The sequence below is a fragment of the Tamandua tetradactyla genome, chromosome 6 (assembly GCF_023851605.1).
Source record: "Tamandua tetradactyla isolate mTamTet1 chromosome 6, mTamTet1.pri, whole genome shotgun sequence".
Classification (NCBI taxonomy): Eukaryota; Metazoa; Chordata; class Mammalia; order Pilosa; family Myrmecophagidae; genus Tamandua; species Tamandua tetradactyla.
The window spans coordinates 181,514,508-181,658,686 of NC_135332.1; the positions used below are offsets into that span (position 1 = coordinate 181,514,508).

Genomic DNA, 144,179 nt, shown 5'->3' on the forward strand with positions numbered 1-144,179 from the left:
ATTCCCACATACAAACACATGAGGAACTTTTGCATGCTCATGTATGCAGTAGGCACTTCAGACTCCATGGAGCCCCGAGGGATTTCAACCAGCCTGCTCACTTTGTCCCCCAAGGAGGAGATGTTTCCAATGGTTACAAGCCAAGGATATGGCCCGCTCAGATTTGGCATTAAAGAATAGAGCTTAAAGTTTAAAGCACCCAATTTGGGGAAGGGAGTCTTTTTGACCTTTCATTTCTTACATTGTGTTCTTTGGTTTTTGGTTTGGAGGCTGCCTGACCAAGATGTTGCTAGGCTGACCTCAGGACAGGACTTGCCTTCAGGAAGACAGCCTAGATGGGGTCAGAGTGGTGCAGGCCAGGACTGCAAGAAATCCTCCCAGTGTTGACAAGAGAAGGGTCTGCACCTCGTCATGCCTCACCGGGGCAGAGTCGTGTGGCTAGCTGAAGGTCTCGGGTGTTGAGTGGCTGTTTGCCCAGGGTGTTCCCCCTGGGAGCTGCGGATATTAAGTAGCTCTGGGTGTGACCATGCACACATCACCACTTCTCCCTTTTCTCCCTCTCTCTTTCACTTTCCCCATCCTCCAAACAACGGACCTCTTCTCCTGCCCTGGCCTCAGTGCATGAATTCAACAGAGGCACAGATTCAGATACAGAATGCATAGAAATCTATTATCTATCCTGTTGTGAAGCCGCACACTAATCAACACTCACATGGGTCCTTGCAGTAAACGAAGAAGCTCCCATTCTGCCTCTGGAGAGGAGCAACATGAATTTGTGCCACATTCTCATTTTGGTATAGCTTCAAATTAATTTTAATACCAAAATTAATATGTCCTTTTTTCCCACATGAAATAAATGCTGTAATCCTCTTGTGAGAAAAATTGTGAGTGGAATGAAGATTACCGGGTTCCACAGGTCCATAAATTGCTCACTTTCCCTCTCTCCTCTCTCGCTCCAGGACACAGCAGCACTGTGGCCATTTGGGGGCCATTGGGGAAAAGAGATTCAAAGAGAAATACATTTAAACCATTTATTTTATTTCCTTAATCATTGACATCTACTTGTAGTAAGTGTCCTTCATTTGTTATCCTTATCTTTTTAGTATAACTTTATTTTTTAAAGATACAAATAGAGAACTTAAGAGAATGGACCCCTCCTTTTCTTCAATTGAGTGTAATTATACAACTTAAATGCTGCTTGATTCTATGAGTCAATTTTTTTCCATGTATCTCTCTGTAACAGTTGAAGCATATATCAAAATAACTTTCTTCTTTGTGTGTTTCTAAGGGATGAGACATTCAATAAACCCCATCACTTTCATAAAACAGTAACAATTCTGAAATTACAATTTATTGACATCAACAAAAGACCATGGTGAGAAAACACTGAGATTTGCAAATACCTATTCTTTGAGCCATTCATCTTTTATAAAATTGATCAAAAGTAATCTAATTCTGCAGTTTCCCACCAATCATCAGATAGTATTGAATCAAAAAAACTATTATATAACAAGAGAATTTTATTTCCAACTAAAACACTGGCAAAGTAATATAAAGTTGAAATAGAATTTAAAATTGAAATTATCATACTGAAGCTGGAAGGCTGGTTCCCATGGAGATGAGTAACTGAAGAAATATGTCTAAGAATATGCCAATATTCTTAAGTTTCGATGAGCGTGTTACCAATGCCACGTTTATATGCATAAACTTTGCTGCACGCCTGTGACCCGTCTCACTCCCTCCTTTATCCATGCAGGATGAATTGAAAGTCTCTCCACCCTGATCCAATGCTGCTGAGGACAAAAGGACAAAGATGTGATCCCTGCTGGAGGAGTCGTACAATGTTCATAAGTCAGAGTTTGAAGATATTTTTATGGAAGGTGGCAATTGCCAGGTAAATATAAAACACGCTAGAGAAGAGGGGCTTCCATGAGAGCTGGCACAGAAACGCACCTGAAAGAGCTGCTGAAAGGAGAAGGCCAGCCCGTTAGTCTGGGCGAGTACCTCCAGCTCCTCTCACAAATACCCCTAAACCTCACAGCCTTGGCATAATGAAGGTTTCTCTTTTTTGTGGCATTTTTTTAGAGTGAAGGTGTGGGTTTGGAGTTTCTCTCCTTCTTTTGTGGAGTCCTTGCCCAGTCTCTACCATCTCTGGAGCTCTAAGCTAGTGGAATGTGTCCTTCTATTTTCTGAGTCCCTGGGAACTTCCTTCACGGGTCTCACATGGTCGTGCTGAAGACGTCCCCCAGGGCAGCTTACCCCCTGCCCCATCTCTCTCCCCCCACCCACCTTGGGGGCTGGGGCAGCAGCTCCACGGCATGCTGAGGGCCAGGCCCATCCAACCAGCTCCCTGGGAGTCCCTCGCCTGTGGCTGGGGCCTCCCTGATAGCTGGGGCTGGCCCTGGATGCAGAGGGTGGGGACAGCAGTTTGGTGGTGGGCCCAGGAGAGAGGGGACCTTACCGTGCCCAGAGTGGAAAGGGGGTGAGGGGAGGGAGCACTGCCCAAAAGAGCAGTGGGGGGGAGAGAGCACTGCAGAGTAAGAAGCAGTGAGATTCTGGAGGAGCACTGCACAGTAAGGAGGAGTGAGAGTCTGGGGAGATAAGAGCACTGCACAGTAAGGAGGAGTGAGAGTCTGGGGGAAAGAGAGCACTGCAGAGTAAGGAGGAGTGAGAGTCTGGAGGAGCACTGCACAGTAAGGAGGAGTGAGAGTCTTGGGAGATAAGAGCACTGCACAGTAAGGAGGAGTGAGAGTCTGGGGGAGCACTGCACAGTAAGGAGGAGTGAGAGTCTGGGGGGGAAGAGACCCCTGCAGAGTAAGGAGGAGTGAGAGTCTGGGGGAGCACTGCACAGTAAGGAGGAGTGAGAGTCTGGGTGGGGAGGACTCAGGCTGGTCCTTCAGCTCGCGAGGAGCTCGGGGTTTGTCACACAGCCCAGCACAGAGAGCATACTTGAATAGAAGACGCCATGCAATCAGATTTGCATTTTTAAAAGGAAAATCTGAGGACAATGTGGAGGGGTGGGTTGAAAAAGAACAAAAGGAAATTCCTGGAGAAGACATTATGGAAAAGTATAAGTAAGACATATGGACTAATGGAGAAAAATTAGTGAAGGTTTACCAGCACTAAATACATAAAGCTTCAAAAATCAGAAATACAGGGAACCGATGGAGCCGTCTCCGTATTCTAGACGAGGAAACCAGACGTCTCCCAGCGACACGCTAGGTGGGCGTCCTCCAGGCAGCGCGATTGGCGGCGTCCTCCCAGCACAGCCCGCGATGCCCTTGGCCGGTCACCTGTGACCGGGTCCACCCTCCACCCACCACCCTGGCTGCCCTGTGGACCATACTTTAAAAGTCACCTCATTCCCTTCACACAGGTCCCCTCCACCTTAATCAGGAGCAGCCAGCAATTTTAGGAAAACAGAAAACACTTTCTAGTCTAACTCCATGCCCATACGGATTTCTTAGAACCCTTTTAATAGATAAACTCATGTGGATGAAAGAGCAAAGACGATGCGTGATAAAATGCAGTGCTGGGTGGGCAAATGTACGTCCTGTTCCCTTAGCCTCACCCCAGCATTAACAAGTCCCTGACCTCAGAAACTGGGGTCTCACTGCTTTCTCCTGCGCATTACTCCTGTGAACCCCTCCATGTCAATCATAGCTACTTAGGAAGGAATCTTGACGAAGCTTCCTACTAGGCTTCACAGCAATATTTCCATATAGGTTGATTTAATTCATTTTTCCTTGTCTGTTGTTTCTGTGGGATTTGTACTTTTAGTTCAAACAGCAGAAGATCACCACACATGGCAGAGCTGGTGTTTATCAGCACCTGCCGGCTTAACGTTCCTTCATTTCCTTTTCCTTTTCCTTCTCTCTCTCTGTCTCTCTCTCTCTCTTTCTCTCTCTCTCTGTCCCTCCCTCCCATTCTCCCTTCTTCATTTCTTTCCTTCATATTCCAGTATGGTTTATCTGCAATCCCTGTGGCCAAATTTCCAAATATTTATGGAATTCCTCATTGGCAAACTTATCTTAAAATTTATTTTGTATCTCATCAGTTGAGGACTGCACACTATTTTTAAGATTAGTTCGCTCTTTTCTAGCAATAAATGTGTATTAGTTAGGGTTCTCTAGAGAAACAGAATCAACAGGAAATATCTGCAAATATAAAATTCATAAAAGTGTCTCATATAACCATGGGAATGCAGAATCCGAAATCCATAGGGCAGGCTGTGAAGCCAGTGATTCCGAAGGAGGGTCTGGACAAACTCCACAGGAGAAGCACACCGGCCGCAACAGGAAGAGCCTGTCTCTTCTGAATCCTCCTTAAAAGGCTTCCAGTGATTAGATTGAGCATCACTCGTTGCAGAAGATGCTCCCCCTGGCTGATTACAAATGGAATCAGCTGTGGATGCAGCTGACGTGATCGTGATTTAATTCTATGAAATGTCCTCATTGCAACAGACAGGCCAGCACTTGCCTGACAAGAAACTGGCACCACCACCTGGCCAAGGTGACACATGAGCCTGAGACCATGACAAAATGTAATAAGAAAAATTTAGAAACTCAGATGATAGAGCTAATGGAAAGGAAAGGACAGGGAGAAGGAAGGAGGGAGGAAAGAGAGAGGACAAACAAACAAGAAGTAATCCACCATCTTAGTGGACTCACTCCCATTATTTGTGAGGCTGAAGCCTAAAGCACAAATGGAAACCCATATAAAGTGTCTAAAAGTCATAAAGCAAACTCATAATTTGACAATGAAATAAACTTTTCTTCCTATCTTGATGCATTGCTGTAAACAAGGACCTGGAAGTCCGAATTGAAATACCAGAGTCTCAGGGGCCTCTCGCGTGGGCCCTGCGGGAGAGGACCTGCCTCAGCTCTCCAGCAGCAGCCCCCGTCCTTCTCAGGCCCCTGCCCGGCCCACTCCCGCGGGATCCATGCAGGCAGGAGTGCAAATCCCTGCAGCCCAGACGGCAGCTCTAAGCTTGTCCGCAGCCCCCCGAAGTGGCTGTCAGGGAGCTGGTGGCACTTGGAAGGACAGACTTGGTAAGAGACGAGGGTTATGCGGGCAGGAACTTCTGGGTCCTGGTACCAGACCTTGTGTAGGGTAGGATGTGACGCTCTGGCGGGAAGAGGGCATGAGGTGTAGCCAGGGCGGGCTTCTTTCCCAGCACCAGGCTGGCCCCCAGGTTTTCTCAGCATACCTATTCCATACCTGTGGCCATATACACAACTCCATACCTGTGGCCATATACACAACTCCGTACCTGTGGCCATATACACAACTCCATACCTGTGGCCATATACACAACTCCGTACCTGTGGCCGTATACACAACTCCATACCTGTGGCCATATACACAACTCCATACCTGTGGCCATATACACAACTCCATACCTGTGACCATATACACAACTCCATACCTGTGGCCATATACACAACTCCATACCTGTGGCCATATACACAACTCCATACCTGTGGCCATATACACAACTCCGTACCTGTGGCCGTATACACAACTCCATACCTGTGGCCGTATACACAACTCCATACCTGTGACCGTATACACAACTCCATACCTGTGGCCGTATACACAACTCCATACCTGTGGCCATATACACAACTCCATACCTGTGGCCATATACACAACTCCATACCTGTGGCCATACACACAACTCCATACCTGTGGCCATACACACAACTCCATACCTGTGGCCATACACACAACTCCATACCTGTGGCCATATACACAACTCCATACCTGTGGCCATACACACAACTCCATACCTGTGGCCGTATACACAACTCCATACCTGTGGCCGTATACACAACTCCATACCTGTGGCCATATACACAACTCCATACCTGTGGCCATATACACAACTCCGTACCTGTGACCATATACACAACTCCGTACCTGTGGCCGTATACACAACTCCATACCTGTGACCGTATACACAACTCCATACCTGTGGCCGTATACACAACTCCGTACCTGTGACCATATACACAACTCCATACCTGTGGCCATATACACAACTCCATACCTGTGGCCATATACACAACTCCATACCTGTGGCCATATACACAACTCCGTACCTGTGACCATATACACAACTCCGTACCTGTGGCCGTATACACAACTCCATACCTGTGACCGTATACACAACTCCATACCTGTGGCCGTATACACAACTCCGTACCTGTGACCATATACACAACTCCATACCTGTGGCCGTATACACAACTCCATACCTGTGGCCGTATACACAACTCCATACCTGTGGCCGTATACACAACTCCATACCTGTGGCCGTATACACAACTCCATACCTGTGGCCATATACACAACTCCATAGCTGTGGCCATATACACAACTCCGTACCTGTGGCCGTATACACAACTCCGTACCTGTGGTCATATACACAACTCCATACCTGTGGCCGTATACACAACTCCATACCTGTGGCCACATACACAACTCCATACCTGTGGCCATATACACAACTCCATACCTGTGGCCATATACACAACTCCATACCTGTGGCCATATACACAACTCCGTACCTGTGGCCGTATACTCAACTCCGTACCTGTGGTCATATACACAACTCCATACCTGTGGCCGTATACACAACTCCATACCTGTGGCCGTATACACAACTCCATACCTGTGGCCGTATACACAACTCCATACCTGTGGCCGTATACACAACTCCATACCTGTGACCGTACACACAACTCCATACCTGTGGCCGTATACACAACTCCATACCTGCGGCCGTATACACAACTCCATACCTGCGGCCGTATACACAACTCCATACCTGTGGCCGTATACACAACTCCGTACCTGTGGCCATATACACAACTCTGTACCTGTGACCATATACACAACTCCATACCTGCTTTAAGAATAATTCCTGATAGCTGTATATACTGTATTAAACGTGTTTATGCTTCAGAGTCAACCATTGCACACAATACTTTAGTTACTCATATATCCTGCTGCAGAAGTTTTAAAGTATGTGCATTTCCGTCTGAACAAATAATGCCAGCATTAAAATTTTGTTTAGATGGATTCAGTTTTTGACTTGAGGGATTTGTAGGAAATAAGAAAATTGAAATTGGGAAGAGTTTAGACAATTCTCTCAAGAAGTATGAAAATGAGCAAAGCACTGGATGGAATCAGTGGGAGGGAGCTGTGTTGAGATGGGCGTGCGTGTGTGTGTGCACGTGTGTGTGTGTGTGTTACTCCTTGATGCTGGAAAGACCCCGCTGAGCTGGAGGTCCCTTGACGTGGGGGGTGGTGAGGCCAGGAAGCCGCTGATTGGGCAGGACATGAAAGAAACAATGAATCGGAGGTGGTGCCCTTTCCCCCCTAAGAGTGGAAGAGAAAATGCAGCGCATGGACCTGATGTCTTGTTTAAATTTGGTCTCGAGAAGTTAAAGCAGATTCCCAAGCACAAACTCCGCTCTCAATAAGAATGTTGGGCAAATGAACTGGGGTTTCTCACCTTTGTGAAAAGATCGCCAGCTGAGCCTGGGATGGAACAGAAGGATGAGGCAAGGGGGTGCCGAGAGCATTCGAAGTGGTCACTGTGTGCACAGGAAATACGGGCAAAGGAAACTTCAGGGTTGTTAGACCATGACCTGGGCTCCGTGGCACCGGCCAGCCATGGTCAGCATGTGCAGGGGCAGAGTGGCCTGGTCCCCAGGCAGCCGCGGACACCAGAGAGGCAAGCGCAGGTGAAAAGGAGCACCAAGATGCTGAAGGAAGCAGAAGGGAGACACGTGTGTGCTAAGCCAGGAAAAAGTGAAGACGAGGAAGGTGTGAACATCTAAAAAGGGTTAGAAATGAACCAAAGGGGTCTGAGGAATCAGAACCCCTGTATTTGAGGTCTGAGAATCCCATCCCAATTCTGAGCTGTTTCTTTCTCACTGTTCTCCCCATAACAGTTTCATTCAGTGTCCCCTGGAGACTTTTCTCCTCAAATGCTGTTACCCCCTAATCATTTTATAACCCCCGTGTGCCTCTCTATCTAGATGAAATCGAGGACCGTGCAGGGGGACGCTGGTTAGTCCTGCCTTCCCCATAAGCCACACACTCGTGAAGATGCCTTGTGAGCTCCGCATTCCTACAATGGCCAAGACAAAAGCCCCGGCACTTGCTTCCCGTGAACTGTCCCGTGAACAAGGAGCTGCTCAAAGAAGAAGCAGCTTGTGCAGTTGCAGAGCCTGCCAGGTAGGTGAGCTGACCCACCTCTGGGGACCCATCGCACGGGAATCACATCTTCCCAGAAGTTCTTACGCCACAAGGATGAACTTATTTCGGTCCTCACCCCATATGCCATCACACACACCATCGCACACATCGTCACACACACCGTCACATGCACCATCACACACACACCATCACATGCATCATCACACGCACTGTTAACCACACTGTCACACACACTGTTACACACACCGTTACACACACCATCACACACACCATCACACACACCGTCACACACACCGTCACACACACCGTCACACACACCATCACACACACCGTCACACATACCATTACATCCATCATCACACACACACACACCATCACACACACTGTCAAATGCACCATCACATGCACCACTACATACACCGTCATATGCACGCTGTCACACGCACCGTCACACACACTGTCACACACACCATCACACGCACCATCACACACACACACTGTCATATGCACTGTCACACGCACTGTCACATGCACACCATCACACACACCATCACATGCACACCGTCACACGCACTGTCACACGCACCGTCACTGCCCGGTCCTTCATGTCACTTTCAGGCAAGCTTTGGAGCCTGTGGACTAGGGATGTCTTCAATATCAGTGAATCACAGGGACCCTCCATGCATTATTGATTTTCATTGTCATTTACTACTTCATGGTGTTCGGGGAGCTTATTATTTATAATCACAACTAAGCAACTCCAGACAGCTGCACAAATCCACTCGGTGCTTCTCCAATTGGCTGCCACGCTTCCTTACGACCGCCCTGAGAGTGTGCAGTCCCTACTTAATGTCAGAGTTTACCACAGATAAACGACGGAAAGTCAGAGATATTAAGTGCTTCGCTTTGAATATATGCCTCAAGGCTTTAAAGCAATGCTTTAGGAAACTGCAGGATGCCAAGAACTTGTGGGAAAGAAATGCTTGGGACGGCTCTGAAGCACTTGATTGGGGTCTGGAGAGGGTGGCAATATTAAACATGGAGAGTAGATGACTTGTGGGAACACAATGATTGCCTTGAGGTTCTGAAGAATTAATGTGTGAAAAGGACATAAACTTGTTCTTTGTAATTCTCGAAGGAAGCATCCAAATCATTAGGCAGAAGGTGTCAGACATGACTTTTTTATCAGCACGAAGAGGGACTTTCTTCATCATTAATTATGGCACAAAACTGGTGGGCTCTTTTATACAAATTCAGGCTCCCAAATCCTTGTCGTTCCTGGAAGAGACCTGTCCGCGACTTCTCACTCAGCTCAGGGCCTGGCTGCCGTCCCGTGCCTTGCCTCGCTGGTGCAACGAAGAGCTCCCGGGTCGACGGGCCCAGGCGCCGCGCTCCTCCCGCCCGGCGGCCTCCAGTCCGCTCCAGGCAGCGGGTCTCCGGCCCGACCCCGCCTGCAGACGTCCGGCAGGACCCACCATGGGCCCCAGGGCGGCGAGCCGCGCGGAGGACACAGGTAGAGGCGCTGCGCTCCGAAAGGAAACGCTGACCCAGAAAGAAAAGGAACTGGCCTCGGGACCGCACGACGCCTCAGCTGTTCGGCAGACCGACACACCAGGAGGCCCAACCGGCGAGAGCCGGGCCGGAGAGAGAGAGAGAGAGATAGACGCAGACAGACTAACCTTGGTGAAGACACGAGTCCGGAACACGCAGCGGTTGTGAGTACAGATCTTTACTGGGGTTAAGCAAGCTTCCTCTAATACTGGCTCCACGCGGGGGAAGACACCCCACGGGGGAACAACCTCTATGCGGCCGTCAGGTACGGCTCCTTGTGGGTTATTCCCCTCCCCGTCCGGGTAACGCCTTTATATACAAAATCCAGACCCAATGGGCTAACGCCACGTATACAAGGGTGATTGGTAGACAGGGCAGGCGGGCGCGTACGTCATACGCGGAGGCAGGATGCGGGCGCCATCTTGGCTCACTCGATGGGCGGGGGGAACTCTAGGGCAGGCTGCGGCGTGTCCACTAGGCCCAACCCGGAAGGCGGCTCTCCACAGAGACCAAGGACATTCATCCTTGTATCCTTGTGAACTTAGCAAAGCGAGATTTCCAATTTCTGTTGTCTTTGCAATTTTGGTTGTCATTCCACATGACTGCCGAATGGAAGCATGTGAGACTTCAGGGCGAGTGAGTGCCGAGGGGAGCTGTGATCATGGAGGTGTGACTAAATTGTGATTAAGACTTTTCAAAGTTTCATTCTTCATTGAAAGATACAGCTTGAATGAACAAATAGAAAAATGAAGCTGTATCACCATAGTTCAACCAAGGAAGCAAAACTGCTATGTATGTGTGTGTGAGAGCGAGAGACCCAGAGAGAGAGACAGAGAGACAGAGAAATAGAAAGAGAGAGGGAGGAAGAAACACGAATGCAGAATGTGTTGCACATCTGTAGATTCGCTGCAGAGGTCTGGGCACCCCCAGCTGGGCATGAGCTGAACCTGTCCTAGCTCTGTGGCCTCTGAGCTCGGCACCAGAGGGACGCTGCAATCTTGCCATCTTCACCAGAGAACTAAACACACACGTGGCCAAGAGTCAGAGAGCCCAGGAAAGGTGGAGGAGTTATGCCATCATCCTAGTGAAGTAAGTCCCTAGATCAGCAGCAAAACACGCAGACTGAAAAACAGAAAAAATGGCTGTCGTTTCCTTTCTTCCTTGCATTTCTCCCAAGAATCTGTTTTGCAGGCCATTCAAACTGGGAACACAAGACCCAGGATTCTGGGGAAGTTCAGCTCGGCCTAGCCGAGTGGACACATGACCAACATATCACAAAAGCGTATCCCAATTCAAATCAGAAGAAAATTGATGTGAGGGATATTTACGATGATTAGTTTTAACTTCACTTGTAGAGTTTTCATAGTCTAGAATGACACATGCATCAAGAGTGAGAGAAATCGGAGGCAGGGCCAAGATGGCGGCTTAGTGAGGTCCGTGCGTCTAAGTTCCTCCTCCAGAGCAACTACTAGGTGAACTGAAACAGTGCAGAACAGCTCCCGGGGCCACGACAGGGAATGGACACACAGCGTACCCCAGTCTGGACTGGCTAGTCTGATGCGAGACTCGGCTGCGGTGAGATCCCCGTGCGGTGCGCGACTTCCCGAGCAGCGGCAGCTGCGGCGGCCGGAGCTCCTCCCTCCCTCCTTCCCGGGCCGGCTGAGAGTCTCGGAGAGGCAAGTTTCCCAAGCCGAGGCGGCCGGGGCCCCTCTTTTGTGGGCAGCTTCCTGGTCCGGCTACGAGTCTCGGATCAGAGGGCTATCCAAGCCGCGGTGGCCCTCCCCCGCGGGCGGCTTCCTGTCTAGTGGGGAATTCCACAGGCCGCAGCGGCCGGTGACTGACGACCCCCCCACGGGCGGTGTCCTGGTCCGGTGGTGAATTCCCCAGGCCCACTGCGGCCAGTGACCAGCCACAGGGTCCCCTCAAGCCGCGGCAGCTGATGCCCCCACCACACGTGGCCCCCCGAACCAACGGAGAGAATTGGATTGGAAATCTCCAGGCTGCGGAGATCGGTAACTGGGGGGATCCCTTCCAAACACGTGAGACAAACGTATGCCATGAGCGCCACCTACTGGGCAGGATAAGAAAAACAGAACCCAGAGATTTCACAGAAAAATCTTTCAACCTGCTGGGTCCCACACCCAGGGAAATCTGATTAAATGCCCAGATGCCACCAGAAGATAACGGTTCATGCTCAGAAGATTGAGAATATGGCCCAGTCAAAGGAACAAACCAATAGTTCAAATGAGATACAAGAGCTGAGACAACTAATGCTGAATATACAAACAGAAATGGAAAACCTCTTCAAAAATGAAATCGATAAATTGAGGGAGGACATGAAGAAGACATGGGCTGAACATAAATAAGAAATAGAAAAACTGAAAAAACAAATCGCAGAACTTATGGAAGTGAAGGATAAAGTAGCAAACATAGAAAAAATAATGGATAGCTACAATGATAGATTTAAAGAGACAGAAGATAGAATTAGTGATTTGGAGGATGGAACATCTGAATTCCAAAAAGAAACAGAAACTATAGGGAAAAGAATGGAAAAATTTGAACAGGGTATCAGGGAACTCAAGGACGATATGAACCGCACAAATATACGTGTTGTGGGTGTCCCAGAAGGAGAAGAGAAGGGAAAAGGAGGAGAAAAACTAATGGAAGAAATTTTCACTGAAAATTTCCCAACTCTTATGAAAGACCTAAAATTACAGATCCAAGAAGTGCAGCGCACCCCAAAGAGATTACACCCAAATAGGTGTTCTCCAAGACACGTACTAGTTAGAATGTCAGAGGTCAAAGAGAAAGAGAGGATCTTGAAAGCAGCAAGAGAAAAACAATCCGTCACATACAAGGGAAACCCAATAAGACTATGTGTAGATTTCTCAGGAGAAACCATGGAGGCAAGAAGACAGTGGGATGATATATTTAAATTACTAAAAGAGAAAAACTGCCAACCAAGACTCCTATATGCAGCAAAATTGTCCTTCAAAAATGAGGGAGAAATTAAAACATTCTCAGACAAAAAGTACTGAGAGAATTTGTACCCAAGAGACCAGCTCTGCAAGAAATACTAAAGGGAGCACTAGAGTCAGATACAAAAAGACAGAAGAGAGAGGTATGGAGAAGAGTGTAGAAAGAAGGAAAATCAGATATGATATATATAATACAAAAGGCAAAATGTTAGAGGAAAATATTATCCAAACAGTAATAACACTAAATGTTAATGGACTGAATTCCCCAATCAAAAGACATAGACTGGCAGAATGGATTAAAAAACAGGATCCTTCTATATGCTGTCTACAGGAAACACATCTTAGACCCAAAGATAAACATAGGTTGAAAGTGAAAGGTTGGGAAAAGATATTTCATGCAAATAACAACCAGAAAAGAGCAGGAATGGCTATACTAATATCCAACAAATTAGACTTCAAATGTAAAAGAGTTAAAAGAGACAAAGAAGGACACTATATACTAATAAAAGGAACAATTAAACAAGAAGACATAACAATCATAAATATTTACGCACCGAACCAGAATGCCCCAAAATACGTGAGGAATACACTGCAAACACTGAAAAGGGAAATAGACTCATATACCATAATAGTTGGAGACTTCAATTCACCACTCTCATCAATGGACAGAACATCTAGACAGAGGATCAATAAAGAAATAGAGAATCTGAATATTACTATAAATGAGCTAGACTTAACAGACATTTACAGGACATTACATCCCACAACAGCAGGATACACCTTTTTCTCAAGTGCTCATGGATCATTCTCAAAGATAGACCATATGCTGGGTCACAAAGCAAGTCTCAACAAATTTAAAAAGATTGAAATCATACACAACACTTTCTCAGATCATAAAGGAACGAAGTTGGAAATCAATAATAGGCGGAGTGCCAGAAAATTCACAAATACGGGGAGGCTCAACAACACACTCCTAAACAACGAGTGGGTCAAAGGAGAAATTAGTAAATACCTCGAGGCGAATGAAAATGAAAACACAACATGTCAAAACTTATGGGATGCAGCAAAGGCAGTGCTAAGAGGGAAATTTATTGCCCTAAATGCCTATATCAGAAAAGAAGAAAAGGCAAAAATGCAGGAATTAACTGTTCACTTGGAAGAACTGGAGAAAGAACAGCAAACTAATCCCAAAGCAAGCAAAAGGAAGGAAATAACAAATATCAGAGCAGAAATAAATGAAATTGAAAACAATAGAGAAAATCAATAAGGCCAGAAGCTGGTTCTATGAGAAAATCAATAAGATTGATGGGCCCTTAGCAAGATTGACAAAAAGAAGAAGAGAGAGGATACAAATAATTAAGATCAGAAATGGAAGAGGAGACATAACTACTGACCTCACAGAAATAAAGGAGGTAATAACAAGATACTATGAACAACTTTATGCTAATAAATACAACAATTTAGATGAAATGGACGGGTTCCTGGAAAGACATGAACAACCAACTTTGACTCAAGAAGACATAGATGACCTCAACAAACAAATCACAAGTAAAGAAATTGAATTAGTCATTCAAAAGCTTCCTAAAAAGGAAAGTCCAGGACCAGATGGCTTCACATGTGAATTCTATCAAACATTCCAGAAAGAATTAGTACCAACTCTCCTCAAACTCTTCAAAAAAATCGAAGCGGAGGGAAAACTACCTAATTCATTCTATGAAGCCAACATCACCCTCATACCAAAACCAGGCAAAGATATTACAAAAAAAGAAAACTACAGACCAATCTCTCTAATGAATATAGATGCAAAAATCCTCAACAAAATTCTAGCAAATCGTATCCAACAACACATTAAAAGAATTATACATCATGACCAAGTAGGATTCATCCCAGGTATGCAAGGATGGTTCAACATATGAAAATCAATTAATGTAATACACCATATCAACAAATCAAAGCAGAAAAATCACATGATCATCTCAATTGATGCAGAGAAGGCATTTGACAAGATTCAACATCCTTTCCTGTTGAAAACACTTCAAAAGATAGGAATACAAGGGAACTTCCTTAAAATGATAGAGGGAATATATGAAAAACCCACAGCTAATATCATCCTCAATGGGGAAAAATTGAAAACTTTCCCCCTAAGATCAGGAACAAGACAAGGATGTCCACTATCACCACTATTATTCAACATTGTGTTGGAGGTTCTAGCCAGAGCAATTAGACAAGAAAAAGAAATACAAGGCATCAAAATTGGAAAGGAAGAAGTAAAACTATCCCTGTTTGCAGAGATATGATAATATACGTCGAAAACCTGGAAAAATCCACATCAAAACTACTAGAGCTAATAAATGAGTACAGCAAAGTAGCAGGTTACAAGATCAACATTCAAAAATCTGTAGCATTTCTATACACTAGCAATGAACAAGCAGAGGGGGAAATCAAGAAACGAATCCCATTTACAATTGCAACTAAAAGAATAAAATACCTAGGAATAAATTTAACTAAAGAGACAAAAAACCTATATAAAGAAAACTACAAAAAACTGCTAAAAGGAATCACAGAAGACCTAAATAGATGGAAGGGCATACCGTGTTCATGGATTGGAAGACTAAATATAGTTAAGATGTCAATCCTACCTAAATTGATGTACAGATTCAGTGCAATACCAATCAAAATCCCAACAACTTATTTTTCAGAAATAGAAAAACCAATAAGCAAATTTATCTGGAAGGGCAGGGTGCCCCGAATTGCTAAAACCATCTTGAGGAAAAAAAACGAAGCTGTAGGTCTTGCACTGCCTGACTTTAAGGCATATTATGAAGCCACAGTGGTCAAAACAGCATGGTACTGGCATAAAGATAGATATATCGACCAATGGAATCGAATAGAGTGCCCAGATATAGACCCTCTCATTTATGGACATTTGATCTTTGATAAGGCAGTCAAGCCAACTCACCTGGGACACGACAGTCTCTTCAATAAATGGTTCCTAGAGAACTGGATATCCATATTCAAAAGAATGAAAGAAGACCCATATCTCACACCCTACACAAAAGTTAACTCAAAATAGATCAAAGATCTAAACATTAGGTCTAAGACCATAAAACAGTTAGAGGAAAATGTAGGGAGATATCTTATGAATCTTACAATTGGAGGCAGTTTTATGGACCTTAATCCTGAAGCAAGACCACTGAAGAAGGAAAAAATAAATGGGAACTCCTCAAAATTAAACACTTTTGTGCATCAAAGAACTTCATCAAGAAAGTAGAAAGACAGCCTCCACAATGGGAGAAAATATTTGGAAACGACATATCAGATAAAGGTCTAGTATCCAGAATTTATAAAGAGATTGTTCAACTCAACAACAAAAAGACAGCCAACCCAATTACAAAATGGGAAAAAGACTTGAACAGACACCTCTCAGAGGAGGAAATATGGATGGCCAAGAGGCACATGAAGAGATGCTCAATGTCCCTGGCCATTAGAGAAATGCAAATCAAAACCACAATGAGATATCATCGCACACCCATCAGAATGGCCATTATCAACAAAACAGAAAATGACAAGTGCTGGAGAGGATGCATTGAAAGAGGCACGCTTATCCACTCTTGGTGGGAATGTCGAATGGTTCAACCACTGTGGAAGGCAGTTTGGTGGTTCCTCAAAAAGCTGAATATAGAATTGCCATATGACCCAGCAATACCATTGATGGGTATCTACTCAAAGGAATTAAGGGCAAAAACTCAAACGGACATTTGCACACCAATGTTTATAGCAGCATTATTTACAATTGCAAAGAGATGGAAACAGCCAAAATGTCCATCAATAGACGAGTGGCTAAACAAACTGTGGTATATACATATGATGGAATACTATGCAGCTTTAATACAGGATAAAATTATGAAGCATGTAATAACATGGATGGACCTAGAGAACATTATGCTGAGTGAGTCTAGCCAAAAACTAAAGGACAAATACTGTATGGTCCCACTGATGTGAACGGACATTCGAGAATAAACTTGGAATATGTCATTGGTAACAGAGTCCAGCAGGAGTTAGAATCAGGGTAAGATAATGGGTAATTGGAGCTGAAGGGATACAGACTGTGCAACAGGACTAGATACAAAAACTCAGAAATGGACAGCACAATAATACCTAATTGTAAAGTAATCATGTTAAAACACTGAATGAAGCTGCATCCGAGCTATAGGTTTTTGTTTTGTTTTGTTTTGTTTTGTTTTGTTCTTACTATTATTACTTTCATTTTTTTCTCTATATTAACATTCTATATCTTTAAAAAAAAGAAAGAAAGATGAATATAAATAACAGATTAATTTTTACAGATATTATGTTGCATGAAAAGACTCATGCACACGTACAAAAAGGATATATTATGTGATTATATTTATATAAAGTACAAAAAACGACAAAGTTAATCTGTGGTGGTAGAAGTCAGAAAAGGTGGTGAGATTGACTTGAAGAGAGTAAGGAAATATTCTGAGTTGAAAAAAATATACTAGTTCTGGATAGTTATTACATGGTTGTGTACAATCATTAAACCTAATTGAAATTAAAAAAAAGAAAAAAAAAAGAGTGAGAAAAATCCTAGCTTCAAAAAAAGAAAGAAAAACAGAAACTAGGTGTAGGGAATTTTATTTGTCACCCTTCCCTTGTACTGAGCTCTGCAGGCACTTCTAGCTCATGTACGAGACTTGCTTCAGACACTCAACCCCGTGGGAAACAGGCCGCACCTGCCAGCTTTGAGGCTCTTGGCGTGGTCTGCCTCAGTGCTTCACCCCCTCTGGGCCTGCCATCGAGGCACGCTCACCTGCTTCACCACCCCCGCCCCCAGCCCCGCAGCTCGCAGTCCCTCAGTTCTCCAACAGGTTGAGATCTCGGAGGAGAGGCTCCCCTCAGTAAGGCACACCTGATAACGACTGCGGCCATCTGGGGCATTTGGTCACTCAGCTGGATGAAAAAGCTCAGCCGTTCCTCCACACACTTCTGCCAGCAGGGGTTGACCTGTGTCCCAGAAAAGACACGTTCAAGTCAAAGCCCTGGCCCTGTGAAGATGAGCTCACTTGGAAATGGGGTCTTTGAAGAGGTTATTAGCTAAGGTGATGAGGGTGGGCCTCATGCACAGGACTGGGGTTCACGGGAGAGGAAATGTGGACAGAGAGGCCAGGACTGACACAGAGGCACAGGGACAGAGAGGTCACCTGGCGGGTGGGGCGATTGAGTCCCAGCCAGGAAGCCTCAGAAGGACCCCAGATTCCAGAGGGAGCCAAGCTGCCCCCACCCTCATGCCAGACCGTGTCATCCACAGCTGAGAAGTCCACGTCAACTGTAGCGGGTGAGTCTGAGACACTGTCACAACAAGCCTGGCCAACTAAGACCCGTGGTTACGCTTGCTGCACTTTTATTTTCTTCTGTGTTCTTCACCACGGCTATTTGACGACTCCCTTTTACTTCTTTACCTTTTAAACAAACACACTGAATATGAACCGGGCCGCAAACTGTGAGGGCGATGAGGTGGCATGTCCCCAAGGGCGCATTTAGGACAGGCGGACATATGCGCTCGTTGCCGTCTCGTCCTTACCATGCTAAGTGCCGGCCTACGGAAAGTTCTTCCTACCTTGCAGGGAAAGAGGGGCCACCCGCTCAACTGCTGGAGTCAGAAGCCTGAGTCATCACGTCTCCTGACCTTCCCTGAGCCTCCGATGACCCCGTCCAGTCCACTTCCCAAACATCTCTTTTACTTTCCTTCCATCCTCATTCTTGCTGCAACTGACTGTGTCCTGGATCCGAGGCACTGCTGTGTGCTTAAATGAGAAGACCCTCTCCCCTGGGCTCCTTCTGGCTAATCCATCTCGACTCACAAGGCAGTCTTTTAAGAAAAGGTATACAAGTAATCACCTTAAAACTACTTGGAATTTATTTTACCGAGTTTGAACTCAAAGTTGAGTCCCTTAAAACAGAAGGTGGGGAGGGTAGAGTCAATGAACCACAGAAAGCTTTCCAGCAAAGTGTCATTTGCACTGTGACTGATATTGAGGATACGTTTTTGGTAAAGGAAAGGACGTATTTAAATCCGTAAAGATACGAGAAAGGACGAACATTGGAGCACATGAAGATGCCCATAGGAGAAGAGATGTACATGGCACTAACGCCTGCAGCCCTGGAGCAGTGCTGAAGGCCCCGCAGGTAGCAGCGAATACTAACTAGACTCTAATGCGACACAAACGTCTGTCATCATCATCATCACAACCCAGATGAGGAAACTGAGGCTGCACAAACCTTAAAGGGGAGATGCCACATAGAAATCCATAATCCTCGGTGCTGTAAGTTATGCCAGCCATCGTTCTCTTCACTTTTCACGCTCACGATTTCAGAAGGAAGGCAAGTGTGTCTCAAACGAGCCATGAGTCTCAAACTCTGTAAAAAAAAATTCCAAGTAGTTTTAAGGTGATTACTTGTATACCTTTTCTTAAAAGACTGCCTTGTGAGTCGAGATGGATTAGCCAGAAGGAGCCCAGAGGAGAGGGTCTTCTCATTTAAGCACACAGCAACGCATCGGATCCAGGACACAGTCAGTTGCAGCAAGAATGAGGATGGAAGGAAAGTAAAAGCAATGTTTGGGAAGTGGACTGGACGGGGTCATCGGAGGCTCAGGGAAGGTCAGGAGACGCGATGACTCAGGCTTCTGCCTCCAGCAGCTGAGCGGGTGGCCCCTCTTCCCTGCAAGACGGAAAAGACAAGAAGCATAGAGCTGGGTGGGGTGTCACATGGACGTGTCGGCACTGCGTTTCCTACAGTGGTGCTGAGGCCACGTGGGGATTTCTTGAATAGAGTGAAAGATGCCACATGCAAAGAGGAGGAGAATGACGGCTGGAAGGCGGTGATTGCCAACTCACCCAGGACTGCAAATGTGCATTTCCTGGTGGCCCCTATGGCTAGTCTCACACACCTCTGTCACTCTGTCTTGTATGCTGCACACTGAAAACACTGACTGATTCTACAAAACCTACTCTCGGCCCTGTCCTATCCCACTTCATGCAGAATGCTTCCCCTGTTGCAGCACTGCAATGTCTAGCGAGCAAATAAATGGGTCCTATTCGGGAATCCTGTCTGTCACTTGTCCTCTTGAGAAATTCAGAGAGAATGAAGAACCACACTGCTAATAAAATTGTGAAAACAAAACACATAATTACCCATTACTTTCATCTTGCATAATTCAGTCTCATGCCCTAATTCTCCATGCATCATGCTCTGACAACAGTGTTTGAATCACTGTTTATACAGTTATAAAAACATTTCTCTTCATTGACTAGGTCTATTTTTTCTGCACTCTTCAGATCATTTTTATTTTCATATGTGGTGGCTTGGCTTAATTAGGAAATCCATTATATTTCTTGATAAGTTTCGGCATAATTCTTTGTGTACTATGTCAACTGAGTTCCCCAAGGATTGGACAGTGCTGTTTTACTGCCACCCAAATTGCATTTCTTCAAAAATAGAATGAAAGAATGTTGCTTCATCGATAGCTGTGCATCAGAATCCCGGGTAATGGTGAAAAAGAATAGAATAAACTATGTAGCACTGGCACTGTGGCTATACCCCTTTAGAAGCCCCTCAAGTGGTCTAATGAGAAGTTTGGGGAGGCATTAGTTGAGATTATCTTTCTTCATTTACCCAGAAAAAGCACACTTTAAAAATGCAACAAAAGCACAGTTGGTGCTCTCTCTCCTTCCTGTTACCCAGATGTGTGAGCCCTTCCTCTCACTTCACCAGGAACATTCTCCCTGTCTCTTTTTCTGACTCTACTTTCAGTTCCTCATTTAGAGGCAGATATTCTTCATCATTCTGAACTTGTCCATATTTTTTTATGGTGCCGCCACTTTGTTGAGTGACTATTGCTACTCTTGTGATTTCACCCCTTGTCCCTTGGTTACAGAATTGAGAAATCAAGATCGTCAAACAGATTTCTGGTAGGCAGTCCTGCATGTCCATCTGAAGGCAGGGAGGTCTTTCCCTGGGGACACTTCAGACTCTCCTTCCTCTGTGTTCTTCTACTCAATCATTTCCTCTAGAAATGGAAACATGCATCCTTTTAAAATTCTGTATTTTATTCCAAAATATGACAATCTCCATCTATGTTTGTAAACAAAATCAGAGGTTAACATGATTTTCAAACATTCACATAAGGTTAGATTTTGTTAGACAAAGAGGGAAAATATGCTAATAAGCAATTAATACGGTGAAAAGACATCTGAAGCCCTGGATCAATTTTGAGAATCTTCAAGGGTTAGTGTCAGGTATTGATTGCCACAAAATTCTTGGGCTCCCAAAACATGCGATGAGAGCCCCCTGAATAAAATCTCAGAGTGAAAATGCATCCATATTGAGGCAGTATCTCCTGAAAATATCCAAATGGTGGCTTTCCTAAAATACAGATCCAATAATGCCATCCCAATAAAACCTAAGCTTCACAGGACAAGGGTTTGGCTTTTTTTTATTCACTCATATTTCCCATTAACCCAAAACAGTGTCTAACATGCAGCAGGACCTCGGCCAACATTTGTTGAACAAACTAATAGCTTCCTTAGTGGGAAAATCGCCCTGCTCTAGGATAAAGCCAATGCCGAGTCACCAAACAGCCAAGATGCTTCAAACCTGCCACGTCCCCTGCCCCCCACTAATTTGCTATTCTTATCTCATGTAATCCTAATGACCACTCACTTTCACATTTCCCCAGAGTTGTGCTTTCACGCAAAGTCAATGTAGCACACTTTATTCAACACATATTTTGTTTAATCCACTTTTTATTTTAAAAAGACATGTTAGGGTGGGCCACGGTGGCTCAGCAGGCAGAGTTCTCACCTGCCATGCCAGAGACCTGGGTTCGATACCCGGTGCCTGCCCATGCAAAAAAAGAAAAACAAGCAAACACATGTGAGCATCATACACCGTTTCTAACTGGGGAGAGAGCCGTGAGGAAGACGTGACTCCTGCTCGTGAAGTGCTCATTGAATAGAGAAGAAAGAGGCATGTGCGCCAGAAATGCCCGTGAGAGTGGACGACACACGGGGTGCAACACAGAAAGAGAAACTCAACAGGTCTGAGTGAGTGACAGCTCAGCTGTTACCCGGAAGGCGCACAGAACCCTTCCATGCACAGCGCTGGGGCCTCTTGCTTTTCAAAAAGAGAATTCAGGCCACGTGTTCAAAAACCAGGAAATAAGTGCTGGCAAAGGCCCTAAAGCATACAGTTCTTTCCTGTTGCGTTTGGTTTCTCCACCAACCTGTCAGCATGTTATATTGCTATTTAATGTCATTCTAAGTAAAGAAATAGTACAATTTTAAATTGCTGGCATTAATTTCACGGTCCATCCTTATGTTTTATAGCACCAGGTTTAATTGCAAAGACGAGAGCATTTATCTCAAATACAAATCACAGAATCACACAACGGGTGTTTTGTAGCTTGTGCATGCATGTGTTCTTCGTTTGTTACCAGAACAGTGGAAAAATCACACAAAAACAATTTATCTGTTGTATTTCACTTTTTGAAACACAAACACTCTACCCACACACCGCACGGTTGACTCGATGACAAAGGAAGGATTGGAAAGGAACTAGCTTGCCCGATCTTCCCCTGGGCTTCCACCGTCACTTGCAGCAGGTTGAGGTCCGAAAGGACAGCGCGGCCCCTTGAGCTGCTCCCACGCGGCCCCCGTCGCAGACGCACCTGCCCCGCTGCTTTGCGAGTGGCGCGGTCTTCGCGCACGTCCTGGGCACCGCAGACATGTGCCCGCCCCGTCTCAGCGGCGTCGTTCGCGTGCAGGGCAGCCAGCGCGACTGGACACCCCTCGGACTCAGAGCCTCGGCTCGTCTGCCGTCGCCAGTGTCCCCTCCAACCTCACTTACTAAACACAAGTCCAAAGGTAAAAGTCTTAACGATTTCGAGGCACAGCAGCAGAGAACTAAACCAAGCATCGTTTCCTTCTTACCACAGGCCCCTGGGACTGCAGGTCACAAAACTGGGAGGTGAGCCAGAGCTAAACCCTCCAGGAAACTGCTTCACCAGGACCCCTGGAGGACCGCCAGGTGGGCGCGGAGCATGCTCAGCCTGTCACCGAGTCAGGAGCGACCGCCACGAGTTTCATCCCTAACATAGACTAGGATTTTAGCAGCACTTGAAAATTGTGATTGTTTCCTCTTTGAAAGGTCTTCCCTACCGCCTGTGACACCACACTCTGCAGGTTTCCAGTCCATTGTTTGGTATGTCAGTCGCTCTCACCATTTCCATCCTGAGCAAAACAAGATTCCAGCTCAGGCCGAGCTCAGGCAGCGTGTCAGCCGTCTAGCTCGCGTTCCGCAGGCTGCTGGCCTCGGACTGATGACCGCCCTCCAGGGCGCCCTCTCCCAGGAGCTGGGGTCAGGTATCTCGGTTTCTCATGTTAGAAGTCTGAGAGTTCTGATGCCATCCTGTCCAGTGGCTGATACCTTAAAACTAATCTTGAATGGCTACAGATGCCATTCCCATTTCAGCATCCCTGGTTTAAGCATAAATCACACTATTCTTTCTAATATCTACCTGTTAGTCTTTTTTCCTCCTCAATTCATGTTTTACAGAGAGGTTAGAGGGCCATTATGAAACAAAATCGGATGACATCACGTGCCTTTGAAAAGTTCCTTATTGTCTTACAGACTTCTAAAATGACATAAAAACTTCATTTTTTTCAAGACCAGGTTCGATTCCAGGTGCCTGCCCATGGAAAGAAATAAACAAACCTCATCAACCACTTAAAAGACCAGCATTATTCAGGCCTGAACAACATTTTCAGTCTCATACTTTCTGGTTTGATAGGCTGCAATTTAGGCTTTCTTGCTTTGTGATTTGGATATGTCACATAACCATTTTGTGCTTTACTTTCCACTTTTGCAAAATGGAAGTAATAGCAACATATTCTTTACAGGACTTTCGGATGAATATAATGCACATCAAGCACTTAAAATATTAATGCTATACCACTGTAAGCTGGTTAATCAGTCAACTATTTCAGGATAAGAAGCAAGGACAAACACTCAGTGGCAAATGGCAGTAGGCATTTATTGCTCACTCCCCAGTCTAAATACTGACGAGGAGGCTCGATTAGGTTGTGGTCACTGAGGCCTGGGTCCGGGGAGTAGGTCCATGCCCTCACCATGGACCCAGACTGAAGCTGTGAGGCTCACCTTGGCAAGTTCTTCTCATAGCATGGGTAGGAAGTTCCAGAAATACACACCGCCTCTAAGTTTCATGATCAACGTTGATGCTGACTCATCTCACCCAATTCCATCGACCAGAGGAAATTCATGGTCCTCTGAGCTGTGAGGTTCTGTCCTCTGAAGGCGATGGTTGAGGGGAAGGAGTGACTAATTCCTGCATAATAATCTGAACTGCCACTGTAGTGGTTATCTTACATGCTCCTAACCCTCTCACCCTCTCTTCAGCCACACTGCAGTTATATAATTCATATACATGCTTTATTCTGCATCTGAATCTCCCCACATATGGCCTGGAGAACTCACCCTGCTTCCCCCATTTAGCCAGTCTTCTTGTCGCTCCTTTTCCCCAAAGATCTGCCTTGGTGTCTGTATTAGTTTGCTAATGCTACCTCATTACCAGAAATGGGATAGCTTTAAAAAGAAAATTTATTACAGTACATGTTTATAGTTCTAAGGATGTGAAAATGTCGAAATTAAGGCACCAGAAAGAGTTTACCTTCACTCAATAAAAAGTGTTGCTGTCTGGAACAGCTCTGTTCCCTGGGAAGGCACGTGGCTGGTATCTGCTGGTCCCTTGCTCTTGGAGTCCATTTCTTTCAGCCTCTGTTTCCTGTGGGGCTCCTCACTTGGCTTGTCCAGGGCTGACTTTCATCTCTTGGCTTCCCCTGGCTCTCTCCAGGTTCTGGCTTGCTTAGCATCTCATGGGAAGGTGCATGGTCATGCTTGCTGGGCCATGTATCTCCAAATGTCCAGGTCTCAGGTTGGCACTGTTGGCTCTGTCACTTCTGCTCCCCAAGAGTCAGGTTTTTCCAAAATGTTTCCTCTTTTAAAGGACTCTAGTAAACAAATCAAGACCCACCTTGAATGGGTGGGCTCACATTTCCATCTAGTTGAAAGGTCACAGCCACAACCTAATGTGTCGCATCTCCATGGAAACAATCCAATCAAAGTTTCCCACCCTAAACAATAGGTCTGGCCCCACAAGAATGGATCAGGATTAGAACATGGCTTTTCTGTGGTACAGCATAGTTTCAAACCACCACAGTGCCTTAGACAAAGATTAGTTTGTCCTGCTCTCTGCCCACTGTTGCATAGTTTCTATATCATATCATGCATCACACTCATGTATTTGGGTACAGGAGATTTATGCCCAGTGTTTAGCACTGTGTCTGCTTACCACAGAACAGGCTCTCAGTGGATATTCGTAGAATAAGCAAATACTGTCTCACAATATTTACGCATGATGCTTAAGTCAGATGAGCAGCAGAAACCTGATAGAATGCGAAGACAGGTCCTACTAATAGAGAAGCTGGGCCAGAAGGAAAAGGCCTCGGTACAAAGAAGGAGGTGCTATCAGAGATTAAAGAAGTTAGGGCTGCTGCTCAGTGTTTGATACTTATTCTAAGTCTGCAGTAGCATCAGAACCCTGGCTAGTTTCCATTTTTAAGGTTGACACAAACCAAGAAAAGACACAGCCACAGCAAGCCATGAGAAGACTACCAGGCATTCAGAGCTGGCCCAGGTCAGAAAAGACATAAAATCCAAATCACAGCCAAAAAGGGCTCAATGTTTTCAATCCTAAAATCTGGTGGTGGTGGGTGACAGGAGAACAAGAAACAAGATCAAGGGCGAGGAAGCTCACGAACAGGTCAAGATGTCAGTGTGATCATAAAGTATGGGATTTAAGATCAAGTGCGTGACCGGTGACAGGATGCTAGATTCAAGCCCTTACCACCCACAGGGTGTGATATCACCAAACCGCATGGGACCAAGAGAGGGCCTGAAAGCCATAGGGACTGAGTATGGACACAAGGTAGTAGGAACAATACCTTCACAAGCATTCCTGCCATTTGCTGTGTCCAATAGGTACCAGGCAAATTCCTAAGCACTTTGTACATTTTATAGTATGTTATCCTCATCACAACCTCGTAGAGTCCAGAAGCACCTGTCTTAGTTTGCCAGGGCTGCTATGAAAAATGTAATATAATGGGTTGACTTAACAGCAGGAATGTATTGGCTTATAGTTTCAGAGGCTACAAAGCTTGCCTCCTCTCAGGTTCAGCAGTGTTCTGGGGGGAAGCCATCCTTAGAGTCCTTGGCCCTCCTGTCACATGATGGCATCCTCTCCCTTTTTTCCAGGTTCCTGCTGACTTCTGTTTTCAGGAGCTCCTCCTTCTGCTTTCCCCTATGTCCTCCAGGTTCCTGCTGACTTCTGGCTTTCCCCTATGTCCAAATTCCTTCTGCCTTTGAAAGACCCCAGGATTCTAGAGCAGAGCCAGACTTTATTCAGTTGGGACACACTCCACTAATTTCCTCAAGAGACCCCACCCACCATGGGCCACCACCATAGGCATGTGGGCCAAAATTAAGAATGGGGGCATTATTCAAACTGCCCCAGGATCCCTGGCTGGGAGAGTTTAAGAAACTTGAACTTGGTCACATTCCTAGTGTTGGTGCAGTTGTGGGGAGACAAGGAAGCCAGAGTCCTGCTTATATTAGGGCAACACAGTTTCTCAATAGCACATCCACTTGGCAGGGTCTTTGGGGAGAACCCTCGGCTTGGTGGGCCATTGTGTGCCCAGGATCCCTCCACAGGCTTCCTGTCAGGTGTTCACAGAATTAGGTATGTCTAGAATAATCCCCAGGGAACCTTATAGCTACCTGTATACGTCCTACCTTAGTCTTAGGAAGGGTGTCCTGACCTGGTTTACTGAAAATTAAAAGTCCGCAGTTGAGGGTGGGCCACAGTGACTCAGCAGGCAGAGTTCTCGCCTGCCATGCCAGAGACCCAAGTTCAATTCCTGGTGCCTGCCCATGTTAAAAAAAAGGGTCCACAGTTGAAAGGAACTGGGAAAGAGTCATTTCCAATTTTTGACATAGCGCTTCCCCCATTAGAAAAGTAATATGCTCAACTGCAATCATGGTAACAAACAACTAGTTTGTTACTGGGTGTAATTGCAATGGAATTTGAAAGAAGCCCATCTTTGATTTCCATGAGCAGTTGGGGTGGGGGTGGGGGGTTGCTGATATGGTAACTTAAAGAACGTGCCAGAAGAGAAGAATCTGTTTATTATTCTTATGTGGCTTTTCAAATCATGTGACCCCATTTCATATTATCAGAAATTCAGACTCCAGTAAATGACCTGCAGTATATTCCTAGTATGATCTTTCAAGATAAGTAGTCTCTGTATGTATCTCACAGCTGTATTCGAATATGAAAAGTTGATTTGGTTGGGCTGTAAAGATGCAAAGATTAAAGACATAAACTAAAAACCATCTATCAAAGATAAAAAGCTGAGAGATGCTATAATTAAGAATGATGCATTGGGTCTGAGGATCCGTTGGCATCTCAAAATCTCTGATGTTTTCTTCTTCAGACAGTTCTTCATAATTTGTCAGCATGAAGTAATACTAATGACAATGATAAAAAATAATAAACAGAAGATCAGTGTGTAATTATAAAACACCTGATACAGATTGTTACCTGCATTTCACTGCACCTGGTGTCCCAAACAATTTAACCAACCTACTGCTGATATTAAAAATTCAACCTATTTACAAGTGATTGACAGCCCGAGCCTAGAGACTGCAGTGTCTGCAGATTCTATTACACATTTCACCACCTCAACCCCCAGCAGGCAGAGGCCAGATGATGCTCTTGCCTGCAGCTCTGCAGGAACGTAAGACCTCTGTCGTTTCATGGAGGAGAGAGAAATAAGAAATTCCTCTCTTGCCCCTGTCTTCCCCAATCCAAAAGGAATCAGATTCTTGAGTTCCTCTCTGCCACTCTTATTTGCAGTGTCAGTGGCTTGGCTCCCATATCTTTGGGATTTGTCCCCAGCATTTAGAATAAAAGGGCATTGCAAAGCCCTTCTTTAAATCTCCAAGTTTGGAAAATCTACCCATTCTGGAGAACTTTGCTTGGTCCTTTTTTTTTTTTAACATTCCCTACAAAGTCAAGTTTTGTGTGAACACTGAATTCTCTCCAAGTCTTTTGTGTTATGCATCTGTTGCTGTATGTATCAGTCAGAGGACAACCAGAGAAGCAAAATGTAATGTACATAAAAATGGATTTGTGACAAGGCTTGGCATACACAATCATGGAACTGGCTGGGCACGCGCTGTAAAGCTGACTCTCCCTGCCTGATGCTGGGACCTGAAGCCCAGGGGGCAGGCAACCCAAAAGGAAGCTGACAAGTAAGCTAGAACCCCACCGGCCTCAGCTGGAACCCCAGGAGGACAGCCTGAAGCCCTTGGCTCTTTCTATTGCCTCTGACCTTGGCTCTCTGGGTACCCCACAAAAGCTGGGGCCCTTTGTCACTGAGCTGAACACACACACCTGACCCAGTCATCTCAAACACTGAAGGGGAATCTCAAGAAGGTAGAGCACCTGCAAGACGAGAGGGTGTTTCACCCCAACAGGGTGAGTCATCAGGTCAGCAACGATGAGTGTCGGCTGGAAAGTGGCTGTGTCTGTCCCTGCCCTCCTAACTTTCAGCAGTCCCCTCTGGCCCATCCATGGTGGGCATGCACGGGAGGACTCTGGGAAATGTGGTTCAACCTGGACGGCCACCATACCAGGTACTGAAAGACTCCAAATCCAGTGGATTACAGCTATTTCTGTTTCTCATGGTTCCTGGGGAAATGGCTGAACTCATGGCCATGAAAGGCAAAGCATGAGGTGAGCCCAGGACATCTTGTGCCAGAAAGAGCAGAAATTATTAAAGACTGATGGGATCATATCGAATAGAAAGGAACTAGTGCCAAGGCTAAAATCTAGCCAAATTAGAATAATTGGAAAATTACTAATAATAATTATACTACCAATAATTATAATAATAGTACTACAACACATTGAATTAAAAGATCCAAAAATCTAGAGAACTAACAAAAAGTTTGGTAGGATGCTGGGAGGAGAAGAGACATCACATCTTTTTAGAGGAATGAAAGTTTAAAAGTGGGAAGGAATCACAGAAGTGGAGCACTCCCCTACGTGGATTACTCATGGCCTCAGTGTTGATGACACATGCTCTTCTGTTCCAGAAGATTGACTTACCCAAGAGATAGGAATAGCATAAAAGTATTGGATTTTAATCAACAAGACCACGTTCAAGGGACAATTTTCCAAATTGTTGGCCTCACGGTTTTACTTGAATAAGTGCTTTCTTTGAGCTCAGCTCCCTCTTCTCTACACAATCACTGGTTGTGTTTGCCTTAGCATTGTTGGCTGGTTAAAATGACAGAATGCATGTGGAAACTTGACAGGCTATACAAATATAAGGTATTCTTTTCAAGGACCAAAAATGTCAATCTAAGAAGTTTAAAGGAAGCCTTAGTCCACAAATAAAGCTTTACAGTAATCTGAAAACTTTAGGGTAATCTGAAAATTATTTTACAATAATCTGAAAACGCAGACCAGCAGAGAGCAATAAGGAGTTCGTTGCATTCTTATTCCCTCTCTCTCTCCTTCTTTTCCATCCTTTCCTTATTCACCTTAATAGGCATTCCTGAATATTTTGACACTGTGAAATGAAACACCCTCAGAAAAAACAAATTTGATCTGAGAATCTGAGAACATACACAAGCAGTCCTTTCTCTCCCCTCACCCCCGATACACCCCCTCCCCAACACGTACCTTTTCTTTACTGATGGCAATTTCTGCTTAGGCGGGGTGAAATATATTACAGAAGAAGGTTCTGCTGATCTCAGGATTTCCACACAGGCCGGGGGGTGGGGGGGTGGGGGCAGCGTGCAAACCACTGGTCTCTCGTAGCCACCCAGAACCTTCCAGGTTCACTCCAAACAGTCAAGCATTTCTATTTCTCTTTTCTTGGCCAATATTTGTTTCTGGTGAGGAAGTACAATGGCAAGAGATTTCTTGACTTGCCATATGCTTTCCCTTGTGTATCTTTATTTCTAACATTTGCTTGAAATGCAGAAATGTGTATATATATATATATATGGTCAAGTCAGCATCAATATTAGAGGCTTTGATGATCAAACAATGTGCAGCAGCTACAGAACTTGTAATCAGGGAAAAGTGTTTTCTTTTCTGTGCTTCAATATTCCAATAATAAGGGAGAAAATGAAATAATTGAGTTCACTATTTTCCCTCCAGTGGTATGATATAAAATTGTATTTCAGGGGAACAGATTACAACTGTACACACTGAGCTGTTGAAAATTAATCTTTCTACTGCTGGGACTATTTGCAAAGAACAAAGAATCCTTAAACCTTGATATGCTATTTGAAGTATTAGCTTGCTTTTATCAAAATTGATCTATCCAGACGCTCTTAGGAAAGATGAGTTGAGAAAGTAGTCATGTCAAACTTTGTAGATTTTGATTGGCTTGGAATGTCAGAGAGGCTTCTCTCCCTCAGACACATTTTCCATGAGCACTTTTTCAAGGTTAATCTTTTTAAAACACTGCTTTTATCAAACAATTGTAATTCAGATCTTTCAGCTAGTTCCTCTGTTCTTCTGATGTGAAGCTCAGTTACATACCTGTGACTCAGCCTTACTATCTACGTATTTGTCTCCAGCCGGCACCCTCTTCTCCCATCAAGCAGGTTTCCCTACTGCCACACTCACGTGCCAGCTTAGCCCTGTTTTCCTGTTAATTTTTAAAAATTAGTTTACCTATAATAATAAACTTACTATATGCTAGGTATTATGCCCTAAGGATGTTCATTACTAAGCAGCTCTGTGAGATGGATGTTATTCCTACAGCCTGTACTTATGAGAAAGCTGGGGAAAGAAGGTTAATTCTGCAAAGATCAGAACCAGCACATGACAGGGCTGGGCTTCACACCCACGCCGTGTCTTGACCACTGTAGTGTTCCCTTAGAAAGGCAGTCTGATGGAGAACAAAGAGCCGAGATTTGGAATTGAAGTGCTGTCTGCCACTTGGACACTCGTGAGCTAGGACTGCAGTGACTTCACAGAACTAAGGTTCTCTGTGACCAGAAAATGATAACCATTTCCCATCTACCTTACTGCCGTATGTGATATTCAGATGAGACAATCTATGTGAAAGTCTTTACAAATTCAACAACCGTGCTATTTAAAGCCAATTTTGCCATTTATGTTATTTGTATTATTAATATTATTACTATTTATGACTCTGTGGCAAGATGATTTCACTGTGAATGCATGACATTTTTCCCTTATTCCTATTTCCACATCTTCCTCTTATCTGATAGACTGCATTAATTCATTTAGCATCATTCTGTTTAACCTGTGAAGCATTGGTTTTGCATGTTGAATAAATCACAGTCTTTGATTTTGAGTCTGGGAACAAAAGAGATTATAAGGAAAAGACAAGTGACACACAAGGAAATAGAGTATAGCATATTTGCAAAATATATCTTCGTGTTTGGAAAATGCAACTAAGTCTGTGTTGATGGGATTTATGATTGATGAGACAGGAGATTGGAGAGATAAAACTTGAATCAAATTGTAAAAGATGTTGACTGTGAATGTGCAATTACAGAAGACTTTTAAGCAAACAGTGCTAGATACAGCTTTGCCTCTTAGCACAGTATTACCTGTCTTTAATCCTCAAGGTATTCACCTTTAAAATGGGAAGGACGATACTTCCTTCTAAGAGTTTCTCAAAAAATTACTGGATCATACATTATGCATAATATACATTCAGATCCTGGCCAGTATTGTCTGGGTAAGATAATACTGTTTATGTCCTGTGAGAAAAGCTAGAAGAAATAATTTACATTTGCACAGCTATTTTATTATCTTAAAAAGTTGTGCTCCCACTTCGGCTTTGGGAAGAGGGTGGACATTCTTTGCCTTTTCCATCTGCTCAGTACATGTAAAACCTTGACACTGTCTATAAAATGAACGTAAGAAGGCTCTGAAAGCAGGAAGCAGAAGGTAGATGGACGTGGACATTGGATACAAGAAACAGCATCGTGGGAAGCCTTTGGGTTTTATTTCTTTCCCTCATAAATCCCAGACTTAAAGCCAAAGAAGCCAGCAACTGGGAAGCAGTGGGGGATACAGACAGACAATCCTTAAGGAAAGCTTGCCTTTGAAGGGGCATCCTAGCAGGACAGAAAACAGACAATAACCTCCGGACTCTGGGCAAACACAACAGGGAGCAGAGAGGCTCTGCCCACACCCAGAGCAGCAAAGCTGAGTGGGGAGCCTGGGCTGTCACCCTTACCAGGGTATATGAAGCACCCCACGTGGGTGGGGTCACAGAGACATCCCTGACCTCGCAAGCCCCAGCGATTTCACCGGAACTCCAGTTATGGTTCCAGGCCCCACCCAGAGGTAATGCAGAAGCCAGAGCTGGGCACCCACTTCCACCTGGCAATGACACGGAGACCCACCAGGTCCCCTGTGGGAGTGGCGTCAGAGGGAGCCAGCTGGGACCCAGCTGAAACAGAGGGGTTAGATAATACCCTGTGTCCCATCACATAATACCTTAAATTCCAAGTTTCAGTAGAAAATCCCTCATCATTCTAGAATCAAGAAAACCTCATCTTGAATAAAAAAATGATTAATAGAAGCCAGCACTGAGGGACAGAGACGTAGAATAATGTGACAAAAATTTTAAAGCAGTTTTCATGTAAATACTTTAAGAAGCAATTTCAAACAAGCTTGAAACAAAGGAAAAGATACCAAGTTCCAGCAAAAAAATGGAAGATATAAATAAGAATCAAATGGAAATTTTAGAACTGAAAGTGACAATAACCAAAATAAAATCTCAACCGATGAACTCAACAGTCGGATGGTAGAAAGAGGCAATAATCAGTGAACTTAAAGATAAAACAATAAAAATCACTCACTCTGAACAGTAGAGAGAAAAATAATGAACAGAGTCTCAGAGGCCTATGAAATTATAACAGAATATCCTATAGTTACCTCATCAGAGTCCTGGAATGAGAGGAGCTGAGAAGACAGAAAAAAGTACTCAATGGCAGAAAGCACCTCAATTTTAGCAAAAAACATATACCTATAGATTCATGAAGCTGAGCAAACTGCAAACAAGAGAAATCTAAAGACATCCACATCAACACCATCATCGTCAAATTTTTGCATGCAAAAAACAAAGGAAAATTGTGAAAGCAGTGAGATAATTGACACCGACCTATAGAGAAAAACAATTCAAACTACAGCAAATTTGGAAAAACAATTCAAACTACAGCAAATTTGTCACCATAAACTCTGGCAGCCAGAAGGAAGTGGCAAAACATTTCATAAGTATATGAGCAAATTCAACCCAGAATCCTACATCCAACAAACATATCCTACAGAAATAAAGGAGAACTCAAGGTATCTGTTGATGAAGGAAAACTAGTTGGAGTGAAGATAATTTCACATGAAGGTTATCAGACAGAAACTTTTTAATCAAATGAGCTGTGTATGCTTTGGCGGGCTCATGGCTCACAGTGTATTCTGAGCCTGTGGTCAGGTCTCACGCTCTCTGAGAAGTCCCTGCAAGGCCAGGCTGAGAAGGGCCCGGGCAGTATGGTGCACAGGCCAATCTATGTGAGTGACCTCAGCAGTGAAAGCTGGAGGACAGTCAAGGGCAAGATGCTGGCATGACAGCACCGTACCCATTTTGCCCGGCTCTTCTTCTGGCCACAGGTTCCACCCCTGCCCTCCTTTGGCATTTATTGTAAGTTGATCCATACTGGGAAGGCAATTTGGTAGGGAGATTTGGGGGTAGAAAGTATCAAGAGTAACCTAGCAGCTGAACAGTCTTATAAAAGTTTGGAAATAAATTAACCTGGCATAAAGGAGTAGTTGACATTTATACCAAGTTTAGATTTATATTTTCTGGTGAGCCCAGGTGGAAAAGTGTGTCAAATGTAAGACTTCATTGAGCAGCCAGATGCTGCATCTGAACTGAAATTTTGTGGGTCGATAAATAACCCAGAACCATGAAGGTATCTGGTAGCTATGGAAAATACTATAATTTCTTTTAGCAGAATGGAAAACAGCTGCTTGGTTTTCCCTTTAGGAAAAGAAAAATACTCTTGTACTTTTCGTTTTTCTTTTTTTCTGACCAAGTCAAATCTCAATCTATCAGTACAATTGAAAAAACTAACCACATACTTCTTATCGATCAAATGTCAAACCAAAGATCTTTACTTTTTTGGACCACTGATGTAATGGGGGTGCAGAGAGAATTGGCTTTTCTGAGGGGCATTTTGCATCTTTGCTGAGGCTCTCTGTCTAGTGGGAATCTGGGGTTAATGCCTGTGCATTTGAGAGGAATGGCCACTGGAAAGTCGGATGTGAGGGTTTTAACTAATATTTTTACCTGTTTTTTTTTTCTTGTTTTCATAGCGGAGAGAAGTCTCTAGTACTTCCCCTTCTGCAGCTTCCACTCCCCTCTCCTTGATGGTCCTTCATTACCACCTCCCTGATCCACACAACGCCGCCGGCTGGTTGTCGGGTTCTCCAGCCGGTGAAGCGGGAGTGGTGGGGACAGTCGCAGCAGCCTGGCCGCGGCTGAGCTGACAGTGGCGGCACCAGTAGCAACGGCTGAGGCAGGACAGACACATCGCCACTGCGCAGGGAAAGCTGGAGACAGGGAGGACAGACACACAGCGCCACTGCGCAGGCAAAGCTGGAGACAGGGAGGACAGACACATCGCCACTGCGCAGGGAAAGCTGGAGACAGGGAGGACAGACACACAGCGCCACTGCGCAGGGAAAGCTGGAGACAGGGAGGACAGACACATCGCCACTGCGCAGGGAAAGCTGGAGACAGGGAGGACAGACACATCACCACTGCGCAGGCAAAGCTGGAGACAGGGAGGACAGACACACAGCGCCACTGCACAGGCAAAGCTGGAGACAGGGAGGACAGACACATCGCCACTGCGCAGGGAAAGCTGGAGACAGGGAGGACAGACACATCACCACTGCGCAGGCAAAGCTGGAGACAGGGAGGACAGACACACATCGCCACTGCGCAGGCAAAGCTGGAGACAGGGAGGACAGACACACAGCGCCACTGCACAGGCAAAGCTGGAGACAGGGAGGACAGACACACAGCGCCACTGCGCAGGGAAAGCTGGAGACAGGGAGGACAGACACACAGCGCCACTGCGCAGGGAAAGCTGGAGACAGGGAGGACAGACACACAGCGCCACTGCGCAGGGAAAGCTGGAGACAGGGAGGACAGACACATCGCCACTGTGCAGGGAAAGCTGGAGACAGGGAGGACAGACACACAGTGCCACTGCGCAGGGAAAGCTGGAGACAGGGAGGACAGACACATCGCCACTGCGCAGGGAAAGCTGGAGACAGGGAGGACAGACACACAGTGCCACTGCGCAGGGAAAGCTGGAGACAGGGAGTTCCCATCTCTGTCCTCGATCGTCCACAGGCCTCTGAGCGACCGGGGACAGTTCACACCCTCTACGCGGAAGCGTAACGTCTCAGCCGCTCAGAGTGCTGAAGACAGCAGGCGCCTCAGAGACCATCCTAAGACAGACGGACGGAGAGAAAGTGCCGTCGGGTCTGGTAAAGCAGTACCCTCGTTATGGACGGATGGAATTTGGTAGTGCTGTCACCTGGGGAGATGAGGCGACGGGGAGAAATGCCCAGTGAGCCGGCAGAGCTGGCCAGAGGGATTCCCAGACAGAATCTTGAAAGTGCCAAGTGGTCTTGTTTGTTTGGTTTGGTTTGGTTTTGTTCTTGGAAACACATAAGGTATGGATACTGTGTTATATGCTCAGGAAATGAACTGTTCAGATTTCATGAAAATTGAGGAAAAATATTAAACTATTTGGTGAATTATAAAATAAATTTCATTTCATACCCAGACTCTAGTTTGAGATTCTCAAAGTTAGAAATTGTTTCGGGATAACAATATGGACAAAACTGGCAAATTTTTCTGTAAAAATTCCTAATGATATCTTAATCTTTAGGCCACATATTCTTTTTCATTAGAGAAATTGTGGCTTTATAGACCGATTATGCATAAAACACATACCTCCCTATTATTAACACCTTGATTAGTATAGTACATTTGTTACAATTGATGAAAATGCATTTTTATAATTGTACTATTAACTACGATCCCGTCTATTTTAAACTACTTAACTCTGTGACTGTAATGCAAAGGCAGTTATAGACAAGCGGCAAGCGAATGGATATGGCTGTTCTCTAATAAATAAATGGTATTTACAAAAATAGGTGGCTGGCCAGATTTAGCCAACAGACTAGTTTGCCAGTCCCTGATCTAAAGTCTGGCTGTAAGACTCTTTACCATGACTGCAGAACGATTTAGAAGGGTGCCAAATAGATCCTGTCCGCTGGGCAAAGAGGCTTCTAAAACACGTGAGAGCACAGATCCACAGCCCTGATTTTCAGCTCAAGTCAGAGAGGGGTCTGTGACAACAACAACAAAAATCTGGCTGTGGCATTTGTCTGCTGGAGTGGACTCAGCAAGATTCAGAGACAATCTACAAAGATTACAAATTGTTAGGGAACTTCTGCTGCTGCAACCACTGTTAGCTAGTACTAAAAAGGAATAGAAACAGTTCACAACTAAGCAAAACATAAGAGAAAATGAAGCTTCTGGACCTGCTAGCTTCTGGCAGGATGTCAGTTGCTATGGTTACTGGACTGCAAGCATAGGCCATTTCATATGGGGATGCAAAGATTATGCAGCGGGTGGAATGAAGAGCTTGGAGAACTGAAGAGAGAATCGATTCTAAGAAACAGGACAGGGCTCTACTGAAGGAGCTGGCAGTGTTCTCAAGCCAGTTTTCAGAACAGTGCTGTGCTTCAAGTTTCTCACATTTTGAATATGACGGTCTGTTGCAGTCATCCATCCTGGCATCACCATGGTACACTGGTTGTAAGGGGCGAAGGTACCTTTTCTCTTCAGTGACACATCAAACTGAAAGAACCCATGCTCAATGGAGGAAGGTGACCAGAGGGTGAATTCTCATAGATGAAGCTGGGCACAAAGTCTTTGCTAGTCTCCCTTTTGACAGGTGAGGACTAATTCCTCTACCATTGACACTTGACCTGTGCCGGACTTGATCTGTGCTTGACCACTAGTGCAGAGCAAATGAACGATGTTCCAACCATCGAGAACATGTTCTCAAGGCTAGTCCATAAGAAATGTTGTTGCTTCTGCCTGGGCTCCTTGGAACCATCTTTCTGAGGTCCCCGAGCTGTCAAGAAAGAAGTCTGCCTACCAAGACCTCTGCAGACGAGACCACATGTCGGTGCTTTGGTTGACCAGTTGAGGTCAGTCTTGTAGACCCATGTGCCAAGGCACAAGACATGTGAATGAAGCTGTCTTGGATCCTTCAAACGAGCCCATCTGCCAATTAAACAGCCCTGAGTGACCCTCCGTGCCACATGCAATAGGTATAATACAATTATTAAATTCTTGTTTTATGCTCTGGAGTTTTGGGGGAGTTTATTATGAAGCAATAAATAACGGACACAGAGGTGATCTCTTATTTTCCCACTTACTGTGAAATACCCACACATTCTGCTGCAGAAGTACTAATATCTCAATGTTAGTGCGATGCTTTAGGCCATCTGATATAAGCTCTATGTAGCTAATTACCCTTCAGAAACCTGGAAAATTCTTCATTTCAAGACACATCTGGCCCCAAAAGTTTTGGATAAGGATTTCAGATCCTGATCTCTTCTTATGTAAGATTCTAATTTATACTGAGTCTGAAAAGAGGGAAATATACAGCCTCTCATTATGAATAAACCTTAAGGATGGACAGAATTGTATATTGCAACCAGAAGTTGCCTTATCTCCAACAGAACGTTTTAGTCAGCTAAGTGAGAACATTGATCTATGGTTTCCATCTCCATTCTGTCCATCTGAAATGAATGCCCGGTCCTTTTGGGGACAAGCTATGCTTTCTTTTTTCACTGACAGACTTTCATAATGCTCCCCCCTCTTCACATGTCTCTTGAAATGCCAATTTCTAAAGACAGAGAGCAAGTTCAGGATCTTGTGGATTTGCCCTATTCTCTAAATGACCTAAATGATTAATTTGGGGTGGGAAATTAGGAAAATCTGATATACCCCGAATGAAGCACTGAAATCCTTTGCATCTTTCATTCAAACCAATGGGACGTCCTTGGCCCAAGATCTTGGGATCTCACTCCTGTGCTGTCAGACATTTCTCCTACAAAGACTGTTTCTCAAAGAAATTGCATCTCTCTTATCTGGGAATGATAACAATTCAGGAACCTCAAAGAAAGTTCAAGTCCAAATTCATGTTGCATGCATTTGTTACCTATTTGTGTGACGTCTCAAACTTCAGGACAGTCGCCCTAGATATATTTTTTCTGAATTTTCTACTCACAGCTATTAGGCCTAACTTCTTTGACCAGGTGAGAAAGTCAGTTCTTACAGAAGACAGCCCTTTCTTGACTTGAGGCAGGTGCCGTGCACCCTCGGATTCATTTTGATTTTCTTTTAACAATACTCTCATCTCTTTTGAACCTCTGTCTCTGGTCTTATGGGAGTGGTGTCTCTCCCTACAAATCACCCTCCACACTTACACCTGGGGGTTCCTGTCTCCCTGGGATGGTCAGTGAAGGCCGCATGGCCCACAAGCGTGTCTCAATTCAGGGCACCTCGACAAGGTGACAACTTCCAGTGGGGTCAGCTGAGACATTTTTGCATCTGCATAACAGCCCATCTCTGCTTCCTTCAGTCCTTCACAGGTTTCAATCCAGAAAGCTCTCCTCATTAAACCCCCCACATACAAATTTACATCTCTGTGTGTTTCCTGTGGGGAAGGCAAACAAACCAACAAAAAAGCTACCATACCTGCTGGGAAGTCACAGAAGTGCTCAGTGGCCAAGACCCTGCTTCGGTTTACCCCTGTCTTTCCCCTCTGGCTTCATTGTGTGCAGAAGTTTCAACATGTTTCCATTCCACAGCTCAGGGAAGACATTAGGCCTGACTGGACCCTAACCCCAAAACAAGGAACAGGCAGCCCAGCTGTTATCAGCGTGAGAACCCTACAAGAAGGTGTCTTGTTACTTGCTTTTTTACTCCACAGCAGGACTGCCTCCCTTGGGGTGCATAAATCTTCTCCAAAGCCAAGTAGGGCATGCGGTGCTGCCATCTGCCAGGCCTGACCCGAGCAGTTGGCTTCCCCAGGGGACTGGCAATGATGAGCTCACTTCCCCGCTCCTTTGACCCGCTGTGTTGTCTAAGTAGGAGAGCAGTCATTTGCTGAAAGCCTCTGCTATGTCTGAGCCTGTTTCCACGATGCATGTGTCTCCACTCACCCCACAACAGACTTGATCCTGTACATTAGATCAAGGTTTATAGTCCCTAGAAACTGGGCTTGTGACACTGAGGATGGTCAGAACTCTTCTTCTATTAATGCATTTAGTCAAGAGACACTGCCATGCCTGGAATAGTGACTGAGGAGGGTGGGCAAGAGAGATACGGGGGGGTCTTCAGATGCCAACAATAGGTTTGTTTAGAGTAATGGCACTAAGGCTACATGTTCACAGTCAATGTACGGGTAAGAAAACATGCAGAGCAAAGCTTTTACAAATATCACTTTTCCTCTCAAAATATTATACAGCTAAAGATAATTTTCTCTAGTTATGTGGCAGCTGTGCCAACCTAAATGTTTAAAACAAACTGAGACATATAACCAAAAACTTAGAATAAATCCTCCTTACCCCTTCGCTGACTTCCTTTATGAGGAAGTCCCATTGCTGCAGAACCCAAAACCCAGTCATTACTAGTAATCAAGGCAAAATATTTCTAGAGATATAGAGTCCCTTGAGAATGAGTGACTTTTTATGAATGATCAAATCCATTCAGGGATGGTTGGACATTGTTAGGTCTGCCCATGTGCAGAGAAGACCAGCCTGCATGGGGGAAGGAGTTGGGACCACCTGAGCTCACCCACTCTTCTCTGCTCCTTTCTTCCTTTCCCTTTCTGCCTACCCCTCCTTCTCCTCTTCCTCCCCTTCTGTTCCTTCCCTCTTGACCTCTCCTTCCTCCACTTCATCCTCCTCCTCTTCTTAGCCTCCTCACCCTTCTCTTTCATCTCTCTCTTTATCTCTTTTTCCTGTCTCACTCTATTTCCGTCTCTGCTATACACACACGGAGATACATCTGAGCTTTGCATTTTTGTCCCTTTGCACCTCATCCTCTCTCCTTCACATTCTTTACCATACTAATTCTCACTCACTCTTCAGATTTCACTGCGGGTATATCTTCCTCTAGAGCCTCTCCTGGTATCTTAACGTGGGGTTTGGTGTGCTTCCCCTATGCTTCATAGGATCCTATATTTACACTTTCCCAGAATGGAATATGTTATGTTACAACAATAATAATGATGTCAATAAATTATAATTAGAAGACACTAACTGATCCCTTACCATGAGCCAAACACTACTCAGTGCTCTACATGTGTTAACTCCATGCCCTTCATGTGCACATTATCAGCTTCATCTCACAGATGAAGGAAGTAGACACGGGAAGATTCAGTGATTTTCCCAAGGTGCTCACAGAGTATTTTACCTCTGAATTGTACGATTCCACCAACATTCTGTGCCTCCACAGCAGCAAGGCATCTGCTTTTCTCACTGTAATAATCGCTGTGCCGAGCAGGGCCTGATGTGGTGCAATGCTGGTTGGCCGAATGCCTTAGATGCAGGCAGACTCATACGTTGGTTCTAGCTCTACCTGGTGTCTAGCCAGGCAGCCAGTGAGAGGCTCCCTGGATCTTCAGCATGGCACCCCTGCAGGTAAGAAGGTTCAGCCACCACCCCAGGAACTCCAGGGATGTCTGTGTGTGCATTGGATGGATAGAACCCCACATCCCCCCTTCCTCCTGCATGAAACCCAGCAGAAAGGAGGTAGGGTGGAGTTTTAGATAAGGCTTCTTTGTAGAGCCATGTTGGAGTAATTGAATAACAGCTACCAACTATGGCAGGCTTACAAGGTGCTAACATAACCCCTTGGGGTCCTCCATACAACCTTATGAAATATGTGTCATTATTATGATGTCCACTCCTCAGTTAAGAACAGGAAGTCTAGAGAAGGAGGATACTCAGCCCAAGTCAGAGATGCAGGACGCGGCTGGTTCAAGCCCCAGGTGTTCTGGCTTGCTGAGGTCTTTTCTTCACAGATAGTTTCCTGATGCTGCTATAACAAATTGTCACGAACCTAATGACTTAAAGCAATGCAAGTTTGTTCTCTCACTACTCTGGAGGTCAGAGTTCTGAAATCAGTTTCACTGGGCTAAGGCCCAAATATCAGCAAGCCTGGTTCCTTCTGTAGCTTGAGCAGATTCTTTTTCAGCTTCCAGTGGTTGTCTGCATTCCGTGGCTCTTGGACCCTTTCTAATGAACTCCAATGTCTGCTTCCCTTGCCTCATGGCCTCTTCCTCCAACTTCTGCGTCCCTCTGAAAATGCAGACTAATCTTGCCCTCTCAAGACCATAATTAAATCATCACTGCAGAGTCCCTTTTGCCACATACAAGACATTCACAGGTTAGGGTATGAGGATGTGGATATATCAAGGGGACCGTTATTCAGCCAACTGTACACAGGTAGGAGGCTTTTGCTCATAGAAAAGCAGAATTTGTGCACAGGTTGAAAGTAGGAAGGGTATTCTAAGCCAAGGGAAAATCATCTTGTTGCTGATGACACCCCTTGAATTCTATATTTTCCTACAGCCTGCTTTGTTTCAGATTACCTGGATGAACCATGCTCAGCGCATTTGGTTCCTACTTAATCTGATTTGCCCATGTGCTGAGCCACAGTACCTCTTTATATCCATCAGGGATGTCTAGTGAAAGGGAATCAACATTAAATCCAGTACTTGTGAAGGCAAATCATCCCTCTTCAGGTCTCCCAGTCACTGGTAAAATTATATTTCAATGACTGCTATGAGCAAACATGAATGGGGTGTAGAGCTTTCACTGCAAGTCCACAGGCCGTGACGTCTACTCTCTCCCTTCATTGCTGAAGGAGATTGTAGATTTCCTTTTGTTGACTGTAGCTGTAATAAGCTGTAGAAGCAAACAACTGACTAATGATTTAGAGCCCTCTACAAATACCTTCTTGGTAACAATTAGGCCAAGTGTTTGCTTGACCAAACAACCGAACACGGAAACGTGGGCAAGCTGAAGCACAAGACGAACCTTCACAGGCACGTCAATGAAATCTCATTATTACTGGATTCGTTTCAGATGAAAAAAGTCTTCTTACTACAAGTGCAATCATTTTCCACCTGCATTACAATACCACTCAGCCCACAATGATCCTAGTCTCTTGAAAATGATGTTTTTTCCTAGGGAATACATGAGCTCCAGTGTCAGAGTCTCTGCCGAGCTCAGCACATGGGCGCTCCACGTCTGCTGAGGCACCAGCTGTCTCCGGAGGTTCAGGCTCTGCTTGAGGCCATTGAGAGTCAGTCTTCCCGCCCCCCATCCCCCCTTTCCAACCCTCCTACCCCCCCTTCTTCCCTCCCTCTCTTCCCTTCTTTCTTTGGAACTCTCTCCTTTCCCTTTATTTCTCCCCTCGTCCACTGCAAAATACACACTGAGAACCTTAGATATATGAAATCATGTTTAAAGAATTGAGTAGAATAAAATGATTTTTTAAAAATTTGCTCCTGGCTCAGTAAGCATAAAACACAAGGCAGATTTAAAAAAAAAAAAACAAGAGATTAATTTTAATTCTTTAAAAGTAGTGTCCCTAAAATATAAACCTATTCCATGTACTTATGAATACACAGCTTAATACAAAAAAATCATGTGGCTTTAGAGATGAGAAGGTGAAAGTGTCACCCTTTCAGGGACCTTTAGGTCACAGTGTTTGGAGAAGGTGTTAGGCAGCACCCCTTCCCCCGTGAGGGAGCCGATGCTTAAGCAGGCATTCCAGGAGGCTCCCCCCACCTGTACCTTCCAGGCAGCCCCTCGCAAAACCAGACCTGCCCCAGCCACGCGGCAGTCACACAGCTGTCCTCACACCTTCCTGGGCAGGTGCAGCCCTGCATTTACATTTTAAACCCCGCCAATGAAGAGTTAGCCCCCCTCTTGTCATCCAAGCACCCCTCCCAAGTTAGCGAAGAAAACCCCCAGTCTCCTCCCCTGCTTCCCGCCAGCCACCCTGCATACCCCTGCCCCTGCCCGCGGCATTGCCAGCATAAGCGGCAGCCCACCTTTGCAGAGCCTTCCAACGAAACTCCTTTAGTTATGTTCTGTCTCCTCTCCTTCCCAGTTGTTAAACCTGTCACTTACTTTATTTGGACTTTGATGGACAAGAATGACTGTAACAGGCAGAGATGTGGAAAGTATCATTTGGGGGTCTGAAAAAGTTATTTAAAAATTAAAAGGATGCCAAAAGGTCAAATGTCCATCCATTTACCTTTCCGTTCTTCAAGAGATGGCAAGGAATACTGAGCCCTGGGGTGGGACAGCTGAGGCCAAGGTGCCTTCTCGGTGACCTTCAAATCACGGCGCCAGGAAGAGCCATGTGCTGCAGGTCATTGCCACAGAAACCACTTCTGGCCTTCCTCGTGTCCAGGGCAGAGAGAGAAAAGGCCTTACCCTTTTCTGTCTTCGCGCTGAGCCCCTTCAGTTTGTCCATCTGGCACACACCAGCCTGACGTGGCCTCATCCGCTCCAGGAGGTTTGACTTCTTCCTGTCCCTTTGGGGTTTCCCACTCAGCTGATCTCTAGGGCTCCAGAAAGGATTAAAGCTTTTTCTTCCTGTATCCACACTCGCCAGCAGTCAGACTGGCAGGTACATCCATCATCTACTGAAGTTAGGGAATGTCTTCCGCCAAGGGGGTCGGCAGTAAAACAAGCAAGTGCAGATTCGGAAGTCCTGTCTTTCCCACCTGCCTGTCTGAATCAAGGTCATACCTTTATGGAAAATTTCAATAGCCTTTTATTAAATTATCCTGTCTTTAGTGTGAAGATAAATTATAGAACTAAATGGGGAAAATATACACAGTTTTAGCCTGCTGGTTTCTTTTCATGGAATTACCCCTATATGCAGACCTGTAAATCTTACCTTCAGAATAAGTTTTGTACCCATATAAGGGTGCAGCATGTGGGAAGTAAGCCGTCTCCAGTGCTCACAGATGTGAGACATTGGTCCTGAGGTTGCCGCAATGACGAGGCTGCAGTGTAGCCAGCCTGAGCTGCAGGAACCCCAGTGCATTTCCATTTCCCCTTCCTACTTCAAAACCCAAGTGGAACACCTGAGATCCTCCTGACCACTTACAAAAGATCACAATGTTCAAAAACACAAAAGAGAGCAAAAGATAGTTTTGAAGTCCTCTTTCAGTCTACAGATTCTCTGAGAGAATGAAAGCCTCCTAAATGAAGATTGTAATGATTTCACATTCCCGCCATCTAGCACAGGGTCTCACATAGCTGAGGTACTCCGCAAACATTAACTGAGTGAATGGAAGTCTTCTATGGGTTCAAATATCCTAACTGGACCTCCAAAAGATGTATAGAAATGTGATGAAAATGTCTTTAGGGATTTATTAAAATGGAAGCTCAAGTAAATCTGCACAAAATAAAACTTATCTTGAAGTTCCAATTAAAAAACCATGGGGCCCAGAAAGAGATAATTACCTCACTCTAAAACGTATTGTGATGGCACCACTGGCATCTGTTAGTCATCCAGTTAACAGATGTTTACTGGGCACTTCATGTAAGCCGAGACCTACACTATTTCCCAGGATTCCAGGTTAAACAATAGATAATAATCTAAGACCTCATGATGCAAATATTTTAGAGGCATTTTCAAAGTGTTCCAAAATTAACTATTTACAAATCGGCAAACTACTTGCAATTGATAAATATATTTTCATTGAAGAGATTCAAATAATACCAAATTATCTATCTGACATGTCCCTTCCAAGGGTCAAACTCTGTGGATTTGCAAATGAATTACATTATTAATTATTTAGCTAAAAATGGTACAAGTTGCTATGGAGAAAAAATGCCAAGTGTTTGGAACTCCAAATAGGAGTTCTTTCCACAGACCAGGGAATTATTTGAGGGTATGAATCAAAGTGAGCTAGGAGAGAAGAGGGGAAGGCCATTCCAACACTGGAAAATAGTACGTTCCTGGGTCCTGAGGCATGACCAAGAAACACTAAGAGCAAAGCAGAGACTAGATCGAGTTAAGGCTGAACAGAAGATTATATGTAGGTCTTGTGGGAACATGAAGAGCTGAATTTGTCTTACAGATTCCAAACCTTGTTGGACTTTGGGGGAAATCATGGCACATTATATAAGGCATAAGTGTATGCTAAGGCCATGTAATAAATCACATCACGTGGCGGAGTGGTGAATGGACTGAAACGTTTATTTGGAAAAAGAAATGACACTATGAAATATAATTACTGTCTGTACTTACCCAAACTGCTATACAGGTTGAGCATTTTTTCCTTTATTTATGTATACCTTGGATTTTTTGGTGTAATACGTTTCACTTATGCATCTTCTTTTCGATTTATCTCTTAACTTGTTTAACTTTTTCATATCAATATAAAGAGTATTTTATATTAGTGATATAAGTATATTTCTGTTATATGTGAGGCAAACATCTTTTAATCTACTATTTTTCTTTTGTGTTTATATTTAGGTATGCTCAGCTGTATATTTTTATGTGTGAGGATGTTGTTCTAATGAAATGTATGTCTTTTTCGTTATGATTTCTTTCATACTGGAAGGTCTCCTATGTCCTAAAATGGAACATATATTTTTCTGAATTTTCTTCTATTTTCCTTTCACTTACTTTGTACGTTAAGGGTAGAAGTCAGCTAGCTGGGAGAAAAAATAGAGGAGACCATTCCACTGCCCTGACTCCTGAGCTCTTATCCATCCCTAAGGAAGATGTAGTCCAACCTGTTTTTGCTCCTAATTACTCAAGTAGAATCATGGTCTCAGATGTGAATCTCAAGCTCTGTCAGTCTTCCTTCCTGGACATCGTGTTGCTGCAAGGAGGGAGTTTAGAGAAAGGAGCTTAGGAGGTCCCCAAACATTTATTCTCTGACTGAGCTAAGAGCTTTCATATATGGTCAACTATACTCACTATAAAATGCTTTATTTAAAGTGTGTCCATTTCTAGTTTTTGGATTAGAACTGCTTAAATGGTTTTTAAAATTTATGACACTTATTCAAGTAAAAGAAGCTGGAAAGAGGTCAGGACACTTTCTTCCCTAGACTGTTTGGAGGAAGCGTGCTCCCTAGAGTTTGCTCCACTTCTCACACTGGTAACCCACTCACTGAGGGACTCCTTATTGGTTTAACCCCTTCCTAGTCTTGCTTTTCCACCTCTCCTCGTGTCCTTCCTGAAGTCATCTCCCAAGAAAATGACCTGTTTCCAAGCCCTTGTCTCAGGTCTGCTTCCAGAGAGACAGACCTGATGATAGCCAATGACACATATAGCTAGATAGCTAGACAGAAAAACAGACAGACAGATAGGAAGACAGGGAGACAGACAGACAAGTAGATAGGTAGATGAGTCTGGCTATAAAACGTGGAAAGGTGGCAGGTTTTCATAACAATAAATCCATAAATAAATAAAGTTCAATTAGCAAGGTCGAAGAAAGGATGAACACTTTTTATAAGCTTGTTAGGAAATGCAGTTTTCATGTACAGATAATTCCCCACATTTAAACCCAAGACCTGAGCACAGGGCTAAGCATTGTCAGTTTAGAGACAGGGGCTTGCCAGGGTATACTTCAATCAAGTAATATGGATACAGAATGAAAGAATGAACGGTAGAATAACAGGGACTTTTGCTCAAAACAAATGTGTTTCTGATATGTGATCTGGCAGCAGGGGATATAATAGTGCCACTGGATTGATAGTTGCTTTAATGAGAGACATGTATACCAATATGTACATTTAAAAGGGTAAACTATCAATAAATTCCTCAAAATCCAGGTCAGTTATTGTACTACATGAAAAAGAAGACATTAAACATCAAGATCTGGCAAGAGGCAGATGTCCCGACTCCTGGGACCAAGAGACACAAGAAAAATAAATTCCTGGATCAGCACAGCTCTAAATGGAACCTACACGATGCTGTGTGCAAGGGAACCATTAACCACGCTGCACCTGTTGGATAACAAGGCTACTGATCATTAGAGAGCTGCCCAGAGGGAATCCATCTAGGAAACATTCTCTCAGATGAGCATAAGTGTTTGCAGAAGTGACAATTCTATTAGGAGTGGAATGCAGTATAAATCTCCTAGGCACACAGTGCCCAGTGGTGGAGAAAAGGGCCCTTTACTGATGCTCGTTACGATGAACTTGTGCATCTTCCACCACCTTTAATGGATTCCTTACACGCAGCTAACGCAGCTACTGATGGGAGTCTGCAGTTTAAAGATGCACAGGGATAGCTAAAACGAGAAGATAAGACAGATGGACAAGTAATAATAATCTTTAAAAAAGTGTCACTTTGGAAAATTCTAATGGTGCATTGTACCAAAATGAAAATCAGCCTCATCATTCTTGACATATTTGCATTCTGGTTCTTCCCTCCAATATATGTTTGCTAAAGGAAGGCAGATTTGTGTTTCTTAAAGATACATACTGCTATTGTTTTGTATATTTAGCATATATCTCTCTATTAGCAGATACATATATGCAAGTAGGGAGACATAGATACAGAAAATATATAAGGAAAATAATTATTCAGGGAAAAGTAGAAACTAGACCAAAATGCAGATGAATACCAGTGATCACGCAGAGCAAATGGATCAACAGAGCAGCTGACTTTGCGAACCAAGTTAGTAGGTTAAGGTGAAAAATTAGGCAAAATCCTATGTGAAGAGATATCTGTTCAGGCTCCATCCTTTATCTTCCAGGACGTGAAGATACATTACTGTATTGGAATTAGACATGATGAAGTTAGTGGTAAATTGAGGCAGAAAATCCTGAGAGGCAAACCATATGGACACAGAGGCAGAGGGGAAGCCTTAGGGGAAGGGGCAGTAGTGAGGAAGGGAGAAAGAGAACAGCCTCTTCCCTTAGGTGAGCTCACATTCCCAGTGGACTTTCAAAATTCCGCAAGTCTTAGCTGCTTAAGGGCTTTCCTACAAGATTAAGACAATGAGGTAAGTACATTGTTTCCTTACTTCTTATGTGTAGATTAAATTAATATTTCTGGTTTGGTGATGCCCTAATAAATCCCAGAGTGATTTGAACAGGGAATAAAGAGGTATTTGCAGGGTCCCCTTAGGGAATGAGGAAAAGGGGGAAAAATTCAACTTCCTGATTTGGAGAATTCCTAATATTCTTGCAAGCAGTGGAGGACAACCAAATCAATAAGTCAAGCCCCCAATCTTGGAGTTTGCCCCTATGAAACTTATCCTGGAAAAGGATAGGCTAAGCTTACTTAAAATTAGGCCTAAGAATCACCCCCAGAGAACCTCTTTTTTTGCTCAGATGAGGCCTCTCTCTCTCAGCCAACATGGCAAGCGAATTCACTGCCTTCCCCTCTACATGGGACATGACTCCCAGGGGTATAAACCTCCCTGGTAACCTGACAGAAACCCTAGAATGAGCTGGGGGTTGAGAAAACCTTCTCGACCAAAAGGGGGAAGTGAGAAATGAGACAAAACTAAAGTGTCAGTGGCTGAGAGATTGCAAACTGAGTCGGGAGGTTATCCTGGAGGTTATTCTTATGCATTTTATAGATATCCCCTTTTTAATTTATGGTGTATTAGAGAAGCTGGAGGGAAGTATCTGAAACTGTAGAGCTGTGTTCCAGTAGCCATGTTTTTTGAAGATGATTGTATATATAGCTTTCACAGTGTAACTGTGTGATTGTGAAAACTTCGTGTCTGGTGCTCCTTTTATCGAAGGTATGGGCAGATGAGTAAAAAATATGGATAAGAAATAAACAAATAATAGGGGGAACAAAGGTTAAAATAAAATAGATAGATGGAAATACTGGTGGTCAAAGAGAGGGAGGGGTAAGGTGCATGGAATGCATGAGCTTTTTTCTCTTTTCTTTCTTTTGCTGGAGAGATGCAAATGTTCAAAAAAACACTGATAGTGTTGAATACACAATTATGTGATGATATTATGAGTCATTGATTGTAACCACGTCAGTGTTACATATGTATGTTTGCTTATTGTTCATAATAAAAATATCTTAAAAATAAGAAATCATTGCTGATTTTGTTAGTTGTTAAAATGGTTTAGTAGTTAGAAGGCATTTTAGAAATGCGTGCCAAAGTATCTCGGGGGGGCTAGTAGTTAGGTTCAGGTGTCAGCTTTGCCAGGTAATGGTGCCCTGTGCTTCAGTTGCTGTGGACTTAAATATCAGCATGTGGATGTCATCTGTGTCTGATTCCATCGGCGCTCAGCTACAGGAGTGCCTTTCACAATGAGTGAGCTTGAAAGGGGACATCAGAGGAGAAACAGTTACACACATCCCAGAGCTCAGAACTTGGATCCAGGCTTTTGGAGATGCAGAAAGTAATTACCTGGGGAAGCTATTTGTACCCAGAAGCCTGAAGGTAAGTCCAGCAGACATCACCCTGTACCTTCCCAAATTAGTAAATTTATAACTAAATAAAACCCCTTTATAAAAAAAATTCTGGTTTGACTTAAGCCATTTTATGAAGGAGTTGTTGAGCCTTGAGAAGGGAAAACTTAGGCAGATAACATCGTTGCACTCACATATTTAAGGGCAAGTGGAAGCCTCATGTTCTCTGTGGTTGCAGAAAGCGTTTCAGGCAATGGGTAAAATCTCATAGGAAGATAAATGCTAATACGATTTAAGGAAATACTTCTCTCTTTTTTATGTAAAGGTAATACCACTAAGTAGTACATAATAATAATGTACATAGGATGAATTGAGGAGTGTTTCCCTTTTTCAGTTCTCATTATTTTTATGTTGTTGAATAATAAATGGCAATCACCTCTAAAACTTTCTAGCTATGCCAAGATTTTTGTTTGCTGATTTATATCTTGTTTAAGCAAATACTTCACTAAGGAATGCTATCAGTTACCTTAATTATCATGGTCTGATATACAGTTAGTATTTTTTTAATCAATTTTGGTAGGTCACTTGATAGGTGGTAATTTCTAATTGTCTAGAGCTTTGAAATTGCAAATATATTGGCATGAGATTGCTCATAATATTTCTATATCTTTCCATGTTCTGCTGATCTGCACTAATGCCATATTTTATGCTTCCCATCATGATTTTCTTGTATTCTTTCCATTTACATTTCATTAATTTCTACTTTTTCTTACCTTTCTTATTTCCTTTTCTTATTTTGTGCTTTTTTCCCCACTTTTCTTTAAACGACTTTGAAAGTTGAATGCTTACTCTAATATATTTTCTAATATAACCATTTAGTGCTATAAATATTCCTCAAACTTCTAATTTAGTTGCATCTTACAAGCTCTAGTATAGGCTTTCCTTACTATTTACTTCTAAACATATCTTAAACTTATTTCTCTCTGATACCTGATTCATTTAGACTTTAATAGCTTCACATAGGTATAGTTGGCGTATAAGAAGCAGTAACGTTTAAGTGGCATGCATATGCACTCAGAAACCAATACCGATCAATACACTACAGGATATGGAGTGTCCCCACCACAGCCTGCAGCTTCCGAGCACCTTTGCATCACCCCTGTCTGCTCCTCCTGGACACCTGTCCCCAGGTAACCAGTTATCTGCCTCCTGCCACTAAGAACTGCTTTCCATTTTCTAGACATTTGTAGAGTTAGACTCCTACCAGCAGGCACCCTTTTCTGTTCAGCTGTCTGACAGCACTGCTGCTTCAGTTGGCCCGTGCCCTTACGAGCAGCGTCCTGTTGTGCGGGGGACACAATTTGTTTATCCTCTCACCTGCTGACAGGCATCTGGGTTGTTTCTAGTTTGGGGCCACTACACTGTGTACATTTATTTTAAATGTACACATCCTGTAAGTAGGATAAATGCTCGGGGGTTGAATGGTGGGCTTACATGGTAGGTGTCTACATCACATTTTAACAGAGGGCCTGATTGCTTTCTGAAGAGTTTGTAACATTTTCCATTCCCACCAGCACCGAATGTGAACTCCTGTGGCTCCGTAGACTTGTCGATACTTGGAATGACCTGTCCTTTTTTAAATTTTACATATTTTGATCTTTGTGTGGTGTGATATGGTTGTGGACTTGACTTACCTTTCCCTAATGGTTTCTGATATTGAGGAATTTTTCAGGTGCTTGTTTGTCAGCAGTATTTCTTCATTTGTCAAGTGTCTCTCCAACCCTTTTGCACAATTTGTTCTTTTGTTTGTTCATTTCTCTCATGTAAGTTTTAGTGTTTTTAAAGATATATTCTGGACACAAGTTCATTATCAGGTTTATGCTTCAAGTATTTTCTTTAAATCTGTAGCTTTGCTTTTCGTTGTAATTGGCTTTTGTAAAGCAGAATTTTAAATTTTGATGAAGACCAATATGGCAAACTTCTTTTCCTGGGTTCTTATACATCATGCTTTTGATGTCATATCTCAGAAGTGCTCATCTAATGCAAAGTCACACATATTTTCTCAGATTTTCTTCCAGAAGAATATAAATATGTGCGGTTGTCCTGGTTGCTAGGCTAGCGGGGTACCTCTGCTCCTCAGCTTCTCACTGCTCGCTAGACGACACTACCGCACGCAGAAAGGGGTTCGAGTTCGAAGGTCTGGGTCCAAGGGGCGCGCGCAGGAAACCTCGCTGCAGGTTTAAAGGACTGGAGGCCGAGTCAATTAGGGCATGAAGCGAGGTAGCTTTATTGGTAGAAGCTTATGCCAGGGCCGCCAGTAGCTAAAGACCACGAGGCTCGGTGAGCCCTGGATTATATACAGCTTGAGGAGAGGCGGAGTTAGGGCGTGGACTCCAGGGGAGGGTAGCCAATCACACAGGGAGGACGGATGGAGTGACTGTGACGTCTGTAGGTACCAGGGAGATGCTGTTCCTGAGTGTGCTTGTAGCAGCGGATGTTGGGTGGGTGGAGGGATAAGGAGGAGGCCAACAGGGGTAGAGAGACAAGGCTGCGTCACTAGTCGCCGGGTGAGGCTTGTAATTCAGAGGTCTAGAAGAACCGGACGTGCCAAAATGGCGAGGGAGGGAAAGAAAAAGACTAAGCTATCAGGCCAAGAATAAAATTATGCCACAAATATGGATACTATATTCAGATCTATAAAATGTTTTGAGTTAATTTTGAGTATGATGACAGACATGATTCATGTTCATTTTTAGGATATGACTATCCAGTGTTCCAACATCTGGATTTATAACATTTTAAAATGTGTTAAAAAGACTATTTTTTCCCTACTGAAATGAATTTACACTTTCATCAAACATTAGTTGTTCATATAGGTAAGAGTCTATTTTTAACTCTCCACACTCTTCTACATGCCTTTCCAGATACCAATAATACACTATCTTGATTACTGATGCTTTATAATACTGATGCTTGAAATCATGGAATGCTAGCCATCGAATATATTCTTCAATCTGTTATGTCTTCTCTAGGTACTTTGAATTCTCTATAGATTGTACAATGAGCTTGTACATTTGTACAAGAAAACTTTGTTTGGTTTTTGATAGGAGTTGTTTTGGATCTATTGATCAATTTGGGGGAAAATTGGCATCTTAAAGTATTGCATTATCTGACCTATTAATGAGGTACATTTCTCTATCTATTTAGGTCTTCTTAAATTACTTGCAGAAACACTTTTAAAAAATTCAATGTACAGGGCTTGCACAGATTTTCTCAGATGTATCCCCAAGTGTTACATGTTTTAAATTTTAACTTTTTTTTAATTTAAACTTTTCAATTCCTGATTGTTCATTGCTTGTATTTAGAAGTAATTGATTTTTATGTACTGATTATTAATATTTTCTCATGGATTCCACTAGGTTTTTTTACTAGACAATCATATCATCTACAAATAAACATAGCTTTACTTTTTATTTTCAATCTGAGTGTGTATTTTTATGTTTCTGGTCTAATTGCACAGGCTGGAAACTCCACGACGACGTTTCATAAAAGTTCTAAGAGCAAAACATCCTTGTCTTTCCCTGACTTAAGAGAAAAGCTTTTTCTATTTTCTCCGTTCTGATTTTGTTACATTGCATTTTCATTTCCATTCGGTTAAAATACTTTCTAAAGACTCCTTCAATTTCCTCTTTCACCCATGGTTTATTGAGATGTGTTTGCAAATATTAGGAGAATTTTCAGATGTAAATATGTTATTCATTTTGAATTTAATTCCATTTTGGCCAAATAACATTATGTGTATGGTATAAATTATGTTAAAATAGTTGAGGCTTATTTTATCACTTAGAATATTTGACAAACGTTTCATGTGCGCTTGAGAATCATGTGGCTTTTCCTACAGTTCAGGGAAGGGCTCTATAAATGTTAATTTGGCTAAGGTGGTTGACAATTTTGAGCAAGTCTTCCATGTCTTTGCTGATTTTAGCCGACTTGTTATCAGTTATTGAGAGAGGGATGTTGGCATCTGATACTTCAATTCTGGATCTATTTCTCCTTGAATGTCTGTTAGTTGTGTTTCATGTACTGTGAAGCTCTGTTATTAGGTGCCCAGAGGTTCAAGACTTGAATGTCCCCTTGATTGAATGATCTACAGCTATGGGATGTTCTTCTCTCCTCCAAGTAATAGTCTCCCTTTGAAAATCAATTCACTTGATATTATTATAGCTTCTGCATGTTTCTTGTTATTAGTTTTCGGATGGTTTGCCTTTTCTCCATCCTTTACATTTAAACAATTATTCTTTATATTTAATGTGCATTTTAAAAAGCAACATATGCGGCTGTTGCATTTTCATGCTTTTTTTAGCTTTTAATAGGTTATTTAGACCACTTCCAAAGTATTATTGGTTTTGTTTGTTTCTATTATCTTGTTATTTTTATTTGTCCTATTTACTTTTTCTCTCATTGCCTTCTTTTAAATTAGCAGTGTATATTTTTGAATGATTCATTTTTATCTCCACTATTGGCTTCTTATTGGTAACTGCTTTGTCCTTGAGTGGTTGTTTTGAGGGTTAGAGTATATATCTTTAAGTTATCAAGTCTACTCTCAAGTGGTACTATGTCACTTCATTTATAGTGTAAGATACTTATAATAACATAGTTCCATTCTCTCATCCCAGCTCTATACTGCAGTCCTCAAACATTTTCCTTCTATGTGTTATATGTACATATTTTTATATATGTTAAAACAAATCAGTTTTATTGTTTCTATTTATGCAATTATTTTTCTTTCCAATATATTTAAATAATAAGGAAAGCATCTTAAATATGTGCCCATGTCATTCCCATTTCCGGCGCTTTCATTCCTTTGTGGATATCACTGTTTCCGTCTGGTATCATCTTCCTTCTGCCTGATGAATGTCCTTTGACATTTCTGTAGCAGGCCTGTGGGTGATGGATTATTTCAGCTTTTCTATGTGTGATGAAGTCTTACCTTCACTTATGTTTTTGAAAGATCTTTTGGGAGGAATTTAGAAACTAGGTTGGCAAGTTTTCCTTCCTTTCTTCCCTTGCCCTCCTCCCTCTGTCCCCTCTTCCTTCCTTCCTTCTCTCTTCCTGTAATTTAAGGAAAAATGCCTGTTCCGACAAGCCAGAGAGGAAAACCCCGTAATTCACAGGGCCCTAGTCGAGTCCTCAAAGGGTCTTGCTGTGCTACTCTGGATTTGTTAGTCCTGGATAAATCCTTGTATTCCACCTAAAATAAATAACTGCATAAACAAAAACTGAGTAATTTAAGCATGCTACCCCACTGTTTCTGAGAAAAAAACATACTGCCATCCCTTTCCTTATTTGTTTCTCTCTGTGTAATACATAATTATTTCCTCTGGATGCTTTTAGGATTTTATCTGTATCACTGATTTTGAGTAATTTGACTATGATATGTATTGGTGTCATATTATTCATGTGTTTTTGTGCTTAGGATTTATTGAACTACTCAGATTGTATATTTATAATTTTTATCCAATTTCAAAATTCAGAGACTAACTTCTCCTGAAATATTTTTCTGCTACTCTTTCTTCTCCTTCAGTGAAGTTAGTTACCTGTGTAGCAGTTATGTGAAATTATTGTGCATTTTATTTTAATTATTCTTTTTCTCATCTTCTTTAATTTTGGTTCGCTTTCAAGTTAATTAAAAATTTTCTTCTGCAATGTCTAATTTATCATTAAAGTCACCCACTGTATATTTCATCTGAGATGTTATAGTTTTCAGCTCCAGAAATTGTTTGGCCATTTTTATGTCTCCTTTTTAATGGTTCCATTTTTTTAAATATCTGAAATATGTATAATAAGTGTTTTAATATAGCTCTAACATGTACATCGCTTGTGGGTCAGTTTTGATTGGCTGATTTTTTCTCATTTTCACATGATTCATATTTTTCTACTTCTTTACCTACCTGATAATTTTTCTTTTGTTTTTTTTGCCAGGGATTGCAAATTTCACTTTAATGAGTGCTGGATATGTTTCATTCTTGTAAATTTTCATAAACTACATTGCTTGGAAATAGTTCAATCCTTTTGAATCTCGCTTTCAAGATTTGTTAGGTGGAACTAAAACAAAGGTTTATCCAGAACTAACAAATACAGAGCAGCATAGGAAGACCCTTTCAGGACTCACCTAAGACCCTTTGTATTAAGGGATTTCCTCTCTGGCTTGTTGGAACAGGCATTTTCCCACCCAGTGTGAGATTTCAGTGCAGTTCCCTCTGTACCCTCAGATGGTCCTTTCGCTGCCCTGGGGTGATCCCCTCGAGGCCAGCCCATGAGCCCCTGCTGAGCACTCAGGGTGACCGCCTGCGGGTGGTCCCTCTCTGGCCACTCTGTTCCCTGTTGTGCTGGCTGCATTGTGCAGCTCTGTGCAGCTTCCTCCATCCTGGGTGTCTGCTCCTCACTCCAGGGCCCTGCCAGCTCTGTCTGGACTTCTCCTCCTTCCAGGAATCTCTACCAGCAAAGTAAGCTTGGAGAATCACAGAAACCACCTTACTCACTTTCTGTCTCTCAGGTTCAGTGTCCTTCACTACCCTTGTCCTCTATCTTGAAAGCCATTGTTTCATGAATTTTCCCTGATTATTTGTTGTTTCGGGTAGGAGGGAACATCTGGCCACCCCATGTGTCTGGAACCTAAATCCTAGATTTTATTTTTAATATTAAATAAAATCATAATGCCAATCATAATTTTGGCATAATGTCTACATTTATTTCTTTTTTTATTATAAATTAAAAAAATTAACTAACACAACATTTAGAAATCATTCCATTCTACATATACAATCAGTAATTCTTAATATCATCACATAGATGCATATTCATCATTTCTTAGTACATTTGCATTGATTTAGAAAAAGAAATAGAAAGACAACAGAAAAAGAAATAAAACGATAATAGAGAGAAAAAATTAAAAATAATTAATTAATTAATTAATTAATTAATTAATTTTAAAAAATTAAAAAAACTATACCTCAGATGCAGCTTCATTCAGTGTTTTAACATAATTAACATAATTACATTACAATTAGGTAGTATTGTGCTGTCCATTTCTGAGCTTTGTATCCAATCTTGTTGCACAGTCTGTATCCCTTCGGCTCCAATTACCCATTATCTTACCCTATTTCTATCTCCTGATGGTCTCTGTTACCAATGACATATTCCAAGTTTATTCTCTAATGTCGGTTCACATTAGTGGGACCATACAGTATTTGTCCTTTAGTTTTTGTCTAGTCTCACTCAGCATAATGTTCTCTAGGTCCATCCATGTTATTACATGCTTCATAAGTTTATTCTGTCTTAAAGATGCATAATATTCCATCGTATGTATATACCACAGTTTGTTTAGCCACTCTTCTGTTGATGGACATTTTGGCTGTTTCCATCTCTTTGCAATTGTAAATAACGCTGCTATAAACATTGGTGTGCAAATGTCCGTTTGTGTCTTTGCCCTTAAGTCCTTTGAGTAGATTCCCAGCAATGGTATTGCTGGGTCGTATGGCAATTCTATATTCAGCTTTTTGAGGAACCACCAAACTGCCTTCCACAGTGGTTGCACCATTTGACATTCCCACCAACAGTGGATAAGTGTGCCTCTTTCTCCGCATCCTCTCCAGCACTTGTCATTTTCTGTTTTGTTGATAATGGCCATTCTGGTGGGAGTGAGATGATATCTCATTGTGGTTTTGATTTGCATTTCTCTAATGGCCAGGGACATTGAGCATCTCTTCATGTGCCTCTTGGCCATTTGTATTTCCTCCTCTGAGAGGTGTCTGTTCAGGTCTTTTTCCCATTTTGTAATTGGGTTGGCTGTCTTTTTGTTGTTGAGTTGAACAATCTCTTTATAAATTCTGGATACTAGACCTTTATCTGATATGTCATTTCCAAATATTGTCTCCCATTGTGGAGGCTGTCTTTCTACTTTCTTGATGAAGTTCTTTGATGCACAGAAGTGTTTAATTTTGAGGAGCTCCCATTTATTTATTTCTTTCTTCAGTGCTCTTGCTTTAGGTTTAAGGTCCATAAAACCGCCTCCAATTGTAAGATTCATAAGATATCTCCCTACATTTTCCTCTAACTGTTTTATGGTCTTAGACCTAATGTTTAGATCTTTGATCCATTTTGAGTTAACTTTTGTATAGGGTGTGAGATACGGGTCCTCTTTCATTCTTTTGCATATGGATAGCCAGTTCTCTAGGCACCATTTATTGAAGAGACTGTTCTGTCCCAGGTGAGTTGGCTTGACTGCCTTATCAAAGATTAAATGTGCATAGATGAGAGGGTCTATATCTGAGCACTCTATTCGATTCCATTGGTCAATATATCTATCTTTATGCCAGTACCATGCTGTTTTGACCACTGTGGCTTCATAATATGCCTTAAAGTCCGGCAGCATGAGACCTCCAGCTTCGTTTTTTTTCCTCAAGATACTTTTAGCAATTCGGGGCACCCTGCCCTTCCAGATAAATTTGCTTATTGGTTTTTCTATTTCTGAAAAATAAGTTGTTGGGATTTTGATTGGTATTGCATTGAATCTGTAAATCAATTCAGGTAGGATTGACATCTTAACTATATTTAGTCTTCCAATCCATGAACACGGTATGCCCTTCCATCTATTTAGGTCTTCTGTGATTTCTTTTAACAGTTTTTTGTAGTTTTCTTTGTATAGGTCTTTTGTCTCTTTAGTCAAATTTATTCCTAAGTATTTTATTCTTTTAGTTGCAGTTGTAAATGGGATTCGTTTCTTGATTTCCCCCTCAGCTTGTTCATTACTAGTGTATAGAAATGCTACAGATTTTTGAATGTTGATCTTGTAACCTGCTACTTTACTGTACTCATTTATTAGCTCTAGTAGTTTTGATGTGGATTTTTCAGGGTTTTTGACGTACAGTATATCATCTGCAAACAGTGATAGTTTTACTTCTTCCTTTCCAATTTTGATGCCTTGTATTTCTTTTTCTTGTCTAATTGCTCTGGCTAGAACCTCCAACACAATGTTGAATAATAGTGGTGATAATGGACATCCTTGTCTTGTTCCTGATCTTAGGGGGAAAGTTTTCAATTTTTCCCCATTGAGGATGATATTAGCTGTGGGTTTTTCATATATTCCCTCTATCATTTTAAGGAGGTTCCCTTGTATTCCTATCCTTTGAAGTGTTTTCAGCAGGAAAGGATGTTGAATCTTGTCAAATGCCTTCTCTGCATCAGTTGAGATGATCATGTGATTTTTCTGCTTTGATTTGTTGATATGGTGTATTACATTGATTTTCTTATGTTGAACCATCCTTGCATACCTGGGATGAATCCTACTTGGTCATGATGTATAATTTTTTTAATGTGTTGCTGGATTCGATTTGCTAGAATTTTATTGAGGATTTTTGCATCTATATTCATTAGAGAGATTGGTCTGTAGTTTTCTTTTTTTGCAATATCTTTGCCTGGATTTGGTATGAGGGTGATGTTGGCTTCATAGAATGAATTAGGTAGCTTTCCCTCCACTTCAATTTTTTTGAAGAGTTTGAGGAGAGTTGGTACTAATTCTTTCTGGAATGTTTGATAGAATTCACATGTGAAGCCGTCTGTACCTGGACTTTCCTTTTTAGGAAGCTTTTGAATGATTGATTCAATTTCTTTACTTGTGATTTGTTTGTTGAGGTCATCTATTTCTTCTTGAGTCAAAGTTGATAGTTCATGCCTTTCTAGGAACTTGTCCATTTCATCTACATTGTTGTATTTATTAGCGTAAAGTTGTTCATAGTATCCTGTTATTACCTCCTTTATTTCTGTGAGGTCAGTGGTTATGTCTCCTCTTCCATTTCTGATCTTATTTATTTGCATCCTCTCTCTTCTTCTTTTTGTCAATCTTGCTAAGGGCCCATCAATCTTGTTGATTTTCTCATAGAACCAATTTCTAGTCTTATTGATTTTCTCTATTGTTTTCATGTTCTCAACTTCATTTATTTCTGCTCTAATCTTTGTTATTTCTTTCCTTTTGCTTGCTTTGGGGTTAGTTTGCTGTTTTTTCTCCAGTTCTTCCAAGTGGACAGTTAATTCCCAAATTTTTGCCCTTTCTTCTTTTCTGATATAGGCATTTAGGGCAATAAATTTCCCTCTTAGCACTGCCTTTGCTGCGTCCCATAGGTTTTGATATGCTGTGCTTTCATTTTCATTCACCTCGAGATGTTTACTAATTTCCCTTGTAATTTCTTACTTGACGCACTCGTTGTTTAAGAGTGTGTTGTTGAGCCTTCACGTATTTGTGGATTTTCTGGCACTCTGCCTATTATTGATTTCCAACTTCATTCCTTTATGATCTGAGAAAGTGTTGTGTATGATTTCAATCTTTTTAAATTTGTTGAGACTTGCTTTGTGACCCAGCATATGGTCTATCTTTGAGAATGATCCATGAGCACTTGAGAAAAAGGTGTATCCTGCTGTTGTGGGGTGTAATGTCCGATAAATGTCTGTTAAGTCTAGCTCATTTATTGTAATATTCAAATTCTCTGTTTCTTTATTGATCCTCTGTCTAGATGTTCTGTTCATTGATGAGAGTGGGGAATTGAAGTCTCCAACTATTATGGTAGATGTGTCTATTTCCCTTTTCAGTGTTTGCAGTGTATTCCTCACGTATTTTGGGGCATTCTGGTTTGGTGCGTAAATATTTATGATTGTTATGTCTTCTTGTTGAATTTTTCCTTTTATTAGTAGATAGAATCCTTCTTTGTCTCTTTTAACTGTTTTACATTTGAAGTCTAACTTGTTGGATATTAGTATAGATACTCCTGCTCTTTTCTGGTTGTTATTTGCATGAAATATCTTTTCCCAACCTTTCACTTTCAACCTATGTTTATCTTTGGGTCTAAGATGTGGTTCTTGTACACAGCATATAAAAGGATCCTGTTTTTTAATCCATTCTGCCAGTCTATGTCTTTTGATTAGGGAATTCAGTCCATTAACATTTAGTGTTATTACTGTTTGGATAATATTTTCCTCTACCATTTTGCCTTTTGTATTATATATATCATATCTAATTTTCCTTCTTTCTACACTCTTCTCCACACCTCTCTCTTTTTGTATCTGACTTTAATGCTCCCTTTAGTATTTCTTACAGAGCTGGTCTCTTGGTCACAAATTCTCTCAGTGACTTTTTGTCTGAAAATGTTTTAATTTCTCCCTCATTTTTGAAGGACAATTTTGCTGGATATAGAAGTCTTGATTGGCAGTTTTTCTCTTTTATTAATTTAAATATATCATCCCACTGTCTTCTAGCTTCCATGGTTTCTGCTGAGAAATCTACACATAGTCTTATTGGGTTTCCCTTGTATGTGATGGATTGTTTTTCTCTTGCTGCTTTCAAGATCCACTCTTTCTCTTTGACCTCTGACATTCTAACTAGTAAGTGTCTTGGAGAATGCCTATTTGGGTCTATTCTCTTTGGGGTGCGCTGCACTTCTTGGATCTGTAATTTTAGGTCTTTCATAAGAGTTGGGAAATTTTCAGTGATAATTTCTTCCATTAGTTTTTCTTCTCCTTTTCCCTTCTCTTCTCCTTCTGGGACACCCACAACACGTATATTTGTGCGCTTCATATTATCATTCAGTTTCTTGAGCCCCTGCTCAAATTTTTCTGTTCTTTTCCCTATAGTTTCTCTTTCTTTTTGGATTTCAGATGTTCCATCCTCCAGTTCACTAATTCTAACCTCTGTCTCTTGAAATCTACCATTGTAGGTTTCCATTGTTTTTTTCATCTCTTCTACCGTATCTTTCATTCCCATAAGTTCTGTGATTTGTTTTTTCAGACTTTCCATTTCTTCTTTTTGTTCATCCCTTGCCTTCTTCATGTCCTCCCTCAATTTATTGATTTGGTTTTTGAAGAGGTTTTCTAGTTCTGTTTGTATATTCAGAATTAGTTGTCTCAGCTCTTGTATCTCATTTGAACTATTGGTTTGTTCCTTTGACTGGGCCATATCTTCAATTTTCCTGGTGTGATTTGTTATTTTTTGCTGGTGTCTGGACATTTAATCAGATTTCCCTGAGTGTGAGACCCAGCAGGTTGAAATACTTTCCTGTGAAGTCTCTGGGCTCTGTTTTTCTTATCCTGCCAAGTATGTGGTGCTTGTCTGTCTGCAGATCCCACTAGCAAAAGATGTTGTGGCTCCTTTAACTTTGAAAGGCTCTCCCTTCTGTGTGCATGGTGGAGACAGAGGAAAGGTTGTAGGCTGGTTTTAATGTCTTCAAATTGCGAAGTCCTGGGATCTGAATTCCCTGAGAGAGGGACTCCACCTGAGTTGCGTTTCACCCCTCCGGTGGGGAAGGCTCATGTGGTAGAGAGCCCTGAAAGCAGCCTGTTTCTGTGTTTGGGGCAGTTGCACCTTGTGTAATCCCAGCACTGAGCCCAGAGGCAACCAAGCCTCTGTAGAAACAGCCACAGAAGGCTCTGTTTCGCCCCCTTTCCTCTTTTTCAGTTAGCCCAATAGGTGACTTCCGCCTTGATCAGTTTCGCCTGAGCTGGGGGCCTACTTCTAGTAGTCAGAATTTGTCCATTAACGCCACTATTGGTGTTTGGTTGAGCTCAGTCCCCGCTACTGTTTGGAGACTCTTTCCTTTCCCTCCGGGTAGCCACCTGTTGGGGAGGGGCACCGGTCGCCGGCCGTGGCTTGGGAAACTCGCGATCCAAGCCCCGCCATCAGACCGGGAAGCCACCTGTGGGGGAGGGGCGCCAGTCGCTGGTCGCCAGCCGCCATGGCCTGGGAAACTCACCAATCTGAGACTCGTAGCCAGTCACGGAAGCCACCCATGAGGGAGGGGTGTCGGCTGCCAGCTGCCGCGGCTTGGGAAACTTGCTTCTCTGAGACTCCCAGCCCATCTGGGAAGGAGGGAGGGAGGGGTGCCAGCTGCCAGCCGCCGCGGCCCGGGGAAGCACACGCCGCTCGGGGAGCTCACCGCAGCGGATTCTCGCAGCCGGACCAGCCAATCCAGACTGGGGTACGCTGTGTGTCTGGTCCCTGCTATGGCCCCGGGAGCTGTTCTGCACTGTTTCTGGTTATTTAGTAGTTTTTCTGGAGGAGGAACTAAGATGCGCGCACCTTACTAAGCCGCCATCTTGGCCCCTCCCAACCCATTGATTTCTTTTTGACAAGAAAATATGATCTGTGTGCTGCTATTTCTCAAATCCATGTTCAGAGTAAAGTGTAAGCCTTGATTCTGAGGTGAGGCTGTTCTATGCCCATTAGAAGAAGCTTGGCACTCTCTTAGTTTACAGAGCTGCTGGAGCAAAGCACCATCGACTAGTTGACTTAGAAATTAGGAGTTTATTGTCTCGCCGTTCAGGGGGTGAGGAGTCCAGATTCAAAGTGTTGGCAGGGCCATGCTCTCTCTGAAATCCGTAGAGTTTGGGGAGCCCTGCCAGCACCCGTCACTCAAGCTTTCCATCCATCAGCTGCCACCAGTGTCCTCTGTCTCCTGCTCCCCTGGCTTCTGCGCTCGAACTCCTGTTCCTCTAACAACTCCATTCGTGCTGGAGCAAGGCCCAGCCTGCTTCAGTGTGACCTCAACGCAGACTCGGAAGATTTTACTTGTAAATGATTCCACAGGCTCAGGGTTGGAGGTCAGGAATTTAACATGTCTTTGAGGGGAGGGAGCATGATTCAATCCTGGACAGTAATTCTGTTTCTCAAATCTTTGATAATGTTACTAATCATTTGTCTGGTTAATCTTTTAACACTTAGAGATGTGTGATAAAATGTTCTACAACTTTGTTGGAGTTGATAGTTTCTCATGTTATTCTGTGTATATGTGTATAAATTTAAGTACTTTGAGTATTGATACATATTTTTCATAAATTAAAATTCTTATTTTGTGTGTTTTTAGTTAAAATTAATAGAGCCTCAAACTAATTTTTTAACATTTACCTACGGTATCTTTTTGCATTTAATTTTTTTTTAACTTTTCTGTTACTTTTATTTAAAATTTTTTCTTAATAATAGAATAAGCCTTTCCACCTTTCTTTTTTCTGTTGCTTCTCATTACTCCTTCATTTTTTACTTTTTCACTTGTCATGTCATCTTTCAAATTGGTTATTTTAGTCTATTTTCTTCCACAACTGAAATTTTATACACTTCATGGACTCACATATGCTGATTATAATAAAAAACATGTTAATATTCTTATAATTCAGAACACTTTAGAAATATAAGGCATAGCTTTCACTCAGTTAGCCTTCTGAAATAAATATTTATCTCGGTGGTTTCTTACCTAAATACAACACTAGCACTCTTCCATCTGGAAGGAATATTAGGTGGTAATTGCTGACTGTGATAACCACTTAGCTATATATTTTGGGGCAAGACAGATTATTTCTATGGGTTCCATTTGGATATCTGAAAAGAAAAAAAAACAAGCCTGCCTGTAGACTGAGGTACAGACACACACCTAACGGGGAATGCGGCCTGAAAAATGCTGCAGAGTGTTTAGACTCAGCCTGTTGGTCAAACGATAGGAAGAAAGAATCAATTTTGGCCAAGGGATGATTTTTCTGATTTTTTCCCACCATTAATTTGGTCAATAATATTTTCTTTTAATAAAATTAACTGGAGTTATGTAATTAATTATGAATAACAATGTTTTTCTACTTACACTGCCTTGTGGATACTTTACCTTTCCTCTAATCTTCTCAAATTTACTAAACTATGCTCTATGAAAAACCTGATCCATGTTGAATCTGCTCTGTCATTACTGATGTGACAGGCAAATGCTAACATATTATCAATGAACTTGAGGGGGCTCTTTTCTTTTCAAAATTAGTTTTCTAGTTTCTTCACAGCTCATTGGCTGGCTGACCTCCTTTTGCTTCTTTTCATTCCCAACCAATTGTTTCTTAATAAAGGTTGGGGATTGTTCCTAGGGCAACTTACTGCCTTTCTGCAAACAAGGACTGCGTTGGAAAGCTTGAGCAATGCATGTTCCATTTTTCATGTGACTGGGGTACATACTTACCCATGATCTGCTTAGGAAAACAGGACGAGCCCAAGAATTTAAAGCAAGTAAAAACAGAAAGCTCTCTCGGCAAAGTTCAGAAATTCTAAATCATGCCAATTGATCTGTTCTTCCTGAAAAGGCTGGCTTGTTCCCTGTCCCCGCACCCTGCAAGTTCTCTCTAAGGGAAATGGAGCAGAGAGGGACCAGTGGGGAGATTGTGCTTGAAAGATCTGTGAACAAAACCTTAACTCCTCAAGTCTGGGCCGTGCTGTGGGTTGGTACTCTCCAAAGCGCTAACAGCCAACCACCTGTCATCACTGATGATGCCTCGTCGTGTTTGAAAAGGAGGTAAATCCTGGGTGGAGTCAGTTCAGTTTCTCATCTTCATTTCCAAGCTTCTAGTTCAAATGATATGCATTGACTCTTTTAGTTACCTCTTCTGGATGTACTTGTAGCCACTGGCCTTTCTTATCTTTTATTATGAATATTATTGAGTTTGCTTTCCTTGCTAGCCTTTAGGGACCTTCAAGGAAACAACCATATTCATAAAAAATGATGTTGTTTCCATGGCACATAATAATTTGGCTGGAACATAGTAAGCGTTCAATTAATATTTTGTTGCATGCCTGCAAATTCTGCAGGATTTTACAATGCCTCTGACCTAGTGGCCTGCTCGCTAATGCACCAACGTACTTTTTCCTTTCCATTACTGCTACGTACTCTGCATGTACCCACTTAGGATACATTAAAAGGCTCCTGGAGACTTTCAGTATGAATGTGTTGTCTCATGTGCGGGAGACGGAACCTGAAGTAGATGGTAGTGAAGACACAGACATGGCCTCAGATGCTGCCCCTTGTACCGTGATATCTGCTCTGACTTTGAGCAGGTGATGAGATAGGAGAAGCCCTGCCCTTGATCGCTGTGCCACAGCCACATCTGAGGGAGGGTCATGATGCGACACTGAAATAGCAAGTGACATTGTAACTTGACTGTTCTCTGTCACACACAGAGGTAGATACCTGAGCCTGGAGAGCCCGGTGCATTTGCAGAGGGCCTGGGATGTGATGGAACACGTCTTAGAGCTCAGGACCGAACGGCCATTCAGACCCTCTTTCTTCCGAGCATGAACTTGTGAGATGCAAAAGAGGATAAAGAAAAAAAGAACCACAAAGCGAAGCAAATAAATAGAACAAATTGTAAGTCCAAGAACACTTGCTGCTGGGTCACGGGGCACTGGAGTGGATAGCACAGCCCCTCTAGGTCATGATTTTAAAGCTTGGCCTCGTCTTGATGCCTGGCCACTCTTCAGCAATTGCATTTCCTAATATATCCCTCCTTATCCTTGTTGGTAACCATGTTCTTGTTCTTATTCTTATTTTCTAAATTTAGAAAGGTGTTGAAACAGCTTAGACTGGAAAGAGAAGGTCGGTGTAGGGACTTGCTACCACAGGAAACAGTTTGTATGTGTGAGGACTCCCTCACCTTCCTTCTCTTTGACCCCCTACACTCATTGCCGAATGTCCTGCCTCATGCCCATCGCCTCTGTGACAAAAGCGCTCGTTGTGGCTCAGGGAGGGCGTGAGTAGAAGCCTATGGGGTAACAGAAGACAAGACTAACTGGAAGGCATAAGTGACAGAGAGCATGAGATAGTGGGAAAGTCTATCTAGAGCAGGCGTTTGTGACAGAGACCTTAGAAGTGGCGATAAAAATTAAAACAGAGAGAGGATTTGTTACCATGATTTCAGAGCATCCGAGTCAGCAGCTAGAACTTCCCACACATGAGAGAGTCGTGCCTAAGCTCCTCGTTCTTCTGGGTCCAGCAGGAATGCTCATTAATTTGATAATCAAAAATGAATTTTATTAAGATAACAGTATCACAGTATTAAATATAAAAATCCACGTAAAATCATGCTTATATTTTAAGAACTAGAAATGTTTGAGCTACTGACAACGATTTCAACCTTTCTTTATAGCTTATGTCTTATGTTTTCAAGTCATCTCTCTTTTTCTCATTTAGCATTCATTTTAAGAGTAATTCTGTACATCATAGATCTTGCTCAGTGAAATCGGGCTTCTCTTTAGCTTATCATCATATAAGAAATGTTAGTCCAAAAGAGTGAATACCAAATTATAAACCACTAAAACTGATTTGTGATTGCCCATTTCAGACTTTTGCTTCACTATGGAAGAGTGAATACCGAATCACACCTGGATATGTCTTCTAACTACCCAAAATGTAATATCAAAATAAAACAAATTGCACAATATCTGGTGGTAGGAATTATAAGTTTTGTAATTGCATCTAGAATTAGAAAGCTCCCTGGAATGCTGTAGGAAAAAGAAAAACAGAAAAAAAGAAAAAACTTCTTCCAGCCAAGTTTTAAATGAGAGATACTTGTGGTCAATGACTTTATTTCCAACTTGAAAGAATCGTAAGTCAGTTAAACGGGCTAAGGCGGTCCTCAGTGTGCCCACAGAGATGCCCATTTCTCCTCCCTGGACACGTCCATAGTTGAAAAATGATAAAGCAGTTTTCCTGTCACAAAACAGATACACTTCAATGCAAAACTCTAGGAATTGTTCGCACTCTTACTTTGAATGACTCCCCTGTTGAAAATGCTTTGCCCCGTGGGCTGAGTCTCAGACGCTGATGTGCTGGAATTGCGGTGGGTGAAAGGAGAAGCAGTGAGCAGCAGAGCCCACGGCGTGGCTTCCCTCACACTGGCTCGGCTCTGCGGTTTGCCCTCCTCACTAGCCCCGGACCACTGCTCTGTCTTTCCCACCCCACACCACTTCCTCAGGTTAGCTCTTTATTGGCCCTCCCAATCCTGCCATAGTTAAAATTCTGGAGGCCGTAAGTGCAAAGTCAGTTCCGCTGGACTAGAGTCGAGGCTGGAAGCACTGGTTCATTCTGGGGGCTCCAGAGGAGCATCGATTTCCTTGCCCCTGGTAGCTTCTGGGGGCTGCTTCCCTTCCTTGGCCCTGGCTCACAGCACCCCCACCTCCTCCTTCCAGAATCACATATCCTGTTAGCTCCAGTGGTGGCTTGAAGTCACATGCACATCAGAAAAATGCTCTTAAGGTCACCCAGTCCCTGTGGCTATAAACCCATCATCAGGGCCTCTCAATAGTCTGTTTCAGTTACAGCGGGCTTCCCCTCGTGCAGAATAGCTCTTAGACTTTCACTGGAGTCCTTAGTACATGGAATGCATATGGAGGCAGGAAGAGAAAACCGCAGAAATAAGCTGAAGGCAATGAAACCCAGAAGAGAAAGGAGAGACCAGGAGATGCTGCCATCGCCTTGCCATGCGGCAGGGGGGCTGGGGATGGCCGGTCGGTGGAAAGAAGTTGTCACCTTGATGACACCTCGAATTAGACCTTCTCACTGCCTCAAAGCTGAAAAGTTGTAAACTCATAAATTTTCATTAACGCAGTCCATGGCACTTGCTTTAAGTACCCTAAGAAATTAAAGCATCCCTTTAACAGCCTTGCCGCCTTCTTTAAAGGATGTCTGTGACTCCGTTTAGGTGCCACCCAGATAACGCATGTTCACTCCCCCCCGAGACCCTCCCTTTGGCCTGTAAGAGAGCGTTTGCAGGCTCTGGAGACCAGGACGTGAGTATTGCAGGGGGGCCGTTTTCCAGTCTATCGTACTGCCCAGTTCCCACCCCCATCCTTTGTGTGGACTGGATCCCTAAGCAGTGCCCAGGAGACAACTCCCAGGCCTACTTCTTTGGTGTAATAAAGTCAACTGATCAAGTTCTCCCCTCCTTCCTCTTATTGCCTTCTGGAACGTGTCTCTCACAACCGGAGCCTGGGATCCATGTCACATGTCCTGTAAGGATGAAAGCCACAAGAGAAAAGAATGAAGGAGCACAGATCCCGTGACTCCAGGCTGCCCTGTGGCCATCTGGCTGCCCATTTCTAGATATCACTTTTTGTTGGTGTGAGGAAATAAATCGTGTTGTCCTTAAGATGCTGTAGAAGGATTTCTGATGTTAGCAGCTGAAAGCAAACCCTAAATGAGACAAAGGCTACTCCTTTTAAGAAATAGGGACATGGTACAGAACTGATCATTTGATAAATCAATCAATTTAAATAGGCAAGCACAGGAGAATAACCAAAAAGAAATTAATTTTTCGAATAGTAAGAGTAAGCATATTTGATGCTTCTGGGGAAATTTTAGAGAGAAGTGGTAAGAACAAGGTACAGTTAGGGAATAGAAGAAAGAGCTAAACTTTTGTTAAAATGCTAAGGCATGTAAGTCATAAGATATTTAGTATTAAATCATTTCTCATGGGAAATGATGAAATATATATATATCTTGGTTTGTCAAAGATAAAACAGTGATTCCAGATGTAGAGCAAATGTCAGAAGAGATCATGGAAACATAAACCCTCAGGGACTTTTCCCAGAGTCTTTTAGACTCTTGTGAACGAAGCTGTTACTGACCTTCATATACATGGATTTTACGGATATTTGTTTCATTTATCTTGGGCAATTAACCAGAAAGGGAATTGTTCACTCAAATGTTGACAAAGGTACAGCTATTGATAGACATTAACATGTGAATATATATAGACCATCATATATATGAAAATATAAAATGTTTTTGCAAAAGTCTTGCAACATTTTTATTCTTAGCAGTGGATAAGGGTTTCATTTCCTTCATAGCCCTGTGAAACTTTCAGCATTGTTTGTTATTTGTGTTTGTTCATTTGAATTTGATGTTTTTGCCATTCTACTGGATGTGTAGAGGTATAACACTGTGGTTATAATATCCATTTTCCTGATGCCTACTGATGCTGAGTACTTTCTCAAGGGTTTATTCGCCATCAATGTTTCTTTTCCTTTAAATATCACTTAAGTCTTTGCACATCATTTACATGTAATATTTATCTGCATATATTTGTGTTGCAGGATTTTTAATATCTCCTGGGTAAAAGACTTTGTCAGAAATATATTTTGCCAATATTTTATTCCAATCTGTGGCTTTTCGACTCATTCCATTAGTGGTATGGGTTTACATGAGCAAAAAATGTTAAGTAAATTTATCTTCTTAAAAATTTTATGTGAACTGCTTTCTTTGTCTCATATGGGAAAACATTGCTTCTTTTTGCCATGAAGGTATTTGCTATTATACGCTTCTAAAACCTTTATGGCTTTATCGCTTCAGGTTTTACCTTTGGTTCTATGGCCCACTTCGTTCTTGTTGTATAATTGCAAGGGGAAGGTTTCGTTTTTGTTTTTTTTTCTTTTGTTTTTCCATACATATCCATTTGCTCTAGCTTCACTTATTGAAAATCCTTTTCCCCAGTGAATGGCTTTGGCACCTATGCTGGGCAAACTCTCGGCTCCGTGAACTTTACTCCCTGTTTCTTCCAGGAGTAAGTCGCATCCCATGGCAAAGGAGACTTTTCAGCTATATGTAAGGTTAGTAATCCCCTGACATTAAATTAAAAGATTACACTGACTCCTCTTGGTGTGCTGAATCTACTAATGTGCACTTTTAAGAGCAGATAGATTTCTTTGGCTGGTATCACAGGGAAAATCCGTAAAGGTGAGGCTGAGGGAGGAGTTGGGTAGTTGAGGCTCAGGAGGAAACTCAAGTTCCACCCTTTGGCTTGGAGATGAAGGGTCCATGTGCCAAGACACTGGGACTTCAGTGCTCCAACTACATGGGACGGAAGACTGACATCAGCAGCATTGGATTGGAAGGGAACAATGCTGTGCTGGAGTTCTGACCCACATAACTGCAAAACTGTGTGGCCCATGTTTGAAGCAATTGCATTAGTAGTGACGGGTCATGACAGTGCTGAAAACTAATACAGCACCTGGTCCAAAACCCAACCAATAAAACACTTGCCACTTCGCCAGCACTTCAACATGTACGTGTTGAATTGGATTCGTGACTGACTAGCCCACCACAGCCCTATTTCATGCTGGCAAAGAATTCACAAATAAGATGCGCCTGACTGCCTGACTGCGTGCCAGGTGTGTGTGATAAACCCCCAACAGCTGCCCTCACATTGGGAAGCTATTATAAATGGCTGTGCATTTGTTCTTCAAACTCTTCCCTTGGACAACGCTTGGCAGAATGATGGCTGTCACCCTTGTCAATATTTGGATTTCACCAGTCATTACTCTAGCCCGTTCTGTGAAGAGAGGAGTGGCTAAAGAAACAGCAGATGCTCTTGAGTGTTGGGCTCAGAAAAATCAAACAAACAGTCAAACTGATAGAAAGCCTAGGTCAGAACTTGAAGACAAAAAGCCAAAAGCTGGAAGTGAAGAATGCACCACCTAATGATCTGAAAAAGATGGTGTGCTGGTTTGAAAGGATAGATGTCCCCTAGAAAAGACATGTTTTAAGCCTAATTCCATTTTGTAAAGGCAGCCATTTCTTCTAATCCTTATTTAGTACTGTATCTTTGAAACTGTAAGTAGATCATCTCCCTGGAGATGTGATGTGATCGAGAGTGGTTGTTAAGCTGGATTAAATGATGACATGTCTCCATCTATTCAGGTGGGTCTTGATTAGTTTCTGAAGTCCTATAAAAGAGGAAACATTTTGGAGAAAGAGATTCAGAGAGCAGAGCAGAATGACATAGCCATGAGAAGCAGAGTCCACCAGCCAGTGACCTTTGGAGATGAAAAAGTAAAATGCCTCCCGGGGAGCTTCATGAAACAGGAAGCCAGGAGAAGAAGCTAGCAGGTGACACCATGTGCCCTTCCAAATGAGAGAGGAACCCTGACCATGTTCACCATGTGCCTTTCCAGATGAGAGAGAAACTCTGACTATGTTTGGCATGCATCTTCTCACTTGAGAGAGAAACCCTGAACTTTATTGGCCATCTTGAACCAAGGTATCTTTCCCTGGATACCTTAGATTGGTCATTTCTATAGACTTGTTTTAATTGGAACAATTTCTCTGCCTTAGAACTATAAACTAGCAACTTATTAAATTCACCTTTTTAAAAGCCATTCCATTTCTGGTATATTGCATTCCTGCAGCTAGCAAACTAGAACAGATTGTTAAAGATGAACAGGAAACCAAAAAGAAAAAGGTCCCATGTGCCAAAAAGTTCAGGAGCAGCTGCATAAAGAGCAGGGAGTGATTGAAGACAAATAAGTGAGTCTCAAAGAAGCTTTCAACAAGGTGGAGGTTGCAGTCTTCCAGGCCAGAATGCCCTAAAATCAACCAAGTAGCACCTGGTGGAGGTGTGATCTGTGGCCAACCCACTCACCAAGGCAGGTGACCCTGGAGTCCACTGGTCTGCTGTGGGGAAAGTAACAGTGACAGGAAGCAGACCTGCCCCATCCCCATGAGAGAAAACTTCATCCCAATCAAACGTAAGCTTCTCTGAGATCCATCATGCCATAAGAATGAATATGAAGAGACACTACATTTCCAATCTGAATTACAATTATGAAATTGTAAACTGGGCCTCTTTGGCATGTGTTCCCATGGAGAAGTGGGCAGTCACAGAGCCTAAGTATGCAGACATGATCAGCCCCTTTGTAATGAGCTGTGGAAGTTGGAAAATGACACAGAAAACAACCAGCAGAAAGCCAGCGAAGGGAGCAGTTGACCCAGGACCCAAAAGCATCACATGCTAAGAGGAGGAGTACGCAGTCCTGACATCACAGGTCCAGCATCGGAGCAGACCTGGCTGCTTTTCAAGTGAAAGTCAACCAGAAGCCTGCCCTTCTAAAGAGTGTCTGCTCAAAGTGAGCTATGAGTAAAAGGAGGGGAACTTTCAAAAGCCAAATGCCCACCATTGCTGGAGACGGTCTCTCGTCTGCTACGTGCATTGCTTTTGTGGGTTATTTTGAGCAGCAGATGCATCATGGCTTGTTTACTACCTAGTCCCATCACTTATAGTGAGCAAATATCCAGGTCAATAAAGATAATTCCAAATTACTTGCTATCTTTCCAGTACTGGTAAGTGTCTTCCCTGGAAGCCAGCCCTTACCTGCAGGTGACTTGTTCCCAGGAAGCACAATCATGCTGAGACAATTTAGCAGTTATCTGCTGATCATAAAACGCTCTGGGCATGCCAAAGACTTCATCATGATGACTACAAGATTGAAAGTTCGCATCCACCAGCTTTTTGGATGATGACTTCAGAACAAATTTAGAAAGTGCCCTGAGATTTGATAATACATGATCCAGTATTAAATCCAGTACTGAACTGTGAAGTTTGGTAAACAGGAAGGAGAGCACTGATGACCCATGGTGATCAGAAAATACGTTTTTCACCCTAATTCATCATCGTCCTGACCAGCAGAGATCCAACAGTTGAGTTTCCCCTGGACCTCTGTGCCCAGGTTATTATTTGGAAACTTCACCTAAACCTGCGGCGGTTTACAAAGCCAATGACTAGATGAAGTACTTAAAAGTCATGAAGTGGATGAAAAACGTTCTGATCTTCTCAGACTTCAAGGTTCAGCTATGTTTACATTAGCTAGAAAAAGCTTTGCCGTTAGCTCTGAATGGGGCAAAAGGAAGTATCTTGGATGATGACATGGCCACAGCCCCTCTGGAGAACCTCAGGAGAGAGGCGCTGAGGTGACAAGGACAGTAGAAGAGAAGATATTGTGACAGCTCAGCAGTGTCTTCCCCTCGCCACCGCCTGCAGCAGCATTTACTACGGTAACATGGACTCTGAAACAAATGTTTTGGTACTGATATTTCCTCCAGCTTTCCTGGACATTTATCACTCTGCTTCATACCTGAAGGGTGTCACTGTCCACCTGCAGATGGCATCTAACCGAGGGACTAGAGGCACACTGTAGGAGTCGATATCACCTGTGCCATGCTCTGGGTCAAGCTGTAAGACACTGTTGGGGAGCTCACCTCCACTGCTGAATCCCAGCACTTCTTCAGAGGAGAGGAAGTTGTTCTGAGTGCTGGTTCCACTCACAAAAAGAAAAAAAAGGGACTGACCATAGAGCAGGCAGAGGCAGTGGTGAGGTTCAGCTGTCTTCCTGCCTTTAAAGGTCTGATTGCAAAGGTTCAGGAAAATGAGCAAATTGGCACCTGGTTACACAGAAACTCCCTAGAATAGACTGTGCCTTATGTCTGGAGTGAGGACACTCTTACAACAATCATCAGGTAAGCCGTCCACCACCCGCTCTTGATCCTGTCTTTCCACCCTGAGTGCTGCTTGGCCATGACCTTTGGCCCACATGTTTGTCCAACACGCATGGAGGAGCCACTAATCCTGATCCACATTTTGGGTATGGAGGTAAAGCCAAATACTCCTGTCCTAACTGTGTTCTATGCCTGGTTACGATGCTAATAGAGATGGAGAGGGCCCCGCAGCTGAATAGAACATGCACATTACGTCAATTGGGATTGTCTAGGCATAGGCTTTAACCAAGCAGATAAGACAATAAATACAGCTGTGAAGTCAGGCAGGAAGGTTATACTGATGAGTGTATATCTAGTTCCTGGGTGGCTGATATAACTGGAAAAGAAATGGCATTCCCTACAGCTGCATGCTTGTTTCAGACTCAGTCTTACCATGGAGATTAATCTCAAGGTACAAGGTATCTATGCTGTTGCATCTTCATGTTGACCCACAACCAGGGGTGAAGGCCAACAGGCTGAAGATATTCAGCAGTATCCCTGTCTCAAGTATATGGAGGTGTCCCAATGAGAATGCACATTGTATTTCCTTCTGCCCTGGTTCCATGCCATCACTCAGGAACACCTTGGATGTGCATTGCTGAGATGGTCCAAGAAATGCAAATTTGAGTCGTCCTTCAACACAGTGGACACATGTCCACATGACAGGGCAAAGGGGGGGCAGAACATGTTGCTGGATAAGACCCCGTGGTCTGACTGAAGATCTTGATGCCCCAGCCCATGCAGCAGGTGAGTGGACCGTGAGTTTAACCTGCATCTGCTTATACACCATCTTGGAATGTTTATTCATGAGCAAGAGTTTTGATAGTGAATTTAAGCTGGCTATAAAGGTCAATGGGAATAAAGACATGTCATGGCATTGGGTGAGAGAAGTTTGTGCAGTGGGTGGGGCTGCCCCTGAGCACCAGATGTACTTTTGGTGAGCCTGCTTGTCAGTCTCAAGTTTCCTCCTTGCCAGCCAGGATGCATGTGGGCCTCGTCTGGCTCCCAGGGCCTTCCTCCTCATTTGTGAATTTGCTTGAGGACACCTTCCCATTTGTGACTTAGGCCTTGGCCTTTCCTCTTCTCATATCCCCCACTTGAGCCCCACTCCTGGGGGAGGGAAGAAGTCAGTCAGCTGCAGTTGGCATTTTCCTACAGTGCAGACTGAGGTCTGGGGAGAACACTGATGGTTCATGGGGTCTGGAAGTTGCATTTAGATTTCTATTGTACATCCAGAAATAAAGTTTTATTTTTTTAAAAAGAGTTGGAAAAATCAGTTGACCATAAATGAATAAGTCTAGTTTTGGATCTCAAATGTGTTCTAGCAGCATTTCTCTATTCTTACTGCCATCAAAACTCTGTTCTGATTACTTAAGAGCTGTGGAAATTCTTGACCTTGGGTATTAGAAGTCCTCTAGCTTTGTTCTTTCTCATCGAAATTATTTTGACTTTTTAAATTTTTTACATCCCAAGTGAAATTTAGAGTCAGTTTGATAATTCCTGTCAAAAATTAAACCTGCTGGATTTGTTTATGGGACTCATTTGAACTCATTGTTCAAGTTGAGATCTAAAAATGCTGAACTCCAGTTGATGAACATGGTATGACTGTATACTTTTCCTTAGTTTAAATATTTCATTCTTTTATTCTGCCAGCTTTGCTTGTTAAATGTTAGAACTCTGTTATTATGTACACATACTTATGATTTTTATGAATCCCTGACGATTGAGCCTTTTATCAGTACAAAATACCTCCCTTTATTGGTCAAGATTTTTTGCCTTAAAATATTTTCTGTTCAATATCAATATCTTATGCTTACTCTTTGTGCTTTGTGTGGCAGTTATTTTTTAACATCATTTGATCAATTTTTCTCTGTCTTCACTTTTAAAATGCATTTCTCATAGATAATATCACGAGTGCCAGTGCTCTCTAACTTTTCATAGTCATGAGTAAACCATCTACATTTAATGTAATTATTGATGCATTGGGGTTTATGACTGACATTTTTACTTTCGTTTTCCGTATATTCCATCTTTTTGTTGACAATTTGCTTTCGCTCATTCTTTGCCATTTTTTGCATGTTCTAACACCTCAAAAATGCATGGTTTGGGAATTCCCTCATGAAAACGCAATGTAAATGTTTATGTCGCCCATCGAGGTGACCTGCTTTTAGTGGCTGGGCTTGCTGGACCTTCCTCCGGCTTCCGGGGCTCTCCCATGCCTGTACACAGCTAGTCCCTGCAGCTAATCTCAGGGGTGGCACAATGTCTCTGCATTCTACAGCTGCCATCATATGGGCTCCTTTGTGGTATAGCAACTAGTCCTGTATGCTACTTAACCATAGTCCAGGCTCATAAGAAGAGTCCCTACATTCAGAGAGAGTTGCAATGAACTACATGTAAGATAGTTCATCAGATTCCTGATAATTTGGAAGGGAATTGGGTTCAAGAGTACACAATCAAAAAATGACGTTAACTTTGAGGGAAGACACCTTTTCCATTGCATCAAAAAGGGAAGAGAATGGGTTAATGATACAGGAAGATTTAGATATTTAGGGTGGGAAGTTGAAATAAATTCTCCCTGCTTGGCTCTATTTTCTACATGAAATTTTAATGAGACTGATTATTGCATGTTAAGAAAAAGGAATTCAGTCAGAGATCTGTAAAGCCTGTAAAAAATTCGAAATAACTTTTATAGAAGATGGAGAAGAAAACTGAGTATAATGGTCAGAGGTGATTGCCTCTCAGTTTCTTTTCTACCTAAATATCTATATTTCTATAAATATTCTTGGCATCCATGAAGTTAAAGGTCTACACAAAATAAAATGGTTATTCTCTGACTACAGTTGGGCTGTGTTCCATATTTCTTCTCTGGCTTTGGAAGAAACTGTTGAGCTTCTGTCGTGAAAGCTGTGATCTCTTGGATGGCCACCCCCAGAAAACACAACATATCAATAAAACACAATCATAAAACTATCCTGAAGGATATTACAATTTTCAAGCATAGCAATAGATTTTAGAGACCTAATTCACAGGCAGAAAAAATGTGAATACATTTCAAATGGAGAGAAACATAAATTGGGGGTGGAGACATCTGTGATCATATCAAATTTTATTATGTAACACAAATTAAAACTATCCATAAAATTCTCTAGGACTTATTCACATTTCTTCTGTCTTAATGATGCAGTATTCATTCAAAGAGCAAACAGTTTTTGGGCATCAACTATGGACAAGATATTGTTACACACAGATGTTGAAGCAAATGCTAATGGCATATCAAGACATAATCTTATATGGATCTTATTCTGGAGATTTTTATTTAAATAAATATGCAAATTAAAAAAGTTATTCCAAGTTATTACCTTATTACCCATGCACAATTTTTAATCAAAAAAAGTAAGAAAGTCTGTATTTGGAATTGTTAATATTACCAAATAATCTTGCCAAATTATTGATCAGCACTATTCATATATTTGATTCTTTGCTTTATACAATAAGTAATTGTTGAACATTTGTCACATGCTAGAAACTGTATTAGACATCTTAAATAAAAATATAAATAGCATGTACAGTAGCTTTTAAGTAGCATAATATTAAAGGTGAAAGGGAATATTTGAATTTCATTACAATTAAATACATGCCGTTACAATTGCATATATTTTTATCTCAATAAAGAGTATACTATAACACAGTAGCTAAGAGCTCATGAAGATAAACCTGAATTTACATTGTAGCTCCACCATTAATTTGACATTAGATGCCTCTTGGAATGTTACTTTCTCTAATGCCAAATGGGATATAAATTTGCTTATCCATTATCTTGTCATGAATATTCCTAGTACTAAGACCTTACTATTCATTAGCTGCTACTATTATTACTAATAGAGTTTGGAATTCAAAAGAGGAAGCAATTCACACTTAGCAGAAGCAGTGTTTGCTCAGGGAAGTGTTCACAGTGTAGGCAATATTCACATTGTGTCTGCAATTGATACAATGTGAAATTACTGCCCTCTACCTAAAGTATGTGCTAAAGACCTATATGCTTTTCTTTAACATAATTATCATAATCTTTATGATAAGGTCTGAATGGGTAAGGAGAAAATTTAATGATGCATTGAAAATAATCACCCTCACAATCATTAAAATCGTCCTCCTCACAATTTTCAGATTGCTTGATAGAAGGACTGACATCTTCAAAATTTTAGTAAATAGATAAGCAGATCAGTGAGCAGTCATTGAAAGGAAATACTGAAGGAGGAGGAGGAGATAAAGAAGAAAAGAAGGAGGAGGAAGAAGAAGAGGAAGTAAAAGCAAGGGAAGAAAGAAGAGAAAGAGGAGAAGATGGTGAAGATGACATGACACAAATAGAAACCAAATAGTAAGAAAATAGAAGTAAAATGAGCCTTATTAATATATTAGATAGACATTAACTCAGCCCTCCAATGAAAGCATATATTGTCAAAATAGATGGTTTAAGGGGAAAACATGTGTATTTGACAAGTACAGAACTTTAAATATAAAGATGCAAGAAGATTGAATGTAAAACAAAGGAAAGATACAGCTGTCAAATGGTAAGCAACTGAAACATGGGATGGCTATATTAATATTAGACAAAGTAGCCTAAAGAGAAGTAGTTACACCAAGAAAAAGGGACAGTTAGTAACGATTTAAAAATCAATTTTAGTAGCATCTCTGAGTAGATGGGAATAGAACTGTATTTCCTTAATCTAATAGAGAACATCTACAAAAAGATACAAATATTTTCATGCTTAATGATGAAATACTATACGCTTTCCTCTTAAGAGCTGGAATTAATCAAAGACATGTAATCTCATAATATGTATTCTACATTATGACGTTCAGACTACCCAGTTAAATAAGACAGGGAAAAAAAATAAAAGGCATAAAGATTGAGGAATATAAAGTAAAATTATTTTTATATGCAGAAAACATGACTGTGTATGTAGAAAGAAAACTGAACTATATACTAGCTGGGAGAAGATGGCGGCTTAGTAAGACGTGGGGGTCTTAGTTCCTCCTCCAGAAAAGCAACTAAAGAAACAGAAACAATACGAAACAGCTCCCGGAGTCACGACAGAGACTAAAAAGACAGCGTACCCCATTCTGGAACGGCTGAACGGGCAGGGAGAATCCGCTGCGGTGAGATACCCAAGGGGTGCGCGTTTTCCCGGCCGGGGCAGCTGGCGACTGGGGTCCCCTCCACGCACGTGGCTCCCCGGTCTGACTGGGAACGTTGGATAGCGGGGCCCTCCCGTCACGCTTGGCGTTTCGGGCCAGCTGGGCAATTAGGACCGGCACTCTCCCAAGCTGCGGCGGCCAGCGACCCCCCCTCCACGCGCGGTTTCCCTGGCCGACTGCCCCGCAGACAGACGACCGCCACGAGCGCCACCTACTGGGCAGGAAAAGAAAAACAGAGCCCAGAGATTCCACAGAAAAACCTTTCAACCAGCTGGGTCCCACACCCAGGGAAATCTGATCAAATGCCCAGACACCAGCAGAAAATAATGGATGACGCTCGGAAAATTGAAGATATGGCCCAGTCAAAGGAACAAACCAATAGTTCAAATGAGATACAGGAGCTGAGACAACTAATGCTGAATATACGAACAGAAATGGAAAAACTCTTCAAAAACCAAATCAATAAATTGAGGGAGGACATGAAGAAGACATGGGCTGAACAAAAAGAAGAAATAGAAAATCTGAAAAAACAAATCACAGAACTTATGGGAGTGAAGGACAAAGAAGAAAAAATGGAAAAAACAATGGATACCTACAATGGTAGATCTAAAGAGACAGAAGCTACAATTAGTGAACTGGAGGATGGAACATCTGAATTCCAAAAAGAAACAGAAACTATAGGGAAAAGAATGGAAAAACTTGAGCAGGGTATCAGGGAACTGAATGACAATATGAAGTGCACAAATATACGTGTTGTGGGTGTCCCAGAAGGAGAAGAGAAGGGAAAAGGAGGAGAAAAACTAATGGAAGAAATTATCACTGAAAATTTCCCAACTCTTATGAAAGACCTAAATTTACAGATCCAAGAAGTACAGCGCACCCCAAGGAGAATAGACCCAAATAGGTGTTCTCCAAGACATTTACTAGTTAGAATGTCAGAGGTCAAAGAGAAAGAGAGGATCTTGAAAGCAGCAAGAGAAAAAGAATCTGTCACATACAAGGGAAACCCAATAAGACTATGTGTAGATTTCTCAGCAGAAACCATGGAAGCTAGAAGACAGTGGGATGATATATTTAAATTACTAAAAGAGAAAAACTGCCAACCAAGACTCCTATATCCAGCAAAATTGTCCTTCAAAAATGAAGGAGAAATTAAAACATTTATAGACAAAAAGTCACTGAGAGAATTTGTGACCAAGAGACCAGCTCTGCAAGAAATACTAAAGGGAGCACTAGAGTCAGATACAAAAAGACAGAAGAGAGAGGTATGGAGTAAAGTGTTGAAAGAAGGAAAATCAGATATGATATATATAATACAAAAGCCAAAATGGTAGAGGAAAATATTATCCAAACAGTAATAACACTAAAAGTTAATGGACTGAATTTCACAATCAAAAGACATAGAATGGCAGAATGGATTATGACCCAGCAATACCACTGCTGGGTATCTACTCAAAGGACTTAAGGGCAAAGACACGGACGGACATTTGCACACCAGTGTTTATAGCAGCATTATCTACAATTGCAAAGAGATGGAAACAGCCAAAATGTCCATCGGCAGACGGGTGGCTAAACAAACTGTGGCGTATGCCTACGATGGAATATTATGCAGCTTTAAGACGGACTAAGCTTGTGAAGCATGTAATAACATGGATGGACCTAGAGAACATTATGCTGAGTGAGTCTAGCCCAAAACTAAAGGACAAATACTGTATGGTCCCACTGATGTGAACCGACATTCGAGAATCAGCTTGGAACATATCATTGGTAATGGAGACCAGCAGGAGTTAGAAACAGGGTAAGATAGTGGGTAATTGGAGCTGAAGGGATACAGACTGTGCAACAGGACTAGATACAAAAACTCAAGAATGGACAGCACAATAATACCTAAGTGTAATGTAACTAGGTTGGAACACTGAATGAATTTGCACCTGAAATATGGTTTTTTGTTTGTTTGTTTGTGTGTTTGTATCTTTTGTTTTTGTTTTTTCTTTTTCCTTTTTATATATATATATATTTTTATTAGTATTATTATTTTAATTCTCTTCTCTATATTAACATTCTATATCTTTTTCTGCTGTTTTGCTAGTTCTTTTCCTAAATCGATGCAAATGTACTAAGAAATGATGATCATACATCTATGTGATGATACTAAGAATTACTGAGTGCATGTGTAGAATGGAATGATTTCTAAATGTTGTGTTAATTTCTTTTCTTTTTTTTGATTAATAAAAAAAATTTTTAAAAAACTGAACTATAAAAATAGCTACTATATATAATAAGTAAACCTTAGCAAAACCTCAGGATTCAAGTTTAATATACAAAATTTAATTGTGTTTTCATTGGCTAGCAACAAAACTCTTAGAAAACAAAAAATAAAATGTGCACTAATTTAAATAACATTTAAAAACCTAAAGGGTTTAATAAATTTGATAAGAAATCTGCAAGACCAGCATGCTGTAAAATGAAAACCACTACAGAGAAGAATTACAGAAGATCTAAATAAATGGAGAAGACAAATGCAAAGATGTATACCGTATACATTGATTGAAGACTCAACTGTGTTTGGATGTATTTTTTTTCCATATTGGTTTATGGATTCAATGCAATCTCAAATAAAATCCTGTCAAACTCTTCTGAAGAAATGGGAAAGGTGATTATAAAATGCATTTGGACCAGCTTGATATTCTTGGAAGAGAAGGATAGGGCAGAAGATGGGCAAATCCATCACATAAATCCAAATTATTTAGGATATTGTTATTTTGGCATAAAGATAGACAAAAAAAACAGTGGTAACAAAAGAAACAGTCAAGAAATAGATCCATTCTTGAGTGATAAAACAATTTTCACTTTTGTTTTTAATATAATTTCTTCAACTCTAAGTTCATATAATTTAATTTTAATGAAATGTTATTGATATATTCACATAACTTCCCATACTCCTTCTCCCCTGGCCCCCATCATTTATCCCTGGTATTGGTGCAGTGCATTTGTTACTGTTGATGAAAAAAACATTGATGTTAACCATACTCCATAGTTTGCAATAGGTGGGTTTTCTCCCATATGTAATTCTACTAACTCCTTGAAATATTTCATACATTTGTTCCAGCTCATGGAGGATTTTTTTTTATATTTGTACTGTTAATCACAATTATCATCCACCACAAGATTTGCTGAGTTATACACTCCCATGTTTTGATCTCTGTCCTTCTGTTGACATACATGAGTCTAAACTTCCCCTGACAACCCGATTCACACAAAATTCAGCACTGTTAATTATACTCACGGTAATGTGCCACCAGCACCTCTATCCACTTCTGCTCATTTAAATTCAACCTAATTACAAATTCTGCACATCTTAAGCTACTGCTCCCCCTTCTCTAGCCTCATTCTCTCTTTGGCAGCACATACTCTAGATTCTATGCCCAGGAGTTTACATGGTACAATTAATTCAAATCAGTGAGATCACACAATGTTTGTCCTTTGATGTCTGACTCATTTCACTCAACATGATGTCAAGGTTCATACATGTGGTCGTGTGCCTCAGGACTTCCTTTAATTTTAAAATAAACTTCACTTTAGAAATTTTTAGATTTACAGAAATGTTTTGACAATAGTACAGAGTGCCATTTCCCCTACTGCTGATATCTTATATAGTAAAGGTATAGTCGTCATAAGTAATGAACCAAAATTGATAGATTACTAGCCAAGCTCAATATTTTAGTTAGATTTCCTCATTTTTTATAAAAAAAACCCTTTTCCTGTTCCAGGATTCCATCCAGGATTCCATTTAACATGTATTCACCATGTCTCCGTACGTTCCTATAAACACTTCTCAGACTTTCCTCGTTTTTGATGACCTTGACACTTTGGAGGAGTACTGGTCAGGCAGTTTAGAACATGGCCTCGATTTTTGTTGTGAAAGGGTTTTTCCATAGTCTGACGAGGGTTACGGATTTGGGGGAGATCGCAAAGGCAAAGCACCACGCCCCACACCCCAGCAGGGCCGTCTTTCACATGACTTATAGCGGTGGGTAGTACATTGCTCGCCCAGCTGGAAAACTGTGTCCAGTTTCTCCACATTAAAGTTCCTTTTTACTCTCCCAATACCTGTTGACCACTGTTTACCATCTCTAGAGTACTGACTCTTCTAGAATGTCATATAATTGGAATCAGATACTACATAGCCTTTTCCAACTGGCTTATTACACTTATCACGATGAGGCTGTCATGTATTTCCATGTCTTGTCATCTGGTTTCATTGGATAAGGAAATAGTTTTCTATCATATGGATGTGCCAGTGTCCACACCTGTGACCTTCTGAAGGTCACTGATGCTTCCAGGCTGCAGCAAATATGAGCAAAGCTCTTAAATGCATTCAGGCGCCACTTTGGTAGGGACACGTTTTCAGTCAGTGGAGTGAATCTGTAGGAACAGAGCTGATGGATCAGACCTGTAGACTGTGCTTAGCCTTGTAGAAACTGGCAGGCCATCTTCCCAGGGGTTGCACTGTTTTGTGTCCCCACTGACAACGAATGGGCACTACTAGGGCTCCACCCCTGCGCCTGCACCCTGCGTTGTCAGCTTTCCGTTTCTTAGTCATTCTAGTAGCTCTGGTGGCGTCTCCTTGGGATCTGTCTAATGACCAGGGACATTCAGCATCTTTCCGTGTGCTCGTTTATCACTGGCATATCTCCTTTCCTGACATGACTATTTTTTCCCAATTGTTGGATTTTCAGTGTTGCTCTGTATTTTTTATATCATCTTTAATCAGATATGTGCTTTGAAAATACTCAGTTCTAGTCTCTGGCTTCTCTTAACAAGTATCTTAGAAGTTTTAATGTAATAAGGTCTACGAGACAGTCATAAAATCCCTAGCAACCACTGCCTATCTTTTTTCTGTTTTGGTTTGGCTGGTCTGGTCTAGCACTTTAATAAAATTAACCATAAGAACTCAGGTCGGGGTGCAAAGGTAGTTCAGTGGCAGAATTCTTGCCTGCCATGCAGGAGACCTGATTTTAATTCCCGACCCATGCACTTCTCAAACAAACAAACAACTAAATGAAAAGCAAGCAAACAAAAAACCAGCTAGTGGCACTGCAATAAGGGGTTACTCACATGGAGAAACAATGAAATGTGACCCCACCATATAGCATACAGAAAAGAAAAACCTCAAATCTACAATGGGGGATAATAAATTAGGCATACTAGAGCCTTCTGTCATAATATGATGGAAAATATGTAGGTCAAATGAAAGTGTTTATATTCTTAAGAAAATATTTTATATCCCCAAGAAATGTACTTTCTGTTTGCCTTGCAATTTAAAAATCCCTGGAATTATGTTCTATCAAAAAAAATAGGACCACACAAAAGCCTGACCATGATTTCACCTCGTGGCAGGTCCAAAGAGCTGCCAACGCAGCTCTGAGAGGAGCTCACAAAGAGAACACATCATTGGTTTGTACTCCACCTCCATTCATTACCGGTGAAAAAAGGAGAAAGGGGATTCTGGGAAATAATTTGAAGAAAATAAGGAACTTTTCTGAATTGCAACCCAGGGCCACCATTTCGGTGACTGTATCTATTGTACTCTTTTTTTAGGTTTATGTAGAGGAAATGTCTTGTCCAAAGTGGTGACAATGCAGAAATCCAAGCCCCTGGGCCAGGGGCAGTCACGAGATGTGTTTGATAGCAGGCTGGTGTTTGTGAGGTTCAAATTCCAGCGACACACAGAGAATGAAAAAAACCCACAAAACACTTAGCTGCTAACCAGAGCACCTGTTTCCGCTGAGATCCCCAGGAACAGGGAAGAGTCTGGGTGGTCTGGTGGAAAACTTTAGGGTCATGGCTCGACAGCTTAGATTATGGCCCCCCACTCACCATTGTGTACCTCGGAGCAGTTCACAACACCTATGTGACCCACAGTTCACCCACCCGCAAAACAGGATAAAATAATGTTTGAGAAGTTTAGCAACAATTTTTTTGCTAAGTGATTAACCTAAAATCCATCTGCAAAAAAAAATGTGTAACTATTATCTACCTGTGCTTTGGAGTAGTCAGGATGATTTTCAAAGGAAAATACTGACTCTGTCTTTTGATGCACTTGGCTCACATTTGCATTGGGTGTGAGATGTCCCATTTCCTTCCAAAGAAATGTTCGGTGGAACTCTCCACTTTCCCCAGGGCAAGCCTGGGAATGTCATCTAGCCCGAATGTCTTTTGGGCAGGTAAGTGTTGTGTTTAGTTATGCACAAGAAATAGCTGCTTCCCATGCTTCCACCCAGGAGTATAATATTTTCCTGATGCCACCCCATAGCTTCTAAACCCAGCTGAGAGGAGCAGGGTTTGTACAAGATTCAGGAGGGCTGCAGAGCACACAGGTGAAAGTAAAACTCACTGCGGGAAGAGCTCAGGGCATCAGGTCACTGTAAAGTTGCCTCATCAGCTCTCCCTCTCTCTCCCTCTTCCACTAATATTGCTTTTAATTAATTTTAAAATAATCTTGTTGTATCCTTTATCAAGGGACATGGTATCTCTGAAGCTTACTTACAAAGAATGGGCATGTTTAAATGGACAGTAAAAGAGTGGGATAAAGGTGGGTCTTTCACCTGCCTTCAGGTATCTGTAGGTCTGTTATGCAGTATGAACAGTATGAATTGTTAAAAGACTTGGACAAAAGAGTAGAAGTTACCTGGACCTGCCATAATTTTATGGCAGCTGAAGGAGTTGCCCCCTATTGATTCGAAATGCGCAGCAATGGAATTAATTTGTTATTAAGAATTTTTCAAGTCAGAGTATGGACACTGTCTCTCAGTTGCTGAAAGGCATATGTACATGGATTGCAAAATATCTAATGCTTTAATAGACCCATAATCCTATAGTTACAACAGCTGCATTTCACTTGCCACTGGTTGTTTACAAAACGTTTTCCTGTGATTGTCTCATGTGGGTATTACAAATCTTTTCTGGGTGTGTTGCCTAGAGCATAATTCTAGAGATTAAATGACTTTTCCAAGGTCATACAATAGGAAGTGGTAGATACAAATTCAAAAACCAAAGTTTTTGAGCCAAAATTCTGTTATGTAAACTGTATGCAATTCCCTTTCAGGTTTTATATGAATTCTACAAATAATTGCATTATGATTACTTTGAAAAATGAGAATTACTACTGATACTACCACCAAGTACCATTATCAGCTCTACTATTACTTTCTAATGCTACGACAATACGTTACTCTACGGCCATAACCAGTAACCATTCCAGACTGTAGACCCTCACTCAGTGTGAGTCTCAGAAGTGACTCGCTTTCCTGTCTTTTCCACTCTCCAAGCCCGAACTCCAACCCCATTGACAGACCCGGTGTCTGAAGAGCGGGCCTGGCAGGCATCACTGTTTATTGCCAACATTTCATTGCCCTGAAAATGTTCCTCCCCAGTCTCATCCCAAATCGCACGGTGTGGAAAAATATATGTTTCATGCTTCCTTGATAGAGTGAAAAAAAACCTCAAGGGAGCCGCTTCATTCCTCAATGGGACCACCCTGCTGAGGCGAGATGCTGGCGAAGCAGGAGTGAACGCATTCCTTCTGAAGCACCAAATGGAGGCCACTTTCTTGGGGATAGAGAGCAAGTTAGTCAAAGCTCAAATAAAAATTGCAGGAACAAATTAAGTAGAAACTTATTTAGATAGAGAAAATTGACGGCAAAAAGCGAATAGAAAGGAGGGTGGCATGTCTTCAAAGACACGTGATTATTCATGAGCACACTGGTAGAATCTGGGATGGAAATGGCTCTACGCAAGTCTATATAAATGGGCTTTGGGGGTTATAGAACTTATGATAATCTGCCTAAGTACTTGGATATATGGACTTGTAAGGGAAAGATAAATTTGTCGAGTCTGTTCTGTTCAACTGCTGTTGCCATGGCATGACCTTGGTAATAAATTGTTGAAGTGTACCCTCCAGCTGGAGGACTGGCCATCCTGGAAAGAGATGCACTGTGATAAAGATATCTTGGTCCCAGGAAGCTCCTCTTGGTCCCTAGGCAGTTCCCAGAGGAGCAAACTGGGCCCGGTCACGTAAGCTAACTGGAATTCAGCCACTATTATGTAAAAATACCATCTAAACTGCATGCAAGCAGTTATAAGGAGAAGAAGGCGAGGGAGAATCTCATGGGAGACAGAGAGAGAGAGAGAATCGTATCCAGAGCAAGATGCTTTGCTCAGGACCTGTCCAGTTGGACCCTGGAAACTCTGTCTCTGGGGTTCCCCAGAGCTCCTTTTTGGGCATTGGTTCTGTCCCACCTGGTGATGTAACTATGTCTTATTTCTAATAATCTTTTAATTACTTTAATCTTTTAATTACTTTCCTAGTAAATTCTATTTTTATATCACTGAGTCTGTGTTGTCCGTGAATCTGAACCTATAAATTAAGGCACAAATACACGTTGCCTTTCATGCATCATGTAGAATTTTTTTTTTATTTTTAAGAGAACAACCCATGTCTTCAAGTAGGACCTTCATGTAAGGAGAACATGATTTCTACTGGAATGTGGAAAAGTTGGTATTAGGCCAGCCTTCCAGTCCCAAGAAGTTTTGCTTCCAAAAATTGTGGCAAATAAATAAATGAATTAATAAAATTAATGAATACATTGGTTGCACAAGTTTTATCTTCATGGAAATCCAAGTGATATGGTTGGAGGGTTTTGTTCTTGGGTAAATGTCTTTTAGAGTCATTTAGACATCAAAAGTCAAGCAGAATAATACTCCACAGCAAAAGGAATCCACTTCCAGAAAATGGCCCCAACAGGAGGCAGAATGCCATACCACAGACTGCACGATTCCTACTGATGTGATGTCTCTGCTCACCAATAACACAGGACAGTGTGGCTGGGCTTCACCAGCAGCAGTTCTTTTTTATTATTATTGAATGTGATTACTTCTAATAGCAGCTACAAAACAATTCTGAATTTAACTCTGAATAAGTTAGGGTTCCACAAGTTAAGGGCACATTCCCACAAACTGCCTTGCATAAGACATCAACTCAAGCTAAGTCTTTACCTTCCTGAAAATGTCAAACATAATTCTATAATTTGAGTCATGTCTGGGATGGTTTCTATTAATTAATATTTCCTTTCATTATTCTTAATATTTTTCTTCTTCTTTCCATGCCTGGTACTTTTATTTGGATGCCAGATATGAGTTTTGCCTTATTTGGTAATGGCTATTCTTGTGAAACTAAAAATATTCTTGAACTTTGCTCTGGATCTCAGCTAATTTATTTGCAAATGCGTTGATCCTATTGGATCCTTTTGGTCTTTTGGGCTTTTAAGCTTCATGAGGCTGGGCCAGGACAGAATTGACTCTGAGACAAATTTTATTTATGCCCTCTTTTGGATGTCACAGGACCTGTGGTTTTCTAGTCTGGTTGACGGAACAGGAACTATTCCTCCACTTGAATGAGCCCAAGGAGTGTGTCCTCTCATCCTTTAGGACGGCTCTTTCACTCCCCGCTAATACTTTATTCATAGACAGTGTAGATCGATATTCAGTCGAAGACTCAAAGAAGACTGCCCGCAAGTCCAGAAACTCTCTTTGTGCTCACTTAACACAGCTCTGATCCTCTGCCCTGTGTCCTCACCCATGCAGCCCTCAGACTCTCCCTGTATTCCTGTCCCTGTACTGGCTGGGATCTCTCTCCAGCATTAAGCCAGAGCTGAAATAGTGCTTCCCTCATTTGCTTCCTGTGCTTAAGTATCACTGTTCTTTAGTGTCTCATGTCCAGTTTTTCAAAAGGCCCTGTTTTATTTTTTCCAGTTTTCTAGTTTTTTAGGTAAGAGGATAAATGTTTCTGTTATCCTCTCTTAGATTCAAAGAAGAATTCACAAGTTCTTTCTTAAAGGAAAATCTCAGTGGCGTTCCATGATGGACACAGTGAACTTCCCACAGATAGGGGAACATTTATGATTAATGAATAACCTGATTAGGTGGCATAAAATCCATTCCAGATTCCAGTTGTTGAGAAGCTTTTGATGGCTTGGCATTATAACCAGGGTCCTCACCCAAGATGGATATTTTCTCAAATTTACATGAAAATTGAATAAAATTATCTTTAGAAATTTTTTTGCATTTTTCAATGTGTGTCTAATGGGTAATCAGTAAATGTATCATTCTTGTCTAAACACAGCTTCGGTGCAAAATCCCCCTGCAACCTTAACCTCAGCTTCCATTTTGGGATGGGGCGCTATTTTCAAGCTCACTGCTTTGAAAAACAACCAATATTTCTGCTTTTAACCCTGAAACCCTGGGGCCAGTATGATGTGGTGCCTCAAGTACCTGCTTACCTCTCAGGCATCCTCAAGGTCACACCAAGAGCCTGGCAATGCCGAGTGGGTGAGCGATGGCGAGGTGAGGGCAGCCAGCATGGCAGGAACACACAGTTACCTTCTGCCCAACGCGAAGAGGAAATGCTGAATGGAACACGGCAAACTCGATAGAATTGTAGACCTTCTCTTGTCAACGTCCAGAAGAAACAACAGTAGCATTCCAAATGTGGAACCCTGAAAGTCTACAGTGAACGCTTTAGAAATGTTACAGTAATTTTTCATTACTGGATTTACACAAAAGAAAACTACGTGTAGGCTATTCAGCAACAAATCTTACAGCCATTGCTGGAGCATGGGTCCCAGTAATAGTGACTGAACATCGAGTAATAGACTTTTTATTACCAAATTATGCAACCTAAATTATGCATACATAACTAGAGAGCACTACATTTCAGAGACAGATTTTTATAGCAGTCAAGAAAACAATGCACAGAGAAGACAAATGTAAAATAACCTTTGCTTGCCTTTATCTTTTCAACAGCTCAAAAGGAATGGAAGATTGGATAAATGATTGAAGTAATGGACTCTGGTATTTATTTTATTATTGAGGAAAGAAAAATGCTTTAAAATAAAAGAAAAAGTGTTAGATTGTATTTTAGTTGGAAAGATTAAAGATTCATCAACTTATATATTATTGTTTTCTGATGCTTTGTTATTTCTGAAAACTAAGGAGCAAATCTGAGTCTATAACTCCTCTATATTGTGTGATTTGAGATTGGTTGAAATATGATAATAATTTAAAATCTTTATATCCAGAGTTGCCCAAAGATTCATTTTGATCTACAGTTAGTAGCGAGTTCTACAACCCTGAGTAAGTAGAAAGTAGAGCTTGGATTGCCATTTATTTTACAAAGCAAGAGAGTATTTTATCTACAATATCATGTTAAAGAAAGGGCTAAAATGCTTTCTCACTTATTATTCACTATATTATCAATGTTAGATAATGTGAGGATGATATAAATTGATTCTGGGATTGGTGTATTTTAGGAAGTACAAATTATACCATTTCAATCACAATTACTTCATGAGTAACACAGTAACAAACATTGGAAATAAGATTAAAGTCTGCTACATTTGGAAAGATTAAAGCATCTATGAAATTTTAATTTTGATTAAAGCATCTATGAAATTTTAATTTTGAAATGTATCATTTTGAAATTTAAAAAAGTCAGAAGCAATAAGCAAAACACTTTAAACATTTTGTAATAGATATGTAATAGATGATAAATATTTCAATCAATAAGAATCAGTTCAATAATCAATAAAACTACAGTAATCTCCAGCTGTTTCAATAAACACCATTTATAGGAAAAGAATCCAGTTCATAATCAAGTGTTGCATTTAGCTGTCATATTCCTTTGGTTACTTTTAGTAATCAGTCTTTGCTTTACTTTTGTGACTTTGAGCCTTTCCTATATTACAGATTATTTATTTTGTAAAATTTAATTTTGTGTGGATTTTTCTGAAGTTCCCTCATTGTCAGATTCATTTATTTACATTTCTCATATTAATTATCTCTTGAATAAAACCTGGGCTTCCTAATTTTATTTTCTTAGCTGTGATTTCATATTCTGTGAAAATATTATCAATACTTGATCCTATACATTTCCACAGTCATGGAGCCCTACCCAAAGGTCATTTTCATGCTTATCTCTGAATCACCTCCACTGGAACAATAACTTAGTCAATTAGGAGCAGGCTTCCCATTCCATAATCATTAATGAGAATCTTCCCTCTTCATGGCCTGAACATACATTTAGGTCACTCTTAATGCACAGGTATTATGTAGGCCAGACTTGCAGGTAAGGTATACCATTTTGTCTGTACCTACATAACATAAGAACCAGTGGAATCTACGGACAACCACATTTCGGCCTCAAAATCCTTGTGGCATGTCTCCTTTTCTCTTTGACCACAACCTCTCTACCTTCCTCACAACGATGCATTACCTCTTTGTGTCTGGCGTCTACAGATATTCCTTCCTTGCTTGAAGCTTGGTTATTGGCAAACGCACACATACAGTTATACACATATGCATATATCTATCCAAGTAATAGGCCACCATCTATCTATCTGTCTGTCTATGATTACTGGGTGTCTGTATGTTTATAATAGGAAGTCTTGAACTTAAAAATTTATCAACCTAGAATCTTAACTGGATATTTTCACTAAAATATATGCATTCATCAGGGTATAGAAAATTTGCTTTGCTCACTGATGATCACTAATGCATAAAATCATATACATAGAGAGTGATACCAATGAAAACAGTAGGGAAAATAAACAAAAATTACCAGAATCCAATCTTATTAACTCTGGATATTAGCCAAAGGCTTACAATAACATGGGATATGTTTAATAAAAAAAATTGCTATATCTAGGTAAGGGAGTAAGCTTTATAGTGTTTTAACTTACCCTAATCTCAAATCCCATTCTCCAGCTCAGAAATAAGAGCTTGCATGTGCAGTGAGAACCAGAAGCCTGGCGGCCAATAGCAGGAGTAAAGTGGTTGCAGCTCCTGCGACACCTGACTTACAGGTAATCACTATCTGATCTACCTGGTGGTTCCCTGGAAGACCCCACTTGCAAGGTGGTCTGTGTATGACCAAACTCAAAGATGCCCAGTGCGAAGAATCTGTTCCTAGGGATTATTTGTAAAAAAGGCAATTGCAGCCAACTGTTTAACTTGGTGGCTTCCTGAGGCATTGAATAATAGTTGGGACAAATGATAGATTGACCATAAAACTTAAAAGGGAAAGCTGAGGAATGAAATGTCCATAGGGGCTTTGGAAGTCTCCAAAAAATTTAAAAAATCCCTGGGGATTTTGAAGACCATGTGGGCATCTCGAAAGGCTCTGCATATGCTTAAGAAATAAGCTGCCACCTATGGGGACCTTCAGGCTTTATGAAAGCTGGAGCTGAAGGCAAGGCAAGCTTGGTGTGTTAGTTAGATTCAGTTGTCAACTTGGCCAGGTGAGCATACCTAGTTCCATTGCTGTGGACACAAGCCAACGGTACTTGAACCTCATCTGTTGCTAATTACATCTGCAGTCGGCTAGGAGGCGTGTCTGCTGCAATGAGTGACATTTGACTTAATTGGCTGGTGCTTAAATGAGAGAATGCAATGTAGCACAGCCAAGCAGCTCGGCATTCCTCATCTCAGCACTTGCAGCTCAGTCCAGGCTTTTGGAGATGGAGAAAGAAATCACCCCGGGGAAAGTTGTTGGAACCCAAGGGCCTGGAGAAAAAACCAGCAGAGACCATCTTGTGCCTTCTGCGTAAGAAAGAACCTCAGTGGAAAGCTAGCTGCCTTTCCTCTGAAGAACCAACAAAATAAATCCCCTTTTATTAAAAGCCAATCCATCTCTGGTGTGTTGCATTCTGGCAGCTAGCTAACTAGAACACTTGGTAAGCTAGCTCCTGGCCAACCATTAAAGGCGAGCCCCTACACACCCCCAAAGCCCTTCATGAAAGGGCAGAAAAGTTACTGGATTCAGGTATTTAAGGAAATCGCCTCCCAGTCATTAGTACGTAATAATAGATTTGTGCTATCAAATGATGATTTAAACTGGTGATTAAAGTTTTATTGAGACAGGGTAGAGATCATCGGTAACCAAAGGAAGGGGCTTCCAAATGCAAAGGCCCCATGATTGTCAGCTCCGCAGACTTGGCGGTGGCTCCATGAGTCTATGCAATGTCAAAACTGCCCAAAATAGATACACAGTGTGTGCACATGGGGCGGAAAACTGGTGACATTGGAATGCGCTCTGTGGGTTGTCACAACATCAGTTTCCTGGGTTTACACTGTGCAACATGTTAATACGTAAGGGCTTGTCACCAGAGGAAGCTGAGCACAGAGTGCAAGCGACCTCTGTGCCATATTCACAACTTGTGTAATTTAACTATTATTCCAAAAGAAAAGTGTTTTTAGCAAGTATAAAAAAGGTGATTTCCATTGTAAGTTGCCCTCAATGACTTAAAAACTCCCTTATTGTTGGATGTTGAGCTTACTCTCACTCACATCACTTTGCACACCAGTCTGTTTACTTTCAAAATATATATTTCTGGTAGTGGAATTTTTGAGCTAATGTGTCTTATCATATTTAACTTTAACTTTTCATTTTGAAGTGCTTTGAGACTTAGAGGACAGTTGCAAAAATAATATACATGCCACACAGCAAGCTCCAACATACCTCACTCCCACTCCTAGTACGCAGATTCACCCATTTTAAAATTTTGGCACATTTGCTGTATCATTCTATCCATCAGTCCATCCATCCATCCATCCATCCATCCATCCATCCATCCATCATCCATCCATCCATCTATCCAGCCAGCTCATTATTGAAAGACAATTTTGCCAGATATAGAATTCTTGTTTGGAATTTTTTTGCTTTGGAAGCTTTAAATATATCATTTCACTACCTTCTTACCTGCATGGTTTTCATGATAAATCAACACTTAACCTTACTGAAGCTCCCTTTTATGTGAAACATTGCTTCTTTGCGTTGTCTTTCAGAATTCTCTTTATATCTTGGGTAATCAACCATTGGATTATAACATGTGCGGTGTGGCTCTCTCTGGGTTTCTCCTGTTTAGTGCTCATTGAGTGTCTTGGATGTGATTTTTCACATCCTACATTAAGTTAGAGAATTTGCAGCCATTATTCCTTTGAATATTCTCTGTCCCTATCTTTTTTTTTTCTTTCTGGGATTCCAACAATGTATGCATTGCTCCTCAGACTGGATTATTTAAATTATCCTATCTTCAAAATCTCTGATTCTTTCTTTAACCAGCTCCAATCTTCTGTTGAACCCCCTAGGGAATCTAACATTACAATGACCGTTCACAGCAGAACGTTATAAAGCAAGTAAGGGTCCAGGCAGACCTGGCTCAGCAAATGACCAAGCTACATCACCTGAGGAGACAGGAATTGGAACTGCCACTTAGGATTCCTCAAAGAAGCAGAGGATATCCTGAAGATACCATCTGCTTAAAGAAGAGGTAGATGTGACTCAACCAAATGACCAAGTTCAATTATCCAAGGGGACTAAAAATTCAGAACAAATAATTAAGGCTGTTCATAATGAGATGGAAGATATCAAGAGGTTACTAGAGGAACAGAAAGAAGAATTTGGAAGGATACATAGAAAAATATCAGACATCTTAGAGGTGAAATATACAGTAGACCAAATTAAATGTATGTTAGAAACTCACAAGAGTAGATTTCAGGAGGCAGAAAAAAAAAATGAGGAAATTAGAAAACAGGACAAAGGAACGTTAATATCCAAAAGAAAAATTTCAAGAATGGAAAGAATGCAACTTGATTTCAGGGAAGTGAGTGATGACATAAAGCATACAGATAGAAGAATTACTGGAGTCCCAGAAGGAGGAGAGAAAAGTAAGGTATTGGAAGGCTAATTGAAGATTCAATGGGGGAAAACTTCCCAACCCTTATTTAAAGACATTATATCCAAGCCATACAGACCCAATGAATCCCAAATAGAATAAAAAGGATTTATTCAAGACATATACTTAACAGAATGTCAAAACTTGAAGAGAAATAAAAAGTCATGAAAGCAGGAAAAGAAAAGAGATTTATTACATTCGAGGGAAATTATAATAAGACTGAGCTCATACTATTCAGCAGGCACCATGGAGGTGAGAAAACAGTGATATGATAAGTTTAAGATTCTGAATGTGAAAGACTTCGGGCCAAGAACTCTTTACCTGCCAAGTTGTCCTGCAAGATTGAGGGAGAGATTAAAATCTTCACTGATAAGCAATGGCTGCAAGAATTTACCAGCAAGAGATCTGCCCGACAAGGAATATTAAAGTGAGCTCTGTTGATTGAAAAAAGACTAGAAAAAGGAGGTCAGGAGAAGGGTACAGAATTGAAGAGAATCAGCAAGGGTAACTTAAAGGATAAAAAAGAGAGAAGGAAAAAATATATAGATCTGATAAATAAAAAACTGTAGGATAAAACACTACACCCAAGAATTGCTTTTACTGTAGTAAATTTGAATGTTAATGCACTAAACTCACTATTTAGAAGACACAGATTGACAGAATGAATTAAATAATATGATCTCCCTGTGTGCTGCTCATAAAAGACTTATCTTAGACTGAAGGATACTAACAAATTGAAAGTGTAAGGATGCAAATAGTTGTTTCATGAAACTTATAACCATAAGAAAGCACAAGTAGCTATGATAATTTAAGGTAAAATATTAAATGTTATGATGTGAGATAAGATTTTCATGTTAATTGTAAAAAAAATTTGTATCTAAATTTTCCTGAAATCAAATCTTAAAAACATTCAGTAACATAGGTCATTACTATAGCAAAGTTAATGTTTCTAATAACTTTCTACTTGATTTTTTGAGAATGTATATAGTTTTGATAGCTAATCAAATAGTATTTAAGTTAGGTTTAATAGTTAGAATTTAAGAAATTCTGATATCTACATTTTTAGATTTTTTCCTGGTTTGCCTTAATTTTCAATTGCTTTATAAAACTTACTGTACAAATACAGGCTTTATAATGATTTAATTTTATTTAATATGTCTGTGAACAAGCTAACCAAGATACCTATTTTTGGTAGTAAATATTTCATATATTAATTGTAGAAAGCATTTGTATCTTTATATTTTCCTGAAATCCAAAACTTGAAAATATTTAGTAACGTAGGTCAATACTATAGCAAGGTTGGTATTTGTAATAACTTTTTACTTGATATTTTGACAATGTTTATAGCTTTGAAAGCTAATTAAAATGATATTTAGTTGGCATTTAAAATTTAGAACTTAGGAAATTTTTATATCTGTATTTTTAGATATAGGATAAGATGATAGACCTGAGAATGGCTTTTACAGTAATAATTCTGACTCTTAGAGGATTAAAGTTACCAATCGAGGCACATTAACAGAACAGATAAACAATTTCTTCCTATGTATTGCTCACAGTCTTCGTAGCGTAGGACACAAATAGATTGAAAGGAAAAGGGTGGACATAGATAGTCTATGTAAGCTGTGACTAAAAGAAAGCACAAGTATGAATGTTATAGTAATATTCGATAAAATAAAATTTAAATGTTATGATATTATGAGATAAGATTTCCACATATTAATTGTAAAAACACTTATATCTTTATATTTTCTTGAAATAAAAACCTTGAAAATGTTCAGTAACATAGGTTAATACTGTAATAATAACTTTCTACTTGACCTTTTGAGAATGTGCACGGTTTTGATAGCTAACCTAATGTTAATTATGTTAGGGTTTAATATTTAGAATTCAAAATATTTCTAATTTTTTTCCTGTTACTTTAAGTTTAAATTGGTTTATGAAACTTACTGTACAAACGGAGACTTTATAATGATTATATTTTATTTAATATGCCTCTGTATAAGCTAAGGTATCCATTTTTTGTTAAATATTTTCATATATTAATTGTAAAAACATTTTTATATATCTTTATATATATAAATCTTTATATATCTTTATATATCTCCATATATCCTGAAATCCAAAACTTGAAAATATTTAGTAACATAGGCCAACATTATAGCAAGTGTGATATTTGTAATAAGTTTTTACTTGAAATTTTGAGAATGTGTTTGTTTATTTTTTTCAATATGGAATGCTTCACGAATTTAGGTGTCACTCTTGCACAGGGGCCATGCTAATCTTCTCTGTATCGTTCCAATTTTAGTATATGTGCTGCCCAAGCAAGCACGGTTTGCGGTTTTGAAAGCTAATCATATCATATTTACAGGGTGGCCCAGGGTGGCTCAGCAGGCAGGGTTCTCGCCTGCCACGCAGAAGACCCAGGTTCGATAACTGATGCCTCCCCATGCCAAAAAAAAAGGTATTTATGTTAGCATTTAATATTTACAATTTAAGAAACTCTGATATCTGCATTTTTAGATATAGGATTAAATGTTAGACCCAAGATTTGCTTTTACTGTATTAATGTTGAATGTTAATCACCTAAACTCATTAATTAAAAGACACATATTGACATAATGGATTAAATACTATGATCTCTATATATGCTGCTCACAAGAGATTTTTATTAGACCCAAGGAAACAGATTGAAAATGCAAACATGGAAATATATGTTCTGTATGAGCTGCAACTATATGAAAGCACAAGTATCTATAGTATTATCAGATAGAATAGATTTTAAATCTCATTATATCATGAGATAAGATTTTCATATGTTTGCATCTTTATATTTTCTTTAAGTAAAAACTTGAAAATATTCAGTAATGTAGGTCATTACTATTGTAAAGTTGTATTTCTAACAAGTTTCTGCTTGATATTTTGAGAATATATATATAGGTTTGATAGCTAATCAAATTATATTTAAGTTAGTGTTTAATTTTTAGAATTTAAGAAATGCTGATATCTGTATCTGTAGTTTTTTTTTCTTTGTTTGCTTTAATTTTAAATTGGTTTATGTAACTTATTGTATAAACACAGACTTTATAATGATTATGTTTTGTTTGGAATGCCAAAAAATAAAGTGTGTCATGAAGAGCAAAAAAATCTCACCACATACTGAAATGCATACATTTCTTAAGTGAAAGCAAAGCTCAGAGAAAAATATATAGTTATAAATACTTACATAAAAGAAGGAAGAAAGTTATCATCCCAAGGTTAGGTTTAACCTCCCAGCCTATGAAACTTTGAAAAGAAGAGCAAATTAAATCTACATCAAGCAAGATGAAGGAAATACGTTATAGACATAAACAACAATGAGAATTAATAATCAGTAGAAAAAAATCAACAAAGCAAAAATTGACTATTTGATCAACAAATTTGAGAAGTCTTTTACTGGGCTGAACAATCAAAAAGAGAGAGCACTCAATTTCCTATAATGAGCAATGAATGAGGGAACATTACTAATGACCAAACAGAAATAAAAAGAATTACAATAAAATTTATGAGCAATTGTATGCCAAAAATTTTTGATAACCTAGATGTAATTTAAAAAGTCCTAAAGAGAAACAAAATACCCAAATCAGCTCAAGAAAAAATATATTTTCTGAATAGAACTATAACAACTAAATTGGATTAATAATAGAATGAAAATTTCCAGCAAAGGAAAACTGAGGACCAGATGGCTTCACTGAGGAATTCAACCAACTGTTTAAAGACTAATTAACACTAATCCTTTAGAAATTCTTCCAAAAATAGAAGAGGAGGAAAAATATCTTATTCTATCAGGTGTGTATTACTCTGATACCAAGACCAATACGAAATCACAGGAAAACCAAGGACCAATATCCTTTATGAACATACACACAAAAATTCTCAGTAAAATCAAACTCATCTGAAAAGGATTACACGTTGTGACCAAGTAGGATTTATCCCAGGAATGCAATGTTGGTCCAACATATGAAAGTCAATGCAATCTACCATGGAAATAGAGAAACATAAAGGAAAACATGCATGGCATGACCATCTCGAATGAGCATGGTAAAAATATTTGCCGACACTCAGCATCTTTTCATGACAAAACACTCAACAATCTAGGAATAAAAGGAAAAACTCTCAACCTCATAAGGGCATCTGTTTAAAGTTCATAGCTACTATAATTCTTGGTGCTGAAACACTGAACATGTCCCATTAGGATCCGTAGTAAGATAGGGATGTCTGCTCTCACTGCTTCTATTCAACATTGCACTGGAGGTTCTTGGGGGGAATTAGATGACAAAAAGAATTGGGTCACACAGATTGGGTTGGAATAATGAGAATCGGTTCTGTTTGTAGATGGCATGTTCTTATCATCAAAAAACCCTAAAGAAAACACAAACATAAGGCAAATAAATGAGTTCAGCAAGACTGCAGAATATAAGTTTGGCATATAAACACCAGTTGTATTTCTGTTAACTATCAATAAAAAAAATCCACAAATGAAATTACTAATTCTAATTAAAAATAATCAACAATAGTAAAAATATCTAGCATTAAATTTAACCAAAGTTGTGCAGTTTTGCACTGAAAACTACACAACGCCTTCGAGAAGAATTAATGAAGACAGAAATAAATGGAAACAGAAAGATACCCCATATTCACTGATTGCAAGACAAGATGGCCATGGTGGCGATATCCCCCAAACTGACCTAGAGTCAATATAACATTTATCAAATATCCAACTGCCTCTTTGTTTTACAAAAATGGACAAACCAATACTAAAAATGGCAAGGAACCCTGCATAACCAAGAAAAGAAATTCTTGCAAAAAAAAACAAAGAGGAGTAGCAATTCCTGATTTTAAACCTTGCTATAAAGATACAGTAATCAAGGCAACATTGTACAGCATAAGGATATAAATGCAACTGAATCCAGAATCCAGTAATAAGCCCAAATCAGGATAACTGGTTTTCAGTAAGGGTACAATAGCATTTGCTGTGGAACGAATAGTTTGTTGAGCAAATTTTATGGAAGTGACTGGATAATCAAATGCCAAAAAAAAAAAAATACTTGTCTACCTACTTTACACCATATGCAAAAATTAACTCAAAATGGATGATAGAACTGTATGTAGGAGTTTAAACTATCAAAGGTTTAGAAGAAAGCAAAGGTGCCAATCTTTGTGTCTTGTGTGACCAGCAAAAGAAAAAGGCTAAGTGGGACCTAATCAAAATTAAAACCTTTTTTGTTTCAAAGGGCAAGAAACTGAAAAGAGAATTCAATTTGGGTAGTTATCAAGAATATATAAAGAGGACTTCCGGAGAAGATGGCAGCTTAGTAAGGTGTGCGCGTCTTAGTTCCTCCTCCAGAACAACTACTAGATAACTAGAAACAGTACAGAACAGCTCACAGAGCAGCGACAGAGACTAGACACACAGTGTACCCAGGTCTGGAATGGCTGGACCAGCTAGGAGACTCAACTGCAGTGAGCTACACAAGTGGCGCGTGCTTCCCCGGACCACGGCGGCTGGTGGCCAGAGCCGCTCCCTCCCTCCTTCCTGGGCCGGCTGGGAACTTCAGATCAGCGGTTCCCCAAGCCGTGGCAGCTGGCGCCCTTCCCCCACGCACAGCTTCCCGGGCTGACTGGGAGCCTTGGATCAGTGGTTCCCCAAGCTGCGGCGGCCGGCGACCAGAGCCTCTCCCACACACATGGCTTCCTGGGCCAGCTGGGAACCTCGGATCAGCAGTTCCCCAAGCCGTGGCGGCCTGCGACCGATACCCCTCCCACACATGCGGCTTCCCGGCCGGCTGGGAACCTCAGATCAACAGTTCCCCAAGCTGCAGCGGCTGGCGACCCTCCCCCACAGGCGACTTCCCGGAGGGAAAGGAAAGAGTCTCCAACAGTAGTAGAGATTGAGCCCAACCTAACACCAATAGTGGCATTAATGAACAACTTCTGACTACTAAAAATAGGCCCTCAGCTCAGGTGAAACTGATCAAGGCGGAAGTCGCCTATTGGGCTAACTGAAAAAGAGGAAAGGGGGCAAAACAGAGCCTTCTGCGGTTGTTTCTATGGAGGCTTGACTGCGTCTGGGCTCAGCGCTGGGATTACACAGGTTGCAACTGCTCCGAACGCAGAAACAGGCTGCTTTCAGGGCTCTCTACCACCTGAACCTTCCCCGTGGGAGGGGTGAAATGCAACTCACATGGAATTCCTCTCTCAAGGAATTCAGATCCCAGGACTTCACAATTTGAAGCCATTAAAACCATCCTACAAGCTTTTCTCTGTCTGCACCACACACCCAGCAGGGAGAGCCTTCCAAAGTTAAAGGAGAGACAACATCTCTGAATATACGAACAGAAATGGAAAACCTCTTCAAAAACCAAATCAATAAATTGAGGGAGGACATGAAGAAGGCAAGGGATGAACAAAAAGAAGAAATGGAAATTCTGAAAAAACAAATCACAGATCTTATGGGAATGAAAGATACAGTAGAAGAGATGAAAAAAACAATGGAAACTTACAATGGTAGATTTCAAGAGACAGAGGTTAGAATTAGTGAACTGGAGGATGGAACATCTGAAATCCAAAAAGAAACAGAAACTATAGGGAAAAGAATGGAAAAATTTGACCAAGGGCTCAGGGAATTGAATGATAATATGAAGCGCACAAATATACATGTTGTGGGTGTCCCAGAAGGAGAAGAGAAGGGAAAAGGAGGAGAAAAACTAATGGAAGAAATTATCACTGAAAATTTCCCAACTCTTATGAAAGACCTAAAATTACAGATCCAAGAAGTGCAGCGCACCCCAAAGAGAATAGACCCAAATAGGCATTCTCAAAGACACTTACTAGTTAGAATGTCAGAGGTCAAAGAGAAAGAGAGAATCTTGAAAGCAACAAGAGAAAAACAATCCATCACATACAAGGGAAACCCAATAAGACTATGTGTTGATTTCTCAGCAGAAACCATGGAAGCAAGAAGACAGTGGGATGATATATTTAAATTACTAAAAGAGAAAAACTGCCAACCAAGACTTCTATATCCAGCAAAATTGTCCTTCAAAAATGAGGGAGAAATTTAAAAATTCTCAGACAAAAAGTCACTGAGAGAATTTGTGGCCAAGAGACCAGCTCTGCAAGAAATACTAAAGGGAGCACTAGAGTCAGATATGAAAAGACAGAAGAGAGAGGTATGGAGAAGAGTGTAGAAAGCAGGAAAATTAGATATGATATATATAATACAAAAGGCAAAATGGTAGAGGAAAGTATTACCCAAACAGTAATAACACTAAATGTTAATGGACTGAATTCCGCAATCAAAAGACATAGACTGGCAGAATGGATTAAAAAACAGGATCCTTCTATATGCTGTCTACAGGAAACACATCTTAGACCCAAGATAAACATAGGCTGAAAGTGAAAGGTTGGGAAAAGATATTTCATGCAAATAACAACCAGAAAAGAGCAGGAGTAGCTATACTAATATCCAACAAATTAGACTTCAAATGTAAAACAGTTAAAAGAGACAAAGAAGGATTCTATCTACTAATAAAAGGAACAATTCAACAAGAAGACATAACAATCATAAATATTTACGCACTGAACCAGAATGCCCCAAAATATGTGAGGAATACACTGCAAATACTGAAAAGGGAAATAGACACATCTACCATAATAGTTGGAGACTTCAATTCCCCACTCTCATCAATGGACAGAACATCTAGACAGAAGATCAATAAAGAAACAGAGAGTTTGAATATTACAATAAATGAGCTAGACTTCACAGACATTTACAGGACATTACACCCCACAATAGCAGGATGCACCTTTTTCTCAAGTGCTCATGGATCATTCTCAAAGATAGACCATATGGCTGGGTCACAAAGCAAGTCTCAACAAATTTAAAAAGATTGAAATCATACACAACACTTTCTCGGATCATAAAGGAATGAAGTTGGAAATCAATAATAGGCGGGGTGCCAGAAAATTCACAAATACCTGGAGGCTCAACAAGACACTCTTAAACAATGAGTGGGTCAAGGAAGAAATTACAAGGGAAATTAGTAAATATCTCGAGGCGAATGAAAATGAAAACACAGCATATCAAAACTTATGGGACGCAGCAAAGGCAGTGCTAAGAGGGAAATTTATTGCCCTAAATGCCTATATCAGAAAAGAAGAAAGGGCAAAAATTCGGGAATTAACTGTCCACTTGGAAGAACTGGAGAAAAAACAGCAAACTAACCCCAAAGCAAGCAAAAGGAAAGAAATAACAAAGATTAGAGCAGAAATAAATGAAATTGAAAACAACAGAGAAAATCAATAAGACCAGAAGTTGGTTCTATGAGAAAATCAATAAGATTGATGGGCCCTTAGCAAGATTGACAAAAAGAAGAAGAGAGAGAATGCAAATAAATACGATCAGAAATGGAAGAGGAGACATAATTACTGACCTCACAGAAATAAAGGAGGTAATAACAGGATACGATGAATAGCTTTACGCTAATAAATACAACAATTTAGATGAAAGGGACGGGTTCCTGGAAAGACATGAACAACCAACTTTGACTCAAGAATAAATAGATGACCTCAACAAACCAATCACAAGTAAAGAAATTGAATTAGTCATTCAAAAGCTTCCTAAAAAGAAAAGTCCAGGACCAGACGGCTTCACATGTGAATTCTACCAAACATTCCAGAAAGAATTAGTACCAACTCTCCTCAAAGACTTCAAAAAAATCGAAGTGGAGGGAAAACTACCTAATTCATTCTATGAAGCCAACATCACCTTCATACCAAAACCAGGCAAAGATATTACAAAAACAGAAAACTACAGACCAATCTCTCTAATGAACATAGATGCAAAAATCCTCAACAAAATTCTAGCAAATCGAATCCAACAACACATTAAAAGAACTATACATCATGACCAAGTAGGATTCATCCCAGGTATGCAAGGATGGTTCAACATAAGAAAATCAATTAATGTAATACACCATATCAACAAATCGAAGCAGAAAAATCACATGATCATCTCAATTGATGCAGAGAAGGTATTTGACAAGATTCAACAACCTTTCGTGTTGAAAACACTTCAAAGGATAGGAATACAAGGGATCTTCCTTAAAATGATAGAGGGAATATATGAAAAACCCACAGCTAATATCATCCTCAATGGGGAAAAATTGAAAACTTTCCCCCTAAGATCAGGAACAAGACAAGGATGTCCACTATCACCACTATTATTCAACATTGTGTTGGAGGTTCTAGCCAGAGCAATTAGACAAGAAAAAGAAATACAAGGCATCAAAATTGGAAAGGAAGAAGTAAAACTATCCCTGTTTGCAGACGATATGATACTATACATCGAAAACCCGGAAAAATCCACAACAAAACTACTAGAGCTAATAAATGAGTACAGCAAAGCAGCGGGTTACAAGATCAACATTCAAAAATCTGTAGCATTTCTATACACTAGCAATGAACAAGCTGAGGGGGAAATCAAGATACGAATCCCATTTAAAATTGCAACTAAAAGAATAAAATACCTAGAAATAAATTTAACTAAAGAGACAAAAAACTTATATAAAGAAAACTACAAAAACTGTTAAAAGAAATCACAGAAGACCTAAATAGATGGAAGGGCATACCGTGTTCATATATTGGAAGACTAAATATAGTTAAGATGTCAATCTTACCTAAATTGATCTACAGATTCAATGCAATACCAATCAAAATCCCAACAACTTATTTTTCAGAAATAGAAAAACCAATAAGCAAATTTATCTGGAAGGGCAGTGTGCCCCGAATTGCTAAAAACATCTTGAGGAAAAAAAACGAAGCTGGAGGTCTCGCACTGCCTGACTTTAAGGCATATTATGAAGCTACAGTGGTCAAAACAGCATGGTACTGGCATAAAGATAGATATATCGACCAATGGAATTGAATAGAGTGCTCAGATACAGACCCTCTCATCTATGGACATTTGATCTTTGATAAGGCAGTCAAGCCAACTCACCTGGGACAGAACAGTCTCTTCAATAAATGGTGCCTAGAGAACTAGATATCCATATGCAAAAGAATGAAAGAAGACCCATAACTCACACCCTATACAAAAGTTAACTCAAAATGGATCAAAGATCTAAACATTAGGTCTAAGACCATAAAACAGTTAGAGGAAAATGTTGGGAGATATCTTATGAAACTTACAATTGGAGGTGGTTTTATGGACCTTAAACCTAAAGCAAGAGCACTGAAGAAGGAAACAAATAAATGGTAGCTCCTCAAAATTAAACACTTCTGTGCATCAAAGAACTTCATCAAGAAAGTAGAAAGACAGCCTCCATAATGGGAGACAATAGTTGGAAATGACATATCATATAAAGGTCTAGTATCCAGAATTTATAAAGAGATTGTTCAACTCAACAACAACAAAAAGACAGCCAACCCAATTACAAAATGGGAAAAAGACTTGAACAGACACCTCTCAGAAGAGGAAATACAAATGGCCAAAAGGCACATGAAGAGTTGCTCAATGTCCCTGGCCATTAGAGAAATGCAAATCAAAACCACAATGAGATATCATCTCACACCCACCAGAATGGCCATTATCAACAAAACAGAAAATGACAAGTGCTGGAGGGATGTGGAGAAAGAGGCACACTTATCCACCGTTGTTGGGAATGTCAAATGGTGCAACCACTGTGGAAGGCAGTTTGGCAGTTCCTCAAAAAGCTGAATATAGAATTGCCATACAACCCAGCAATACCATTGCTAGGTATCTACTCAAAGGACTTAAGGGCAAAGACACAAATGGACATTTGCACACCAATGTTTATAGCAGCATTATTTACAATTGCAAAGAGATGGAAACAGCCAAAATGTCCATCAACAGACGAGTGGCTAAACAAACTGTGATATATACATACGATGGAATATTATGCAGCTTTAAGACAGAATAAACTTATGAAGCATGTAATAACATGGATGAACCTAGAGAACATTATGCTGAGTGAGTCTAGCCAAAAACTAAAGGACAAATACTGTATGGTCCCACTGATGTGAACCGACATTCGAGAATAAACTTGGAATATGTCATTGGTAACAGAGTCCAGCAGGAGTTAGAAACAGGGTAAGATAATGGGTAATTGGAGCTGAAGGGATACAGACTGTGCAGCAGGACTAGATACAAAAACTCAAAAATGGACAGCACAATAATACCTAATTGTAAAATAATCATGTTAAAACACTGAATGAAGCTACATCTGAGATATAGGTTTTTTTTTACTATTGTTATTACTTTTATTTTTTTCTCTATATTAACATTCTATGTCTTTTTCTGTTGTGTTGCTAGTTCTTTTAAACCAATGCAAATGTACTAAGAAATGATGATCATGCATCTATGTGATGATGTTAAGAATTACTGATTGCATATGTAGAATGGTATGATTTCTAAATGTTGGGTTAATTTCTTTTTCCGTTAATTAATAAAAAATAATAATAATAATAAAAAAAACCCAATACCCATGGGCTCCTGTTGCCCACAGGGTGAGCTCCTCCACAGCGCCAAGTAACGACAGTCACAGCGGTGACCATCCTCGGAGTGCCGTCAATGTGCCAAGCTCCACAGGCATTGTATAATTCCTCACAAAAATAGATTTTTTATGAGAGGTAGATTTCATTATTCCCAGTTTAGAGAAGAAACAAATTGACAGTCAGTGGTTAAGCAAGCTGCCAAAGTCACACAGCTTGAAAGTGATAGGGTCAGAATGCAAATCTGGGTCTATAAATAAATAAAAATAAATAAAGTGTCTGTGTAAAAAAAAAAAAAAAACAGCATGGTATTGGCATAAAGATAGATATATCAACCAATGGAATCGAATAGAGTGCTCAGATATAGACCCTCTCATCTATGGACATTTGATCTTTGATAAGGCAGTCAAGCCAACTCACCTGGGACAGAACAGTCTCTTCAATAAATGGTGCCTAGAGAACTGGATATCCATATGCAAAAGAATGAAAGAGGACCCGTATCTCACACCCTATACAAAAGTTAACTCAAAATGGATCAAAGATCTAAACATTAGGTCTAAGCCCATAAAACAGTTAGAGGAAAATGTAGGGAGCTATCTTATGAAACTTACAATTGGAGGTGGTTTTATGGACCTTAAACCTAAAGCAAGAGCACTGAAGAAGGAAATAAATAAATGGGAGCTCCTCAAAATTAAACACTTTTGTGCTTCAAAGAACTTCATCAAGAAAGTAGAAAGACAGCCTCCACAATGGGAGACAATATTTGGAAATGACATATCAGATAAAGGTCTAGTATCCAGAATTCATAAAGAGATTGTCCAACTCAACAACAAAAAGACAGCCAACCCAATTACAAAATGGGAAAAAGACTTGAACAGACACCTCTCAGAAGAGGAAATACAAATGGCCAAAAGGCACATGAAGAGATGCTCAATGTCCCTGGCCATTAGAGAAATGCAAATCAAAACCACAATGAGATATCATCTCACACCCACCAGAATGGCCATTATCAACAAAACAGAAAATGACAAGTGCTGGAGGGATGCAGAGAATGAGGCACACTTATCCACTGTTGGTGGGAAAGTCAAATGGTGCAACCACTGTGGAAGGCAGTTTGGCGGTTCCTCAAAAAGCTGAATATAGAATTGCCATACGACCCAGCAATACCATTGCTAGGTATCTACTCAAAGGACTTAAGGGCAAAGACACAAATGGACATTTGCACACCAATGTTTATAGCAGCGTTATTTACAAATGCAAGGAGATGGAAACAGCCAAAATGTCCATCAACAGACGAGTGGCTAAACAAACTGTGGTATATACATACGATGGAATATTATGCATCTTTAAGACAGAATAAACTTATGAAGCATAGTAATAGCATGGATGGACCTAGAGAACATTATGCTGAGTGAGTCTAGCCAAAAACTAAAGGACAAATACTGTATGGTCCCACTGATGTGAACCGACATTCGAGAATAAACTTGGAATATGTCATTGGTAACAGAGTCTAGCAGGAGTTAGAAACAGGGTAAGATAATGGGTAATTGGAGCTGAAGGGATACAGACTGTGCAGCAGGACTAGATACAAAAACTCAAAAATGGACAGCACAATAATACCTAATTGTAAAGTAATCATGTTAAAACACTGAATGAAGCTGCATCTGAGCTATAGGTTTTTTTTTGTCTGTTTGTCTTTTTTTTCTTTTTCCTTTTCTTTTTTTTTTACTATTATTATTATTTTTATTTTTTTCTCTATATTAACATTCTATATCTTTTTCTGTTGTTTTGCTAGTTCTTTTTCTAAATCGATGCAAATTTACTAAGAAATGATGATAATGCATCTATGTGATGATGTTAAGAATTACTGATTGCATATGTAGAATGGAATGATTTCTAAATGTTGTGTTAATTTCTTTTTTTTCTTTAATTAATAAAAAAAGTAAAAAAAAGACTAAAAATGGCTATTAAGAATTATTTCTGACACTTTCCCCAGCCCTACAACTTGATCACAATAAAGTATCCAACTGTCTCTGGAAAAATGTCAATATCCCCAAATAGGATTTTCAGATGGCATGAATTCAAATAGCCCTAAAAACATTTAGTTCAATTTACATGCTTCTTCAGAGAAAAACACACTCTGAAAGAAGATCATGTACATGGCAAGGTTTCTCCCATCCCATGCCATGGATCACTTATAAATAATGCACATTTTCTGATGAATATTGATATATTTCAAGATCAGAAGTACTCGTTCTATCAAGAGTCATTCCCTGGCCCCACCCCTTCATGCAAGGTGCAAATACTGACCATTTTAGTAAACTGCCAAGGAATCACTGAGCAGTCAAGACTTTGGATTTATTTGAAGCACTAGATTTTATTCTTGAATTTTTATGGTAGTGTTCTCTTTTCACTATACCTTGAAATTTTCTACTTTAGGAGGCATTCAGTACAGCATCTCAGCTGGTGTTCTAAAAATGGGATTTGACTCATCTGATATAAAATACAGTTAATACAGATACACTTTCAGAAGTGTCCATAAAATAAGGTATCCTTTTGCTCTCATTGGCTCCTTCACACTATATCTTTGATATCAAGGAAGTCAGTTCTGCCATCATGTTTTATTACTCCAAATTTCTCAGCCTGCCACATTTTATGGCATTAATTGTAATTCACCTAGAGACTTATACGTTACACATGTCTCTCTCTGAAAGACATTTTCTATCCTCATTCAAATGTGCATGATGGTAAAATTGGCATGGCTACCAGGAAATTGATTCTTCACTCTGTTGTGGTTCAGTTTATCCTTCATGGCTTATTAAATATTTCCTGACTTTATAAGGAGAATAGAAAGAGATTGATTTGAATGCATTTGTGCCTATTATTTTAAGTCATTTTTATAAAAATGCAAAAAACTGAAAAATGTATTGTTACAATTTAAAGCTGGAAAGATTTTTAAAACTGAAGCAGTTTCAACATGCAGCAATAGAGCGATTTCTAGACCTTGGCTTCAGATCCGCACCACATCCTCTGAAGTGTAGAGCAAGCACGACTCAGGACAGCGGTGGTCTAGAGGAACACGCGTCCTGGTCCATGTGCCATCCTGTAATGTTCCCGTGGTGACTCGGAACACATGAAGTACACGGGACCCGGTGTAGCATATCCGGGTATCTGAGCACGAATGCGGCACCAGGTGTGTGCATCACTTACAGGGTCAGCTACCTGAACCCCAGGGTCCATGGATGGAAGGAGGAAGGTCCATGTTTCCGGCTGATGGCACACAGTTGCTTAGAGAAACAGAGAAACAATATAATGCAATGGAAATATTTTCTATGAGATCAAATAAAAACTCTGTGTGTGCGTGCATTCCTAGTGTGTATTTGTATGTGTTCTTGATGATCCAAAAGAAACACATTCATCACTTTTTGAGAGTCTCTCATGAGGAAGGAATGAGAGCCAAGGGGGCATCATCATCAATGATGATAGATACTGAGGAAGCATCAGTTTCAAAGGAACTGAACAACCTTATTCTCTAGGAAAAATAATGAAAAGAAGGAAGGGAAGGAGGAAGGAAGGAAGGAAAGATGGGAGACAAGGAAAGGAGGATAGGAGGCAGAGGAAGGGAGGATGGGAGGCAGGAAAGGAGGATGGGAGGCAGAGGAAGGGAGGATGGGAGGAGGAGGGAGGGAGGATAGGAGGCAGGAAAGGAGGATGGGAGGCAGGAAGGGAGGAAAGGAGGTAGGAAAGGAGGATGGGAGGAAAGAAAGGAGGATGGGAGGCAGGAAGGGAGGATGGGAGGCAGAGGAAGGGAGGATAGGAGGCAGGAAGGGAGGATGGGAGGCAGGAAGGGAGGATGGGAGGCAGGAAGGGAGGATGGGAGGCAGAGGAAGGGAGGATGGGAGGCAGGAAAGGAGGATGAGAGGCAGAGGAAAGGAGGATAGGAGGCAGGAAGGGAGGATGGGAGGCAGGAAGGGAAGATGGGAGGCAGGAAGGGAGGATGGGAGGCAGGAAGGGAGGATGGGAGGCAGAGGAAGGGAGGATGGGAGGCAGGAAGGGAGGATGGGAGGCAGGAAGGGAGGATGGGAGGCAGGAAAGTAGGATGGGAGGCAGGAAGGGAATATGGGAGGCAGAGGAAGGGAGGATGGGAGGCAGGAAGGGAGGATAGGAGGCAGGAAGGGAGGATGGGAGGCAGGAAGGGAGGATAGGAGGCAGAAAGAGAGGATGGGAGGCAGAGAAAAGGAGGATAGGAGGCAGGAAGGGAGGATGGGAGGCAGGAAAGGAGGATGGGAGGCAGGAAGGGAGGATGGGAGGCAGGAAGGTAGGATGGGAGGTAGGAAAGGAGGATGGGAGGCAGGAAGGGAGGATGGGAGGTAGGAAGGGAGGATGGGAGGTAGGAAGGGAGGATGGGAGGCAGGAAAGGAGGATGGGAGGCAGGAAGGGAGGATGGGAGGCAGAGGAAGGGAGGATAGGAGGCAGGAAAGGAGGATGGGAGGCAGGAAGGGAGGATGGGAGGATGGGAGGCAGGAAGGGAGGATGGGAGGCAGAGGAAGGGAGGATGGGAGGCAGGAAGGGAGGATGGGAGGCAGAGGAAGGGAGGATGGGAGGCAATAAAGGAGGATGGGAGACAGGAAAGGAGGATGGGAGGCAGGAAGGGAGGATGGGAGGCAGAGGAAGGGAGGATAGGAGGCAGGAAAGGAGGATGGGAGGCTGAGGAAGGGAGGATAGGAGGCAGGAAGGGAGGATGGGAGGCTGAGGAAGGGAGGATAGGAGGCAGAGGAAGGGAGGATGGGAGGCAGTGGAAGGGAGGATGGGAGGCAGGAAGGCAGGCCGGCATTGTGAAGCCAGAGGCTCCCCGTTAACAGGCTCTTTCTCATGGGCCGCTACTGGGGACAAAGTTCTAACAGAGGTGATGTGGGTTGGGCCCTTCCTCAAGGAGGAACCAAGGTCAGTGGTAGCATCTGTGAGTCTAGGAGGGACCCGGAGTGCTGGAGCCAAGGGTCTGGCCTGGGAGTGTGAGTACTCCAGAGCAGGTAGGCCGGGACAGGGCGAGGCATTGTGCAGAGCCCCGTGTTGATGCAGCGACCCTGCCTGGTGCAGCTCCGCAGTCTGGCCTGGGATCTGCCCGCCAGGCTGTGACCACGTCTGGTGGGGGGGGCCCAGGGGGGGGCCCACCCACCGCCCACCCACCGCCCACCGCCTTCCGTGTGCCTTTATGCAGCTGTGACACGGCAATAAAACTATCGGCCCTGAAAGGTTCTTAGGAGGATTAAATAAAATAAAAGAACAGAGCCTGGCATACAGTGAATTTTCGTTAAATGTAAGATTCCACCAGCTGTGCAGCAGAGCTGTTTTATGTCTGGCTACACATGTCTGGGTTCAGTTCTTCACTTTTTAACTGAGTTTCATTGTATGTACCTAAGTTTCTCCATCTCGAAAGGGAGACTGCCTCGAAAAGTTGTGTGGAGTTAATGAGCTATGCATGAAACTCTGATCACCGCCAGGCAAAAAGTAAACGTCTGCAAAAGGTTAGCTGCTGTTTGTGCTGGAATGCAGCGAGGTGGGGGGGGGGGGAGAAGGAGGAGAGATATGAGTGAAATCAGTGACACACAAATGCACCTGTTCCCACAAAGCACGTACTGTGGCCACCCCATAAGGAAAAGTCCCGTAACATCCCAGGACAGTTTTCACCTCTGAGGGACCCAGAGCCCCTCAGTGGGCAGAGAGCGGGGGAGCCTTCGCAGGGTAGCACATGGAACCAGCAACAGGGCAGAGAGGAGGGGCTGGTAATAGGGTAACATCAGTAGGAAAACAGCATGAGGAAAACCTCTATCTGATCTCTCTAGTGGATTTTTAAGTTCCTAGAACTTCTGCCGCCTTCACATTTGTGAGGATATAGAAAATGTCAAGAAAAAGGTAACCAAATATCTGACTGTCAGAAATCACCATATTTACACTTAGAAATCTGCAAAAGGATGGGATTATTTCTTCTCTCTCCCAATATTTATTTGTTGAACATCTGCTATGTAGCTCTTCTGAGCTCTGGAGAAATAACTGTGAACAAGTTAGGTGCAGTCTTTCCATTCAGGAACTTTAAAATCTGGAGGAAGTATTAGAACAAGTCAAAGATAATTGCCACCTTCACATTACTGTTTCAGTTATTTTAGAAGTGGTTTTCATTGGGGTCAGATGTTATCAAAGAGTAGAGTTAGGTCATCTGTAAATAGGAGCACGGTGCAAATTCTGCTAGAGCAGGTCTCAGTTTCCCCTACTACTTTCAGGAGATGCCTCTGATGGAGAAAGTCACCTGTAAAAATGTGTTGATGGAAAATGTACTGTGGGTTTATATTTCCAGGTATCCACTTACAGTAGAAACACAAAAATCTGACAATGTGAAGTCTGATTCTATGAGAATACTGATAACTGGGAAAATTTAAAGTCAGTTCTAAGAGACGATAGGACAAGAAAAACATGAGGCCGAAGAAGACTTAAGGGTCTGAAGAGGAGCATGTGGACGCATCCCAAACCAGATCCAGGAGGTGAGAAATTAGGGAGTATTTTCCAGTGAATAATAGCAAGTGAGCATGGCCTGACAGTGGCTCAGGTATTGAGAGTATTTTAGCTCATTTTTTAAAAAGAAATACTTGTAAATGACAAAAAAAAAAAAGAATGAAAGACAGATTTCTTAATTAGAAAGAGGATAATGTTGGAAAAATGTGTTCATGAAATGTTCTGATATAGACCTTTGAATCAGACCAACATTTATAGAAAATAGAGAGGAAAGACCTTATTTTGAAAATTTGTCGTTTTTCAGATGTGGCAGCTCCGAGGCAGAAAGATGAAATGCCTCGTCCAGGGCCTTGGGCAAGAGGAGCAAACTGCAGCCAGATGGCAGAGCCCCCTGTGCTGCCTCCCCACTGACGTCGGGCTTCTGTGCTCAGGTCAGCAGTGGGATGCCAAAGCCCTAACGGGAAGCGCATTCTAATTTTCTGGAGGTGAGGAATGGTGCATCTTAGGGATATGAAACACCTGCAAAGACCGGATTTGGGTCTATCTATAGGTAGATTGGTTATTGTTGATCAGGCCTAGTGGACACTGCAGAAACACTGCAGGATCCCATCCATGAAATGCTTTCTCTATATAAACATCATTTTTGAAGGCAAGTAGACACCAGCCCCCTCAATGCCCCAGAGGAAGAACTGCTCCCCAGAATCCCATTCTCGACAGAGGAATGGAAAATGGACCTCTGGCTCTTGCTGGATTAATTGGCATTTCCACCCCTCAGCCATGGTGAATGTTGACAGGGTTGGACATACGATCCAAACCTGGTTCTCCCACGTTCTCTCCAGAACTGTTCCCACTGTACCTAGGAGTAAGAAGCTCTGGTCCTTTCTAGCCACGAAACTTGTAAGCTTAAACCTGGAAGCTAGAGTTGGCCAAGTCTCCACTATGCAGCTAAAGGAGCAGAAGAAGATAAAGCCAATGATCAGAACACGATGCAGAAATGAGAGGGAGTAATTCTTACAGACGGCAGAGAGCCCTTGTCCAAATGGTCTCCACCTGATTCTCTTTCCCGTCTTCTTTAGGTGAGCTAATTTCTCCTGGTGCCTAAGAAATTTTGAGCTACTCTTTTTTATTAACTTCAGGCAATGTGTCCTGTTTAATATTATTGCTAAGAATGAAAAGAACTTCAATGCTTGCAATAATTCTGAATACATGGATGATATTGTAAAGTTTCTTACAGTATTAGTCTTTTAATTATACAATCAAAAGCCACAATTAATAGAGACCATACAGCTGAGAAGTCATATTATTTACTCTATTCCTCACACAAACTCCCAAATTGGCATTATTTCCGCCAGTACTCAGGTGATAAAATTGAAGATTACAGAAAATAAGCTGGTTCGTTGCTCCCAGGGCTCCTAAAACGCCTCCGTCTAAGAGCCAAGGCCCATTTTCGTAAGTCCTCGGAGCTGTGTGTGGCGCTGTCCAGCCAGGTGAGAAGAGTGGCCTTTGGTGAAAGTTAAACAGTCGTGGCGAACGGACTTTCGGCACAACGTGGACATGATAAGATGCTAGTTCGGTGTGGAGGGTGGAGTGAATGTCCCCTGTTTGTTCAGCATCTCATTCCGTGCCTACGCCTTTAGATCTGGAAGAGTCTCTTAGTACATGGGGCGCAGTCGCCTCAGCTTAGATGGCAGGCCTGATACCTAGAAGTGCTCAGTGAATTTCCAAGGTTAAACATAATGCTGTTAAAATAGAGGAGAGGAATTTGGTGGATAGGCTGGGACATGTTTTCACTCTATGCATATGTAAGTCCTCTTTCTTTAGGCAAATCTAGACTCTTCCTTGCACCACTTAATTAAACTTCCTGGCCTCATCATCTTTGGTCAATTTATTTTAATTTAAATGCATTTTTACATATTTTATATCTTCAGTAAGACTTTGTTTGAATTAAGAAAGTTATGTTCCTTTCATTAATTGTCATTAGCAAATGTTTGATTAAGCTTTGACCTTAGAGAAGCTCATCTTTGTTGGAACGTGTCACAGTGAGGTTTAAGATTCTTCAGACAAAGCACATAGCCAACAGAACAATTTTCATTATTAAAAGAATCTTCAAAACATGCACTGTTTCAGTTTAATGGTTGCGAATAGCAGTTTGTTATGGAATTTTAATGTTTCGATTATAACAGCCGTTTCTAAAATGAATCACAGTTATTACCAGTTAAGGTATGGCATAAATTGTAGATTGTAATTGCTTACAGACTTTCTAAAACAATAATATGTCTACATCATATCTGGGGCATGCTGTTGACTTAATAAATTGGGGGAAGGGTTATTACACACCTATAATAAAATTTGAAATGCAAAGAAAAAGACCGCTATAAGGATAAAGATTTCCTATTTAATCAAAGTAAAATGTAAGCTGAAAATTAAAGGAGCAAAAAGATAGTTTCATCTTCAAATTCATAATCTTTATTGTACCTTTGTTTGACTCGGAAAGAATTTTGGAGAAGAAAGGATATTTGGAATTGTCTAAGCTAAAGGATTTAACTATGTCTTTAGCCATGGCACTTTCTGTGATCCTTAGTCATAACATAAAAATAGATAAAAAAAAAAAAAGTATATTTTCACCTAGTAGAATAAAAACTGGAGGTTTGTTAACTTTTGCCCATCAATACGATCCTCCTGTATCCATCTCCTCTTTTCCACTGGCTAAGCTCAAGCCATCACTGGACACAGTATGAAATTCACATCCTTTCATTTTCAGCTCACATTTTACTTTGATTAAATAGGAAATCTTTATCCTCATAGCAGTCTTTCTCCTTTCATTCCCACTTTCATTATAAGTATGTAATAACATCAATGAGAATATTAATTAAGACTGGAAAATGGATATGAATGCACAATACCACAAACCTCATTAGTGTAATAATCTGGTAGGTTTCCGAGATGTGGTGTAGAGAACGTTCCATTATGCTGACTGTTACTTAGGCCCTTATGGTTTCTCCTATCTTCTCAATATCCTTTTTGAATTCTTCTTGCAGCCTCCTGCCTTTCGTTAATCACTCACTGGAAAAATACTTACCCTTTTGCCAAGTAAATAAATTGTACACATCATTAGAATTCACCAGCAAATAATTTGAAAAAAAGCGTAAAGAACATCTATTTTTTAGAAAACATTTTTTTCAACCAAAACCAAAGAAGTCAGAAATTTAACATCAGAAAGAGAAATGGCAAAATTCTCAGAAGACTTGTTCATGAGAAGTGCTCACACCCATTTGGGAGCCAACATTGTATGAAAATGTTAATGATTCACGTGGTTCGTATTGTGACCCTGTCGATCTTTAAGAAAGAGATTGCTTTTGTTTCATATCCAGTTTTCCATCCTCATTCAGTCAGTTATGCAGTGACACTGCCTCATGCAAATCTCAGCGGCCTACAACAACAAACATCTACTGAGTGATCACTGATTTTTCAGGCTCTCGGGGTGGGTCTCCTTCAGACTGCGGGTCAGGACACACACAAGGCAGAGTCTGCTCGAGGCACCCTCCTCTCTGCGGCTGGGAGCATGCAAGGTCGAGCCAAGCTGTGCAAGCTCTCTGAAGCCTGTGCGCAGACCACTCCGGCCGACACGCCACTGGCCAAGGCAGGTCACACGGCCAAGGCCAACGTCCGCGAGTTGCAGAGGCATATTCTGCCTCCTCTATTGGGAGGATTTGCAGTCATTCGGCAGAGGGGTGGACATACAGCCCCATTCCAGGGAAGGAGAGAAGAATCAGGAACAGTCCTCCAGTGTGGTAATATCTCAAATGCTAGTCATGTTGGTTGAGGCTGGGGAGATGCTGGTAAGCAAACATTATATGAGCTTGTATTTGTGATATTTACAGCTCAGTGAACTTAAATGAATTAAACAACCTATGAACTATTTGAATTAAATAAATAAATAATAAAGAAAATAATTGAACATATGAAATATCCCTGGAGACATGGAGGAAGCTGTAGAGGATGATTGAAGTAAATAAGAGCGGTTCTATTTTGTGCCGCTGCTTAACTGAGCACAAATAATGGATACATATGAATGAAGATGAGATTAAGAGGCAAAGGAGGGCAGAATTTCTAGAGAAAGGTCTAAGGAGGTAAAACAGTCCTGAATCCATTCACTCGTTCATCGTTCACCAAGTGAAGGAAATTAATGCAAAAAGAATCATCTGAAAGGTCCTTTGAGGACACAAAGGGCAATAGTACCTTATCTTTGTCTTCTAAGGGCTTAAGATTAACTGGGGGGCTTGTTCCCAGCTCACAAATGATGACAGTGTATGTTAAGCATCTTAGCCAGTGTTAATGGGCCCAAGTACTACTGTCAATTTTTAGAGGATGCAAATAAATTTTCTCAGATATTCAGGGTTGTGTTAAAACAGAGATTGAAGAGGACATAGATTCACATAATTTGTTTTTTCATTTAGCATGTTTAGCAGAATTGGTAAGTGACCCACCCCACATCCCCTCAGCATTTACTGTCCCATTACTTCCCCGTAGTCCAGCACCGAGCACACCTCTAAACTTCTGACTGATAGGACTTTCTCATCCCACACAGGCAAAGGTGGGGCAGCTGCCGGGGGTTGACACTGCCACGTGAGGAACAGCTGGTCAATGGTGAGTGACAATTGGAAGTTAAACACCCTTAGGTTAGGCAATTCTAATTCAGGTCTGCTCTGTTCCCCAAAGGTCCCAGCGACCCCAAAAGAGCCCCAAGACCTCAAAAGAGCAGTAACCTGCTCCACAGCACATTTTTCATCACCTGCCCTTTACCTTTCTTGTCTCACTTCACAAGTGTGCTAATGCGTCATTAGATCCCCTTACAAATAGGCCACTTGGATGCAAATCTTGTCAAAGAGTCTGCTTCTTAGCTAAGACACAAAAATGTCTTGGATCTCTCCCTCTCCCTCGCTCTCTCTTTCTCTATCATGATGCATATCTATATTATCATATTGATGGATACACACACGCACACACAAAGTAGTTATTTAATCCACATTTGTGGAAGCTTTAGGTGCCTTTCAACTTTCTACATTGTACCAAGTCTGCGCTAAACGTCCATGCTGGGTCTTCTGTTGTCAGCTCATCACCACAACTCCTCACACAGATTTCCTTGGCACCAGGAGGTTTATCCATAAGTTTCATTTCACAGAAACCTTTTTCTCTGTGTCTCCATATTGGGTTCTGCCAATGAGAGGCACTTGTGTAACTTGGAAGTTAGAAGAGGGGAAAGCCATTGTCCTCTGGGTTTTATTACAGACAGACATTTAGACAGCTATGATCCTCGAATCTGCTCCTGGACAAAAGCTAGAGAATGGCCCACTTCATTGCTGTAGACAGGCCATTCTTGAGGAATGAAGTGTTTGGGCTGGAAGTGCTTGAGAACCACCTACTTTGAAGTTGTAGGCTGACGAACTTGTATCAGCTTCTCTGTTCTTCTCCTTCGGCCCTCCCGAGAGCTTTATACTTACCTCTCATGCCTTATATAAAGCCCATCATAGTTGGGCTAAATGACATGACTTTTGTTTTCTGAAACAGACCTCTGGTGATACAACATTATAAGGGACACACACGTCTTTGCCCGATTAAGCCTTTAGACACATTTAAGTCAAGTATTATGAGCTCTAAAATTATGCTAATGGGTTATGTTTGCATCCGTTGGGCTTTTGTTAGCTTTCCTTTTAAACCTAAGCTTCATGAGTGAGTAACCCATTCGTATCACTTGTCCAACCGTTCTCCAGCCTTTGGTAGGTGAAGAGCATTTCAGGGTCTTAGAACATTCAGTGATGTGTTTTCTCTACGATTATTGAACACTTTCCACGGACAAGCCAGCTTTCCAGGTCCTGTTTCATCTCAAGGCCTCCGTTTCTGTGGTTGCCTCCTGTGCAGCTCTTTCTTATCCTATCCCCAGAGGTGGGAGGTTTCCCTTCCCCGCACCGACCTCACCTCGTCAAAGCCATCTCTCTCCACCTCCCTCTCCGTCTCTCTTTCCTTCTTTCTCTCTCGCTCCTCTTCCACATTTTCAAACACCTATCAACTTAGTGAACTGGACATTTGAAAATAAAATTGAGAAGTTCTGTGCCAAAGCCTTCAGTTTGTCTGCTTCTCTGTGTTATTTGGGTTGGGGTGGTGAATATCAAGAGCCCCCACTCCGTGGGGAATTATGCCGTTATTCAAAGATAGTGAAAATAACAGCAGTTGGAGTGTCTATGATGTGTCCACAGCCTGTCCTGACCCATGACCACGGACCCTCCAATCAGGAAGCATCGTGACCCTGCACTGGGCAAACCCTCTGTCCCCGATCCCCGAAGGCCATCCATGCGCTGCTCCCTGCCATGGGTTCATTAACCTCTTGCCCAGAGGCTGCTTGATTCCAGACTGATGAGACACCAAATGAAAGTTTCCCTTTCCCTCTCCCAGATTGCTTCAATCTTAAGCTTCAGCCCTAAACTGGGGAATATTTTTAGAATCTATCAAAATTTCCTGGCAAATTTCAACACATTTCTGGCAAGAAAAATGATGATTAAAACCTTCCAAATGCCGTGTCTTCTTCCCTTTTTCTCCTTGGACTGATCCACATCATCTCTGATCAGGAAGTCTTATGTGGTGCTCAGGCTTCTACTTTTCCACTGATGAAGGCTGCTTGTTTGTTTTTTAAAGTTTTTCATTTCCTTGCCAGTCAGGGAATTCCAAAGCCATGGCAGCACCTTATTTTTCCTCTAGAAATACTCCTACATTTTATTTACATAATTATTCTCTCCATAAATTGCAGCCAAGATTTAGAATGGGATAGCAGTGAGAACATAGAGAGAAATAAATTGGATGTGGAGGTTTCTGGCAGCCAAAGCCTGAAATGTAATAAGAACAGATCCTGGTCATTAAACAAGCCCCACTCTCACCCGCTGCACCCTCCAGAGAGCCCACCAAGACCTCGCATATCTCGGGTATTTTCCCTTTCACTAACGCACTTGACATATTGTTCCCTGCTATTGTCTTCCTAGTTTGTCATCTGGTTCTTCTGTCCCGATATTTTTAAGATCTTTTTACTGTGTCCCACTGCCCCCTGCCCCCAGTTAGAAGTGGGAGAGCTGAGGTTATCGGGCTCTCCCTGACAACCTGAGGCCTGCAGTTCCTGCCCCTGGCAGCGACGGTGATGGAATACCCAGGCACTCCCTGCATCTACATACAGGCACCCCCTGCATCTACATAAGACCTGGCCCAGGATGGTAACCTGGGGCAACATGGAGGTAGCAGCTCTACCATCTCACAGGCAGAAGCTGGCCTGGACTGATCTCTGCCGGGCACACTGACCCCAAGAGGGCTACGGCTGTGCTTAACTCTCAAGCAGGTTCCTGGGGGGAGGAGGTTCCCTGTTCCCTCCACCTTTGTGCTGTAGGTGTGGAGCCCTCAGTGTGTGGGACTTGCTCATGAGTGGAAATTGGAGGAGCCTGAGTCCTGGAACGTTGCCCTCTTTTTGCTGTTAGGATCCGTGTAAACCAGTTTTCTGACGCCACCTGCCAAGATACAGCCAACAGAAATGTTTTCTAACTTAGCCATGATTTGATTTTCCTCGAAGCCAGTGACATGCGTCTTCTGGCAAGGGAAAACTGAACGCAAATTCGGGAGGCCCTGGAAGTGACACTTGGCAGATTTCACCTTCATCAGCCTGGACACTTGTTCTTGCCTCTGAATTGAACGCTCCCAAAGCACCGCTCGCCTCCACACCCTTAGTGTTCCTATCCCACCTTAACAGGCACCCCTCCCAGAGGCCTTCTCTGACCACCCCAGTTAAAATACCTGTCTTTGTTATTTTCTAATTCAGTAACCTTACATTTTCCTACATTTAACACTTCTTGACATTTATAATTATTTTATGTGTTTTCCTACTAACTTGTTTATTGCTTCTATTTCATGAGAAATACAATGCTCATGAGGACTGGGGAAATGTGACCCTCACTGGACGAGGGCAAGGCAGTGAGCACTTCTTATCCCTTTTCTCTGAACCTTCCTGCATTTCAGCAACTGGTTCTAATGATGTTTTCTACTGGTCACTTTCTTTCCTGACTGCCCAGTTATGGGCCAAGTCTGCTGTCTGGGGTTCCTTTAAGTGGCTGCCAAGCCCCAGGGCATGTCCAGTGTCCTTGTCCACCTTCCCCTGGACTGGCATTGGCCCATTCTGAAAGCTGCACTCACTGCCGCAAAGGCAATTGCTGTCGACCTCCAGACGCTTTCTCTCCAGCATGATTAAGCTCTCCTGGTTCTTTATAGCTTCTTGTGTTGCTATGGTGATAGATGAATTTAGCTATTATTGTCTAGGGCCAAAGAATATAGCAACAGAAGAGGTGGGAATTAACTGGGACTCTTTGTACAATCAGCATTTAATGAATCCATCCTCAGAATAGATCAGGTAACCCCATTAGGCCAGAGCAGGGGCTGCTCAGACTTCATGTAATAAGATGCCGAATGATAACTCACAACAGGGACTCTGAAAGGGCTTCTGGGAGAAACTTGTTTACTGAATAAACAGTCTGGTTCCCAGGGAGCAAATGATTCGTGTGTTTCCTGTCTTAATGTGTGAAAATGTTTTTCCTCTTGAAAAGGGCTGCATTAAGGAGTGTGGAGATGGTTTGCTGGCCTCATTTGTGCAGAGGTTTAGGATGTGGACGAGATCACAGAATTGCCTCTCGAGCGGGAAGACCTGCACGGCTGCTGGGTGTTTGCCCCTCTCCAAGTTCAGAACCATGTCACAGGAATCACTTTTACTCCAGAGGGTCAAAGTCCATAAAATGCTTCCCTTGTACAGAAGAAGGAAGTGAGGCTCAGAAAGGACAAGGAATTAACCCAGGTCACGGGGCTTGCCAAACCTAAATGGCAGGCGTCCTGAATGCCGGCGCCCTCAAGTACAGAGCTGCCTCTCGCCCACCTCACAGCCTCACACACCTAGAAGATGTTGAACTAAAAAAATCATTAGTGAAAAAGGTGCCTTCTTGACCAAAGATGAAAGGAAAAGTTTAGGAATTTTCCAGCTGGGAGTGGAAAATATGACCAAGCTCAGAGCCAGGAAATAAAATCACTTTGGATCATACTTCTCACTCATTAGAAAAAAAAATCACCTTCTAATTTTCCAGTATTTTCCTAAATCTTCTGGTCAAAATGTGATGCTTATTCTTTCAAATCATTCTGCTTTGGGAAGAACTCATAGGGCCCTCGTGGGGTGGGGGCCCTTTTATATCCAGCCGTGCAGCCTCCTGGGCTCTCCTTCTGATCCAACCGCTGTGGCACCCGCCAGTTGTCCAGAGACCCAGTGGGCGCCCCCCGTGCTAGGTGCCTCCTGTGCTGACCACCCTGCCTTGCTGTGCCCTGGGCCTCTGCACACGAACAGGAGGGACTGAACTGCCCGAGGAGAGGGTGGCCCATGGGGAATGCAAACCAGTGGACAAGCAGCCTCTTCCCCACACCCCAGGCGGGTAATTCTGATGCATGTTCTAAGCGGTTTCTCAGACAGTCCCAATGGGATTCGGCCTTGGTTGCCCTGAACGGGACCAGCTCAATAACTCACCTTCGGCTTTGCTTCCCTTACAATCTTCTTTCCTTCTTTCTGGCTGTCCGCTCCTACTTCCTGGGATTATTTCCTAAAACACACAGTGGCATGCATGCCCCTGCCTCATGCTCTGTTCAGGGAGAGCCCAAGCCGAGACAGAAGGCTGCTTCTTACAGTTAGTGGGCTAGACCATTGCACTAAGCATAATGCCAAAATTAATCAAGAACCTACAATGTTCCAAAAAGTTTATGTATATTATATTATTAGTCTACAAAACAGCCCCATAAAGCAGTCATTATTACTTTCATTTCATTGCAAAAGAAACTAGGGGGCAGATGGATTAAACAAATTATCCATGCAAATAGGAACTAATAGTGAAAGGAGTAAAACACAGATCAATATAAATACAAATACACAAAAAATATAAATAAAAATACAACCCTACTACCGGGAATTCATGCCTGTGGGGTTAAAGCTGTGCCCCGAGTATCCTGAAATTCTTGTCTTTATTTATCCTTCAACATCTAAACACCTGCGCATGTTACACGAAGCCTGTGTGATCTGGCCTCTATTACCTACGGAAACTTATTTCTTATTTCTTCTCCTGCTAATCCTGGGAGCATCCAGCCCCAGAACATACACGCACATGCAGGCACACACACCCTTTAAAGTAACTCCTTGCTGCCCCCTAAGCAAGCGTGCCACGATTTTCCATCCCCTACGGGCCAGCGCCTGGGGACAGGCCCATTCCATCCTCCAAGGGCCTGCCTGAGCCCACGCCTCCCCCTAGTCTCCCAGGCAGGGTCAGAAGCACTTCCCTGCTCCCCATTCCCTCGTGCATATCCCCTCCGTGTGACTGCAGTGTCGGGCAAACCCGGTGCCTGCCATGTCTCCCCTCTAAGCCATGCACATTTCGAGCAAAGGAGGAGAGCGTGTAACTGAGCTGCTCAGCCCGTAGGTTCCTGAGCCTTCCAGGAGTACGTATCAAGGTGTGTATCTCTCAGGTCTGGAGAAAGGCACTAAGGAGCCTGCTGGGATTCAGTTTTTCATTTACCTTGGAGAACTCCACAGCACATTCTCTAACCAGCCATTGTGAAAGTTTAAACAGACTAGTTGTCCTTTCGATCATACTTCTCAATCACACTCCCGCTCCATCAGTACACCTTCTCACCACCTCCTTTCTTAGTCTCTTCATCAGGCATTTCCCCTTTCTATGGTGACTGAAGATGATTGATTTCATCCCTTTCCATTGCCACACTCCGGTTTGTCTTGCTTCCATCCTGGCAGCTGAGTGTGTTGGAAAAGAGCCCAGAACCCGAAGTCAGATTGCTGGGCTCCAACATCACACTCCCCCACGTAGCCCAGGATGGGTTCCATCCGCCGCTGCTTTAGTTCCCTATCTGCACAGTGTGAAGGAAAATAGTCGTGCGTATGTCACAAGATTACCACCAGAAATGAGCTGATACATACAAAGTACAGGCCACCAAGCAAGCACTACCGTTCTGTAGCTATTATTTTCTTCATTAACCATTTTTCCCCTTTCTTTAGGCAATCATTCATTGAACACCCAGTGGGTCTCCGGCTTGTTTCAGGCCCTGGATTTACAGGCATAACAGGACCAAATATCAGTAACTGACATAAATCTATTTTGAAATAAAGATATTTAAGCGTACAGGATAGATGGAAAGGCGCCCTGAGCACTATGCACTGAACTGGCCTTTGGCTGCAGTGCCGGGACCCTTGCCTGCTCAGCCCAACTCGACCTCAGCTGCGGCAGACCGTCCCGGGGGCACTGAAGCCTTCCCAACCCAGCGCCCGCCAGGCCGTGCAGACCTTCTCCGGAGCTGCCTCGGCAGGCACACACGTGCACGTGCACGTGCACGCCAGGGATTCCTTGTCCTCAGGGGCAAATCTCCTCTTCGCTGAGAAGCAACAGTAGAGCATGCCCCAGCTACCTGCAGCTTCCTGTCCTTTGGAGACAAATTTTGAAGCTTGTTCTACATTTGTCAAGCTTGCTGAGATCAGCTTCCACATAAACCGTAAACCATCTGCACTAAATTCTTGGGACATGCTTTGTTGGGTGGGAAATCCTAAGACAGAGGTAGCGAGGAAATAATTCCTATTTCTACCTGATGTTGGCTGATTTCTGCTTCATGGTAGGGAAGCTAAATGTGGATATCAGTCAGCATTTCCCTGGAAACAAGGATGCCTGGGAATACTAGGTAGCCTGATATCATGAACAAAAGCAGAGATTTAAGGGGTTTGATTCTGGACGGGAACAATTATGGCTGAGCATTGAGTTTAGGGAGAATGGGGGAGCAGTTATGGAAGATTTTTAGCAAGCAGATGCCATGGCCACATTAGCAGTTTAGAAAGCTCATTCTGACTTTATTGTGGAGGGCAGATGGCAGCACAGCACAGGGGAGGGTTGGCTGGTGGGGAACGAGGAGGAAGCCATCATAACAGGACAGGCGAGGGTGCTGATGGAGGGACCGGTCAGCTCAAGGGAGAGAATGTGAGTCATAGCAAGGAGGCCACTTCTTCAGGGACTAATGGCTGAGAAGATGTGGAGACAATGAAAAGGGGAAAGTCAGGGAACTCTCCAAAGGTTATGACCTGACTGTAGGCTGGGGGGTGACCAGGTTTTACAGACGTTTACAATGCCCTTTCAGTTCTGTGTTTCTGCCCAGAATCCTTTATATCAGCTATTTCTCTCCCTCCCTCCCTCCCTCCCTCTCTCCCTCTCTCTGTCTCACACACACACACATACACACACATACACACACACGTGCTTCTCCTCACCTGAAACCTCCTCAGCATTTTATCCCTCATCTCTCTCTAGGCCTGAACTCCCAGTGAAACAACCTGCAGAGAAAAGATGCCCCTTACTTCTTCACCAATTACAAGTTATAAGGAGTAAAGAAGTCCCTGCATCTCACCTTCATCTTCTTTCTTGTCTGAAGTATGGGAATAACTAACTCACGAGGATGAAATTTTAACAGCCCATGGCACAGCTCCTGGAATTGGCAGGAACTTGGAAATGAGAGTTGAATCCCCATCGCCTTGAAATTTAGTCTTTCTCTACCACTTGCTGAAACTGCGCAAGTCTTTCATCCTTCTAGACTTCCTTCTGGCCTCTGATAGCTTTGGTTCTACAGCCTAATGCTTCTTAGGACTTAGTTTCCTCTCTTTCAATACTGGCCATTATGACTCTTGTGATCAACTGATAATGAACTCTTCCTTATGAGTCACATGGTCTACTCTTTCCACTAGTGGTATCCTAGAATCAGCCAATCCGATGGAAATGATTGCCTGCCCCTGTGCATACATCATGCTGGTCTCCATGTGTCACTCTGTTCTGATCTATATCACCTGTGAGTTGCCCGGGAGATGCACACACACTGAGTCCGTGCAACTGTGTTGGAAAGTATGCCTTTGTGCATGCATGTGTACTGTTTCTGCCTGTCAAAAGCCTCCGTAGTTTTCTAAATTTACTAAAATTATAACCAGGACTTCAGAAGGGTGCTCTCTGAGGAACGCACCTATTGCAAGTGGAGAAAGAGGTTCTAATGTTGGTTTCTCTACTTCCAGCTATGAGTTACTAAATAGACATCACCAGCCATCAGTCATCAGCTATGCATTTACTAGCTTTGTAAGGTATTTGATATTTCTGACAACCTGTCTTTGCTTGTTGGGTTGTTTGTTTGTTTGTTTGTTTTTCTTTTTCCATGGGCAGGCATCAGAAATCGAACCCAGGTCTCCAGCATGGCAGGCGAGAACTCTGCAACTGAACCACTGCTGCCTGCCCCCTTGTTGGGTTACTTTTTGAAAATTAAATTAGATAATTCATCAAAAGTGCCTGGTATGTAGGAGATGCTCAGTCGACACTAGTTCTTGCTCTCCTTTCACTGCCAACTTATGGAGAAATAGAGATAAACATAAGGGTAATTATAAATATAGAGCTAGAGACAGAAAAAAATCAAGAAATGAATGACTCCATAATGGCATTCTATTATATTACTCAGGCCAAGATTATTCTCATAAAAGTTTCCATATATTTATTAACACTTTAAGAGTTTATTTTTTTGCTGACTCCAAAAGCAATACAAAAATTAATAAAGCATGTATGTGCTTTAGGAAATTTGGAAATCACCAAAAACTATAAAGAAAACAGCAACAGCAGCACTGCGATCCCACCTCTCAGCCCGAGATAACTCTCGCATTTACGATATGACGCATGTGTGTCTGTGATGGACATGCATGAATTACATGCTCGTCTCCATGTTCATCTTTATGTTTCTAGCCACACCCTCACATGTACCCAAGCCAGCATGCCAGTTAACCTGGATAAAAATAACTACTATCATCTGAAAATGCCCCAATGTGATGAAACAAACAGGCACAAAAAACTCACTTCAGCAAGCGTTATACATTGTGTTTGAAAGCATAGAACACCCTGTAAGTATCTTTCTGCATTATTTAAACACAGGGCTCACTACTCCACTTCGGTGCTTAGAGACACCTCTAGGACACCTGGTTCCGTAAGAACACGAAGCGTCACTGAGACAGAGGGAAGTGGAAATGCATATACTTCCTCCAGGAAAATAAAGCAAAACATTGAGCACAACAATTCAATTTTAAGAATGGCAGAGATTTAATAAAACGGTGTGCCCAATATTACTGATATTGTAGTGGGATGAACACTGCAGGCAAAATTGATTATTTAAGTCAAACACTAAATATGTGAACCTCGAAGAATTTAATTTAAACCAGTAACAATTCAAGTTTGCAAATACATATATTAGGTTTTATCACAGATTATAAAAGAGCAAATTGCCAACACTAAGTGTCAAGAACTGAGATTAAATAAATAAAGTGGGGAAACATTCATTCATACAATGGATTATCAGTAACATTTAAAACTATGACTTATAATGGAGGTTTATTTTTTATTCCTAATACATCGCATGTGATTTAGCTCAAATATACTAAATAATTCATGCATGCACATATACAGAGAAGATATTGGGAAGAATTAAGTGAAACAGAAAAAGTTGGCTAACTTGAGTTAATTTCCAGTTACTTTACTGCTTACAACATTTAGTATTTCACAATTAATGTTATCAACAATTAGAAGGTTATATGGTCTACCATGATGGGTAGTTTAAGTTTGGCTTTCTCTCTGGGTTGGCATTTCTTCCATTAAACATGAGGAAAAAAGTGGAAAGCAAAAGGGTTGTGTTGAAGGAATTTTTTCAAGTTTATTTTCAGAATCTCTAATCTCACCTTTGCATGTCTTTCACCACTTAGAGCTGTCCCTCATCGGATTCATGCCCCACATAACCAACTCCCTGAAACAGGAATTCAGGGAAGGATGCGCGTTCGTTGAAACAGGATTACCCGGCCCCAACCCAACTCTGTTCTCAGGAAGCTTACAGTCTTGCATGGGACCCAAAGGAAGGACAGACAGTATTAATTCAGGTGTGGCTCACTGCTGCTAAACACTGGGCACCTTCAGAGATGGGCAGCATCTTATCCAGGGAAGGCAAATCAGGGACGTCTTGAGGGCTGAGGAAGTTGGGAGAGGAAATAGAGCTTAAACGATTTGAGGGGAATGTTCCAGGTGATGGTGAACTGAGTCCACTGCGTGGGCCACTGTGGAACCAACCTCTGACCGAATCAGGGAACAAAGAGCAACTGTGGCAAGGAAACCTGGAAGCACATATTGGGCCAAATTGAGAAGGGTGTGGAAAGCCATTTAAACTCTTTTGTGCCCTGTTCTCCTATCTTTTATATGTCGCCAGGAGGCTTATCATTGGAGGGATGGGGTGGTATGTCAAATACTCACTTTTATAGGTTTATATACCTTGGTGTGGTGAATTTCAGCTCAACTTAAGCATTTCACCATTAATTCCTTTATTTGTCTATTCATTGAAAAAGTATTTGAGCTCCTTCTATGTGCAAGGAAGGATGTTAGGTCTGATAATACCTCTAAGATGCTTGAAGAGCAACCGAAGAGTCAAGCATGACACAAAACATCAGCAGCAGGCAGCAGCTTTGGGTGGACGCCACGAGCCCTGCACGGTGGGTGCCGGGTGCAGCAGCTGCAGTGACACATGCTGGCGAGAGCAGGTCCCTTCCTTTCCTGTGTGATGTTTCATCATCTGTTAACAGCTGTCGCAATACATATGCCATAAACTCATGGCAGGTTCACAGGAGCTGCTGTGCAAAGTCTGGTACCCAGGACCTGTTCAGTCCCTCCTTCCCTCCATATTTCTTTTCTGAGTCTAAATAATTTTGAACAAAGAAACACACATTCAGCTCTGCAATTGAATAAACAGGGTGGAAGATTTTCTCCAAGCTCCAGACACGAGCACACACCCACCAAATAGACATGTCCACATCACTGTTTCTTACCATAATCAAAGTATGCCCCAAACTGCCCAAACCTCCTTCCCTCTAATGCTCCCACTGTCAGCCCATAATCTCCATTTACCCAGGCCTGACACCTTAAGCTCCTCCTCAACTTCTTTCTCCCTCTGAGAAGGCCATTCTTACTCCTGTTCCCACGCATGGTACCTTCATCACTCTGGATGACAAGCCTGTGACGTCCAATTCTTCCACCTTCTAGCACAGAATCTGGCATAGACCTGATGTTTGTGAAATGAATGAAATTCAAACTTTTCAGTTTTCACAAAGGAAATAGATTATGGTTTTGCTAGCCTCCTAAGAGAGGGAGACAGACTGATAAATTTTTGGAGAGAGCGGCTAACAGAACCATTTATTTCACCAAGGGTGATGTTTACAACAGAAGTCATAAAATAAGTAATGTTCCTTCCCATCTCCAGTGAATGATCTGAACAGAGCTAACTACACAGAGAGTTTGTTTTTTCCCTGTGCAGGGCTTAAGTGGAGACTTTAATGAATTCTTTAATTCCAATAATTCAGCCTAAATCAAAGCACGGCCATTTCTCCCTTAACTGCACAATTAGTGCTCCAGGAAGTGTGTTTCCCTGGGTGCTTCTGAAATTTTTATTGTCATAAGACTGAAGAACAGAGTGAGCAATTTGGAATGCTCTAGATCACCAAGGAAATTTTGGGGGTGCATTTTGGACATAGCCTCAGGAAAGACACAAAGTTTCCATAGCAACTGCAGGGAACAGAAATGAGGTTTTATTATGTGGTATTTACAGCTAAGCTCTAGTATCTGTAGGTCTGGACTGCCTCCAGATTCCTTAATTTAGAAAAGAAGGCATAATGTCATGATGGTAAATTTGAGCATGATCATGAAATATTATCCATCCATCCTTCCAAATAATGCCTGTTAAGAGTCTGTGGTATAACAAGCCACACACCAATATTTGGGGATGCTGAGAAGCACAAAACAAGATTCCAGTTCACGATAAAGCATAGATAGCAACATAACAGGACTTCTATTATAGGAGAGAAAGAACACCAGATCCAGGCTTGAGACAATGGCAGTTACAGAACACACTGGAAAAAAGAGGCACATACTGTACATATTATGTGCTGTCGGACGTTGTCATTTTCTCAGGGTTCGACCTTCAGTTCTCCTATGTCCCTGAACGGCCTTCAAAGGTGAGCTCATTCTTTCGCATATCTTTATCTACATCCGTAGATTCCCTGTTTCCACATTCATGTCTCCTCCTTAAATCTCTCACTGAATTCCAGATCTCAGGTCTCACTCCCACCTGATGACTCTGCTCGGACATATGTCACTGGCTCCTTCAACGTGCTCCAAGACTAACGCTGAAGATCATCTTATCTTCAAATCTGGTCTGCCTGGAGGACCTAGGGTTCCCATCTTATCTCCACCCAGAAGTTTGCACCACCCTGGACCTATCTGATCAGGTATAAAAATGAAATTCACTATTGAGTCCCCTCTTTGTGGCGCCCACATATCCTGACTTTACGTCACCCTGTTGATTCTACCTCCAGTTTATGTCTGGGATCTGTATGTCACCTCCCTTAGTTTAGACCACCTGTAGCTGACAGTTTTACTACTGAAATGCTCCACTTTTCTCTGCACTTCCACTTTTTAAAAAAATTTCATTGTAAAGTATAGCATATACAAAACACAATAAATTCCAAAGCACATCACAATAGTCACTTACAGAACAGATTTTAGAGTTTGGTATGGGCTACAGTTCCACAATTTTAGTTTTTCCTTCTAACTGCTCTAAGACACTGGAGACTAAAAGAAATATCAATCTAATGATCTGGCAGTCATACTCATTTGTTGAATCCTATCTTCTGTGTTATAAGTCCACCTTCTCCTGTGATCTTTCTCACAATCTTTAGGGCAATTTGGGCTATGCCCATTCTAACTTTTTCATGTTGGAAAGGGCTGTTTATAATATGGGGTAGGGAGATGGAACTAGTTGATGTTCTGGAGAGGTTGGGCCCTCTGGGTTTCAGGACTTACCTGGTCCAGGGACCCATGTGGAGGTTGTAGGATTCTGGAAAGCAATTGTAGGGCATGGAATCTTTGTAGAAGCTCATATACTGCCCCAGGTGTTCCTGAGGGCTGGCAGGAATGGTTTTGGTTTGGGGTCCGCAGACCAAGGTAAATAGAAGCTTGAGTAAGAGCAACCTCCAGAGTAACCTCTTGACTCTGTTTGAACTCTCTCTGCCACTGATACCGTATTTGTTACACTTCATTTCCCCGTTTTGTTCAGGATGGCATTGTTGATCCCACAGTTTCAGGGCCAGTTTCATCCCTGGGAGTCCTCTCCCACACCGCCAGGGAGACTTTCACCCCTGGACATCATGTCCCATGTAGGGGGGAGGCAATGGTTTCACTTGCAGAGTTGGGCTTAGAGAGAGAGAGGCCACATCTGAACAACAAAAGAGGTTTCCTGGAAGCAACTCTGAGGCATAACTATAATAGGCTAAGCTTCACCACATAAATAAGCTTCCCAAGAGGAAGCCTCAAGATCAAGGGCTTGACCTATTGACCTTGGACTCCCTGATGTTTGTAACAGTGTCAGAGGTTTCCCCAGTGGGAAAGTGTAGTCGTTCCATATCTTTTCTCCCATCCTTCAAGGGACTTTCTGCACTTCTACTTTCACTTGCTTATTCATAGCAGCCCAAAAGAAATTTAGAATATCAATCATCTTATGCCAAAGCCCTGCTTAAATTCCTTCAATGGATAAACAAACATGTTTGCACTTAACATTAAATTCCAAAAATCCTGGCCTTTTCCAGTTTCCTCTCCGATCCAGCTCTCTGACCATGGTGCAGCAGGTGGAGCCTCTTTCCCACCAAGAATTTCCCTGCCTAGTCCCTTCCCTGCTCCATCCCTCCTCCTCCTGGCTGGCTCCTTCTCCTCTGCCAGATCTCAGCTCTTCACAAAGCTCAGCCATGGCCACCGTGTCCGCGCAGCTCTTCAGGAAGGGGACTATTTGCCCCATTGTTTCCTTCAGAACATTTACACAAGGCACATGCTGACTCTTCTTATCTCTTTCCTTAGTAAATTGCAAGTTCCATGATGACACCGAGTGCAGCTGTATGTTGCTTGCAGAGATTGTCACATAGTGGCCATTCAGCGTATTTTTTGTGAATTATTTACCGACTTATGGAGGGTGGTGGTTTGAAGCTGTCCCGTACCCATAAGAGGCCACGTGCTTTCAACCCATTCCTGTGGTGCAGACCTGTTGTGGGTGGGACCTCCGAGTTAAGTTATATTAATGGAGAAGTAGCCCCAAGGTGAGTGTCAATCCCTTACTGGAGTCCTTTAAAAGAGATGAAACCCAGAGAGCTCTGAGATGCCCCAGAGAAGCCAAGGGACAAGTGCACACCCACACCAGCAGAGAGAGGAAGCCTCTGAAGCCAGAAGCCGAAAGCAACGGAATCTAGGAGAGGACAGACGATGCCACCATGTGTCTCCAATGCGACAGAGGAGCCCCAGATGCCAGTAGCCTGTCTTCTGAGTCCAAATTTCTCCACGCTGATGCCTTGAGTTAGGTATTTTCATGACCTAAGAACTGTAAGTTGTAAGCTAATAGATCCTCATTGTAAAAGTCAACCATTTCTGATATATTGCCTTCTGACAGCTTTAGCAAACGAAAACACTGAGTGAATGAACAAATGAATACATACGTGTTTTTTTATTGGTACGGGTGATTGCCTACTCTAAAAAATGCCTTTATTGAATAAAAGTTATTTCTTTCTCATATTGTCATTCAATATAGGTGCTCCAGGTGGCAAGGCTCTCCTAAGAGACTTTCCCGTGTGGAATCCCCCATCCTCTAGATTCTCAGGGTCCTTTCTGTGCAGCCCGTGCTTGAGAAGAGAGAGCACAGGGTCACTGAATGCGAGTGTGATGGAGACTCAAGGGTGCCCGACGCCCTCCTCCTCAGACGGTACACGGAAATGGACGTCCTTGCCCAGGAGGTGAAGAGTCCTGGCCTCAGGTGGCTGTGATTCTGTGCTGGACCTTGACTCTTTCTATAATTTCAAAGCTACATTTAATCAATATTGTGTAAATTCATAGTGTCAAGTAGAACTTTAAGTCAATTGCTTGTATATTTTTCTACATATCTGTAAACATTCTTTTCATCTCCCTCTTTTTTTAATTAGAGATGTTGGAGGTTTATAGAAAAATCCTGCAGTAAGTACAGAATTCCCATATATCCCTCCCACTCACAGTTTTCCCTATGAATAATACTTATCATTACGTTATGGTAACTTTGTTACAGTTGATGCAACAATGTTATTACACATAACTATTAATATAGCTCATACTTTCTATTAGGGTCCACAGTTTATACTGTACAGTTCTATAGTTATTTGATATTTTTATTCTGGTAATATGTCATACAACATAAAATGGTCAAATTTTTAATGGACAAATTATCTAGGTATTAAAACACCTGTATGGCAGAATAAGTGCTTTGCCTTCTGTTTAGACTTCAGGATTTTTTCCTAAAAAGGCATAGTGAATGAGGAGAATTTCACAGACCTTTTAGTCCCGACTTTGACCTGGAACATTTACTGGCTGCCTGTTACGTGAGCAAAATGTGTACCGAATGTGCCCAACAGCATCTCGTTACTCCTGCGGGAGGAGATTCTGACACTCACTGGAGATAACCTCCCCGAAGGGGTCTTGGCATCTGAGGGGCAGTGGACCAGTGGCTCCTTCTTGAGCCATCTGGCAAGGAAAGGGCACTGCACACCGTAGACACACCCTGTCCCAGAGCCCATGAGTAGATGAGAATTTAAAAGCCCCCCTCGGGGCTGAGTGGAATGTGAGGAGAGTGTTTCGGGGTGCTCAGGAGAATGAAAGGAAATAGAATCGATACCAGGATGGAGCTGGATCTTTTGCCTATTTAGGAAGTGGGAAAACAGACCTGGGGTGCACCTCGACTCTGTGAAGGGGAGGTCTGTGAGGGGCTCGCATCCCGATGCCTTCAGACACTGATGCCTGAGCAAAGCACAAATGGGGGCGCATTGGGGGAGGCATGGGGTGCCTGCTGCTCCTCACGTCCCTAAGGCTGAATGACCCTCCTGGGTGAGGACACCATAAGGCTGGAGGCAGGGCCCAGGCTCCATGGGCAGAGGGGTGAAGGGTCAACCCCGGATGACCTGCTGCAGAGAAGACCCTGCACAGGGGTTGGCTCGGTCTGCCGTCAGTGGGCTTTGAAGGAGAGCGCTCTCCCACATGGGCGCCTTGCCCAATCAGCTGGAGAACTTAAATGCAAAGAACTGAGGGTTTGGGGAGGAAAGAAAACTTTTGCCTCAATGCTATACACTTCATCTCTCCCTGAGTCTCCAGCCGGCCAGCCTTCTCTAAGGAATTCAGGCTCAAGAATCTTACCCTACACATAGAAGTGGCTGCCTCTGGCCTGCCCTTCAGAATTCATACCTGCCAGCCCCCATGACCACGTGAGCCAAATTCTAACAACAAATCTCTTTACACACACACACACAATACATATAGAAGAATATATATTACACACACACACATATATACATGCAAACACATGCATACATACCCATATTCTTTTTATGCATATGTTTATGCATGATATATATATAATACATACATGCACCTGCTCACCAATGCACACACACACACACATTCTCATTTACCTGAAATCCCAATTAATTTGGGCATCCTGCATTTGCATTTGGTGAAGCTGGCAGCCCTGAGCTACACTAACTTCCAGAGAGGAAGGGTTAGACAGTCCTTAGAGAAGACTTCTCGTTAGAAAAACCCAGGCTCAATAGCGACACCAACTTTTGCTCATGAAGATCTTACACCTGAGAAGAAGAGGTGTCCTTGTGACTTACACTCAGAGCCACACAATCATGAGCACACCTAGGTGTTTACATCCCAGGCACTGCCAGAACACCCAGTCCCCTCCCAGAGCCCAGCTCTGAGGCCACATTGCGTAACAAGAGTGACTGGGCACGGCCCGTCCCAGCAGAAAGCAGCTCCAGGACCCCGACAACAATAGTCAAGGTTTAAAAGGCAAAGAAGCCTCTAAGAAGGCACCAATTTTATTTTGGTATTATATAGTTTGTTTTTCCTAAAGAGGATGAAAGTTTCCCTTTCAAATTAAAAATATCACCTCTATACAGCTGTCTTGGTAACGCGAATTTGAGTGCTTGTGACCCGATGGAGCCCAGATGACATTTGGGAAAGGTAATTCTTCACAGACGCTTGGGATTTATTTGCTACTTTTGGATTATGCCTCGGCCCCTTTCATAAATATAGTTCATTTCAGCTTTCTCCAGCAGCTGAATCATAGTGATGAAATTTTTAAACTCACAAAACGTTTTGTGGCAGAAATTAACCCAAGGGCTTTAAATTATATCCACTTCTTGATGGATCACTAATATTTCTATTTTCTTGACTTCTTATTGGAATTTAAAACTAGCCCCTTTTTGCTCTTTCACAGGATCTCATTTTAGCTACTTTTCCCAGAGTGTAGCTTTGGTTACAATAATCATTGGGTACAAACCATTAACAATTCACTGAGTGGAGCGAGTGGCCTCCTGGTGTTTGGACAGATACACGATGGTAGATTTGAAGAGAAAACGTTGGAGGGAGAACGAGTTGGTCCTGACGTGCAGAACTGCAGCAGGCATCCTCAGGGTCTGTCTCAGCTGGCCGTGGGCTACCCTCAGAGAGGATGATGGAAACTGGAGACCCACAGGGGAAATTTGGGACTCAGAAGCATAGGCTGTGTTTAGACTACATGAGAGTAGAAAAATGGACCAAGACAACGAACAACTGAAATTCATTTGGATGTAGTCTAGACATGTATCAACATACAGCAGAAAAGTCGTAGCAGGCTATAGCTGGGTATCTTTAGCTCTGCATATTAACAACCACATTCTGGCAGCGACATCAGCCCCGTGAGCTTGGATGATGCCCTGGCATAAGCCCCTGTAACCTTCCTCTTTGCATCTGGAAGAGGTTAAAGACCCCTGAAGCCTTCAGCCAATGTTCCACTTGGGGTGATTTTGAAGCAGTTTTTGCACTCTTACAGATCCCAGTAAGACTGAGCCCCTGTCGGTCCACCACAAGAAACTGCTTGTGAAAATAGCACCTATTTGGGATTTTCTCCTTACCCAAAATCTCTTCCCTACTCCCCATCAGTACTTCATCACCTTCCAAATGAAAATTCCCTGGCGTCAAGTCCTTATCTCAGATTGCTTTTAAGAGACGTCAACTGAAGACTCTCTCTCACCCCCTCCCTCCATCCCTGTCTTTGCCTCTTATTTACATTTAGAATGTCAAATGCTCTGAATGTTTATACCTGGAGGCATGACATTTCCACTTACATCCATCTGATTCCATCATATTAACTCTCAATTTTACAGAAGAACAGTCAGCTGACTCTAAACCATTCTCCAAGCCATATTATCGGATGCATTTGATCACCATCAGAATTAGGATTGTCAGATTTAGCAAACAGAAATATAGGACACTCAATTAAATTTGAAATTCAGATAAATTGAGACCTGTTTTAGTATAATTATATCTCATGTACTATTTGAGAAATAATCATGCTTTGATAATTATTATATAATTACAATGTTATCTATTATATAGTTATAACCACTTCATCAAAGAGTTTCTTTCGTGAATTTCAAAATTAATTGGGGGTCCTGGGTTGTATCGGATAAACCTAACTGGGATATGTTTTCGAAAGCCCAGGCTCAACAGTTTCAGAAATAATTTATTTCAGCCAAAATAACCTTTCTAGTGACTTCCTTAGCATGCAGTTTCGTCATCAGTCAGTCTGCCATTCTGAGGATTTGCAAGGATTGGTCACTATCTCTCAGCAGTTTTGCCCAGCCCAGGACCCAAGACATTTGCACACAGAGGGCAAACTCAGCACGATGCCACTTGTTAGGGCTGTGGCGACAGCCCCAGGCAGCATGTCCACCCTGCTGAGCTGGGCTCAGTCGCACTTGAGCCGCTCTGGGCTTGACCTTGTTTGCTGCTTGGCCCTTTACTGCCTCCCAGGGCCCATCTGCCTGTACCTCTGCTACAGAAGAGAAGGAAGACTAGTTTATTCAGAGGAGGGGGCTACCCAGATAGAGAACCTGGTGGAAAACAAACAGTAAGACACTTTCCCTTCCTCTTCAATCCATTATTGAATGCGGACCAGTTCGCATTCCAAAGTGCTTCATGATCATCTTGATGGCTAACAGTCTTACTACTCTCTGGTGATAGGAGGTAGCAGGAAGGGCCAAGAAATGGATTGTCTTCCCCAGGGATAAAATGATGTTATTCATTTTTCCTTTTCTTTCATACTCATTGCCAAAGTTACCAAAACTTTATTCTCCTCTTTGAGGGCAGTGAGTAAGGCTTATTTATCACTCAATTGCATAGGGCAGCTAGCAGAGAAAAGAAGGATGAATAAGTGTTCACTTACTGGATTGTGCTCAGTTCTGGTTCTTAAATTTTCAGGGCACCACTGGCCGTCTGGACCAGGTACAAGGGAGATGAACCAGCATGGGGTCAACTGCAGAAACAGCGCCCAACGCTGGACCTCAGGATGCTGACCCTGGAAAAGAAAAGATGCAGGGGAGAGGCAAGAACTGTCTCCAGATATTTGAAGAGCTGGCATGTGTACAACGAATTAGACTTATTGTGAGAATAAGAGTCAAACAATAAGAAAACAAGGTAGTAGACTATGGCAGTTATTTATACAATCAATATATAGTTACTGAGTTCTAACTGTGTCACACACATGCAGACATGACATGGAAAGTCTAATATTAATAAGACAAGATAGTTGTCACCATAACCCTTGAATGTAGAGAGGAAGACAGGAGAATAATCATTCAATTACTAAATTTAATGTGAAAATTCACTTAGAATCTTCAGGAGAATTTAAAAATATCTGTTGAGTAGAGTTATACCTGCCTGATACTCTATAATCGCTTATATTTAAGGTAAATAATGTAGTTGATGTGTAGGGTATTTTTAAAATTAGTTGTATCAAGCTATAAATTACTGAGGTAATTTTTTCCCTTTTTAGGTGTAGCATTCTAGAAATGTTAATAAATGCATACATTGACAAAATCAAGACGTGGAACGTTTCCATTCCTTACACATGTCCCCTCACGTAGTGGTAGAGTCCAACCCAATCCCAAAGCAGCCTAGAAAACAATCTTTTCCTGGCCACATAGTCATGCCTTTTCCAGGATTTCCTTCAAATGAGATAACACAGCCTGCAGCTTTAGGGTACTGGCTTCCTCCCTCAGCACAAGGCATTCAAGGTCCATTCCTGCTACCGCATGTGTCAGTTGTGTGTCCCCCTGAATTGTTGTGTGAGACGTGCTGTACGGACTACTAGTCTGCTATGCACTCACTAGGTAATAGTCGTTCGTATTGTTTCTAGTTTTACCAATTCTGAGTAAATCAACTATAAATATCTATGTGTAGGATTCATATGGGCATATGCCTTCAAGTCTATTGGGCGTATACCTAGGAATGATGGTGCTGAGGGTGCCAGTCTGAAATCATTACACACCCCAGAAAAGCTTTGTTCCTCTAATCCTGATTCAATATTGTAGGGTGGGAACCTTTGATTAGATTGTTTCCATGTAGATCATATCCACTCAGTTGTGGGTGTGACCTTCTGATTGGATGGAGAGGTGACTGCCCATTCCAGGTGAGTCCTTCCAAAGAGGAAACATTTTGGAGACAGCTCAGAGTTGACAGGGACGTGACATTTAGAGATGCTGGGAGTGCTGACAAAGAGACAGCCCGGATATCGCCAGTACCTTCCAGGGGATGCTGACAACCCAGAACCCAGAGCTGTGTCCTGGAGGAGCTAAGTGAAGGTCCACAGATGCTTAGAGAGGAAACCACTGGCATCAGAAGCTGAAAGCTACAAACCAGAAACAAGGACCAGCAGATGCCAGCCATGTGCCTTCCCATGTGACAGACATCAGCCTGCCTTGAGTCAAGGTACCTTTTCCTAGTTGTCTTAGTATTGAATTTTTATGACATTAGAACTGTTAACTTGCAACTTAATAAATTCCCTTTATAAAAGCTGTTCTATTATTTCTGGTATATTGCTTCTGGCAGCATTAGCAACCCAATATATTTAGTCATATGGTAAGTATATTTTTAAACATATGGGATTGCTAACTGTTTTCCAAAGTGGTTGTACCATTTTTTATGCCCACTAGCAAAGCCTAAAAACACTAATTGTTTCACAACCTCACATGAGCCTGCTGTTGTCAATTTTGGGTTATGATGTTGAGCATCTTTTCATGTGCTTATTTGTCATGCTGTGGCAAAGGCTCCATTCAAATATTTTGCTGATTGGTTTATTGCTTCCTTATCCTCACCTGAGTGCCCTTGAATACTGGCTGAGCATGTCCATGAGATCAGGGAAAGAGCAGCCTGGCCAAAGAGTCCAGGTGCTTACCATGAGGCGCCTTTGAAGTGCAGAGGTGAGTGCGGGTGCACATTTAAAGCTTTCACTATAGGAACTACTGAGGAAATCTGTTAGTGGGACATTGGAAGAGTTTTACCTTAAACATCCCCTCTCCAAAAAAAATATAATGATTTCAGAACAGAACATCTCCTTCAGTGCTTTCATTGGATGTGGTTATATCCCCACCGATACCTGGTATTAATACAACTCTTCTGCACTAATGAGAGACACTGATTTTTTTTTGAGGATGGTAGAGTAGATATTAGGAAAGAATCTAAGTCATTGATGATATCATTGAGGCACTCAATTAACCCTGTAACTGTCCTTCTTGTTCTATGTCACAACAAATCCATACAAGTTGTCACCTACTGTTGAGTATTTGTTTCTTACCTCAAAATCCTCTGTGCTGGTTTGAATCTGTTGCAGGTCCCAGAAAAGTCAAGTTCTTTCATCCTCATTTAATATTGCTGGGTGGGAGCTTTTTGGCTGTTTCCATGGAGATGTGACCCACCAAACTGTGGGTGGTAACTTTGGATTAGATGGTCTCCATAGAGTTGTGTCTGCCCACTCCAGGCGAGGCTGCTCACTGGAGCCCTTCGGGAGGGAACCAATTGGGAAGATGCTTTGGAGCCATGAGCGCCACCAGGACCTGCGGAGCCACCAGGACCTGCGGAGCCACCAGGACCTGCACAGCCACCAGGACCTGCGGAGCCACCAGGACCTGCGGAGCCACCAGGACCTGCGGAGCCACCAGGACCTGTGGAGCCACCAGGACCTGCAGAGCCCACCAGGACCTGCACAGCCACCAGGACCTGCACAGCCACCAGGATCTGCGGAGCCACCAGGACCTGCGGAGCCACCAGGACCTGCGGAGCCACCAGGACCTGCGGAGCCACCAGGACCTGCGGAGCCACCAGGACCTGCACAGCCACCAGGACCTGCACAGCCACCAGGACCTGCGGAGCCACCAGGACCTGCGGAGCCACCAGGACCTGCACAGCCACCAGGACCTGCGGAGCCACCAGGACCTGCAGAGCCACCAGGACCTGCACAGCCACCAGGACCTGCAGAGCCCACCAGGACCTGCACAGCCACCAGGACCTGCACAGCCACCAGGATCTGCGGAGCCACCAGGACCTGCGGAGCCACCAGGACCTGCGGAGCCACCAGGATCTGCGGAGCCACCAGGACCTGCGGAGCCACCAGGACCTGCGGAGCCAACAGGACCTGGACAGCCACCAGGACCTGCACAGCCACCAGGACCTGCACAGCCACCAGGACCTGCACAGCCACCAGGACCTGCACAGCCACCAGGACCTGCGGAGCCACCAGGACCTGCACAGCCACCAGGACCTGCACAGCCACCAGGACCTGCACAGCCACCAGGACCTGCGGAGCCACCAGGACCTGCAGAGCCACCAGGACCTGCGGAGCCACCAGGACCTGCGGAGCCAACAGGACCTGGACAGCCACCAGGACCTGCACAGCCACCAGGACCTGCGGAGCCACCAGGACCTGCGGAGCCACCAGGACCTGCACAGCCACCAGGACCTGCGGAGCCACCAGGACCTGCGGAGCCACCAGGACCTGCACAGCCACCAGGACCTGCGGAGCCACCAGGACCTGCACAGCCACCAGGACCTGCACAGCCACCAGGACCTACGGAGCCACCAGGACCGCAGAGCCCAACAGGACCTGCACAGCCACCAGGACCTGCGGAGCCACCAGGACCTGCGGAGCCCACCAGGACCTGCGGAGCCACCAGGATCTGCGGAGCCACCAGGACCTGTGGAGCCACCAGGACCTGCGGAGCCAACAGGACCTGCACAGCCACCAGGACCTGCGGAGCCACCAGGACCTGCGGAGCCCACCAGGACCTGCACAGCCACCAGGACCTGCGGAGCCACCAGGACCTGCACAGCCACCAGGACCTGCACAGCCACCAGGACCTGTGGAGCCACCAGGACCTGCACAGCCAGCAGGAGCTGTGGAGCCAGCAGGACCGCCGAGCCCAGAGGATCACTGACGAGGAAGCTAGCCGGTCTCCCATGAAACCCGAAACTCCATCGGCCTTTCTTGAGTGAAGGCAACCCCTTGCTGGTGCCTTAATATGGGCATTTCCACAGCCTTAGAACTGTAAACTTGCAACTTAATAAATGCTTCTTATTAAAAATCATTTCATTTCTGGTGCATCACATTCCGGCAGCCTGCAAACCAGAACATCCTCTTAACTGACGCAACTGTTCTTCTGAGATTTAAGAGATGGTGAGAAACCACAAAATCCAGGCATTAGGTTTAAGTACTGGCAAAACTGGTATTATGCTTGATTCTTGACCTTGAACACCTCACAGTCATATTAAAAGATTCCTGCTTAGTACCCGACCCACGTACCACATGAAGGCCAAACAGCAAGATCTCAGGAGGGGGCCTTGGCCAGAGCTGTGGGAGTCTGAGGACCTGCCCACAACAGGCAGCACTGGGGCCGGTCTTGGTGACGGGTAAGCTGTCAGATGACGAAGTGGAGGGAGGGTTCTCCAGGCAGGAGGAGCAGCAGGGTTCTCCAGGCAGGAGGAGCAGCAGCTGGTGAGAACATGTGAAGGAGAGGAGAGGCAGTCTGAGCCGCTGAACCAGACAACCTGCGAAGCAAGGAGTTGCAGTTAATGACTCTGGAAATATTAGTAAAAGGAGTTTTTAAGGGGATTTATAGACTATCCTTGAATTTGAAAGATACAGTAAGCCCAAGAAGAAATTCTTGAAGTTGACTGCTCATTTGTTATGCAGATTACTGTTAATAATGAGAAAAATGCAAATACATGTTTTCTTTCATTACCTCAAACTCACTTGGATCTCGATTTCCTGAGCCCCTTTAACATGAGACACGCCACCCTAGGCCCTGTGAAGACTCAGAGAGTCTCGTGGCCCCCGGACCTCAGCGGGCAGCTGGGCTGGGAAGGCAGGACCCCAGCACACATGTGCCGGGGGTGGGGAAGGGTGTCACCAGGGCAAGAGGCCACACAGCCCAGGGGTGCGGCCCCAACCCTTCAAAGACAGGTTCTCACCGCCCTGGAGAACTCAGGACACTTCATGAAGAGGTGGGACAGGGCGGACCTCAGAGGGCAGAGGGGGGTCGGCTCAGAGGACAGAGGGGGGGTCGGCTCAGAGGACAGAGGGGGTTCGGCTCAGAGGACAGAGGGGGTCGGCTCAGAGGGCAGAGGGGGTCAGCTCAGAGGACAGAGGGGGGTCGGCTCAGAGGGCAGAGGGGATCAGCTCAGAGGACAGAGGGGGGTCGGCTCAGAGGATAGAGGGGGTCGGCTCAGAGGACAGAGGGGGGTCGGCTCAGAGGACAGAGGGGGGTCGGCTCAGAGGGCAGAGGGGATCAGCTCAGAGGACAGAGGGGGGTCGGCTCAGAGGATAGAGGGGGGTCGGCTCAGAGGACAGAGGGGGGTCGGCTCAGAGGGCAGAGGGGGTCAGCTCAGAGGACAGAGGAGGGTCGGCTCAGAGGATAGAGGGGGTCGGCTCAGAGGACAGAGGGGGGTCGGCTCAGAGGGCAGAGGGGGGTCGGCTCAGAGGACAGAGGGGGGTCAGCTCAGAGAGCAGAGAGGGGTCGGCTCAGAGGACAGAGGAGGTCAGCTCAGAGGACAGAGGGGGGTCGGCTCAGAGGACAGAGGGGGGTCGGCTCAGAGGACGGGGGGGTCGGCTCAGAGAGCAGAGGGGGGGTCGGCTCAGAGAACAGAGGGGGGGTCAGCTCAGAGAGCAGAGGGGTCGGCTCAGAGGACGGGGGTTCGGCTCAGAGGACAGAGGGGGGTCAGCTCAGAGGACAGAGGGGGGTCGGCTCAGAGGACAGAGGGGGGTCGGCTCAGAGAACAGAGGGGTCGGCTCAGAGGACAGAGGGGGTCGTCTCAGAGGACAGAGGGGTCGGCTCAGAGGACAGAGGGGGGTCGGCTCAGAGGACAGAGGGGGGTCGGCTCAGAGAGCAGAGGGGGTCGTCTCAGAGGACAGAGGGGGGTCGGCTCAGAGGACAGAGGGGGGTCGGCTCAGAGGACAGAGGGGGGTCGGCTCAGAGAGCAGAGGGGGTCGTCTCAGAGGACAGAGGGGTCGGCTCAGAGGACAGAGGGGGGTCGGCTCAGAGGACAGAGGGGGGTCGGCTCAGAGGACAGAGGGGTCGGCTCAGAGGACAGAGGGGGTCGTCTCAGAGGACAGAGGGGTCGGCTCAGAGGACAGAGGGGGGTCGGCTCAGAGGGCAGAGGGGGTCAGCTCAGAGGACAGAGGAGGGTCGGCTCAGAGGACAGAGGGGTCGGCTCAGAGGACAGAGGGGGGTCGGCTCAGAGGACAGAGGGGGGTCGGCTCAGAGGACAGAGGGGGGTCGGCTCAGAGGGCAGAGGGGGTCAGCTCAGAGGACAGAGGGGGTCGTCTCAGAGGACAGAGGGGTCGGCTCAGAGGACAGAGGGGGGTCGGCTCAGAGGACAGAGGGGGGTCGGCTCAGAGGACAGAGGGGTCGGCTCAGAGGACAGAGGGGGGTCGGCTCAGAGGACAGAGGGGGGTCGGCTCAGAGGGCAGAGGGGGGTCGGCTCAGAGGACAGAGGGGGGTCAGCTCAGAGAGCAGAGAGGGGTCGGCTCAGAGGACAGAGGAGGTCAGCTCAGAGGACAGAGGGGGGTCGGCTCAGAGGACAGAGGGGGGTCGGCTCAGAGGACGGGGGGGTCGGCTCAGAGGACAGAGGGGGGTCGGCTCAGAGGACAGAGGGGGATCGGCTCAGAGGACAGAGGGGGGTCGGCTCAGAGGACAGAGGGGGGTCGGCTCAGAGGACAGAGGGGGGTCGGCTCAGAGGACAGAGGGGGGTCGGCTCAGAGGACAGAGGGGGGTCGGCTCAGAGGACAGAGGGGTCGGCTCAGAGGATGGGGGGGTCGGCTCAGAGGACAGAGGGGTCGGCTCAGAGGACAGAGGGGGGTCGGCTCAGAGGGCAG

At 42.5% G+C, this 144,179-nt stretch overlaps 1 non-coding gene across 1 annotated transcript; it reads right to left on the reverse strand.

Annotated features, from left to right (window-relative positions):
* Positions 1-96,877: 96,877 nt before the first annotated feature.
* LOC143689173 (U6 spliceosomal RNA) lies at positions 96,878-96,984 on the reverse strand. Its single transcript, XR_013178636.1, has one exon. It is a non-coding gene; the product is annotated as a U6 spliceosomal RNA (small nuclear RNA).
* Positions 96,985-144,179: the final 47,195 nt, after the last annotated feature.